Source organism: Pongo pygmaeus, chromosome 6 (genome assembly GCF_028885625.2).
Source record: "Pongo pygmaeus isolate AG05252 chromosome 6, NHGRI_mPonPyg2-v2.0_pri, whole genome shotgun sequence".
In the NCBI taxonomy this organism is placed as follows: domain Eukaryota; kingdom Metazoa; phylum Chordata; class Mammalia; order Primates; family Hominidae; genus Pongo; species Pongo pygmaeus.
The window spans coordinates 26,929,767-27,049,656 of record NC_072379.2 but is presented as its reverse complement, the minus strand read 5'-3'; the positions used below and the strand labels follow the sequence as shown (position 1 = coordinate 27,049,656).

Genomic DNA, 119,890 nt, shown 5'->3' with positions numbered 1-119,890 from the left:
CTCAGGAGTCTGAGGTGGGAGGATCACTTGAGCCTTGAAAATGGAGGTGGCAGTGAGCCGAGATTACACAACTGCACCCCAGCCTGGGTGACAGAGCGAGACTTGGTCTCAAAACAAAGAAAAAAAAAAAAAAGAGAGAAAAGAAAAAGCATAAAGCATACCTAATCACTTGTTTTCACAGTTAAAAACCCTTGAAACCAGGCCGGGTGTAGTGGCTCATCCTAGCACTTTGGGAGGCTGAGGCAGGCGGATCACATCAGGTTGGGAGTTTGAGACCAACCTGACCAACATGGAGAAACCCCATCTCTACTAAAAACACAAAATTAGCCAGGCTTGGTGGCGCATGCCTGTAAACCCAGCTACTTAGGAGGCTGAGGCAGGAGAATCACTTGAAACCGGGAGGCAGATGTTGCTGTGAGCCAAGATCACGCCATTGCACTCCAGCCTGGGCAACAAGAGCAAAACTCTGTCTCAAAAAAAAAAAAAAAACCTTGTAATTACAATTAACTGCTAATTTCAGAGAATTCTGCTATACTGTACTACAATACTGAACTTTAAACACCTTAATAGGAATGTTTTTTCTTTTTTGTTTTCTTAAGATGGAGTTTCATTTTATCTCCCAGTCTGGAGTGCAGTGGCAAGATCTTGGCTCCACTTCAACATTTGTCTCCCAGTTTCAAGCGATTCTCTTGCCTCAGCCTGCCAAATAACTGGGATTACAGGTATACACCACCACACCTGGCTAATTCTTGTGTTTTTAGTAGAAATGGGGTTTCACCATGTTGGCAAGGCCGGTCTGGGACTCCTGACCTCAAGTGATCCACTCACCTTGGCCTCCCAAAGTGTCGGGATTACAGGCGTAAGCCACTGCGCCTGGCATAATATTTCCTGAAGGCATAAATAGTTATGTAGATAGTTTCTCTTAGATTAACATGATAAAAGTAACAATTAAAGACATTTTCAATGGGATAAAATTAACCAAAACCACATTTTTTTTTCAATGGCTTGGCATAATTGTCATGTTTTCTGAAATGACAGATTACTAAGAAGAAGCAAAGACAAGATTTTTGCTTTGCTCAATTGTTAAGTTTTGGACCTTTTGAAATTTATAATTCTGGCTAAACAATTTGAAGGGAGAATTCTTTAGGTGGCTTCCTAGGGTTTCCAAGGCAATACAAGAAGAATTTTGATAGGCAGGAAAATGCATGCTATATACACATATTGTTCTTCTCTGCTTTGCTTTCATCTTTAAAAATTGAAAATTGCAAATCTAGTCTCTCAATTTAGAGAAAGTTAACAAAAGATTTATTTTTCAGCAAAGCAAATAATTGTAGAAGACTGATGGGGAACAAATGCCATTAGCTGCCCAAAACAGTATGACCAGATTCAGTAAGTATCTAGCCATGCAAATGACAGCCCAGTTAAATTAAGACCCCAAAGGTGCATGTGGACAGCATTTCCATGCAATGTGGTACACCTCCACTGGGCACCTTCTTCTGCTTGTTTACAGAGATACCAATTTCCCCTAAGTGACTCAATGTGAATACTGGAAACTGAGAATGCTGTGTTCAGAGGGATTACTGGGAACATGGTTAACACACTTTTACCATATTATAATAAAATTTGATGTATCCTACTCTACCTCAGAAAGGCTTTTAGTAAAAGATTGTTTATTTATAGTACTAAATATGGATTTATGAAAAATTATAATATATTCCAGGAAAGTCAGAGACACTTAAATGTCAACCAAATTCCATAAAACACACTTGAATGAGACAAAGTCTTCTTAGCTAAAAATGTTTTCAGTAAATTTAGGATAAAATAGAAAACAAGTACTTTGTGTTAAATGAACGGTGTTTGGCACGCGAGTACTACTCAAACGAAGAACACTCAAACGAGTGTTCTTCATTGTCATCATTAAAATGGCAATAACAACACGTGCTTCCCTGTCACCAGCTGGCTTGCTTTCCATTGGTGTAAAGTGAAGAAGGTGTTGAAATAGAGAAGAAAGGTGATAGAAATTGAATACTTACATAAAATACTATTTTTAATAAAAAGTAGCATTTGATGTACAACTACAGGTAAGACTTGTATGAAGTCATAATGTTATTCTATTGACAGAATAACTTTATTCACAATATTCTTATTTCAAACAATATCCCTTTTTTGGCTAAATATATGTCAGCCTTTTGGTGAAATATTACCTGAGCTCAATAGAAATCAACAAAATGAGGCCGGGCGCGGTGGCTCACGCCTGTAATCCCAGCACTTTGGGAGGCCGAGGCGGGAGGATTACGAGGTCAGGAGATCGAGACCATCCTGGCTAACACGGTGAAACCCTGTCTCTACTAAAAAACACAAAAAATTAGCCGGACATGGTGACAGGTGCCTGTAGTCCCAGCTACTCGGCAGGCTGAGACGGGAGACTGAGACGGGAGACTGAGACGGGAGACTGAGACGGGAGACTGGCCTGAAGCCAGGAGGCAGAGCTTGCAGTGAGCGGAGACCGTGCCACTGCACTCCAGACTGGGCGACAGAGCGAGACTCCGTCTCAAAAAAAAAAAAAAAGAAATAAACAAAATGAACCTTTATTTTACCAGAAGCATTTTACTATTGATGCATATGCTTATTTTGCTTAAAACACATTAGCTTTTTGGCTAGGCGTGGTGGCTCATGCCTGTAATCCCAGCACTTTGGGAGGCCGAGGCGGGTGGATCATTAGCTCTGGAGATCGAGACCATGCTGGCCAGCACAATGAAACCCCGTCTCTACTAAAAATACAAAAAATTAGCTGGGTGTGGTGGCGGGCGCCTGTAGTCCCAGCTACTCCGGAGGCTGAGGCAGAGAATGGCGTGAAACTGGGAGGCAGAGCTTGCAGTGAGCTGAGATTGCGCCACTGCACTCCAGTCTGGGCGACAGAGCAAGACTCTGTCTGAAAACAAACAAACAAAAACATTAGCTTTTTATGAAAGGCACACTTTTCTTTCAGTGATTTCTATACTGCTGAGAAGTGGTTGTTCTACCAGGAAACTGCTATTCTCAGCTCTACCAACATTGACAAATAGTGAGTGAAAGTGATATGTGGATAAGAAGCAAATGTGTCTTCTCTGCATCTCTTTTTAAATTTATTCATTGAAGAAAAAGAAGAATGCAGATAGTAGATGAAAAATAATATGATTCCTGTAAGATCATGAAGTCCTCTTAACCTGAAAAAAACAAAAAAAGAAAAAACGAAAAAAACCACAGGGGATAGTGATGTGAGCAGAAAATATATTATTTTTCTAAGCCTCTGAAATTTCAATATACCACCTGCATTGCTTTAACAAATATATAATTCCTTCAGTTTTGACTCCTCAGCATATAATTCCATTCCCTGGTGAATCAAAACTGAGAGAAGAATAAATTACATGTTAAGGTAAAAGACATAGGGAAGACCCATTACTTTTGACCCACATCTCCTCCACCCCCTGCCCCAGGCAATCATCATTCTACTCTCTGCTTCTATAGTTTTTGTGCTGACTTATTTTACTTAGCATAATGTCCTCCAGGTTCATTGATGTTGTTGCAAATAACAAGAGTTGCTTCTTTTGAAGGGCTGAATAGCATTCCGTTGTGTAAATATACATATTTTCTATATTTAGTCACCTGTTAATTAACACTTAGTTTGATTCCATACCTTAGGAGTAATTGTGAGGAATCCACTTCCCCTTTTTTTCATTCGCTTTTAACTCTTTTTATTTCTAGAAGCATTTTAATTTAATACTATAACTTATGATTGTTACATATCTTCATCTGAGATTGATTTGGGTCATGAGCTATGAGCCCAGATTTACATCCTTGGAGCTGCAATCTACATTATTAATAAAAGATACTATTTTTCCAAGGGCTGTTTTAATTTATACATAGTAGCTATAAGCATTTTTCACTGAAAAGCTCTTCTAAATATATTATAGTAAATATTTAAAAATAAGAATAAGAATAAAATCATTTATATTTCAAAGATTTTCTTATACTTGACTGGGTATATTTTGTCATATTTAATGTGTTTATTCTTTCTGAAAAATGCCAAAATAAGAATTTTATTATTTTTCCTGGAATAACAGACTGGGTTTCTGTATTGTGTCTTTGCTAATTTTTGCATATAGATTTGACTGCTACCATTGAATTTAGGTTGAGTTTTAAACTCACTGTTTTTTAGTTTGTGTGGTTTTTGGTTCATTTGCGGAACCAAATATATTAGACATTTAGTGTTTGAGGTAACTTGGCTTCTTTTCTACTCTCTTTTTGTTATCACCTTTGGAGCTTTAGAAATTGCTAGGATTCAAATAAAGTTGGTTTTGAATCAAGTGATAGAAAATTCCAGAAAAGACCGAGGGAAATAGCTACTGGATAGTGCCTTTCAGTGAGATTTATACATGAAACAGAGTTAATTGCAACTTTGTTGAATTTAGAAAATAATTGCCTACAACATATGTAGGCAATTATTGGTGACAGAGCGAGACTCCATCTCAAAAAAAAAAAAAAAAGAAAAGAAAAAAGAAAATAAAAGCTTTATTTTACCAAATTTTTCATACTGAAAGTTCAAATTCTTAAATATTGACAGTGACATTCTAGATTACCATTTTCTAGGTGATGTAGTTTGCATTTATTAGTACTACCTTTCAATTTTTCCTTTTGTGGTGTAAGGTTATAAAAATGCATTCCAGTTGATTTCCTGGGTAATAGCAGAATCTGTTTTCTCAGTAGCCTAAGAATTTTTGATATACCACTCTTAGAGGTACTGAATACTTAGGCACTTGTCTGAGTTTGTTTATGACATCCCTTGCTTGGGGTAGCTGACATTACAGAAAAGAATATTGCTACTGTAGTAAGATTTGGAACAAATACTTATGTGCTTGTAAACCTTTGCCTTAATCCTTAGATAAATGTCATTCTGACTCAGTCCTTTTGGTACAACTGCTTATGATTCTAGAGTCTCCTTCCCACCAAAGTCAACCCATGGAGTTTTCAGCTTTTTTATGTTTATTTTTACCCAGTAAGCTTCGTAGCTGACGTCATTACATTGGCCTCCCCCAGGGAATTCCTGAGCCTTAGAGCTGACCATCCTACCTCTTCCTTCTTGTCTTACATTGTCTGTTGCTGGGTCCCTCTCACTCCATATTTGAGCCTTCATGAGGCCTCAGTTTGGAGGAACCAGAGGAAAGCATTGTCATATATGTTTGGCTGAGAATCAGGATCCTCTTGAAGATAAAGACTTTACATTTATTATTCATAATACAAAACTGTATTTTTGAGATGTGGACATGTTTCACTCAAATTAAATAAAAATAATTTTATCGGTATGCCAATATGTTCAAAATAATTGTATAAAGTTCACCAAATGTTTTGCTTTAGGCGCCCCCAACATAAAGATTGATATGTATGCATTGGATACATTTTTTTTGGTGTAGGTTTTTGTTTTCATTTTTAAGATATTTTCCCACTTTATGCTGATTTTAAGCTCCACAAAACTTATGAAAAGCTTTATTTTGGCCGGGCGCAGTGGCTCACACCTGTAATTCCAGCACTGTCGGAGGCTGAGGCAGGCAGATCACCCGAGGTCAGGAGTTCCAGACCAGCCTGACCAACGTGATGAAACCCTGTGTCTACTAAAAATACAAAAATTAGCCAGGCATGGTGGCATGTGCCTGTAATCCCAGCTAGTCAGGAGGCTATGACTGGAGAATCGCTTGAACTGGGGAGGTGGAGGTTGCAGTGAGCCGAGATCGCGCCATTGTGCTCCAGCCTGGGCAACAAGAACAAAACTCTGTCTCAAAAAAAAAAAAAAAAGGAGGCCGGGTGCAGTGTCTCATTCCTGTAATCCCAGCACTTTGAGAGGCTGAGGCGGGTGGATCACAATGTCAGGAGTTTGAGACCAACCTGACCAACATGGTGAAACCCCGTTTCTACCAAAAATACAAAAATTAGCTGGGCGTGGTGGTGTGCACCTGTATATCTCAGCTACTCAGGAGGCTGAAGCAGGAGAATCGCTTGAATCCGGGAGTTGTAGGTTGCAGTGAGCCAAGATCATGCCATTGCACTCCAGCCTGGGTGACAGAGCAAGACTCCGTCTCAAAAAAAAAAAAGAAAAAAAAAGAAAAGAAAAAAGAAAATAAAAGCTTTATTTTACCAAATTTTTCATACTAAAATTTCAAATTCTTAAATATTGACAGTGACATTCTAGATTACCATTTTCTAGGTGATGTAGTTTGCATTTATTAGTACTACCTTTCAATTTTTCCTTATGTGGTGTAAGGTTATAAAAATGCCTTCCAGTTGATTTCTTGGGTAATAGCAGAATCTGTTTTCTCAGTAGCCTAAGAATTCTTGATATACCACTTTTAGAGGTATTTGAACACAACTGGATATATGTGCTGAAATATGGATTTATTTATAACCTCATTAGAGACTAAATCATGGCAACACGTTATAGTTCAATATTTTTGTCTAAATTCTTGTTGAGCCACATCCATCTGTATATGTAATACTGAGTTGCCAACAGCTTTTTTATACTAAGCCAGAACTCATTTTACCTTGTGGTTTTGTTTGAAATGTATGAGCTGTATTATATAACATTCAAATAAGTAATAAAAATTTAATTCAAAGACTATGGAAAGAAAAATCATATAGGCACACTGTTAGTGAATTGGAATCTGGCACATGACACTGATTAACAGTTTGAGCAGATTCAACTAGATCTAAATCCCTGAAACAATATTGAAAGACAGAATTTTTTAATTAAAAATACCTTTGACAATTTAATAGACCTATGAAATTTGAAAAAAATCGATTTGTTTACTCATCATCAATCAATATTAGGTTAAACTAAAAATTTTTGAACACATCATAAAAAAATAAAATTAATTCACTATCCCCAGACTTACTGTGATTAACACAAGACTTCGGTGTATTTGAAAGCACCAAATTATCAATTAAAAACCTCCATTTTGAAAAGATCTTCAAATTTTTTTTTTTCTTGAGATGGAGTCTCGCTCGCTCTGTTACCCAGGTTGGAGTGCAGTGGCATGATTTGGGCTCACTGCAACCTCTGCCTCCTGGGTTCAAGTGATTCTCCTGCCTCAGCCTCCTGAGTAGCTGAGATTATAGGTACACGCTGCCACGCCCAGCTAATTTTTTTTTTTTTTGTATTTTTAGTAGAGATGGGGTTTCACTATGTTGGCCAGGCTGGTCTTTAACTCCTGACCTCGTGATCCATCCGCCTTGGCCTCCCAAAGTGCTGGGATTACAAGCATGAGCCACCATGTCCAGCCTGATCTTTCGTATATAACTACTACGTAAAACCTAATACTAATATGTTTGATTTATGAAAGATTTGTGAATGCCTATCACTGTAGATAAAAATCATAAAATTATATAAATAGACTGTCTAAATAAGTTTGATTAAAATAGTTGGTATTTTATTTGAGTACCAGTATTTATATAGTATGACAAATTCAGGCTTATTTTATGAAATGGCAAAAGAGTATTTTACCTCTTTAGAAAGGTAAAAACTATTTTTTTTTTTTTTACTGTTGTGCCATTTTATAAAATAAGCCTAAATTTGTGGAGACAATTTTTAAAGAAGCCAATCTTTTCTAAAGGAAGATTTATACATAAGAAACTAGAGATATAAATGTCATATTATATACATCATTTCCTGGACCCTACAGTAATCTGTAAAGTTTGTTTGTGTACACCAATCTTAGATTACCTAAAACATAATAAAGTTTTTTAGTGTTATATTTAACATACAAAAGTTCAAAATATATCCAGACGGACAGGACCTATGGCTGCCACTTTAAAAAAACAAATGATTGGCCGGACATGGAGGCTTATGCCCGTAATCTTGGCATTTTGGGAGGCCGAGGCTGGTGCACCACTTGAGGTCAGAAGTGTAAGACCAGCCTGGCAAACACGGTGAAACCCTGTCTCTTCTAAAAATACAAAAAGTAGCCAGGTGTAGTGGCACGCGCCTGTAGTTTCAGCTACCGTAGAGGCTGAGGCAGGAGAATTAATTGAACCCGGGAGACGCAGGTTGCAGTGAGCCCAGATTGCACCACTGCACTCCAGCCTGAGCGACAGAGCAAGGCTACGTCTCAAATAAATAAATAAATAAATAAAAACAAATGTTTTAGCACGAAAAGAACTTAAAATAGTAAACTAAACTGTGACAGTTTAGATTAAAAACATGAGAAATGACTTTTTATTTGCACTTATGCTTAATTACCTTTATTCATTTTGGAACATGCAGGAAATGATGCGGTGGTAACTTGCTGGGTAGTGACTAGGACGGTATTTACTGTCCTAGGGATGGTGGGATCCAGTGGACCAGAACCGTCAGCACCTCACCATGTTCCCTGCTGTCCTCTCTCTGTGACTAAGTTTTGTGAGAGAGGAAGGGAAGGAAAGGGGAAGGGAGGGGAGGGGGAGGGGAGGGGGAAAGGAGAGGAGGGGGAGGGGAGGGGAGGGGGACGGGAGGGAGGAAACAGAGCAACTCACCATTGCACCTCCCATGCTGGCCACAACATCTATTTATTATGGTGGGCCTACTGTGGGTTGCTTGGAGACTGCATGACATGTTCATACCGGCCCTCAAGATGCCATCAATAGGGGAGCCAGATAAGTAAGCAAATAATTAGCATGCATGAGCTGCTATTCTCTGCTTTAAAGGCTGCTTCTCTTACTTGGTATCTACTTGTAAGGAAAATGATCCATCTCTAAAGATTTCTATTTACTGAAAGAAAACAGAACATGATGGACTGTTCTGGCACACAGCTTCTTTTAAGTTATGGAAAGATGTTCATGATAGATTGTGTTCAGTGAAAAAATGGTATGCAATGCATGCTCAAAGTTGTGAAAAATACACACTTTTGGAAAGGGTTATATCAAAATGTCACAGTGTTTGGTTGTCTCTGAGTGACGATGAGTCTTAATGATACAGAAAGTAGAAAAAAATTATTTGACAGATAGTGAGCATAAAAGAGTACTTGGCAGAGCTTCCCTTTAGCAAAAGGAAGACAAATAATTTTTTTTTTTTACTAACAAAGATCAGCCTGAAAACTGGAGCTGCAAACATAGATAAGCAAGCTTGGAAGGGTGAATGCCGGCAGCTGTGCCAATAGAAAAGGGCTACCTGCAGGCCAGGCATGTCCAACATAGAGGCTCCATTTTTGTTGTTGTTGTTGTTACTACATGTAAAGGAATGGGCAATATGATGCAGCTCAGGAATAAGACCCACTTAAGACCCACTTACATAATACAAGATTAGGGTGGGGGTGGACACAAATTTGTCCCCTATGCAAATTTTCCATGATCCATGCAAATGACATACCTCTAACCAATTTTTCATGCTCCATGCAAATGACATACCTGGTCCAACCAATCTTTCGTGCCCTGTGTAAATCAAACACTGCCCCCCTCATCAGGCATCTATAAAATCCCCTGCATTTCACTGTGGCTCCTGCAGCCCATTTGGGACCCCTCTCTCTGCAGCAGAGGTAGCTTTTCTCTTTCTTCCACCTATTAAACTTCTGCTCTTAACTTCACTCTTGTGTGTCCACATCCTAGTTTTTTATGACCATTAGGCAACAAATCTCAGATATCACCCCAGAAGAACAAGACTGCTTCATTAGGTTCCTGGAAAATGACACTGAACCCCTGTCCTGGGGAAGACAGAGGATGCCCATCCAAGGTCATGGATTCATTCCTAGCTTCTCTTCTATTTACGATAAAAACAAGAATAGCTGATATTACTGAGCACTAACTATGAGCCAAGCACTGTTGCTAAGCAAATTACATAACTCATTTAATCCTCCCTCAGCAACTCTGGCAAGTCTAGCTGATTCCAGTGTTTATTTTCCATTGTTTTTCCAAGTGTGGCAGCATTTAAGAGAATTGTTTTCTTTCCTTTTAGGGTTGAATACTGTTTATTTATGAAAAAGGATACTCTGATTTCTCCTAAATGATTGATAAGTTTAAATTTTGTTGCAATATCCAGTGATTTCTTTTCACTGGAAGGAAAGGAGGCACGCAGTTTTATTTTTGTCAGCATGCTCAGGGCCACAAAGGTGTGGACACCTAGGAGCCAGGGTCATTTTCTGAGGACAATGAGAGTCATTGAAGGGCACAAGTAGGTGACGGATGGATTGGGCTGCTAGTTTGAAAGCGCAACATGGAGCTTCCTAAGGCACAGGCAGCTTGGAGGCAGAGAGGCCAGTGAGAGGCAGGAGCAGCAGCCCAGGCTGTCACCAAGGAGGGGACAACGTGGTAAAAATGGAGAAATGCACATGGATCTGAAAGGTTTAGATAAATATGGATTTCAGCACCTCCTCTCCCACACCCCACTTATCAGCTGTGAACCTGGGGCAAGGCACTCCTTTCTGTGTCTTTATGACTTAGCTGAGGTGACCACTAAATAGGAAAAGTGCCTGGCTGGTGATACATAATAAGTAGCTGCAAGTGGTAGCTTTCTTCCCTACCTGCTTGAAGCAGAAATTGGTGACCAGTTTTTCTCTCTGAGTCGTCCAGCTGGCACCAGAGAAATTCTGAGGCTGCTTGTTCAGACAGGGCCACCATGATGTCTGGGCGGCATGGCAAATCTGATCCTTGGACCAGTTTGGAAAAGATGGGGAAGGAGACAGAGCCAGAAAAACTGGGCCAGATGCCTGGATTCCAATCATACCCAGGCCTAGGCTCCTCTGGTTCTGGCTGTGCTGTGCCTGTCTGGGTCCTGAGTCAAGTGATACTTGGTCCTTACCCACAGGAAGGTCACCATAGACCAAGGAAAACTCACAAATACACCATCTTCTCATGCTGAGGCCTTATTAAGCCCCAGTGGCTACTCTGGGAGAGAGGTGCCATTGTCTCCGTTTTAAAGATAAGGAAACCACAGCTTACAGAGAGATATAGCCAGAGTTGTCCAGCCTCGGAGTGACTGAGGCAGAACCAGAGTCATAACTTGTCCAGCTGCAAGGCTTGAGTTTTCAGCCTAGCCCAGAAGACATCATCCTGCCCAGGCCTGGCTACAACCTCACCCACCTGTGACTCATTTCTGGGACCAGCGGCAGGAAGAGGAGGCTCTATTTTGAGCAATGGGGAGCCCATGCCAAGCACAGCCACCTGCCCCTGCAGAAATGAGTGGGGCTAAAAGCTTCATGGTTTCCAGGTTTTCATATCTACCCTGAGCCAACAAAGGCTTGTGGCTGTTGGCACACAGGCAAATTTTCCAACCTCCAGATGGAGCAGAGCAACGGTGAAGGAAGCCTGCTGGTTCTTGTCTCAGCTCAGCCACTTCTGAGCTCTGTAGCCTTGCACCAGCCTTTGCCCCATCACTGAGCCTGTTTTCTGCCTTACAATGGGAACATTGATACAAACCACACACACGATGAGGATGAAAACAGATAACAGGTAAAATGACCTCACCTGCCAGGGAGTCCATGCTCAGAGAACTCTCATGCTCTTGGGTGGAATATTTCCTCAGAGAAATACAGCTTGGGGGTTAGGGACATGGGCCCTGCCACTGACCTGCTCTGTGACTCTGAGACAGTGGCTTCCACTCTCTGAGCTCAGATCCCCACTGGGCAGGCTGCTCTGATCTACGTCCCTGTGTTGGGAAGGGAGTTCTCCTCCCCAGCTTGTCAGGGAACTCTTGGCCACTGAGGGCAATCTGGCCCCAGTGCCCTGGCTTATTGGAACAGCAGGAAAAGGCAAACACAAAACCCAGACCGCAGCTGACCACAGAACCCGCTCTCCTTGACCCACAAGGATTTGTTGTGATCCAACCAGCCTGTGACTCTGTCCACATGCTGCTCCTCTGCACAGATGCTGCTGTTCACTCCTACACTACTGAGACACGCAGATGGCCTGGCATGGGAGAATTCCCTCTCTCTCTCTCTCTCACACACACACACACACAAACACACACACACACCCCCCTAACCTGCTTCCTCCAGGCTCCTAAATCACCTGTCCACAAAACCTGCCTTCAGAGGCCTCTTAGCCTGTGAGCTGCCCTCATTCCCCCTCACAGCCCTGAGTGAGGGTGTGCAGCCGCCTTGGGCAAGAGGATGCAGGCTCTGGGAGGCTGCGTCGCACATCTCCAGTCCCCACTGCAGGGCCCCTCACCGGCTGGGGCAGTGACCCCTGGTCGGAAGCACCTCAGTGCTGCTCATGATTGCAGAGGATGGCCTCACCAGATAGGGGGTCCTGGAGGGCGTGGGGGCTTGGTCTCTGCCTGCCAGCAAAAGAAGCCGACATAGAGGCAGCAGGCGACAAACACTGAGGCAACTGACTTGCCCGAATTTAACCCTCAGGTTTTTTAAATAAAATGCAAGTGCAGGGGCTTGGGCTCGGGACTCCTGGAGCCCCGTGGGGCTGAGCGTGGATGGTGCTAGGTGTCCAGCTTCACTCCCAAACCGCATCCCGAGCGTTTGCGGGGCGGAGGGGCCCCAGGGCGACGGTTCTGGAACAGACCCAGGCTGCTCCGGTCAGCAGCAGCCCCGCTGCTTTCCCACAGCGCGGGGACCCCCATCCCCGCCAGCCCCATCTCACTGTCCCTCTCAGGTCAGAGGAGACCGTGGAGGACCGCGTGGCACCAGGAGCTGCCAGGAGCCAGGGCGACCTAGAAGAATCCGGGAACCTGGCGTCCCGCGGGGACGCAGCCCCAGGAGAGATGAGGCCACCCGAGCCCAAGTGGGAAGGGGCTCCGCTCTCCTGGGCACCTGCAGGAGCCGCAGGGCCTTGCCAGATGACCCCGGGCCGGACCCTCCGCACCAGGTGTTGGGGCGGAGGGGACGCGGTGGGTACGGCTCGCGCACCGGCGGGCGACAGCCTGGACACCGCCGGAAGCCCGACCTCCTGGCCCTTTGCGGGCGGGGAGCTGGGCCAAGAAACAGCTCCAGGCCCTCTCCACAAGCTGGTGACCCCATGACTCCAGGGGCTGCCGCCGCCAGCAGGTGAGCTCAGCCCTGGCGTCCCCTCTGCAACCAGGCCCGGAGCCCGGACTGTGCCTTCTGCAAAAGGGCTGCGCTCTAGGTAGGAGAAACGTTCTTCGCTCCCTGCTTTGTGGACACTCGGTTCCTTGTAGGCGGTTCTGCTTGGCCCCTTGCTCTTATTAACCTTGACCACGGCGGCTGGGTGGACAGGGGCTGGACACCCTGGGCTCCACCCGAGTTTTCTCTTGCTGGGTGACTTGGGCTCTGGCACTCAGGGCCTCCGTTTCCCTGGCGGATAGATGAACATGGCTTGAGCAACTTTGTGTTCAGACGGTTTCTTCTTTCCAGAAAGTGGCCTCCACAGTGCACTTACCGGCAGTATGGAGTCGGCAGCGGCAGCGTTTCTATCCGGCTCTGCGGGGCTGGGTGTGAAGGGGACTCTCCCATCCCGCTCTCCTCCAGGAGCGGGACCTTTCTCCCCGAAGACTTTACTGAAGACGCGGCCCCCTGATCAGGCGCAGAAAACAGATCCAGGCCGCCCCGCTCCTGCTGGGTGGTGAAGGTGGAGGGCGGGCAGGTGCTAAGTGCTACTGTGAAAATAAAAATCATCATAATAAAGAACGAATGGGTTTCGTATCTCTTAATTCTCACCAACAATAGGGTATTCGTGGGCCCATTTGACAGAGGAGGAAGCCACCTGGAGAAGCTCCCTTCCTTGGGAGCCAGGCCTTCCCTGTCCAGCCCCGTGTCACCTGCTTCCCTTACAGCTCGCTCTCTCCGCCTCTCATCTTCATAACCCGCTTCCCCCTGGGAGCAGGAATGTGAGCTCACAGGTGTTGAGCAGCCTGTGCGAGGCCACAGAGCTCACAGGAGGAAGGACCCCCATAGTGACAGGGACATCTGACGAGGGAGCGCCCTCCTCTGGCTGGAGGGTGGGGCAGCAGCAGCAGCAGCCAGGCTTCAGGGAATGGGGTGAAATGAGGGCCCCGGGGGCTCCCCAGGTGGAAGAAGCACAGGTCTGGTAGAGGTTCCCAGGTGACAGGAGTTTGAGTGAGGGTCAGGGGAGGTGTGTGAGAAAGGTGGAGACAGGTCCCACTCAGGCCCTGAGTGCCAGCATTGGGGCTGGGACTTCTCAGGGATAGGGGAGTTTTCTGCCTGCCCTGGGGCTGGGGTTATGCCCTCCAGGGCAGGTAGGGCTTCCTGCTTCCCCCGTCAGGATGCAAGTTCTGGATTCGCACAAGGGTGAGGAACCAGTGACCCAACCGACAACCCCTCTGAAATGAGTCAAGGGGAACCCTGGGGCAGGACACCCTGCTGAGAGTCAGAGCCCTGAACTATTAAGAAAAAAAAAAAAAAAGACAAGGCACGGTGGCTCATGCTTGTAATCCCAGCACTCTGGGAGGTCGAGGGGGGCAGATCATGAGGTCAGGAGTTCAAGACCAGCCTGGCCAACACAGTGAAACCTTGTCTCTACTAAAAATACAAAAAGATTAGCTGCATGTAGTGGCGGGCACCTGTAATCCCAGCTACTTGGGAGGCTGAGACAGGAGAATCGCTTGAACCCGGGAGGCAAAGGTTGCAGTGAGCCGAGATCGCACCACCGCACTCCAGCCTGTGCAACAGAGCTAGGCTCCATCTCAAAAACAAACAAACAACAACAAAAACACTGCACAATGGAGCAGTTGTCCTTCATCCAGAAGACACTGGCCCTCTCCACTCACTCCAAACTACCAGATGACAGGTTAGCATGTGCCCTGCCTGCCATGCAGGGCCACATGGAAGGAGGGAGACCCACGTGGAAGGAGATGATCATGAGGCCAGATGAGAACATGCAAAGAGCAATTGCAGGGGCTGGTCTGAGGTGTGGGAGGAGTTAAGTTGGTAAGGCAGGCTGTGCATTTTAGAGAAAGCTGCCTGTCTCAAATGCACACATTCACAGCATGGCCTCCACTTCACCCATCAGAAAATAATGATAGACCTAGCTCTGCACACACACAGGGATTTGACCTAGATGAGACCTCAGTCCAAACCCAGTACCGACCATGGAAAAGTAGTCTCCGTAGGGGCCCCAGTGTCCTTGGGACATAACACTTTTGTAAGGAATAAGTGAAGGGACATCTGTAAAGTGCTTGGTGTCATGCCCAGCCTGGTAAATGCCCAGCACAGATCTGCTGCCACTATCATAATGTGTGCAGGCCAAGGGAGAAATGGACAGGAGACTTCCACATGGAGACCACGCTCATCTCTGGGAGGCAACATTGGTGATGATGTGTGTTTTCCATTTTCATTCTCTTCTGTGGTTTCCTTCTTGTACCACAATGAGCAGCAATTACTATTTTGATGGAAAGTAAAAAGCATCGTAGGTCACCTCATGCAGGTGTGCCCAAGTGTGAGTTCCTTTTGCATTGAGAACTCCACTGTACCTGGCTTTGGTTAAGATCCTTCACCACCTTGATCTCAGTCTCCTCAATTGTACTGTGGAGATTGGGGATTACCTCAGACAGGTGATGTGTGAGGGTTATGTGAGATGACAGTGGTTGAGTTTGTGAGTGCACATTGACTCTGCAGGCTCAGTGCCACTGCATCAGATTATAATGGCAGATTTCTTAGCCCTGCACCAGGCGCCCAGTAAACATGTAGCGATTGTCAGTTTATATTAGTAGAGTTAAATTTTCTCCACCAAGTGCAAATTTACTTTCTTCTTCTGTGCCTTTTGTGACAGTGAGCTCACTTATCTTACTTTCCAGATGCAGCAGAAATGCCTGCATTCTGTCCAGCTCCATTCTGCATCCTGACATGTCTACCCCACCCCACTTTAAGGAGAAAACCAGCTAAGTAAGGTGAAGTAACCTTCCCGGGGTCACACAGCAAGCAACAGTTCAAATGTTCTGGGATCATTCAACTAAGTAAGGGAGGCCTCTTCAGAGCCTACTGTGTGCTGAGCTGGGCCTGTGAACCTTATTTCTTCTTCAAAACTGCTCTGTAACAGGTGGCTGTGTCCTCATTGAATAGGTGAGGAAGCTGCCTTGCAGAGGTGGAAATCCAGAGTACCTAGTCAGCATCAGTGTGGTCTCTCCCACCTAAGCCTGCATTATTATCACAGTAGCTACCTTTCTGGTCTCAGTCTCCCTGCTTCTGCCCAAGGCCCCTGCAGTCTTTTCTGAGCTCAGCGGTAAGCCAAAGTGATTTGTTTAAACCAAGATCTCAGCCCTGTGAGAATTTGAGTAATGAAAACCATGCTGGTCTAGGAAGAAGAGCGCATCAAGATCTGATCTGGGCCTTCCCTTTCCTTCTAACTTTCTCATCTCCTCCACTCCCTCCCAGTTGACATCTGCCTTGGCCAATGGCACTGTGGCCCCAGCACCGCCTTACCCATCTTTAGAAGCTTTTCTGTGGGCAGGCTTCTCATATCCAGTGAATCTTTTGTGACCCTGTCCCTCCTGCATCACCAAACCCCATATCCCCTATTATGCCTCCTCACTTCCTCTCCTTCTCTCCTGTAATTGCTTCTCCCTCAAGTCTCAGTATTAACCCAGGGCGACCTAGAGGTCTGGAGGTGTAGGTGCGAAGTGACCCTGGGATGAACACATACAGATTCATGAGACTCTGCAATTCCTAAAGGGTAGAGAGTGGGACCTCATATCACCAATGTGAGGACTTTCCCGCAGGACAGGTGACTTAATGAGTAGCAGATGTGACCAAAAGGTACCATTTTACCAGGCAGACAGTGAAGAGGTAGAAGAGAGGAGGGCTGAAAGAACCTTTTCTGTTTTCTCTCTGATCCATTTATCTCTGTCCTAACAGAAGGCCTGCAGGAGAGGCAGTGACTTGCTTAAGGTCACAGCACCTTGGAGGAGGCAAAGCCAGGACCACAGAGAGAGCTTGGGGGAGGCCTTGGGACACTGTTGACGATTCCTAAGGCTGGCTCATCCCTGCCTTCTCCTGGGATCGTGGGACTATCCCGTGGATCCCCCAGAGAAGAGGAGAGAGAGTCCAACGCCGACACATATCCACAAAGGTCCCCTGGTCCACCAAGAGGGAGAAACTTGTCATCAGGCAACGGTGGCATACACTGACACGCGAGCCAAGGCTCACCGCTCGCGACAGGTGTCCCGCGACTGACGCATGCGCATCCGCGAGGCAGGCGCTGGGGCCAGGCTGTCAGGGCTGTCAGGGCTGTCAGCCTGCCTGAGCAGAGGAAAATGGGAAGGCAGAGCCGGCCTAGTCTAGGGAAAATGCGGCCTAGTCTAGGGAAAATCACTGTGGAAGCCTAAAAGTAACTACCATAGGGCATCCTTGGGCCTTCTCAATAGTCGGGTCCCGCTGGAGGAAAAGGCGATTCGAGAATGTGAGGTGGGCGCTGGGAACTTCTCTTTGGACTCCATTCCTGAAAGAGTGCAAGAATCCGGTCCCAGGGAGAAGGGAATACAGTCTAGTGAGTTGTTGAGGGATCTCCGGGTGATGGAATCATACCTGAGATCCCAGAGGAGGGTGTCAGCGGAAGATTGCGAGGCCTTTGAGCTCACTGCCTCCGTTTACCCAGGGCCTCCCAGGGTGTCCTGCTTCTCAGCGCGGCTGTCTGGGTAAGGCAGGAATGACAATAAAGACAAGTCCAAGACAGAGAAGAGGTCTCACACCTGGAACTGGCACCCAACAAGGGCACGTAAGGTTGAGAGAGTGTTTCAGAAACCGTCTGGGGTGATTGCAAGACTGAAACGGGTGCCCAGGAGTGCTGTTGAGGGGCACTGTGGATCCCCCATGAAAGCAAAGGGAAATAAAGGCTCAAATGGGAGAATGAGAGGGTTTGTGCTGGAGTCAAACCCAAGTTCATGGATTCTTGCCAAAGGACCCAAGAGACTCCTGTAAAGTGCAAAAAATCCGGGCCCCCAAAATGAGACGACTACCCACAACCTGGAGTGCGGTCAAACTACAGAAAAACCCTTGAGATCCCTAAAATCCCTGGCAAGCAAAAGATCTGTGGTGAGAGGCACTCACACCCAGCAACAGCCCAAAGACCAACGAACTCCACAATGAGAAAAGACATGCAGATGAAATGAAAAAGAGCCTAGAATACTAGGCAAAAGCCAGACTTGGCAGCCTAGGTCCCATCATATAGGAATTATGCTGCAATCCTATAGAAGTGGGAGAACAAGAGTTTCGTTGTTGGTGGATGTAACGGGAATTTACTGTTCCAAAAGTATCACAGCTGCCTAGTCCACAAAACGTGACAGTGTTTAGATGGAAACACTCATACAATGGTCCCCATGAGGGTCGTCCTCTGTGAACACGGAAAGGTTTACTGTAGAAGCCTTTGAGCCAGACCAAGGAAACTTTAGGCCCAAGAAAAAAATAGAAGTCAGGAAAAAAGAAGGCCAGGGTGCAGGACACATCAGGCCCAGCCTCAGTCCATTCAAACTTCATGTGGCTCCAGGAATGACAGCCGAAATTGGGAGCTGGCCAGAATGGTCAGGGTTTGCTCCGACTGTTCCCCAGCACACTGGAGTCCTCCCACCTGGGCACCGGGCCATGGTGTGAACGGCTTGTTCGACGAAGTGAATGCGGGGGTGGAGTGGGAAGCACCTTCTGTATCATCTGTCCGCACCTGTTTAGCAGATGAAGGTGCGGGATCCCATCCACACCTCACCAGATTGCATCCTTATCCCTATCTGACCTACTTGCTGCTCACACTATCCATTACCGGAATGAAATCCCGAGACGATGGAGGAGTGCCCGCCTCACGACATGAAGCGCCTGCTAGGCTGGGAACCGAATTCGAGGTGGATTCAAGGAGCCCTGCGCACAGGACTGCTAGGGTCTGGCCCTGGGTTGGCCACCGGAAAAGGAAGCACTCGGAGGTTCCTCTTCTTGGGTGTGGTGTGCTCCTCTTCTTTCTAGACGAGTTGCTGCTTAGCAGGGGGAGGTGATTTGGGCTCCTGCGCGTCTCAGCCAGCCCCCCAATTCACCGCGGATTCAGGAACCACGGAAAAAATACAGGACGCTGAGCCCCGCAGCCCAAGCAGAGCCGCACAGAGAGGCGTACCAGAAGGTCAGGCCACTCGGAAAAAAAAGAAAAAGCGCTGCAGTGCTTGAGCCATATTCCTTTCAGCGGACGCCACCTTCACGCACACAGACACACACACACACAGACACACACACACACACAGCCGCATACACACGCGGGCAGCCAACACTCGCAACACTCCCGCGGAAACACACAGCCGGGCAGCTTCTGAGGCAGCGCGGTTCTGCTCCGCCGGGAAGCCCCGCCCGGGAGAGGGCAGCCCCAAGGAACACAGGCCTGCTGTAGTCAGAAATCACAGGGGGGTAACGTTTAAGGAGACTCACCCCACTCAGTTTAGGCAGGCCTGACGCCTCCTGAGGATCGTTTTGGATCCTTTCGCGGTGTATCCCTGGGCCTTCCCTTGATGTTTCCTCAGGCTGGCTCGCCCCTGCCCTGTCCTAGATCATGGGAGTATCCCGAGGATCCCCCCAGAGAAGACAGGCGAAAGCCCAACGCCGACGCCCGTCACAGAGGTCCCCCTCTCCGCTAAGCCGCAGGGACTTGTCGCCAGGCAACGAAGGCGTTTCACTGTGAAGCAAGCCAGTGCTCACCGCTGGCGCCTGGTGCCCCGCCACTGGCTCATGCGCATTCGTGAGGCTGCCTCGGGCGCCAGGCTGTCGGGGCTGTCAGCCTGCCTAAGCAAGGACAATGGTGCAGGCAGAGCCGGCCTGGTCTCAGGAAAAGGGCTGCCTGCGACTACCGTTGCGTGACTATAAAAGTCTCGACCACAGGGCCTCCTGGGGCCGTCTCCGTGGTCGGTTCCCGCTGGAGGAGGAGGCGATTGGAGACCGTGAGGTGGGCGCTGAAAGCTGCTCTTGGGACTCCCTTCCTGAAAAAGGCTGTGTGCAGGAATCGGGTCCCAGGGGGTTGGGAATGCAGTCTGGTGAGTTGTTGAGGGGTCTCCTGGTGATGGATTCATACCTGCGACCCCAGAGGAGGGTGTCAGCGGAAGATTGCGGGGCCCTTGAGCTCACGGCCTCCCTTCATCCCGGGCCGTTTAGGGGCTCCCGCTTCTCAGCACTCACGGGCAGTCTGGGAGAAGCAGGAACTACGACAAAGGGAAGGACACGGTGGAGAAGAGGTCTCACCCCTGGAACTGGCATCCCACGGGGGCACGTGAGGATCAGAGAGTGTCTCAGAGGCTGTCTGCGGCGATTGCAAGACTGAAATGGGTGTCCACGAGTGCTGCTGAGGGGCACTGTGGATCCCCCGTGAAAGCACAAGAAAATCAAGACTCGCCTGGGAGAACGAGAGGGTTTGGGCTGGAGTCCAAGTCAAGCTCACGTATTCTTGCCAGAGGACCCAAGAGCCTCCTGCAGAGTTCAAACAACCCCAGCCCCCACAAAGAGACCGCGACCCACGACCTGGAGTGAAGTCAGCCTACTCCAAGTCCCTTGTGCCCCCTGAAGTCCCTGGCAGCCAAGATCTGGGGTAAGAGGAAGTCCCACCCAGCAACAGCCCCCCCACAAGGACAGTGGACGTGCAGATGAAACAGAGCCTAGATTTCCCGGCAAAAGCCAGACACGGTTGCCTGCTTCTCATCCTACAGGAATCATGCAGCCCTCTGATAGAAGTGGGAAAAACAGAGCTTCCTTGTTGGCGGATGTAATGGGAATTTACCCTTCCAAAAGTATCACAGCAGCCTAGTGCTTAAACCGTGACAGTATTTAGAAGGAAACACTCATTCAATTGTCCCCATGAGGGTCGTCCTCCGTGGACAGGGAATCGTTTCCTGTGGAAGCCTGTGAGCCAGACCCAGGAAACCCTAGGCCCACGAGAAACCTGGAAGTCAGGAAAAGAGGAGGCCGGTGTGCCGGCCACATCCCACCCAGCCTCAGTCCATCCCACTCCCCTGTGGCTCCCGGAATGACTGCCGAAATCGGGAGCTGGCCAGAATGGCCCGGGTTTGCACTCCAACTGTTCCCTGGCAGGTTGGAATCCTCCCAGCTGGGCACCGGGCCATGGTTTGGACGGCCTGTGGACAAAGGGAATGCGGGGGTGGATTTGGAAGCACCTTCTGTATCATCTGTCTGCACCTGTTTAGCAGATGAAGGTGCGGGACCCCATCCACACCTCACCAGATTGCATCCTCACCCCATCTGACCTAACTGCCGCTCACACTCTCCGTCCCCGGAATGAAACCCTGAGACGATGGAGGAGTGCCCGCCTCGCGACGTGAAGTGCCTGCTCGATTGAGAACCGAAATCGAGGCGGATTCAAGGAGTCTTGCGCACAGCACTGCTAGGGTCTGGCCCTGGGTTGGCCACAGGAAAAGGAGGCACTCGGGGGTTTCTGTTCTTGGGTGTAGTGTGCTCCTCTGCTTTCTAGAAGAGTTGCTGCTTTGCATGGGGATATGATTTGGGCCCCGTCGCATCTCAGCTAGCCCGCCAATTTATAGCGGATTCAGTAACCACAGAAAAAGTAAAGGACGCGGAGCCCCGCAGCCCAAGCCCTTTCGCACAGAGAGGCTTCCAGAAGGTGGGGCGACTCGAAAAAAAAAAAGTGCTGCAGTGCTTCAGCCATATTCCTTTCAGTTGACTCCACATACAGGCACACAGACACACACACACACAGCCGCCATCACACGCGGGCAGCCAACACTCCCAACGCTCCTGCAGAAACACCCAGCCCGGCAGCTTCTGAGGCAGCGCGGTTCTGCTTCCCCAGGAAGCCCCTCCTGGGAGAGGGCAGCCCCAGGGAATACAAGCGTGCTGTAGTCAGAAATCATAGAGGTGCAACTTTCATGGAGACTCACCCCCACTCCGTCTAGGCATGCCTGAAGCATCCTGCCGATCTTTTTGGATTCTTAGGGATTTCGCGATGTATCCCTTGGCCCTACCTTGACATTTCCTCAGAATGGTCTGCCTTTATTGTATCCTGGATCGTGGGAGTATCCCATGGATCCCCAGAGAAGACAACCGGAAGTCCAACTCCGACGCACGTCACAGAGGTTCCCCTCTTTGCCAAGAGTCAGAGACTTGTCGAGAAGCAAGGAAGGCATTCACTGTGACTCGAGCCCGCACTCACTACTTGCTCCTGGTGCCCCGCCACTGGTGCATGCATGAGGCAGGTTCGGTCACCAGGCTGTCAGGGTTTTCAGCCTACCTAAGCAAGGAAAATGGTGCAAGCAGAGCCTGCCTGGTCTCAGGAAATAGGCTGCCTGCGACAAGTACTGCGGGACCCCAGGTTGCTCACCGTAGGGCTTCCTCAGTTTGTCTCCGTGGCCCTGTCCCGCTGGAGGAGGACAGGCTTTGAGACTGTGAGTTGGGCCATGGAAACTGTGTTTCTGATTCCATTCCTGAAAAAGGCTGTGTGTAGGAATCAGGTCCCATTGGGCTGGAGATACAGTCTTGTGAGTTTTTGAGGGGTCTCTTTGAGATGGAATTTTAGTTAAAATTCTGGATGATGGTGTTAGCGGAAGATTCCTGTGTCCTTAAGCTCACTGTCTTCCTTCATCCTGGGCCTCACAGGGCTCATGCTTCTCAGCACGGTCATCTGGGAAAGGCAGGAACCACGACAAAGGCTAGTCCAAGGTGGAGCAGAGGTCTGAAACCTGGAGTTGGCATCCCACCGGGGTAGGTGAGGTTGAGAAAGTGTCTCAGAGGCTAAGGGCGATTTCAAGCCTGAAAAACATGTCCAGTAGTGCTGTTGAGGGGCACCTCGGACCCTCCACAAAAGCAAAGGAAAATCAAGTATTGCCTGGGAGAACGAGAGGGCCCATGTTAGAGTCCAAGCCACTTTGAGGGATTCCTGCTAGTGCACCCAGGAGCTTCCTGCAAAATGCAAACCACCCCAGTCCCCACAACGAGATCACTACCCACAATCTGGCCTGCAGCCAGCTGAACTGCAGTCTCTTTTGACTCTGAAATCCCTGGCAGCCAACTACATCCATGGTGAAAGGAAGTACCACCCAGCAACAGCCCAATGAAAGACCCTCTCCACAATGAGGGAGGATGTGCAGATGAAATGAAACACAGCCTAGATTACCAGACAAAAGCCAGACATGGCTGCCTGCTTCTTATACTATAGGAATCATGCAGCCCTTTGATGGCATAGAGATAACAAGAGTTTCCATGTTGGTGGAAATAACTGGAATCCACCGTTCCAACAGTATCGCAGCTGCCCAGTCATTAAAATGTGACAGTGCTCAGAAGGAATGAGTCATGCAATGGATTTCAATGAAGGCCATCCTCTGTGACCTGGAAATGTTTACTGTGAAAGATTTTGAGCCAGACCATGGAAACCCTAGGCCCAGGAGAAGCATAGAAGTCAGGAAAAGAGAAGGCCAGAGTGGAAGTTAAAGTTCACGAAGCATCAGTCATCCATCCCACTGCCATGTGGCTCCTGGAATGAAAGTCCAAAGGAAGAGCCGGCCAGAAAGGCCACAGTTTGGGTTCCAACGGTTCCCCAAATGTTGGATTCCTCCTTGCTCGGAATCCGGCTACGGTGTGCAAAGCTTCTGCAATGAAGGGAATGCGGGACTAGAGTTGGAAGCACCTTCTGTGACATTTGTCTGCACCTCTCCTGAAGGGGAAGGTTCGGGATCCCATCCACACCTCACCAGATTGTATTCTCACCCCTATCGGACCTTATTGCTGCTCACACTCTCCGACTGGAATGAAATACCAAGACGATGGAGAAGTGCTCGCCTCCCCACCTGAAGCTCCTGCTCTGCTGGGAACGGATTTCAAAGTGAATTCAATAGGCCCTGCGGACAGGACTCCTATGGTTTGGCCCAGGGTTGTCCTTAGGACAATGGGGCCTTGGGAGGTGTTCCTTCTTGGGTGTAGTGTGCTCTTCTTATTTCTAGAAGAGTGGCTCCATTGCAGGGAAAGGTGATTTGAACCCCTGGTGTCTCAGCCAGTCCCCCCACTTCACCATAGTTTCAGGAAACACGGGAAAAACAAACACACCTCCCCGCAGCCCAAGCGGAGCCACACAGAGAGGCGCACCAAAGGTCAGCCGACTCAAAAGAACAAGCGTTCCAGTGCGTGAGCCACGTGAGCCACATCCTTTCAGCAGACGCCACTTAAACGCACACACGGAAACACACACACACACACACACACACAGGCAGACATCCAGCACTCGCAACACTCCCACAGAAATACACAGCCCAGCAACTTCTGAGGCTGGGCGGTTCTGCTCTACCAGAAAGCCCCTCCGGGGAGAGAACAGCCCTGGAGAACACAAGCAGGCTGTACCTAGAAATCACAGGGGGGCAAGTTTCAAAGAGACTCACACCCACACCGTCTAGGCAGGCCTGAAGCATCCTGCGGATCCTTAGGAATTTTGCGCTGTATGCCTTGGGCTCCGTTTGAGGTTTCTTCAGGCTGGGTCGCCCCAGCACACTTCTAGGATCGCGGGACTATCCCATGGATCCTTCAGAGAAGACAGGCGAGAGTCCAACGGCGATGCACGTCCACAGAGGTCCCCTTCTCCGCCATGACGCAGGGACCCGTCGCCAGGCAACAGTGGCGTTCACTGTGACGCGAGACGTAGCTCAGGGCTCGCGCCTGGCGCCCCGCTACTGGCACATGCGCATTCGCGAGGCGCACTCGGGCGACAGGTTGTCAGGGCTGTCAGCCTGCCTAAGCAGAGGAAAACGGTGCAGGCAGAGCCGGCCTGATCTCGGGATAAAGGCTGCCTGCGACAAACACTGAGGGACCCTAAAAGTCTCGACCATAGGGCCTCTTCTGGCCATCTCCGTGGTCGTGTCCCGGAGGAGGAGGAGGCGATTCGAGACTGTGAGGTGGGTACTGGAAACTCCTCTTCTGATTCCGTTGCCAAAAGAGGCTGTATGCAGGAATTGGGTCCCATGGGGCTGGGAATACAGTCTTGTGAGTTGTTGAGGAGTCTCTGGGAGATAGAATCCTAGTTAAAACTACAGAGGATGGTGTCAGCAGAAGATTGCAGGGCCCTTGAGCTCACTGCCTCCCTTCATCGTGGGCCTCCCAGGGGCTCCTGCTTCTCAGCATGGCTCTCTGGGAAAGGCAGAACCATGTCAAAGGCAAGTCCAAGGTGGAGCAGAGGTCTCACGCCGGGAACTGGCATCCCACGGGGGCAGATGAGGTTGAGAGAGTGTCTCAAAGCTGTCTGGGGGCGATTGCAAGCCTGGAAAATGTGTCCAGGAGTGCTGTTAAGAAGCACTATGGACCCTCATGAAAGCAAAGAAAAATCAAGGCTTGCCTGGGAGTAGGAGAGAACCCGTGCTGGAGTCCAACCCACACTGAGGGATTCCTGCCAGTGGACCGAAGAGCCTCCTGCAAAATGCAAACCACCTCAGTCCTCACAACTAGATCACTACCCACAACCGGGCCTGTAGCCAGCCGAACCGCAGTCCCTTTTCATCCCTGAAATCTCTGGAAGCCAAGAAGATCCGTGGTAAGAGGAAGTACCACCCAGTGAAATGAAAGACCCTCTCCACAATGACAAAGGATGTTCAGATGAAATGAAACACAACTTCGATTACCGGGCAAAAGCCAGATATGGCTGGCTACTTCTCATCCTATAGGAATCGTGCAGCCCTCCGATGGAATAGGGAGAACAAGGGTTTTTTGTTGGTGGTGGTGGAAATAACGGGAATCCATGGTTCCAAAAGTATAACAGCTGCCCAGTCCTTAAAACGCGACAGTGTTTAGAAGGAAACATTCATGCAATGGATTTCCATGAGGGTCATCTTTCGTGAACTGGGAAACTTTTACTGTGGAAGACTTTGAGCCAGACCATGGAAACCCCAGGCCCACAAGAAGCATGGAAGTCAGGAAAAGATAAGGCCGGAGTGGAAGCTAAAGCCCACGCAGCATCAATCATCCATCCCACTGCCATGTGACTCCAGGAATGTAAGTCCAAAGGGAGAGCGGGCCAGAAAGGCCACAGTTTGTGCTCCAATGGTTCCCCGAATGTTGGCTTCCTCCTTCCTCTGAAGCGGGCTATGGTGTGCAAAGCTTGCGCAATGAAGGGAATGCGAGGATGGAGTTGGAAGCACCTTCTGTGACATCTGTCTGCATCCCTCCTGAAGGGGAAGGTTCCGGACCCTATCCACACCTCATCAGGTCAGCTCTGCCTCACCAGATTTTATCCTCAGCCATATCCGACTTTATTGCTGCTCTCACTCTCCGACCCGGAATGAAATCCCGAGACAATGGTGGAGTGCCGGCCTCACGACCTGAAGCTCCTGCTCTTTTGGTAATCGAATTAGAAGTGGACTCAAGGGGCCCTGCGGAAAGGACTCCTATGTTTTGGCCCAGGTTTGACCTCAGATAAATGAGGCCCTGGGAGGTGTCTGTTCTTGGATGTGGTGTTCTTCTTTTATTTTCTAGAAGAGTGGCTCCATTGCAGGGAAAGATGATTTGGATTCCTGCGTATCTCACTCACCCAGCCCCCCTCTTCACCGCGGTTTTAGGAACCGCGGAGAAAACAAAAAACAGGCAGCCTCGCAGCCCAAGCGGCGCCACACAGAGGCGCACAAAACGTCGACCGACTCAAAAGAACAAGCGTTCCAGTGCGTGAGCCACATCCTTTCAGCAGGCGCCACTTACACGCACACACAGACAAACACACGCAGACATCTAACACTCGCAACACTCCCACAGAAACACACAGTTCAGCAACTTCTGAGGCTGCACGGTTCTGCTCTGCCAGAAAGTCCCTCCGGGGAGAGAGCAGCCCTGGGGAACACAGGCAGGCTGTACCTAGAAACCACAGTGGGGCAACTTTCAAGGAGACTCACTCCCACACCGTCTAGGCAGGCCTGAAGCATCCTGCGGATCCTTTGGGATCCTTAGGAATTTCGGGCTGTATCCCTGGGGCTCCGCTTGACGTTTCTTCAGGCTGGATCGGCCATGCACACATCTAGGATCGCGGGACTACCCCATGGATCCCTCAGAGAAGACAGGCTAGAGTCCAATGGTGACTCACCTCCACAGAGGTCTCCTGTTCCGCCAAGCCGCAGGTACCCGTCGCCAGGGAACCATGGCGTCCACTGTGACGCGAGAGACGGCTCACCGCTCTCGCCTGGTGCCCCGCGACTGGCTCATGTGCATTCGCGAGGCAGACTGGGGCACCTGGCTGCCAGGGCTGTCAACTTGCCTAAGCAGAGGAAAATGGTGCAGGCAGAGCCAGCCTGGTCTCGGGAAAAAGGCTGCCTGCGACAACCACTGAGGGACACTAAAAGTCTTGACCATAGGGGCCACCTCGGGCCGTCTCCATGGTCGGTCCCACTGGAGGAAGAGGCACTTCCAGACTGTCAGGTGGGCGCCGGAAACTGCTCTTCTGATTCCATTCCTGAAAGAGGCATTGTGCTGGAATCGGGTCCCATGGGGCTGGGGATACAGTTTGGTTAGTTATTGAGGGGTCTCTGGGTGATGTAGTCCTAGCTAAAATGCCTGAGGGGGGTGTCAGCGGGAAACTGCCAGGCCCTTGATGTCACTGTCTCCCTACACCCTGGGCCTCTCGGTGGCTCCTGCTTCTGAGCATGGCTCTCTGAGAAAGGCAGGAACCATGTCAAAGGCAAGTCCAAGGTGGAGCAGAGGTCTCACACCCGAAACTGGAAAACCACGGGGGCAGATGAGGTTTAGAGGCCGTCTGGGGATTACTGCAAGCCTGAAAATGGTGTCCTGGAGTGCTGTTGAGGGGCACTGTGGATCCCCCATGAAAGCAAAGAAAAATCAAGTCTCGCCTGGGAGCACAATCGTCCTGTGCCGGAATCCAAGCCACGTTGAAGGATTGCTGCCAGTGGACCGAAGAGCCTCCTGCCAAGTGCAAACCACCCCAGCCCCCACAATGAGATCACTACCCACAACCTGGCCTGCAGCCAGCCGAAAAGCAGTCTTTTTTGATCACTGAAATCCTGGCAGCCAAGAAGATCCGTGGCGACAGGAAGTCCCACTCAGCCACGGCCCAATGAAAGACCCTTTTCTCAATGAAAAAGGACGTGCAGGTGAAATGAAACACAGCCTAGATTACCAGGCAAAATCCAGAAATGGCTGGCTACTTCTCATCCTATAGGAATCATGCAGCACTCCAATGGAATAGAGAGAACAAGTTTCCTTGTTAGCGGAAATAACGGGAATCCATGGTTCCAAAAGTATCACAGCTGCCCAGTCATTAAAATGTGACAGTGTTTAGAAGAAAACACTCATGCAATGGACCCCCATGAGGGTTGTCCTCTGTGAAATGGGAAACATTTACTGTGGAAGACCTTGAGCAAGACCCAGCAAACCCTCGGCCCATGAGGAGCATGAAATCAGGAAAAGAGAAGGCCAGAGGGGAAGCCAATGCCCAGGCAGCATCAGTCATCCATCCCACTGCCATGTGGCTCCAGGAATGAAAGTCCAAGGGGGGAGCCGGCCAGAAAGGCCACAGTTTGTGCTCCAACAGTTCACTGCACGTCGGAGTCCTCCTTTTTCTGAAGCGGGAGATGATGTGGACAGCTTCTACAATGAAGGGAATGCGGGCATGGAGTTGGAAGCACCTTCTATAACATGTCTGCACCTCTCCTGAAGGTGAAAGTTCGGGATCTCATCCAGTCAGATACACCAGATTGTATCCTCACCTGTATCCGTCCTTATTGCTGCTCACACTCTCCGACCCGGAATGAAATCCCAAGACGATGGAGGAGTGCCTGCCTCACCACCTTGAAGTTCCTTCTCTGCTGGGAACATAATTCAAAGTGGATTCAAGGGGCCCTGCGGACAGGACTCCTTTGATTTGGCCCAGTGTTGGCCTCAGGAAAAGGATGTCCTGGGAGGTGTCTGTTCTTGTGAGTGGTTTGCTCCTCTGATTTCTAGAAGAGAGGTTCCTTTGAGGAAAATTTGATTTGAACTCCTGTGGGTGTCAGCCAGCCCCCCACTTCACCGTGGTTTCAGGAACCACGAGGAAAACGAAAAACACGCAGCCCCGCCACCCAAGCGGAGCCACAAAGAGAGGCGCACCAGAAGGTCAGCTGACTCAAACAAGCGCTCCAGTGGGTGAGAAACATCCTTTCACCAGACCCCAATTACACGCACACTCAGAAACACACACACACTCACACGCAGACATCCAACACTCGCAACAGTCCCAAAGAAACACACAGTCCAGCAGCTGCTGAGGCTGCGCGGTTCTGTTCCACCAAAAAGACCCTCCCGGCAGAGAGCAGCCCCGGGGAACACAGGCAGGCTGTACCTAGAAATCAGAGAAGGGAAACTTTCGAAGAGACTCACCCCCACACCGTCTAGGCAGTCCTGAAGCAACCTGCGAATCCTTTGAAATCCTTAGTGATTTCGTGCTGCATCCCCGGGGCTCCGCTTGACGTTTCTTCAGGCTGGGTCGGCACTGACCACTTCTAGGAACGCGGGACTATCTGATGGATTCCCCAGTGAAGACAGGCGTGAGTCCAACACCGACGCATGTTCACAGAGGTCTCCTGCTCCGCCAAGCCGCAGGGACTCGTCACCAGGCAACAGTGGCGTTCACTGCCATGCGAGCCAGGGCTCACCGCTTCCGCCAGGTGTCCTGTGACTGGCGCATGCGCATTCGCGAGGCAGGCTGGGGCACCTGGCTGTCAGGGCTGTCAGCCTGCCTAAGCAGAGGAAAATGGTACACAGAGCCGGCCTGGTCTCGGGGAAAAGGCTGCCTGCGACAAACACTGAGGGACCCTTAAAGTCTCGACCCTACAGCCTCTTTGGGGCGTCTCGGTGGTCGATCCTGCTGGAGGAGGAGGCGCTTTGAGACTGTGAGGTGGGCGCTGGAAACTGCTCTTCTGATTCAGTTCCCGAAAGACGCTGTGTGCAGGAGTTGGGTCCCATGGGGCTGGGGATACAGTCTGGTGAGTGGTTGAGAGGTCTCTGAGAGATGAAATTTTAGCTAAAACGCCAGAGGAGGGTGTCAGCAGAAAATTGCCAGGCCCTTAAGCTTACTGCCTCCCTTCATCCTGGGCCTCCCAGGGACCCCTGCTTCTCGACACGGCTGTCTGGGAAGGGCAGGAACCACGTCCAAGGCAAGTCCAAGGTGGAGCAGAGGTCTCAGGCCTGGAACTGGCATCCCACGGGGGTAAATGAGGTCGAGAGAGTGTCTCAGAAGCCGTCTGGGGGCGATTGCAAGCCTGATAAGTGTATCCAGGAGTGCTGATGAGGGGCACTGTGGACCGTCCATGAAAGCAAATGAAAATCAAGGCTCACCTGGGAGCACGGGAGGGCCCATGCTGGAGTCCAACCCACGTTGAGAGATTGCTGCCTGTGGAACCAAGAGCCTCCTGCAAAGTGCAAACCAACCCAGCCCCCACAACTAGATCACTACCCACAACCTGGCCTGCAGCCAGCCGAACCGCCGTCCCTTTTGATCCCTGAAAACCATGGCTGCCAAGAAGATCCCTGAGAAGAGGAAGGCCTACCCAGCAACAGCCCATTGAAAGACCCTGTCCACAAGGTAAAAGGACATGCATATGAAATAAAACAGAGCCTCCATTACCAAGTAAAAGCCAGATACGGCTGGCTACTTCTCATCCTATAGGAATCATGCAGCCCTCCAATGGAAAAGGGAGAGCACAAGTTTCCTTGTTGGCGGATATAACGGGAATCCACGGTTCCAAAACTATCACAGCTGCCCAGTCCTTAAAACCTGACAGTGTTTAGAAGGAAACATTCATGCAATGCATCCCCATAAGGGTCGTCCTCTGTGAAGTGGGAAATGTTTACTGTGGAAGACTTTGAGCCAGACCCAGGAAACTGTAGGCCCATGAGGAGCATGGAAGTCAGGAAAAGAGAAGGCTGGAGTGGAATCAAAAGCCCAGGTAGCATCAGTCATTCATCCTCCTGCTATGTGGCTCCAGGAGTGAAGGTCCAAGGGAGGAGCTGGCCAGAAAGGCCACAGTTTGGGCTCCAACGGTTCCTGGCACTTTGGGGTCCTCCTTATTCGCAACAGGGCTATGTTGTGGACAGGTTGTGCAATGAAGATAATGTGGAGATGGAGTTGGAAGCAGCTCCTGTGCCATCTGTCTGCTTCTCTTCTGAAGATGAAGGTTCAGGACCCCATCCATACCTCACCAGACTATATCCTCACCCGTATTATTGAGCCTCACATGCTCCCACCCGAAATGAAATATCAAGACGATGAAGGAGCGCCCGCCTTAAGACCTGAAGCTCTTTCTCTGCTGGGAACCGAATTTGATTGGATTCAAGGAGCCCTGCAAACAGGACTCCTATGGTCTGACCCAGGGTTGGCCTCAGGACAATGAGTACCTGGGAAGTGTCTTTTCTCAGGTGTGGTATGCTTCTCTTATTTCTAGAAGAGTGGCTCCTTTGCAGAGAAAAGTCAGCTCCCCACTTCACCACGGTTTCAGGAACCACGGGGAAAAGAAGAAACACGAAGCCCCACAGCCAAAGCGGAGGCACACAGAGAGGCGCACAAGAAGATTGACCTACTCGAAAGAACAAGCGCTCCAGTGCGCAAGCCAGATCCTTTAACCAACCCCACTTCCAGGCACACACAGAAACACACACACAGACATACACACACACAGACATCAAACACTCGCAACACTCCCACAGAAATACACAACCCAGCACATTCTGAGGCAACCCGGTTCTGCTCCACCAGGAAGTCCCTTCTGGGAGAGACTAGCCCCGGGAAACACAGGCAGGGTTTACCTAGAAATCACCGGGGGACAACTATCAAATAGACTCACCCCCACACGGCCTAGGCATGCCTGACACATCCTGCGGGTCCCCTGGGATCCTTAGGGATTTCGATCTGCATCCCTGGGAGTCCGCTTGAGGTTTCTTCACCCAGGGTCGGCCCTGCCCAATTCTAGGATCACGGGACTATCCCGTGGATCTCTCAGAGAAGACGGGTGAGAGTCCAACGGCGACGCACGTCCACAGAGGTCTACTGGTTCGCCAAGCCGCAGGGACCCGTGGCCAGGCAACGGTGGCGTTCACTGTGACGACAGCCGCAGCTCACCACTTGTGCCTGGTGCCCCGCGACTGGCGTGTGTGCATTCGCGAGGCAGGCTCGGGCGCCCAGCTGTCAGGGATGTCAGCCTGCCTAAGCAGGGGAAAATAGTACGGGCATAGCCGGTCTGATCTAAAGAAAAAGGCTGCCTGCGACAACCCACTGTGGGACCCTAAAAGTCTCGACCGTACAGCCTCTTTGCGGCATCTCCGTGGTTCATCCCGCTGGAGGAGGAGGCATTTCGAGACTGTAAGGTGGGCGCTGGAAACTGTTCTTCTGACTCCTTTCCCCAAACAGGCTGTGTGCAGGAATCAGGTCCCAGAAGGATGGGTATACAGTCTGGTGAGATGTTGAGGGGTATCCGGGTGATGGAATCATACCTGAGATCCCAGAGTAGGGTGTCAGCAGAAGAATGCCAGGCCCTTGAGCTCACTGCCTCCCTTCATCCTGGGCCTTCAAGGGGCTTCTGCTTCTCAGCACCTATCTGGAAAAGGCAGGAACCACGACAAAGGCAAGTCCAAAGTGGAGCAGAGGTCTCACACCTGGAACTGGCATCCCATGGGGGCAGATGAGGTTGAGAGAGTGTCTCAGAGGCCATATGGGGCGATTGCAAGCCTGAAAAGGGTGTCCAGGAGTGCTGTTGAGGGGAATTGTGGAACCCCCCATGAAAGCTAAGGAAAATCAAGGCTAGCCTGGGAGGACAAGAGGGCTTGTGCTGGAGCCCAAGCCTCCCGTTCAAGGATTCCTGCCAGAAAACCTGAGAGCCTCCTCAAAGCGCAAACAACCCCAGGCCCCATAAGGAGACCACTATTCACAACCTAGAGTGCAGCCAGCCTACTCCAAGTCCCTGTTGCTTCCTGAAATCTGTGGCAGCCAAATACCGTATACAGAGGCTGTCCCACCCAGCAACAGCCCAGTGAAAGACCTTCTTCACAATTAGAAAGGACGTGCGGATGAAATGAAACAGGGCCTAGATTACCAGTCAAAAGCCAGACACGGCTGCCTACTTCTCATCCTACAGGAGTCATGCAGCCCCCCAATAGAAGTGGGAGAACAAGAGTTTCCTTATTGGTGGATATAACGGGAATTTATGGCTCCAAAAGTATCACAGCTGCCCAGTCATTAAAACATGACAGTGTTTAGAAGGAAACACTCATGCAATGGATCCCCATGAGGGTCGTCCTCCCTGAACTGGGAAACGTTTACTGTGGAAGACTTTGAGCCAGACCCAGGAAACCCTAGGCCCATGAGGAACATGGAAGTCAGCATAAGAGGATGCCAGTGTGGAGGCCACATCTTACCCAGCATCAATCTATCCCACTTTCACGTGGCTCGGGGAATGAAAGCCCAAATCGTGAGCTGGCCAGAATGGCCCGGGTTTGCGCTCCAACTGTTCCCCGCACTTTGGAGTCCTCCCACCTGGGCGCCGGGTCATGGCGTGGACAGCTTGTGCAATGAAGGGAATGCGGGGGGGGAGTTGGAAGCACCTCTTGTGTCATCTGTCTGCACCATTTTTGCAGGTGAAGATGCGGGACCCAAACCACATTTCACCAGACTGTATCCTCACCCCCATCTGACCTTACTGCTGCTCACACTCTCCGCCCAGGAATGAAATCCCCAGAAGATGAAAGAGTGCCCGCCTCACGACATGAAGCACCTACTCGGCTGGGAACCGAATTCGAGGTGGATTCAAGGGGCTCTGGGAATGAAACTCCAAATCAGGAGCTGGCCGGAAAGGCTGCAGTTTGCACTCCGACTGTTTCCAACTGTTCCCGGCACTTTGGAGTCCTCTCACCTGGGCACCGGGCCATGGTGTGGACAGATTGTGTAATGAAGCGAATGTGAGGATGGAGTTGGAAGCACCTTCTGTGTTATCAGTCTGCACCTTTTTTTGCAGGTGAAGGTGAGGGACCCCATCCTTAGGGATTTTGCGGTGTATCCCTGGGGCTCTGCTTCAGGTTTCTTCAGGCTGGCTCGCCGCTGCCCTCTCCTAGGATCATGGGACTATCCCGTGGATCCCCCAGAGAAGGGGACAGACTAGAGTCCATCGCTGACGCACCTCCACAGAGGACTCCTTTTCTGCCAAGCCACAGGGACTAGTCACCAGGCAAAGGTGGTGTTCACTGTGATGCGAGCCGCGGCTCACTGGTGCCCTGAGACTGGCACATGCACATTCGCGAGGCAGGCTCAGGCGCCATCTGATGATGGCATCTTCCTGGATTAGGCCCCATAGAAATTGGGGAAGTTGTTATCAGTTTATACCCTGAAAATATTAGTTCACCAGAGCCCTGGAGGGGGATGGGTAGAAGCTTATTAAAGTAGGTCTGGATGGTGCACAGAGTGTGAAGAAAACAGAGAAACCCAGAAAGTCTAAGCCTGAAGACAGTTCCAATCCTAGGAGATACTATTATTATGTCCATCTTACAGAGGAGGAAACTGAAACAAAGGAAGGGAACTTGATCAAGACCATGTTGCCCCACAGTAGAGGACCCAAGATCCAAACCCAGGTAACCTGCCTCACCATCAGAGCCTGGACTCATAACCTCATGCTGCAGTTAAGCAGGTTTGCACTGTGGCTAGATACACAGACTCTGTGTTCACATCTCAGCTTCTCTGCTATTTCCATTTCTGTGACTGTAGGCAAGTTACTTCTCTGTGCTCGGTTTCCTCTATAAAGTAAGGACAGTAGCACCTGCCTCAAGGGGGTCTCTTAAATAAGTTGATAGCTGCAACATGTTTAGAACATTGCCATGGGCTGGGCACTGTGGCTCATGCCTGTAATCTCAACAATTTGTGAGGCCAAGGCGGGTGGATCACCTGAGGTACGGAGTTTGAGACCATCCTGACCAACATGGCGAAACCCTGTCTCTACTGAAAATACAAAAATTAGCCAAGTGTGGTGGCATGCACCTGTAATCCCAGCTACTCAGGAGGCTGAGGCAGGAGAATTGCTTGAAACTGGGAGGTGGAGGTTGCAGTGAGCCAAGATCACACCACTGCACTCCAGCTTGGGTAACAAGAGTGAAACTCCATCTCTAGAAAAAAAAAAAAATGAACAGTGCCATGTACATAGTCACCATCTAGTAACAGTATCATCTATTATGCCTGAACCCTGGATGGTCACATATCCTTGAAGAGTTTAAAATTCTGGACTTTGAAATGCCAGACTGTGGGATCCTGGAATCTGTCAGCCTCATGCTAACCTCTTCCAGCTGCAGAAGCGTATGCTTCTTTGCAGGGTTGGAAGGTGTAGGGCAGTACATTTACCTAGTTCTGCTTCACTGTAGTGTGATTTCAAAGCCTTCCCTTCTCCTTCCTCTGCATGCTCCCTCACTCAGATTCATATATGCATTCTAGTCCTGCTTGACCCAATGCGAAAATAAGAGGATGAGGAGTGAAGGTGGGTGGGTGCACTTTTTCACTTAACCATTCTGCCTCCAACCATGATGAACTTGTGCATCTAGGGACTGGGTCCAGACCTAAAGTGTTCTTGCTCTTCCTTTACCTTTAAGCCTCAATTTGCAGCAAACTTAGAGCTTCATCTTTCCCTGTGACCCTGTCTGGGTATTTTTGCTGGATGGACATGCATTCCCTCTGCCAGGGGTGGATAGTCTAGGGCCTGGCCAGGCAGCCATGGCAGATGAGAAGACAGTGCACATCAGCTTCATTGTGTTGGGTTATTTTTCTGCTGGCCCTTGGCACATTCCTAATGAGCCATGATTATTAGCCTCAGATCTACGGCACCTTCTGCAGCAGCATCATGGTGACCAGGGATGTCATATACAGCATATGCCACTGTTACCCAAGGCAGATGGTGGTAGGGCTTGGTGAGGGCAAGAGGACTGGAGACTGTGCCTGTATTCCATCAATCCTGATCCTTCAATCATCTTTTCATTCTCATTTTGACTCCCTGTTTTCTTCTTTCTGCTCTTCTGAGCACATGTCCATGCATCCACACACCTGTCCATCCACCCATCTTTATCCATTCATGCCTCTATCACATAGCATTAGGATTGACCAGAGGACCCCAGGATCTACAGTCATTAACCAGACACCATGGAGAAGACACAACGAAACACAGTATATTATCCATGTGCTTAAACCAAAAGTCAGTGAGTACTTTACTCTCTCCAGGCACTCCTGCTTTCAGGATGCTGTTTTGCCCTCATCCTGAGCTTTTTGATGCCTTTTGTAGTGCTATTTTATAGCAGAGAAGGCTGAGGCTCAGAAAGTGTGGTTCTATAGCTGAGTGGCAGCGTTTGTATTGGAGCTCAGATATGCAGATGTAATCATCACCCTCCACTTTGAATTCTCTACCACAGGGCCCTTAGCATTTTGGGGTGGGTCAGGTCTCACCTTGGTTGCATGTATTAAGCAGTGCTCTATCTTTTGTTGTCTTAATGTATTCCTAGCCCTATGACTGCTTTAGGGATGAGAAGAGCACTACTTTGCAAGTCATGGGTTCTAGTCCCAGTTCTGTCCCAAACTTTCTGTGTGACATTTGTCTGAGCCTCAGCTTTTTAAATTGCAAAATGGGACACAAGCCCCTATTTTGCAGAGCCTCACAGGATATAAAGATCAGAGAAAAGATAGGCAGAAAAATATTTTTTAAACTCTAGAGTGTTGTATGAGAGTGAAAGATTGCCGGTTACCTAAAATCCTGAGGAAAGAACATGCCAGTTTCCAAATCAATTTTTGTACTTTTCCATTTTCTTCTTTAACTTTAGATACAAAAAATATTTTTGGGTTGGGGGCAGGGGAGAGGGATAGCATCAGGAGATATACCTAATGTAAATGACGAGTTAATGGTGCAGCACACCAACATGGCACATGTATACAGATGTAACAAACCTGCACATTGTGCACATGTACCCTAGAACTTAAAGTATAATAATAAAAAATATTTTTATTAGGTATGCTTTTAAGATAATCCTATTGAAAATCAAACCAGTGGGTTTTTTGGAAAATATTTTAATTTACCCATTTGTGTTAAAAATATTGCAGTGTAAGTATGCATTTCTGACTTTAATGATAATTCTCTCAGCTCCTTTAACATCTATTTCTCTGATTTTTGGCTCTGTACAAGGTTTGAAAACTTCACTTTCATTTTTGTAAATTATCTTTATTCCTCTCACAGATTTGTAGTGTTTTTCTTCTCCTTGATGTTATGCAGCCCGTTTTAAGTAATTTATTTTTTTGTTTTAAGGAATTAATTTTGTTATTTTTCTCTTTTTGGCACATTGCATGTTTGAATTCAAGCACTTATATCTGGTTTTCACTTGATTTTAGCCAAAAGGCTGAGAAGTAATTATGTCTGCTTTTCAATTTTAGGAACTTATGAGTCACCAACTCTGAATATTGACTTTGATTTTGAAAATTTATTCTATAAAAATAATCAGATTTGTTTTACTCCATCTCATTCTCCCTGTCATACATGTATATTTTAGATTTTATTAATATAACTTTTCTCCTTTTGTCTTTACAGTAATTAATGACTGCTTAGTGTTCTAGTTCACTAATCTCATCATTTCAGACTAATTTAATGTTTCACACATATGTTGTATATTAAGTAGACTGATTATATTTTCAATTGTTTGCTTCACATTTGGCTGTTTCTTTTTTTTTTTTTTTTTTTTTTGCCGGTCTGTTTTTAATCATGGCAGGGCCTCAAGCACATGTGCATGGGCACACACACACACACACACTCACACTCAGTCTTCAGATCTTGTTGAAAGCTGCAATGTCAACACTCTACACGTGCTCTTCAAACTTGATGATCTCCACCAGCAAGTCCGTCCCCACCTTGTCATCCTTCACCACACACTGAACCTGCAGCTTCTGGATACCATAGCCCACGGGCACCAGCTTAGAGGCCCCCCAGACCAGCCTGTCCAACTGGATGGAGCACATACAGGCCTCCAGCTGGGCCATGTTAGTCTCATCATCCCAAGGCTTAACGTCCAGCTGGATGGACGACTTGGCCACCAGCATGGGCTTCTTGGCCTTTTTCTCCGTGTACTGCCACAGCCGCTCCTCCCGCAGCAGTACTGCCTCCTTGTCCTCCTCCTCATTGTCACTGCCAAACAGGTCAATGCTGAGACCAGCTCTGTCGGGGAGACCCTAACCCAGTGGCGCTAGAGGAATTAAAGACACACACACAGAAATATAGTATGTGGAGTGGGAAATCAGGGGACTCACAGCCTTCAGAGCTGAGAGCCTCCAACAGAGTTTTGCCCACATATTTACTGACAGCAAGCCAGTGATAAGCATTGTTTCTATAGATCATAGATTAACTAAAACAGGAAACAAAGCGATGGGCTGAAACAAAGGGATGGGCTCTGGCTAGTTATCTGCAACAGGAACATGTCCTTATGGCACAGATCTCTCATGCTATTGTTTGTGGTTCAGGAACACCTTTAAGTGGATTTCCCACTCTGGGTGGGCCAGATGTTTCTTGTCCTCATTCCAGTAAACCCACAACTGTCAGCATGGGTGTCATGCCCATCACTAACATGTCACAGTAGTGCAGAGATTTTGTTTATGGCCAGTTTTGGGGCCAATTTATGGCCAGATTTGGGGGCCTATCCCTGTAGGTCAATGACGTCCTCCTCGTCATCCTCTGCTGGTTTGGCTGGCTTCTTGGCCGGGGGCTCCACTTGGCACATAGGAGACTTGTGCTGGGTCTGCAGGGCTGTGGTGGCCAGGCAAGCTCTTCTCCAGCACCTTCAGTGGGGCCTCCAGCTTGGAGATGGCCTGCTGCAGCTCCTGCACAACCCTGCACAGGCTCTGGTCCTCCACTTCCAGACTGGTGATCCGAAAGATGAGCTCACCCTTGTCTCCGCTGGGGCTGCTGGAGGCCCCGGGGCCTGAGCTTCCGGCCAGGGATTTCTGGAAATTATCTCTGGCTCTCCCAATGTCATGGAGGATCATGCTGGTGCCGTTCTCCTGGAGAGAGGTGCTGGCCACAGGCTTGTTCATCTGCTCGAAGAATCTCCTTTCTGCATTGTCACATTTTAACTTGTTGAACCAGATCTTCTCATGTACTAGGAAGTTTGTAGCCATTTTTCTGATGCCAGCCAAGGACACAGTGACCAGGAAGGAGGAATTAGCAGATGCGGGACGCCTGAGGAAAGCCTGGCTGTTTTTCAAATATGGCTTGTTGCTGGGTGTGGTGGCTCACACCTGTAATCCCAGCACTTTGGGAGGCCGAGGCGGGTGGATCACCTGAGGTCGGGGGTTGGAGACCAGCCTGACCAACATGGAGAAATCCCATCTCTACTAAAAATACAAAATTAGCTGGGCGTGGTGGTGGGTGCCTGTAATCCCAGCTACTTGGGAGGCTGAGTCAGGAGAATCGCTTGAACCCAGGAGGCAGAGGTTGTGGTGAGCCAAGGTCGTGCCATTGCACTCCAGCCTGGGCGACAAGAGCGAAACTCTGTCTCAAAAAACAAAAAAACAAAACAAAACAAAAAAAACCCCACACGCACAAAAAAAACCAAATATGACTTGTCACCCTTATAGCTTCTCGTACTTTTCACATTATTAGTATATTTTCTGTTTTCCCCATTGTCTTGGATTAAACATTTTAAACATAAGTCCCGTAACTGTGGGTAATATAAGTTGTAATTTGTTTCTCACTTGTGAAAGATATTACGTTTGCAATGTCTGCAGTTAGTTTATGTTGTTATTTTTATTTTTGTAGACAAGGATTTTTATTATTTTTAGGGTGATTTTTTAAAATTATACTTTAAGTTCTAGGGTACGTGTGCACAATGTGCCAATTTGTTACATATGTATACATGTGCCATGTTGGTGTGCTGCACCATTAACTCCTCATTTACATTAGGTATTTCTCCTAATGTTATCCCTCCTCCCTTATGTTGTTATTTTTTCATTTGTCTAATGGCAAGTTGGACAACCCACAGAAATTTTTTATTTGTGTGTTCACCCATATCTAAGAAGAGCACTTGCTTCTTAGTTTAATGACATTCTGGATTCTTCCTTTGGCTTTCTTTTGTACCTGGAAAGTTCTCGTATGTTTCTTTATATTCTACTCAGGATTTTAAAGGTTCTTGTAACTTTCTCAGAATTTTAGCATGTAAAATATTTTTATATTTAAAGATTTCCAAATATATAATATCTTTCCAAAATGCACAAATATCAACAGCATATACGTGAGGAAAATATTTTACAATTTTCTTGTGTGGCAGACAATAGCATCTCATGAGAAATCTCAAGTTACATCATTTAGAACATATTCGTTCCTCAATATACCAAAATTTTTTTTTTTTTGAGATGGAGTCTCGCTCTGTCACCCAGGCTGGAGTGCAGTGGCACGATCTCGGCTCACTGCAAGCTCTGGCTCCCGGGTTCATGCCATTCTCCTGCCTCAGCTTCCCAAGTAGCTGGGACTTCAGGCACCTGCCACCATGCCCGGCTAATTTTTTTTTTTTTTTTTTTTTGTATTTTTAGTAGAGATGGGGTTTCACCGTGTTAGCCAGGATGGTCTTGATCTCCTGACCTCGTGATCCTCCCACCTCGCCTCCCAAAGTGCTGGGATTACAGGCACAGCCACCACGCCTGGCCAATATACCTTAATTTTTAATACTAAAAAATTGATTTTATACTTTTACAAATATCTGAAGTAAATGTACTTAACTGTAGAGACTAATACCTACATATGGCCAGAATACTGTTTTTCTGTATCAGTAAGACAATGTTAGCAAAATTACCGATCTAAATTCAAGTTTTTGGCTTTGATCACCATGCTTCTCCACTAGCACGTTTCTTTTGTTTCTTCTTCTTCTTTTTTTTTTTTTGAGACAGAGTTTCGCTCTTGTTGCCCAGGCTGGAGTGCAATGATGCGATCTCAGTTCACCACAACCCCTGCCTCCCAAGTTCAAGCGATTCTCCTGCCTCAGCCTCCCGAGTAGCTGAGATTACAGGTGTGCGCCACTACGCCCTGCTAATTTTGTATTTTTAGTAGAGATGGGATTTCTCTATGTTGGTCAGGCTGGTCTGGAACTCCTTACCTCAGGTGATCCACCCACCTCAGCCTCCCAAAGTGCTGGGATTACAGGCATGACCCACCGCACCCAGCCAGCACTGTTCTGAATCAATAAAAATGATCTCAGCTTAAATCTTCCATTTGATTAAGAACTTAATTTACAAATTTTATTTTTGAGGCACTGTCTAAACTTCTGCGCTCAAGTAATTTTTCTGCATTGGCCTCCCACAGTGCAGGAATTACAGGCATGAGCTGCTGCATCCAGTACTTTTAAATATTTTAATGAGATTTTTACTTGGCTACATATTACTTGAATTCACTTTAGTCAATAATTTTCATTGTTACTTACAATGCTCAGAAAATACTACCTCCTGGGTTTGTGCTTTCATAAATTCAATGACATATATTAGGCCCAAAACCTTTCCATTTAAAATAATTGTCTGGTGTTTGAAAATAATGGGTATTTTTAGTTTACTGGCCAAAAGTGCTGCCCATTTATTTATATGCCTAATTAGTCAAACTTTCTAATAAAGTTATTTAACATTATTTATGCTCATACCACTATTGCATACGAAAAGATTTAATTTCTTTAATTACATTAACAGCCCTAATGTAACTCAGTATAAGTAAAAATGTGACAGAGGCTGGGGAGGAAGTGGTTGAAGAAAGAAAAAATGTTGATGGAAGTGTACCACGTTTCACTTAGGAGAAATAAGATTTAGTGATTAATTGCACAGAGTATTGACTATAATAAATAATAATACAGTGTATATTTCAAAATTGGTATAAAAAGATTTTAAATGTTTTTGCCACAAAAGTATGTGAAGGGCTGAATTTGTTACTTAGCTTGATTTAAACATTTTACAGCATACACATAAAAATATGACAGTGTACCCAACAAATACATACTTAGGATGTTATAATTATATAATTATATTATATTGAGACAGAGTCTTGCTCTGTCACCAGGCTGAAGTGCAGTGGCATGATTTCGGCTCACTGCAACCTCCACCTCCCAGGTTCAAGCAATTCCCCTGCCTCAGCCTCCTGAGTAGCTGGGATCACAGGTGCGTGCCACCACACCTGGCTAATTTTTGTATTTTTAGTAGAGATGGGGTTTCACCATGTTGGTCAGGCTGGTCTCAAACTCCTGACCTCGTGATCTACCCACCTTGGCCTCCCACAGTGCTGGGATTACAGGCGTGAGCCACCGTGCACAGCCAATAATCACTATTTTTATAAAGAAAATACAGAGCTTTTTAAAGAGAAGAGATTAATTATAGAAGTCAGAGACAAGTATAATTTATTGTGATTGGAACTAAATGCTATCAGAAGATTTACTATGTATGTGAAATTCTTTGACAAACTTCATGAACTTCAACTGGTCACAGGAAATCTCATTGTGCTCCTCTTTCTTTTTAAAGGCAGAATCAACTTTACTACATTGCAATAATTTTTCTTAGGGTAAAACTTGGGATTCACAATTATCTCAGGATTAATGGTGAATGTATTTGAAAAATTCTCTGATAGTCCTGACTAATCTTAGTTGGTCTAGTTTGGTTCTTATTGAATTGGATCACCTCATAGTCCCTTAATAAGCCAACTTTAAGAGAAATATACTTCTGTTTTTTGAGAATTGTTTGAGTCACTGCCTGATGCAAGTAACAGACATAGACATGAACAGGTTACAAAAGATAAATAATGTCCTTAATGTACCTAAAAAAACTTTTTTAAACTGAATCTCTTAGGATTCATCCCATGTAGATGAGTCCAAAAAACACAATAATAACTAATAAAATACAAATTTCTGCAATGGAAGATACCTGAGGATCACTAAAAACAACAAAGTTGGCCAGGCGTGGTGGCTCATGCCTGTAATCCCAGCACTTTGGGAGGCTGAGGCGGGTGGTTCACAAGGTCAGGAGTTCAAGACCAGCCTGGCCAACATGGTGAAACACCATCTCTACTGAAAATACAAAAATTAGCCAGGTGTGGTGGTGTGTGCCTGTAATCCCGGCTACTTGGGAGGCTGAGACAGAAGAATCACTTGAACCTGGGAGGTGGAGGTGGAGGTGGCAGTGAACTGAGATCACACCACTGCATTAGAAATAAAAAAGAGATATAAAAAATGAAAGAGAAAGAAGAAAGTGGTTTACTCACAATAGCCAAGATGTGGAATCAACCTAAATGTTCATCAACAGTTGAATGAATAAAGAAAATGTGGTATATTTACACAATGGAATGCTATTCAGCCCTTAAAAAGAAGAAAGCCTTGTTATTTGCAAAAAGCTTATTGAACCTGAAGGACATTATGCTAAGTAAAATAAGCCAGCATTGAAAAAAATTTTTAAAAAGATCTCATTTCTATGCAGAGTGTAAAAGAAAATTCAAACTCATAGAAGCAGAGAGTAGAATAATGATTGCCTGCAACAGGGGGTGAAAAAGATGTTGGCCAAACATAATGGGTCTTCCCTACATCTATTACCTTAACAAATGTTATTCTCCTTGTAGTTTTGATTCACTGGGGAATTGAATCATATCCTGAAGAATCAAAACTGAAGGAATAATATATTTGTTAAAGCAATGCAGATTGTATACTGACATTTCAGAGGCTTAGCAAAATAATATATTTTCTTCTCACATTATCCCTTATGGTTTTTTTCCTTGATAAAAAGACTTCCTCACGATTTTTTAGTAATCATATCTTCTTTCATCTTCTATCTGCATCCTCCTCTTTCTTCTGTGAATAAATTAACCAAGAGATGTAGAAAAGACACATTTGCTTTTTATCCACACATCACTTCCACTCAGTATTAGTCAATGTAAGTAGAGCTGAGAATAGCAGTTTTCTGGCAGGACACTTCTCAGCAATAAATAAAACTCTGAAAGAAAAGTGTAGATTTTTCATGAAAAGCTAATGTATTTTAAGCAAAACAAGCATATTCATCAATAATAAAATGCTGTGGCAAAATATAGATTCATTTTATTGATTTCTATGGAGCTCAGGTAATATTTGACCAAAAGCTAGGCAATATACACAGAAAAAGGAATATTTTTTGAAATAAGAATATTGTGGGCCAGGCGCTGTGGCTCACGCCTGTAATCCCAGCACTTTGGGAGGCTGAGGTGGGCGGATCACGAGGTCAGGAGATCGAGACCATCCTGGCTAACATGGTGAAACCCAGTCTCTACTAAAAATACAAAAAAATTAGCTGGGCGTGGTGGCGGGCGCCTGTAGTCCCAGCTGCTGGGGAGGCTGAGGCAGGAGAATGGCGTGAACCTGGGAGGCGGAGCTTGCAGTGAGCCGAGATCGCACCACTGCACTCCAGCCTGGGTGACAGAGCAAGACTCCATCTCAAAAAAAAAAAAAAAAAAAAAGAATATTGTGAAGTTGTTCTGTCAAAAGAAGTAAAAATATTATGATCTCATACTAATAGTCTCATCTATAGTTCTACAGTATCAAATGCTTTTTATTAAAATTTGTATTTTATATAGGTATCCAATTTATATCACCCTTCTTCGCTATTTCAATGCTGTCTCCACTTTATATCAGTGGGAAACAGGCCACCTGGTCCCAGGAAAGCACATGGTGCTATTGTGACTTTAAGGATGATGATGAAAAGCACTTGTTTGGGTGGTACTGATGTGCCACTGTTATTTTGCCCGAAGTACTGTTTTTTTTTTAATTCTTCTCTAAATTTACTGATAAAATAAAATTCTTAACTAAGAAGACTTTATCTCATTCATGTAAGTATTATGAAATTTTGTTGACATTTAAGCATCTCTGACTTACCAGGAATATTTAAATTTTCCATGAATTCAATTGAGCACTGTAAATAAACAATTGTTTACTAATAGCCTTTGGGAGGCAGAGTAAGATTTATAGAATTTCTTTATAATATGTTCCTAGTAATCCCTCTGAACACAGCATTCTCAATTCTTAGTATTCACCCTGAGTCACTGAGGGGAAATTGGTGTCTCTGTAAACAGGCAAATGAAGGTGCTGGGTAGAGGTGCATCACATTGTACAGAAATGATGTCCACACGCACCTGTAAGGGCCTTAATTTAATGGACTGTTAGTTACATGGCTACATACTTACTGAATCTAGTCATACTATCTTTTGTCAGCTAATGGCATTTGTTACCTATTAATTCAATATAATTATTTGCTTGGCTGAAAAATACATCCTTTGTTAATTTATTCTAAATTGAGAGATTAGATTTGCAATCTTCAGTCTTTTCATGTTAAAGCAAATCAGAGAAGAGCAATGTATGTATATAGTATGCATTTTCCTATGAAAATTATTTGTATTGTCTTGAAAACCCTTGGAAGCCACCTAAAGAATACTCTCTTCAAATCCTTTAGCCAGGATTTTAGATTTCAAAAATAAAAAACTTAATGATAGACCAAAGTCTAAATCTTCTCTTTGCTTCTTGTCAGTAATCTGGACATTTCAAAAATCATGTCAATTATGCCAAGTCATTGAAAAGATGTGGTTTTCACTAGTTTTATTCCATTTCAAATGTTTTTTTCTAATTGTTACTTTTGTCATGTTAATCTAAGAGCAAATATCTACATAAATGTTCATGCATTAAAGCAATATTTATATTATGACTAGGTGTGATGGCTCATGCCTATAATCCCAGCACTTTTGGAGGCCAAGGTGGGCAGATCACTTGAGGTCAGGAGTTCAAGACTAGCCTGGCAAACTTGGTGAAACCTCATCTCTACTAAAAATACAAAAGTTAGCCGGGTGTGGTAGTGTGTGCCTGTAGTTTCAGCTGCTTCGCAGGCTGAGGCAGAACAATCAGTTGAACCTGAGAGATGGAGGTTGCAGTGAGCTAAGATCATGCCACTGCACTTCAGCCAGAGCAATGAAGTGAGACTCTGTCTCCAAAAAAAGGAAAAGAAGTATATATGTGTGTGTGTGTGTGTTTTTAAAGTTCAATATTGTATTAAGTATAGTAGAATCCTCTAAAAATATTAACTGTTTTCTGGCTATTTATTCTTTGTGTACCATTTTATACATTCACAAAAACATTGAACAATGAAAATGTACCCAATTATTCAATTTTTTTAATTTTTATTAAAAGTGTTAAAAATAATTATTTTTTTTTTCTGGTTAAAGAGGTTTTTGTTTTATTTTTTTGAGACAGAGCCTTGCTCTGTCACCCAGGCTGGAGTGCAGTGGCTCGATCTCGGCTCACTGCAACCTCCACCTCCCGGGTTCAAATGATTAAAGATGGTGTTTATTGTTATACTCAGGAGTGTTATCTCTGGAGACACATTTGCCTGTGTTTTAATATTGGCTCTGTTTCTTTCTCTGCAAACTGAGGATAATAACACCTATGTTATTCAGTTACTGTGAGAATTAAATTTATTAACACATAAAAGTATTATGGTTAATGCTCAGTACAAATTAACAATTAATAAGATATGTATATGCTGAATTACACTAGTATGTGCTTTAAGACGGGAATGCCCTTTTATAACATGAGTTTTTCAATCAATATATTTAATTTTTTAAAATAAATGTTGTATAGATACACAATGGAATACTATTCAGCCTTAAAAGGTGGTAAGTTTCATCATTCGAATCAATATAGATAAATTTAGAAGACAGCATACTAGATGGAATAATCCTGACACAGAAAGACAAATACTACATGATCTCATATACATAGGAAAAAAGTTTAACTCGGGGTGCAAAGCGAGCTGGTGGATCCATAAAGAATCCAGCCAACCCGCAGAGGGAGGGGAGGGGCTGAGCTGTGAGGACAGCGGGGCCCAACAACCACATCTACGCGGGAGTCCTTTAACCCGGAAAGTTACGAATTGGACAAAAGCTTCCAGCTAACCAGATTCACTGAACTGAAGGGCACAGGCTACAAAGTGCCCCAAGATGTCCTGCAAAAATTGCTGGAATCTTTACAGGAGAACCACTTCCAAGAAGATGAGCAGTTTCTGGGAGTCTTTATGCCAAGGCTTGGCATTGGAATGGATACTTATGTCATTCCTTTGAGACGCGGTGGGCTTTCCTTGGTTCAAACCACAGATTACATTTACCCAATCGTAGACGACTCTTACATGACAGGCAGGATAGCATGTGCCAATGTTCTCAGTGACCTCTACGCAATGGGGGTCACAAAATGTGACAATATGCTGATGCTCCTTGGAGTCAGTAATAAAATGACCAACAGGGAAATGGATAAAGTGATGCCTCTGATTGTCCAAGGTTTTAAAGACGCAGCTGAGGAGGCAGGAACGTCTGTAATGGGCGGCCAAACAGTACTAAACCCCTGGATTGTCCTGGGAAGAGTCACTACCACTGTCTGCCGGCCCATTGAATTTATCAGGCCAGATGATGCAGTGCCAGGGGATGTGCTGGTGTTGACAAAACCGCTGGGGACACAGGTGGCAGTGGCTGTGCACCACTGGCTGGATATTCCTAAGAAATGGAATAATATTAAACTAGTGGTCACCCAAGATGTAGAGCTGGCCTACAAGGAGGCGATGATGAACATGGCGAGGCTCAACAGGACAAGTGGCCTTCTGATCTGTTTACCACGTGAACAAGCAGCTCAGTTCTGTGCAGAGATAAAGTCCCCCAAATATGGTGAAGACCACCAAGCATGGATTATTGGGATTGTAGAGAAGGGCAACCACACAGCCAGAATCATAGACAAACCCCTGATCATCGAGATTGCACCACAAGTGGCCACTCAAAATGTGAATCCCACACCCGGGGCCACCTCTTAATCTAAACAGAAATAGCTGTTTGGTTTTGTTTTTAAATAGATCTATTTCCTTTATCATCACTTCAATTAAAGACTATAAGCAACAAAAATCTCATTGTATCTACACATCAGGTGACCTTAGGTCAGTTTGTAAGTGGATACAATTAATAAAATAAAATCCATGCCTTTTTTTCCTGTCACATTAACTGAAGATGCACCTAATCTTGAGGCAGCTTCTGAGTTGAGAATTATATTGTTATCTAATACTATTGATTCATTTTTGAATCTTTAGACACTTATCTTTTGCCGCATAGGCTCTTTTTAAAGGTGCTTCCACATAGCACAGACATTACCAGTAGTCATGTCAAATAGCAGTTGCTGTCTTCATTTTATGTATATTTATCATGTAAGTCTGATTTTTTAAGCGTCTCGAATGGTTTTCTGGAGAGACAGCATTGGTCAGTGGCACATGACGGCATCCCAGTCATAAGAGGGTTGAATGATTCCTTTGATTTGAAAAGCCTAGTCTTCTCTCAAGAGCATCTCGGACCCAGAACATTCTCCAGTAGTGCATTCAGTTCAACACGGCAAGTGCTTCACTGCTTGGAAAACACTTTGAAGACAAAAAAGAAATCTTATTTCTTTTTTTGGAGGCTTCCTGACATTTACAGTAATACCATTAACTGTTTTCTTTACCGATAGCAAAAAAAGGATACTTTTTGCAATGTAATTAGATGTTTTATAGTGCTACAAGGAATTGCCTTCCAAATGGAGGTTGATGTATAATACTCATTTACAATTCAATATATAATTACGCAAATAATTTTTAAATATAATCAATAATAAAGACTGTTCTGTGGATGGTAGTGTTTAATACATTTTATATTTTGTATAGTGATTTCAGGCCTTTTGTTTTCTTAAAATCAGCAGCTATTTAGCATAATTCTTAGCATTATTTTGTCCTTTGCGCTAGTACATTTTTGTGCACGCTTTTTGTGATCTGTGTTAAAAACCTGCATTGCCAACATTGCAGCCCAAACTTAAACTTGTCATTCAAATAAATATTTAATTTTTTAAATTGCTCGTGTATAACAAAAAGAATAAAGTTTACCTCAAAAAAGTACAAAGTGGAATAATTTTACCAGAGGCTGGGTGTGGTGGGAAGGAAACAGAGAGGGGTTGATCAAAAAATACAAAGTTTCAAATAGACAGGATAAATAGGTTTTGAGTTCTATTGCACAGCAGGGTGATTATAGTAAACAATAATGTATTGTATATTTCAGAATAACTAAGAGTAAATTTGAAGTGTCTCACCACAAAAAAATGATAGGTAAGCAAGTTGTTATTTAACTCGACATAATCATTTCATACTATATACATATATTCAAATATCTCATTGTACCCCATAATGTACAGAACTCTGGTGAATGAAAAATACTATTAATATATATATTTTTAAAAGGATAGTATTTAAAACATTCAACTACTATTATACCCCCAGACTGACTAGAAGAAACATGGATTACAAACCACTGATGTGGCCACCTTGTTTTTAGGTTTAACATTAATCATGATCTAAAAGAATCAATAAATAAGAGTGAATAAATTTCCTGTACACTCGCTATGTGCTGGGGACTTATTGGGCACATTTATTTGTATTAACTGCTTTAATTTTACCAAAACCCTAAGATTTAGGCAGTAAAGAGCTGAAGAGTCAAGCACAGAGAGATCAAGAAACTGTATTCATGTCACATAGTCCATAAATGGCAAAACTGGAATGCAATAAGGAACCACCTGGTACGGAGTTGCAATCTTAACCATTATGCCCAACACCCGCTCATCCAATGCTACTTTTTATTTTTGACCTAATATTTTCAGCTTTGAATTTTCTAAATTAGTAGAAATAAAGAGAAATTTAAAAACCCCTTTTTTTGGGAGGAAAAAAATAGCAAACAGGAGGCAAGGGCTAGATTGCAGCTCCCACTCAGAGCAGTATGTGGAGACTCGCATCATTAACTTGCTCCAGAAGTACTGCAGGAATAAACCAGGAGAGCTGAGAGAATCCAAAGACCCTCTGAAGGAAGCAAACTGCTCCTTCAGGACCTGGCAGACAGCCAAAATATTGATAGTGTTCAAGATGTGAAAGTGGGAAAAAGGGATAGTCTGCCCTTGAACACATACCTTCACTGGGGAACCTGAAGGTCTAGAACATAGAATAAGAAATCTGACTTTACCTGGAGCTGAGTCAATTTAGAGAGCTGAGCTAAATACAGAGGTAGAAGTGGGAAAAGCCCAGTGGGCTCTCTGAGTCTTCTGGGAAGCCATTTTAGACTTGCCTCAAAGGGGCCCTTGGGGAGGGCTGCCAGGGGAACTTGGAAAGGACCACAGGGAGAAGGAAACCTCCAGCTGAATTTTCTAACAATTCTAACCAAACGTGAAGTCTCCTGGCCAGAAATTCGGAATGGGTGTGAATTGGGTGAGCAGACTCCACAGGCAGCAAGGCACAAAAGCCCTGCTTGCTTTTGCAGCTGGGAGGCTGGTAGCCAGGGGCAAGTTCTTAGCTCTGCTCCCTCACTGCCTGGCAGAACACTCGGTGCTCTTGGGGGTGGGGAGCATGGTGGGAATGAGTCTTGCTTTTGGGGTTGCATGAGAGATGGGTGAGGCATGTAACTGTTGGCTTTCCCCCTTTCCCCGACACCCCTGACAACCTGCATGACACAGCAGAGGCAGCCATAATCCTCTGGGAACATAATTCTATTGACCGGGGAACCACACCCCCATTTCCCACTGCAGCTGCAGCAAGCCCCGCCCAAGCAGAGGCTAAGCTCAGACACGCCTACCCATGTCCCCACATGATCTTCCCTCCCTAACCACCCTGGTAGCTGAAAACAAATCTCATATATTCTTGGGAGTCCTAGGACCCCACTCACCACCTGATTCTCCCTATACTACCATAGCTGATGCTCCCTTTAAAGCGCCACCTCTTGGCAAGTAGCCAATGAGTACAAAAATAGTGCATTCAACAGCCAAAACTAAGGACCCTAACAGAGTCCAATTCATCACCTGCTACCTCCACCAAAGCAGGTGCTAATATCCACAGCTGAGAGACCTGCAGACAATTCACATCATAGGACTCTGTGCAGACAACCCCCAGTACCAGCCTGGAGCCTGATGGACCTGCCTAGTGACTACGTCCAGAAGAGAGACAACGATCATTACAGCTTGGCTCTCAAGAAGCCACACTGATAGGAAAAAGAGGAGAGTACTACATTAAGAGAATACCCCATGGGACAAAATAATCTGAACAGTAGCCTTGACACTTATACATTTCCTCGGACATAGTCTACCCAAATGAGAAGGAACCAGAAAAACAATTCTGGTAATATGACAAAACAAAGTTCCTTAACATTCCCCCCAGCCGGGTGTGGTGGCTCATGCCTGTAATCCCAGCACTTTGGGAGGCCGAGCTGGGCAGGAGATTGAGACCATCCTGGCTAACACAGGGAAACCCTGTCTCTATTAAAAATACAAAAAATTAGCCTGGCATGGTGGTGGGCGTCTGTAGTCCCAGCTACTCGGGAGGCTGAGACAGGAGAATGGCGTGAACCCGGGAGGTGGGGCCTGCAGTGAGCAGAGATCACACCACAGCACTCCAGCCTGGGTGACACAGCAAGACTCTGTCTCAAAAAAAAAAAAAAAAAAAATCCCCCAAAATCACACTCACCGGCAATGGATCTAAACCAAGAAAAAATCCCTGATTTACCTGAAAAAATAATTCAGAAGGTCAGTTATTAAACTAATCAAGGAGGCACTAGAGAAAGGTGAAGTCCAATTTAGGAAAATAAAAAAAAATACAGGAAATAAGGGGAGAAATCTTCAGTGAAATAGATAGCATAAATGAAAAACAATTACAACTTCAGAAAATGAAGTACACACTTAGAGAAATGCAAAATGTTCTGGAAAGTCTCAGCAATAGAATCAAGCAAGCAGAAGAAAGAAGTTCAGAGCTCGAAGACGAGGTTTTTGGATTAACCCAACCCAACAAAAAAGAAAAAAAGAATGAGAAAAAATGAACAAAGCGTCCAAGAAGTTTGGAATTATTTTAAGTGAGCAAACCTAAGAATAATTGGTGTTTCTGAGGAGAAAGAGAAGTCTAAAACTTTGGAAAGAAAAACCTATCAGATTAAGAGCAGATTTCTCAGCAGAAACCCTACAAGCTAGAAAAGATTGGGACATTATCTTTAGTCTCTTTAAATTAAACAATTATTAGCCAAGAATTTTTTATCCAGTGAAACTAAGCTTCATAAATGAAGAAAAGATACTGTCTCTTTCAGACAAACAAATGCTGAGAGCATTTGCCACTACCAAGCCAGCACTAAAACAACTACTAAAAAGAGCTCAAAATATTGATACACATCTTTGAAACACATCAAAACAGAACTTCTTTAAAGCATAAATCTCACAGGACCTATAAAACAAAAATACAATTAAAAAAAACAGTATACAGGCCACAAATAGCACAATGAATAAAATAGTACCTTACATCTCAATACTAACATTGAAAGTAAATGGCCTGAATGCTCCACTTAAAAGATACAGAATTGAAGAATTGATAAGAATTCACCAACCAATTATCTGCTGCCTTCAAGAGACTCATCTAACATAAGGATTCACATAAACTTAAGGTAATGGAGTGGAAAAAAACATTCCATGCAAATAGACACCAAAAGTAAATAGGAGTAGCTATTTTTATATCAGACAAAGCAAACTTTAAAGCAATAGCAGTTAAAGAAGACAAAGAGGGACATTATATCACAATAAAAGGCCTTGTCCAACAGAAAAATGTCACAATCTTAAATATATATGCACCTAACACTGGAGCTACCAAATTTATAAAACAATTACTACTAGACCTAAGAAAAGAGATAGACAGCAACACAATAGTGGAAAACTTTAATACTCCACTGACAGCACCAGACAATTCATCAAGACAGCAAGTCAACAAAGAAACAATGGACTTAAACTATACCCTAGAACAAATGGGCTTAACAGATACTTACAGAACATTCTAACCAAGAACTGCAGGAAAAAAAAAAATATATATATATATATATATATATATCTGTATTAGAAGAGATGGGGTTTCACCATGTAAGCCATGCTGGTCTCAAACTCCTGACCTCAAGTGGTCTGCCCACCTCAGCCTCCCAAAGTGTGGGAATTACAGGTGTGAGCCACAGGGCCCAGCCTACAGATGCAAAAGTTCTTAACAAAATACTAGCTAACTGAATCAAACAACATATTAAAAAAAAATCCACCATAATCAAGTAGGTTTTATACCAAAGATTCACGGATGGTTTAACATGTGGAGTCAATAAATGTGATACACCACATAAACAGAATTAAAACAAAAAAATCACGATTATCTCAATAGATGCAGATAAAGCATTTGACAAAATTCCAGGATCCCTTTATGATTAAAACCCTCAGCAAAATCGGCATACCAGAGATCTATTTTAATGAAATAAAAGCCATCTATGACAAATCTACTGCCAACATAATAGTGAATGGCGAAAAGTTGAAAGCATTTTTCTCTGAGAACTGGAACAAGACAAAAATGTCCACTCTCACCATTTTCATTCAACATAGTACTGAAAGTCCTACCAAAAGCAATCAAACAAGAGAAAGAAATAGAGCATCCAAATTGGTAAAGAGGAGCTCAAACTGTATTTTTTTCCTGATGAGATAATTGTATACCTAGAAAGCACTAAAGACTCCTCCAAAAAGCTCCTAAAACTGATAAATTCAGCAAAGCTTCAGAATACAAAATCAATGTGCACAAATCAGTAGCTCTGCTATATACCAACAGCAACCAAGCTGAAAACCAAATTAAGAACTCAACCCCTTTTATAACAGCTGCACAAAGATACAAAATACTTAGGAATATACCTAACCACGGAGGTGAAAGACCTCTACAAGGAAAACTACAAAACACTGCTGAAAGAAATTATACACGACACAAGCAAATGGAAACACATCCCATGCTCATGGATGGGTAGAATCAATATAGTGAAAATGACCATACTGCCAAAAGCAATCTACAAATTCAACACAATTCCCATCAAAATACCATCATCATTCTTCACAGAACTAGAAAAAACAATCCTGCAAGCCACATGTAGAAGAATAAAACTGGATCTTCATCTCTCATCTTATATAAAAATCAACTCAAGATGCATCTAAGACTTAAATCTAAGATCTAAGACCTAAAACTATAAGCAAAACCCCACAGAGTGGGAGGAAATTTTCAAAATTTATACATCTGACAAAGGACTAAGATCCAGAATCTATAATGAACTAATATCGAAAAGTGTGCTAAAAACACGAAAAGACAATTCTCAAAAGAAGATATAAAAATGGCCAGCAAACATATGAAAAAATGCTCAACATCACTAATAATCAGGGAAATGCAAATCCAAACTACAATGTGATACCACCTTACTCCCACAAGAATTGCCATAATCAAATAATCAAAAAATAATCAAAGTTTGTGCGGATGCAGTGAAAAGGGAACACTTCTACACTGCTGGTGGGAATGTAAACTAGCACAACCACTATGAAAGAGTGTGGAGATTCCTTAAAGAACTAAAAGTACAACTACCATTTGATCCAACAATCTCACTATTGGGTGTCTACCCGGAGCAAAAAAAGTTATTATACAAAAAAGATACTTGCACATGCATGTTTATAGCAGAACGATTTGCAATTGCAAAAATGTGAAACAAACCTAAATGCCCATCAGTCAACGAGCAAATAAACCGTAGTATATATATGATGGAATACTACTCAGCTATAAAAAGGAATGAATTAATATAATTCACAGCAGCCTAGATAGGATTGAAGATTATTATTCTAAGTGAAGTAACTCAGGAATGGAAAACCAAACATTGTATGTTCTCACTCATAAGTTGGAGCTAAGTTATGAGGATGCAAAGGCATAAAAACGACACAATCGACGGTGGAGACTCAGAGAGGAGCGTTGGGAAGGAGGTGAGAGATAAAAGACTACAAATTGGGTTAAGTATACACTGCTCGGGTGATGGGTGCACCAAAATCTCACAAATCACCACAAACAAATTTACTCAGCTAGGCACGGTGGCTCACGCCTGTAATCCCAACACTTTGGGAGGCCAAGGCGGGCAGATCACGAGGTCAGCAGTTCGAGACCAGCCTGACCAACATGGTGAAACCCCGTCTCTTCTAAAAATACAAAAATTAGCCTAGTGAGGCGGCTTGCACCTGTAATCTCAGCTACTCAGGAGGCTGAGGCAGGAGAATCGCTTGAACCCGGGAGGCAGAGGTTGCAGTGAGCAGAGATTGTGCCAGTGTACTCCAGCCTGGGTGACAGAGCAAGACTCCGTCTCATAAAAACAAACAAACAAACACATAAAACTTACTCATGTAACTGAATACCACCTGTTCCTCGAAACCTATGGAAATTCAAAAAAAAATTTTTTTAAAGAGTGAAAGGGACCTCAGGGCTCATCAAGCCTCACCTTTCTCATTTTGCAGATGCAGAAGAGAGGTTGTAGACAGTGCCAATCTCACACAGCCTTTCAGAGATTGACTCCAGACCTAAAATCAGACCCTCCGACCCCAAGCCCAAGTTCCCTTTCGCTATCACTGTCTCTTCAAAGAACAAGAATGAATCAAATTGAGAAAGGGAGTGGTAACACCCACATCCAGACTCTATTCTTCTGGGCACTGTAAGACCTTTTTCATTCCCAGTGCTCATGTTATGCCCAAACCCTGGGAAAATGTGCACCCCTGGAACTAGCAGACATTAAAAGTAATAACAACAGGTTGGGCACACAGGCTTGGGCCTGTGGTCCCAGCTAGTTGGGAGAGTGAAGACGGAGGACATCTTAAGCCCAGGAGTTCTAGGCTGCAGTGACTTTTTAAAAACTTAACCTTGGCCGGCGCAGTGGCTCATGCCTGTGATCCCAGCACTTTGGGAGGTCAAGGCAGGCGGATCACGAGGTCAGGAGATTGAGACCAGCCTGGCCAACATGGTGAAACCCTGTGTCTACTAAAAATACAAAAATCAGCTGGGCATGGTGGCGCACGCCAGTAGTCCCAGCTACTTAGGAGGCTGAGGCAGGAGATCTCTTGGACTGGGGAGGTGAAGGACGCAGTGAGCCGAGATCGCACCACTGCACTCCAGCCTGGTGACAGCGAGACTCTGTCTCAAAAAATAAAAAAATTAAAAAAAATAAATTAACCTCAAAATTCCAGGGAATCAAAAGAGAAATAGGTAAGTCAGATTAGTTCAAATTAAAAAGCTGCTGCATGGAATCTCATACAATCAACAAGATGAGATAACTAAAAAAATGGAGAAAATATTTGCAAGTCATTCATGTGACAAGGGGTTAATATCAAAAATATATAAGAAACTCAAATGACTATATGACAAAAGACTATTAAAATGAGTGAAAGCCTTAAATATTTTTCAAGACATACATATGGTCAAGAGACACATAAAAATGCTCAATATCAGTTATTATCAGGGAAAGGAAAGCAAAAAAAACTATCAACTCATTTCTGTTAGAATTACTCTTATTTTAAAAATGTGTTAGTCAAGGTGTGAAAAAATGGCAATGCTTGCACACTGTTGGTTTGAATGTGAATGAGGACAGTCATTATGAAAAACAAAATAAGGATTTCTCAAAAAAATTTAAAATTAAACCACCAAATACAGCAATTTTATTATTGGTTATACATCCAAAACAAATGAAATCAGAATGAAGAAACATGCTTGTTTTTTACAACACTCTTCACAATTACCAAAATATAGAATCAGTGGTTTCAACATTTAATGAGTAAATAAAGACAATGTGGTATATACACACAATGGAATACTATTCATCTTTAAAGAAGGAAATTTTATTATTTTCAATCACACGAATTAACCTGGAGGAAAACATTATATTTGTCGAAATGAGCCAGGCACAAAGATTATTATTTCATGATTTCACTTACAAAAGGATTCTAAAATCTTATTGAAGAGGTGACCACCAGACACAAGTTATTTAGGAGAAAGGAGGGTTTGAAAAGATGTTGATCAAAAAATACATAATTATAGTTAATAGAATAAGTTCAAGTTTTTTTGTACAGCATAGTGACTATAGATCAAAATAATGTATTTGTAGTTTTGAAAAATGCTGACAATGTCACATGCTCTTGCCATAAAAATGTTAACTATGTGAGGTAACTACCTAGAATTAAGCATTTGACAATGTATATATACTTCCAAATATTATATTTTACAAAATAAATACACATTTATTTATTACAGATAGTGATGATATGGAAGACACTAAAATGGCAGGTGTTGCTTATAGACCTGTGACTGGCCATTCTGGGAACACAATAAACAAGTTTGCATAAAAAATAACACAAAATAATCTAAAAGTTGCCATAATCTCCAGAATTTTTCCAGAGAAAATGACCAAGAAGTTGACGACAGGTGACTAAGAATATAAACTGTACACTGACCTTCACTCACTAAAAAGACACATAAAATAACAGGGTGAAATTCCTCTGAGTTGTAATATCAATATGGACAAGAAATATTATTCCAAATTTCAAATCCACAGAGGTCATTTTATTATTTTGCAACCTTTAACATTCACACTTAACAATAAAAGATTCAGCAGGGCACAGTGGCTCACGCCTATAATCCCAGCACTTTGGGAGTCTGAGGAGGGCAGATCACGAGGTCAGGAGTTCGAGACCAGCCTGGCCAACATGGTGAAACCGCGTCTGTACTAAAAATACAAAAATTGGCTGGGTGTGGTGGCAGGCACCTGCAATCCCAGCTGTTAGGGAGGCCGAGGCAGGAGAATTGCTTGAACCCAAGAGGCGGAGGTTGCAGTGAGCCGAGATTGCGCCACTGCACTCCAGCCTGGGTGACAGAGCAAGATTCTGTTTCATAAATAAATAAATAAATAAGTAAATAAATAAATCTGTGTTGTGCTATATCATAGAACATTAAATTTAAAATTCCTCACCATTAACTCTTCATAATTTAATTTCTAAGATGCATTTTCTAGCAAATATTAAATGTGTCACACTTTGTGTAAGAATTTAATAAGATTTTCCGTTTACAAACAGAGAAAAACAATGCTAAGTTATTTAATCCTCTGATCTATGGACAGCATATGCCTTTTATCTTAATTAACTGATCTGAAAGTTATATTGATAAGCAAATTCTCTAACTAAAACCAATTTTTGAGTGCATTAAAAACACCAACTTTCTCATCAAAACCTACAAAGTACCATGTAAAATGACATGGCATGAAGACAATGAGAAAACTGTAGCAATCACATAGAAAAAGGGGAGAAGGGCTGTGATGAATACACAGAAGACACATAATAAGACAAACAAAACTAAAGATAATTAGGAAATAAAAGAAACAGAGTTTCTCTTTAGGTTCAGCAATATTTAGCTTTGCAGCATGAAAACAATTGTTATCTCCACACGAAGAATCAATGTTATTTCTTCACTATTGATATTTTCCCTCTCCGACTTGAACTTACAAACTAACTCTAGCAGGAATATTTATGGCTTATCATGGAGCATCTGCTACACAGCAAGCACTGTCATGTTTGTTCGCCACATTTATATATTAAAAAACATCATGACTTATGAAGCATCCCTAGTTCTTATCTGAACAAATTGCCTCAATAAATATACTTATGTCAATTATAATGAGAACAAAAAAAGTTAAAAAATACAGGCTTATGTAGAATTCTCCAATTAAAAGAAAAAATCGAATGTCCTAATAAACTACACAATTTTGGAAATACATCTAAAAATTGTTCAGTGTGCACTAAATTTTATAAAAATCGTTATTAGTCATGACCAGCTCACATAATGAATACCTCATAAACTATAAAAGAAAAAATCATAAGAGACAAGAAAATTATAGGTCTAGCATGAGTACTAGGCAAGGAAAAACAGAAATTTTTCATGGGGAGGTTCTGAACCCTAAGTCAGAAGATTTTACAGTAATAAATTTTAAAAAAAGCAGAGTATAGATTTGCTTTCAGCATTTTTGAGGTTTTCGGTTTCAGTTAATAAGTCACCTTCTTAAAATATTTGTTTTGTTACAATATTGCTCTATTCTTCTGAAAATAGGTGCAAACTCATACTCATACATACTCTATAATTTTCTTGCACCTAAGGTTTATTTTTACAGTAACATATATGCATAGCTAATTTTATGTAAATCAAAACTAAAATTCTGTATGTTTGCAGGCAGAGAGAGACCACATGTTCAAAGAAAAATACATAACAAATTTTTTTAAATGTTTAAGCAGAACTCAGAATTTTAAGACTCAGGATTTTATTTATATTTGTAAATAATTTTTATTTTACTCATAAAAATGACCCTGTAGTCAACAGCATTTATTTTACATTTTAAAGTAAGTAAAAGTGTAGAATGGGTTAGTAATCCAAAAGATAAATGCTAGATAGAGTTGATGGAAACTTCATTTGCCCTTATCTGATTAATACATAAATTATATGACTGTATCAAAAAATGCCATGTATGACATAAATATAAACAGATACTATGTACGCACAAAAATTGAGAAAAATAAGTTTAAATTATAAATAAAAATTTAATCAATGGGAACAATATTCATTAATTTATTTGCAGTTTGAAGCCACTGGCAAAATAAATTACTGGAGCTGTTAGTCCATTATGTTATCAAATAGTCTATTGTTACCATCTTTGACCTACACCCTTGAGTAAGGTAGGACAGGTAAAAGTTAGTGGCATAATAATACTTTATTGAATGCACAGTGGTCTTATGTTAAAATTTTAATTAAAAAATTAAGTTTATAATAATCTAAATCTTTAAAACTGTACTGCATTTTATTACATAAAAGTACAATTAGTAAAATTATATACTAATTAATTTTAACTAAAATTATTTTGTTTGGAGTATAACACAGAAGAATACTACTCTGAACACTTACCTCATACATCACTCAATATTATAAATTAAACACAAACAGCCTCTCCACTTAGACTTTTGTCATGCATCCTACATTGTAATGTCTTTACTCTTCCATAGAAAAATTCAAAAACAATATCGACATAACAAAAAAGAATCTCTCATACCTTCGATGCAGCAACAATTGATCACATGCTTTCACTAGTGAATGCAACAGGAATGAAAAGCATGAAGTAATTTGAGTTGAATTAGATCATTATTCACTTTTCATAAATTCTGCAATTTTTTTCAAGGAAAAAAGTATACTTTGAATGTAATTGTAACTCTGCAAAAATATTTCTACTTCTTTTAAAGTTATATACAAATAATTTATCTACCCACTTTAGTTTTGGGTTATTTTGTATACTCAGCACATTTACTTAGTGCAATGTTTGAAGTGTCAGTGCCTTAGATATTTTTACTGTGAATTCTCTGATACTTACGTAGACTTATTTTTGAATTTTTTTTTATATTTACTGCATCTGGAAAAATATAGTTTAGTATGCACCCCCTGGTGTTTTCTAAGATGTAGTTTTTGAAAAATTTTTGAAATGTATTACATTTGTAGTTTTTCTCCGATATAAATTCCCTGATGTTGAACGAAGTTTGAGCAACTGCTTGTGATACAAAATGTGTACAATAAGATCTGTGATACAAGTAAGGCAGGCACTACAACCCTCTTTATGTTTTTAATGTTTGTCTTCAAAATAAAAACTCTTTTTTTACTTTAAAGGCTTATATTGGCTGGGCACAGTGGCTCACACCTGTTATTCCAGCACTTTGGGAGGCAGAGGTGTGTGGATCATTTCAAGTCAGGAGTTCGAGATGAGCCTGGCCAACACAGTTTAAAACCCTGTCTCTACTAAAAAATACAAAACTTAGCCGGGTGTGATGGCACATGCCTGTAGTCCCAGCTATTCTGGAGGCCCAGGCAGGAGAATTGCTTGAACCTGGAAGGCAGAGGTTACAGTAAGCCAAGATTGCACCACTGCACTCCAGCCTGGGAAAGAGTATTACGTAGTCTCATTTAAAAACAAAACAAAACAAAACACACTAAAACAAAAACCTTATACTTTGAGTTTTTGACAGTAATTGCATTTATAATGCTTTTATTAAGTACTAACTCTCTAATGTTGAATAAGATGTAAGCACATATTAATGGCTTTTCCACATTCTTTATATCAGTACAATATTTTCTGAAGTATAAATGCTTTCCTGTGCAATAAGGTATAGGAATTAAAGTTTTGCCATATGCTTCACACTTCTGGGAGTTTCCACCAGTATGAATTATCTTACCTACAATCAAGTGTGACAACCATTTAAAGGCTTTGTCACATTCTTCACATTTTTATAATTTCTTCCCAGTATGATTTCCTTTATGTTTAGAAAAATTTGAAGGTTTTGTTAAAATCATTGTCACATTTTTCTGGTTTGTAACATTTTCAGTATTAATCTTCTTTTGTTTAGTAAGATTTGAGAATTGGTTAAAAGCATTACCACATTCTTCATATTTGTGGGGTTTCTCTCCAGTATGAATTATACTATGTGTAGAAAGGGTTGAAGACTGGTTAAAGAATTTACAAAATTTTTCACATTTGTGGGGTTTCTCTCCTACATGAATTTTCTTATGTGTAGAAAGTTTTGAGGATTGTAAGTTTTACCACATTCTTTGAATTTCCAAGGTTTTGCTCCAGTATAAATTATCTTATGTATAGTAAGTGTTGAGACTTGGTTAAAAGCTTTGCCACATTCTTCACATTTGTAGAGTTTCTCTCCAGTTTGAATTTTCTTATGCATAGTAAAGTTTGAGAACTGGTTAAAAGATCTGCCACATTGTTCACATTTGTAGGGTTTCATTCAAGTATGAATTATGTATAGCAAGTGAGAACTGGTTAAAAGATTTGCCACATTCTTCACATTTGTAGGGTTTCTCTCTAGTATGAATCTTCTTATGTTTAGTAAGGTTTGAGAGTTGGCTAAAACCTTTGCCACATTCCTCACATTTGTAAGGTTCCTCTCCAGTATGATCTTACATGCAGTAAGAGTCGAGGACTTCTTAAAGACCTTGCCACACTGTTCACATTTGTAGGGTTTCTCTTTACTATGAGTTTTCTTATGTCTCATAAGGTGTGAGGATTGGTTAAAAGCTTTGCCACATTCTTCACATTTGTAGGGTTTTTCTCCACTGTGAATTATCTTATGTGTAGTAAGAGTTGAGGACCGGTTAAAGGCTTTTCCACATTCTTCACATTTCTAGGGTTTCTCCCCAGTATGAATTTTCTTATGTGTACTAAGGATTGAGTATCGGTGAAAAGCTTTTCCACATTCTTTACATTTGTAGGGTTTTTCTCCAGTATGAATTAACTTATGTTCAGTGAGCTTTGCGGCTCATTTGCCACATTCTTCACATTTGTGGGGTTTCTCTCCGCTATGAATTATCTTGTGTAGTAAGGGTTGAAAACTGGTTAAAGGCTTTGCCACATTCTTCACATTTGTAGGCTTTCTCTCTAGTATAAATTTTCTTATGTTCAGTAAGTTGTTAAGATAGGTTAAAAGTTTTGCCACATTCCTCACATTTGTATGGTTCCTCTCCAGTATAAATTATCTGATGTTTAGTAAGGGTTGGGGACTGCTTAAAGACCTTGCCACATTGTTCACATTTTTAGGCTTTCTCTTCAGTATGAATTATGTCTAGTAAGGTGTGAGGACTGGTTAAAGGCTTTGCCAGTGTGCACATTTATAGGGTTTTTCTCCAGTACGAATTATCTTATGTTTAGCAAGGATTGAGGATTGGTGAAAGGCTTTTCCACATACTTCACATTTGTAGGGTTTTTCTCCAGTATGAATTTTCTTAGGTTTAGAAAGGTTTGTGGACCAGTTAAAGGTTTTTCCACATTCTTCACATTTGTAGAAATTCTCTCTAGTATGAATTCTTTTATGTTGAGTTAGGCGTGAAAGCATGCAAAGTGATTTGTCACATTCTTTACATCTGAAATGTTTATTTTCAGTATGTCTTATCTTGTGTCTATTTGAATTTGAAAATTTATGCATGACTTTTACATATTTATTACATTGAAATATTTTGCTCGAGGTAGTTTTCAAACATTGGTTAAGTCCATTATAACCTCCTTGGTGTCCCTTACACTCATCCACACTTTTACAGCCATTTCTTAACTGTAAATTCTTATGTCCATATTTTCCATATCTGCTCAGTGTCACTTTTTGGAAAGAGTCTTTTATGTTCTGCTCTAGCCAAAGGTCTTGGGCAAAATGAGAACACAGAGCTGAAAGAAACAAAAAATAACAAATTATGCCACCTGCTAGACTCAGATGAATATACTTTACAAATCTAACCTATAAAATCATACAAACTACACAAGCAAGATGGCATAGCAAAATACCACAGGTTCTAATTCCTTCATAGACATATAAATGTAACAAAAACATACTGACCAAAACGTATCTGTGGAGAATTAATAAATGAGTTAAGTGTGTGCAGTGCCCCAGGTTTGCACAATGCAAAGAGCCACACAGAAGGGAGAGAAAAGTCTGTTACATTTACCCAACACAGCTCTTTCTGTTCCCTGATATAACATAGTGCCTCTGGAAGTAAACTGCCAACTCTTGGTTTCTTTTTCAAAAGGCAAGAGAAATAATAACACATACATCTTTATTTCCGGCTTCTAGGTGCTTTTGCAGACACTGGTTTCTGTTTCCCATGACATAAAGTGCTGAAACAAATGGCAGTATACTTTGGAATGACAAAATGTTGAGTCCACTGAGATCAAAGGTAAATGCTACAGCTGCAAAGAGACAGGGAACAGTTGTGGCAAGTGGCTACTGACTATTAAGAAGAAACAAGAATGAACTAAAAAAATCCCAAAAAATTTCAGACATGACACATCCTAAGAACATGTCTGAAAGACTCTCAGAATCTTCAGCCAGACAAATGGTCTCAGACTTTGCCAGGACAAAGTTGCATTATAAACACTGACAGGTAGCTTTTTTTAATGTTCAAATTTCAATTGAAGATTACAATGTATATAAAATATTAGGGCGACATAGCCCTATCAATTATTATAAAATTTTCAGAAAGGAAGCATTAAAAAATGAAGATATGGGCTGGGCATGGTGGCTCATGTCTGTAATTCCAGCACTTTGGGAGGATGAGGTGGGGAGATGACCTGATGTCAGGAGTTCAAGACCAGCCTGGCCAACACAGAGCAAGAATCTGTCTCAAAAACAAAAACAAAACAAAACGAAAAAAGATGTACAAATATATTTTTAAAATTTAAAATAAATTGAATAATACTCCATTAGTGTAACAGGAACACAGACAACTATTAAAAATCAGAAAAATGGGAACAACAACAAAAACAATGAAAGATATTAAAAAACAGAAATTGTGGAGGGAAAAAATACAAAAAATAACTGAAATACTATAAGATAAAATGATGTAAAAATGAAAAGGCTCAACAAACTAGAATGCACACAAAGATATTTATATAACAAGCACATATATAAGCACAATTTAAAAAGTCACAGACAAGAGAATCTTGGGAGCTGCAAGATGAAAATAATGTGTCATTTATAAGCATAAAATCTTAAGAGATAACCAGTTAATTTTTCATGAAAGTTTTGCAGGCCAGAAGGAAACTGTGTGACACAATCAAAGTCCTGAAGAAAACAGCTGTCAAGTGAGAATAATACCAGCAGCAAAACTGTCCTGCCAAATAAAAAGACCTTCCAAAATAACCAAATCCTGAAAAAGTATATTGGCACTGCCATTTGTCCTACACATCAAAGATGCTGAAAGGAGTTTCTTCCACTAAAAATGACACAATGCAAGAAAGCAACACATAATCACACGAAAATACATAACTTTCTGGGAAAGACATGCATATACACAAAATGGAATTCCTTAGCATTATCATAATAGTGCAGAAAACATTTCTAATTATTCTCTAAAATGTGAAAGATAAAAGCATAAAAATTTTTATAAACATCTGCTAACATACCACATTAAAAAAATACAATTAGCAACATCACCAACAAAATTGAGAACAAATGTAATGAGAAATAATTGTTGAATGCAACTGAAGTTTATCTTTTGCCAGGTTAAAATATATTGTTGTATCTTTTAGAAGTTTTATGTAATCTCCAAGGTACAAGAAGAAAAATACCTGTATAGATACACAAAAGAAAATAAGACAGAAATGAAAGCATATCAGTAAAAAAAATCAAAAAGACACAAAAGAAGACAGAAAAAAGAAAATGAGAAAGATGTAATAAACAATGAAATAACAGTAAGTCTTTCTCAGAAAATTACTTAAATATATATAAAATTAACTTTTGGATCAACAGATATACTTTTTTTTTTTTTTTTTGAGATGGAGTTTTACTTTTGTCACCCAGGCTAGAGTGCAACGGCATGATTTCAACCCACTGCAACCTCAACCTCCTGGTTCAAGCAATTCTCTTGTTTTAGCCTCCCGAGTAGCTGGGATTACAGGTACCCACCACTATGCCCAACTAATTTTTGTATTTTTAGTAGAGATGTGTTTTCACCATATTGGCCAGGCTGGTCTCAAACTTCTGACCTCAGGTGATCCACCCACCACCAAAGTGCGGGGATTACATGTGCGAGCTACTGTGCCTGGCCTCAATAGACATACTTTCCATCAATAAATTCATAGAAAACATTTAAAAACCAAGATCCAAATTGACTTTTTACAAGTCAGTTGCAGTGTCATGATAACAAAAGAATAAAAATGGCAAGATGGAAGTAGACATTCCATGCAAATATTAACAAAACAAGGGCAGAAGAGGTCAAAATAATATTACACAAGCTGCATCTTAAGTTAAAGACTGTCATTTTATAAAACGTACTTTAAAGTCAAAACTCCAAAGAGATTTTAAAAAATTACAAAATAATAGATTCGTTCATTGGGAACCTATGACAAATTTCTACCTATGTGTGTGTGGTGTGTGTGTGTTTGAGTTTGTGTATCTCACATTAAGGTTCCAAATATATAAAGTAAATATTGAAAGAATGGAGGAAACACATAGAGAGCAATATAATTATAGAAGAGTATTTTAATACCTACTTGCTCTAATAAAATTAAGACAAAATATTAGTAAGGAAAGAGAGGGCTTAAAGGCACTATAGAACAATTATATTTAACAGAGGTATAGAGAATACTCCTAACAACATAAATGATACATACTCTCCTCAATAGCTCATACAGCATTCTCCTCAATAGAACACTTGGTAGGACAAAAAAGAAGTCTTAACAAATTTTTTACAACTGAATTTGTATAGATTACTTTCTATGACAAACATGGAATAAAAGTATACAACAATAGAAAACACCAAAAATTCACAAATATATAGATAGTAAACAACACACTCTTCAGCATACTCCTGTTCAAAGGTTGAAATAATAAGTGTTGTAAATATATCCATACTGCCCAATGTAATATACAGATTTAATGCAATGTTTTCCAAATTTCTCACTGCATTTTTGAAGAAATAGAAACAGCAATCCCAAAGGTATATAAAATGTCGAGAGACAATAAAGTACTGAACAAACTTCAAAAAAAAAGGAACAATGTTGGAGGCAGAACAGTTCCTGATTTCAAAACATACTACAAAGCTACAGAATTAAAACAATTTGGTATGAGTACAAATGTTAAAAAGTAGACTAATAAAATAGAATGCAACATATATATACTTTCAAATATATGGTCATATGAAGAGTCATTTTTATACTCATAATTATTGCAGAATTGTTAGTGAAAGCCAATAGGTAAAAGCAATGCAAATTTCTGTCAACAAATCATTCAGTAAATATAATTTAAAATATCACTCATTTTTCAAAAAGCAGGAAATATTGTAACAACTATAAGGATAAATCTTGATAACATGCAAAATAAAATGAGCCAGCCATGGAAAAGATTGTATTAAGATATATAAAGCAGTTACACTCTTAGAATCAGGAAACAAAACAGTGTTTGAAAACTGCCATGAAATGGAAAAAAATGGTAGTTGTTTAATATGTAGTGAGATGTAGCTTTGCAAGGTAAAAACATCCTAGGGATATGTTGCATAACATTAAGATGACTAAAATGAATATTTAAAAATACTTGATTGTAAATTTTTTATGTGTTTTTCACGGGTAAAAATAAACAATACCTAAAAAAAAACAGAATTATGATAGTTTTTAAATTATCTTCAAATCCAAAAGTTCTCTCAAACAAACATAATATAGATTCACAAACAGATGTTGAAATTAGGAGAATTTTTTTGACTTCTCACCTAGACAAGATTAAACAACCATTCACAACAAACCAACACCACAAATAAACAAGTTATAAAAAATACAAGGATAATATTCATAGAGGCAAACAGAGATAATTATATTGGCAGTAGACATATGATTCATATTTGACTTTGCTCCACACTGTCTTAAATTGTACAGAGATAAATATTGTCATACACAATATAAACATCAAAATACAATTGATTGGTGTGAGGTGGCATACCCTAAAATATCTAACTCAAAGCTATAAAATTGCAGAAGAAAATTAAAACATGAAAGGTAAAACTTACTAGACACCATTAAGTACATCAATATATTCATGAAAGTAATCTTAGAAGAATATTGAAAAAAAAGGAATCCAGAGCTTTCTTGAAGACAAAAATGTCTGAAAACTTTCCAAATTTTGATGTAATAAAAAAAACTCTAACCAATAATACTTGATTCACAATTATTTGACTTCAAAAACAAGATAAAAATAAAGACTTTCCAAGATAAAAGGTGAGGATGTTCATTACCACTAGAACACTTCTACAAAAAAATGTTACATAGTTAATCCCAGCACTTTAGGAGGCCGAGGCGTGCAGATCACGAGGTCAGGAGATCAAGACCATCCTGGCTAACACGGTGAAACCCTGTATCTACTAAAAATACAAAAAATTAGCTGGCGTGGTGGCGGGCGCCTGTAGTCCCAGCTACTCGGGAGGCTGAGGCAGGAGAATGGCGTGAACCCAGGAGGCGGAGCTTGCAGTGAGCCGAGACCATGCCACTGCACTTGAGCCTGGGCGACAGAGCGAGACTCTGTCTCAAAAAAAAAAAAAAAAAAAAAAAGTTACATGGTGGCCAAGTACAGTGGCTCATGCCTATAATTCTACAGCTTTAGGAGGCCAAGGCAGTCAGATCACTTCAAATCAGGAGTTGAAGATCAGCCTGAGCAACATAGTAAGACACTGCATATTAAAAAAAAATGCTTATGAGTCCCTTATGTTGAAAAATAAAATGATGGACACCATTATAAAAACATTTATAAACATAAAGCTCTTTATTAAATGTATATAGACACACATTCTTTACTATAATAATGATGGTGCATAAAACCCTTAAACTTCTTCTACAGAATATGAAAAATGAGGCCAGGCACAGTGGCTCACACCTGTAATCCCAGCACTTTGGGAGGCCAAGGCAGGTGGACTGCTTGAGGCCAGAAGTTTGAGACTAGCCTGGCCAACATGGCAAAACCTTGTCTATACTAAAAATACAAAAATTAGCTGGCAATTACGGTGTGTGCCTTTAACGCCAGCTACTTGGGAGGCTGAGGCACAAGAATCGTTTGAACCTGGAAGGCAGAAGTTACAGTGAACCGAGATCACACCATTGCACTCCAGCCTTGGGTGCAATGAAACTCTGGAAGACAGTGAAACTGTGTCTAAAAAAAAAAAAGGTAAAATGAAATATTAATATATTAATAAATACACACATTTAAAAAATTAAGGCCAGGCTGGGTGGCTCACACCTGTAATCCCAGCACTTTGGGAAGCCAAGGCGGGCGGATCACCTAAGGTCGGGAGTTCGAGACCCACCTGACCAACATGGAGAAACCCCGTCTCTACTAAAAATACAAAAAATTAGCTGGGCATGGTGGTGCGTGCCTGTAATCCCAGCTACTGGGGAGGCCAGGGCAGGAGAATCGCTTGAACCTGGGAGGCAGAGGTTGTGGTGAGACAAGATCACGCCATTGCACTCCAGCCTGGGCAGCAAGAGTGAAACTCTGTCTCAATAAATAAATAAATAAATAAATAAATAATCAAAGCATGTCACTACGCAATTAAAATAAACAAAAATTAAGGCAGTAAAACAGAAAAAAAAACTACAGGAAACACATAAAACAGTAACAAACTAGTAACTAACTTCCTTTCTTTAAACAATCAATTTAAATATAAATTAAACTATTTAATAGAAAGAAATTAATCCTAGGGTTTTGGGAGGCCAAGGGGGGCTATTCACTTAATCCCGGAAGTTCAAGACAAGCCTGGGTAACATGGCAAAACCCTATCACTACAAAAAATACATAAATAACTAGCTGGGTGTAATGGTACTTACTTGTAACCAGCTACTTGACAGGGTGAAATAAAAGGATCATCTGAGTTTGGGGTTTTGAGGCTGCAGTGAGCCATGATCACACCACTGCAAACCAGCCTGATTGACGAAGTGTAACTGTATCTTAAAACTAAATGAATAATGGCCAGGCGCGGGTGCTCATGCCTGTAATCCCAACACTTTGGGAGGCAGAGGTGGGCAGATCACAAGATCAGGAGATCGAGACCATCTGGCCAACATAGTGAAACCCCGTCTCTACTAAAAATACAAATATTAGCTGGGCATGGCAGCACGCACCTGTAGTCCCAGCTCCTCGGAAGGCTGAGGCAGGGGGATTGCTTGAACCCAGGAAGCAGAGGTTGCAGTGAACCGAGATTGTGCCACTGCACTCCAGTTTGACGACAGAGCAAGACTCCGTCTCAAAAAAAAAGGTTAATAAATAAATAGCAAAGAAAAAAAAGAAAAAGAAAAAGAAAATGCCCAAGTCACTTAAGAAAAAAGCATACAACGCCGGGCGCGGTGGCTCACGCCTGTAATCCCAGCACTTTGGGAGGCCGAGGTGGGCGGATCACGAGGTCAGAAATCCAGACCATCTTGGCTAACACGGTGAGACTCTGTCTCTACTAAAAATACAAAAAATTAGCCGGGCGTTGGGGCGGGCGCCTATAGTCACAGTTACTTGGGAGGCTGAGGCAGGAGAATGGCGTGAACCCAGGAGGCAGAGCTTGCAGTGAGCCGAGATTGCGCCACTGCACTCCAGCCTGGGCGACAGTGCGAGACTCCATCTCAAAAAAAAAGGCATACAACATGCGGCCTACAAGAGAGTCATTTTAGGCCTGGCACAGTGGCTCACACTTGAAATTCCAGCACTTTGGGAGGCTGAAACCAGCCTGGCCAAAGTGGTAAAACCCTATCTCTACTCTCTACTAAAAAAATTAAAATACAAAAGTTAGCCAGGTGAGGTGGTGCATGCCTGTAATCCCAGCTACTTGAGAAACTGAGGCAGGAGAATTGCTTGAACCCAGGAAACAGAGGTTGCATTGAGCCAGCCTGAGTGACAGAGCAAGACTGTATCTCAAAAATAAAGAGACTCATAAGCATTGAGTCAAACAGGCTGAAAGTATCAGAATGGAAAATATCTTTATTCTATGCAAATAGTAACCACAATTGCGTGAAGAAGTCATAATTATATTAAACATAATGAAGAAGTCATAATTATATTAAACACAATATGCTTTAAGTCCAGTACTGGCATGAGACAAAAACTGATATTATGTAATACTAAAATGGGTAAATTTATCAAGAATTTATAACTATTATATTTGTCTATCTATATGTATGTGCATGCACAACATCAGGGCTCCAAAATGTATAAAGCAAATATTGACAAAAGTCAAGTAAGAAATACATAGCAACATAATAATTGCAGAAATCAAGACCCCATTTTCAATAATAAATAGAAAGTTCAGATAAAAAATCAACAGAAAACAGAAAACTTTGACAACATTATAGACTATATTAATTATTTTGCATATACAGGAATACCCGAGAGTAGATAATCTGTAAAGAAAAAAGGTTTATTTGCTCACAGTCTGGCAGACTGTACAAGAAGTGTGTGTCAGCATCTGCTTCTGGTGAGAGCCTCAGGAAGCTTACAATCACGGTGGAAGGCAAAGAGTAACTGGACATGTCACATGGTAAGGGACAGGAATTGTGAGGTAAAGAAGCTAGGTTCTTTCAATGAACCAGCTCTCATGTGAATTTAGTGTAAATTTTTTGATTACCAAGAGGATGGTGTCACACCATTCATGAACAATTTGCCCCCATGACCCAAACACTTCCCACGAGGTCCCACATCCAACACTGAGGATTATATTACAGCATGAGGTCTGGAGAACATGGACAGCCAAACCATATTACAGACCAACTAGGCTTAACAGTTATGTGCAAAACTTTCCAGTCAAAAGCAAGAGAAAACAAAATATTCTTATCTGCATCTGGTGTATTCTGTTATAAATCATACTAAGCCAAATTAAATATATTTATTTATTTTTTTGAGGTGGAGTCTCGATCTGTCACCCAGGCTGGAGTGTAGTGGCACGATCTGGGCTCACTGCAACCTCTGCTTCTGGTGTTCAAGTGATTCTTCTTGCCTCAGCCTCCAGAGTAGCTGGGACTACAGGTGCATGCCACCACGCCCAGCTAATTTTTGTATTTTTAGTAGAGATGGGGTTTCACCATTTTGGCCAGGCTGGTCTCAAACTCCTGACCTCGTGATCCACCCACCTCGGCCTCTCAAAGTGATGGGATTATAGGCGTGAGCTGCTGCGCCCAGCCGCCTTATTAAATTTAAGAATACCAGCTGGTATGGACAAGACCATGCCTGGCTATTAAAAAAAAAAAAAAAAAAAAAAAAAAAATTTGTAGTTGAATCTCCATATGTTTTCCCAGGCTGGTCTCAAACTTTCACGCTCAAGTAATCCTCCTGTCTTGGCCTCCCAAAATCCTGAGATTACACATGGAAGCCACCATGATGCCTGGCCCTGAAATGCACACTTGAATAGATTTAAGATGGTAAATTTTATGTTATGAGTTTTTACAACAATTAATTTTTTAAAAACTGAGAAAAATACAGAATTATAAATCTTTTCAAAAATTACCTTCAGGCCGGATGCGGTGGCTGCTGCTTGTAATCCTAGCACTTTGGGAGGATGAGGCGGGCAGATTGCCTGAGCTGAGGAGTTTGAGATCACCCTGGGCAACATGGTGAAACCCCATCTCTCCTAAAAATACAACAAAATATCCGGGCGTGGTGGCGGCCACCTGTAATCCTAGCCACTGAGGAGACTGAGGCAGGAGAATCGCTTGAGCCTAAAAGGTGGAGGTTGCAGTGAGTCAAGATCCCTCCACTGCACTCCAACCTGGGCAACAGAGCAAGACACAATCTCCAAAAATGGAAAAAAAAAATTACCCTGAAACCACAAGTGTTTCTCTCACACAAGGAAATATATATTCATTATAAAACTCATGGTAAAAAGACTATTTCCATGATTACTCACTTACACAAAATAAAACAACCATTGAAAATCAGCTAAGAATGAATATAAACAAGATAAGCCATAACCAAAATAGAGGTCATATTTGTAAATAAAACACATACGTACATAATCTGATTGTGACAGACATGTGCCTGATTTATCTATTAAACCCCACATTGACTTAAAGTGTACAAACAATTGCAAAATGTCTTAAATTATAATATGTGAGTAAAACAAAAAAATTACAATAAACTAATATTAAGGAACCTACACTGAAAAAACACACTAATACAGAACTACAAAACAATAATAAGAGACATGTTTACTCATAAAATCTGGTTTGTAATATTGGTGTAACATTAAGAAAGAATTTGTCTAGATAACTGCAATATTTGACTGTGTATTCATGGAAGACAGGTATTTTGAATTAGTGCCATCCACTGTATGGCAGTAAAATTTCAGAGGAAATGCAGCATAACCATGAATAGAAGATTGTAATGAGAAATTTTCAATAAGCATTTTTTTTTTTTTTTTAAGATGGAGTCCAGCTCTGTCACCCAGGCTAAAGTGCAGAGGTGTGATCTCGGCTCACCGCAACCTCTGCCTCCCAGGTTCAAGTGATTCTCCTGCCTCAGCCTCCTACTAGCTGGGATTACAGGCATGCGACACCATGCGCAGCTAATTTTTGTATTTTTAGTAGAGACAGTGTTTCACCATGTTGGCCAGGCTGGTCTCGAACTCCTGGCCTCGTGATCTGCCCGCCTCAGCCTCCCAAAGTGCTGGGATCACAGGCGTGAGCCACCACATCCTGCTCAATAAGCATTTAAAGAAACTATACATAATTTTGATATTTTAAATATATGCTGCTCTTACACAAATGAAACTGCTGTAATCCAACTGTGGAAGCAAAGAACACCCTTACATTGCTAAATAAAGAAATATACATATACATTGTAAAATATAGTTAGAGCCTCTGCTTATATAAAAGAAATATTCAGGCTGGGCGTGGTGGATCGCACCTGTAATCCCAGCACATTGGGAGGCCGAGGTGGGTGGACCACTTGAGATCAGGAGTTCAAGACTAGCCTGGCCAACATGGTGAAACCCTATCTTTACTAAAAATACAACAAAATTAGCAGGGTGTGGTGGTGCATGCCTGTAATCCCAGCTACTTGGGAGGCTGAGGAAGGAGAATCACTTCAACCTGGGAGACAGAGGTTGCAGTAAGCCAAGATTGTACTGCTGCACTCCAGCCTGGGTGCAGAGTGAGACTTGGTCTCAAATAATAATAATAATAATAATAATAATAATAAATAATAATAATGTTATTATTAAGATATAGGCTAAAGAAAGTAAATGAAAATCCTATAATTCCTCTTTACCTACAGCAAACTTAAATGTATAAGTAACTATTTTAGTAAATATGGAGTGCCTACTAATTATCTAATTTACTTCCAGCATAACTTATAAATTCTAGCATACTGTTCTAAATGTCTGAATCTAAAATTACAGATAAACATGAAATAGAAAATAAAAAATAAAAATGTATATGAAGAGTTATATCAGTAAAATGGAAATACAAAAGATGCCCTATTTTTTTATGCCCCAACAGCAAAAAGGTTTATCAGCCATCCCTGACAAAAATTCCTTTATCAGAGAGCCAGGCATCGTGGCTCACACCTGTAATGACAGCTACATGGTACATTCACATTGGAGAACTGCTTCAGGACAGGATTTCAAGACCAGCCTGGGTTATGTAGCAAGACCCCATGTCAAAAATAAGTGTTTTTAAGAGAGCTCTGAGATCCAGGGAGGGAGTTGTGAAACTGCTAAACCCCAGACTGAGGAGTGTTCTCTTCAGAAAGCAGACCCTCATTCAGGTGGCAAACTGCAAGATTCCTGTTCTTGGCTACATACCAAGAAATGGCCCACCCAACTTGGTCCCACTGAGAATTCTGAACTTACTCTGTAACCATCCCAAACTCCTCCCAGTCACAGTCTGGGAGAGGTCCTGCTCTTCCAGAGGCCTGGAGGAAGGAAGACACGCATTTACAGCCATGCAGGCAGGCCTGCAGACCTTGCCCTTTACTGTGGTCCCTAAAGCAGTTCAATGACTCAGTTCTAGTTTCCTTAGCCACAGTTCGTAGCCAGTTCTGCCTACATAGAAACCCATACAGTGACCTGGAAAAATGCTCTCTGGTACTCAGTGAAAGCCATACTCCTCCATATCCTGATATAAGGCCCACCATATGCAGACCAAACTGCAAAAACCTGCCCTAGTGTCTGCCCTACAGACCAAAGTCCTGAAGGATATTCAATCTGTCCAAAAATAAAACGGGAATTACAACAGCCCAAGCCCGTTGTAACAAGCCAGTAAAGGTGGGCCCTAGTGCAGGCCCAGCAGCCTTGTGACCAAGCTACACCCCTCTCTGCTACAAACCCAGAGGGCATCCCATCACCTGGGGGCCAACAAAAGATCTTTACCTCCTGAAACCAGGTTGTAAAAACTTGAAGAGGAGTTTGCTCCTTCAAAATCACAAGCACCAATGCAAAACTATATTGTGTCATTGTCAATACTTCTATTTTAACATAGCATTGAAAGTATGTGGCAAAAGAATTAGTTTAAAATATGAAAAAAAAATGCCATTGAAGACAAATAAGTAAAAAGTTGCTGGTTGTAGATCATATGATCTAATATATTAAAAAACAAACAGTACATTAAAACCTGTCAATACTGATAAATATACTCAGTAAATTACCAAAATATAAAATTAACATACAAGTATAAATTATGGTTCCATATACTTAAAACAAATTATCTGATAAAATAACGAAAACAATCTTTACAATAGCATTACAATAATAAACTTCTGAGAACAAATTTAACCAAAGAGGTAAAAAATTTTTACAATGTAAGATATCAATAAAAAAATGAGATGATACAAATCAATTTAAAAATATTTTATTTATATGGATTCAAAAAATAAATTTTGTTAAAGTGCCATGTTATCCAAAGTGATCTACAAATTCAATAAACTCCGTATCAAAATTCCAGTGACACTTTTGTCATAGTAATAAAAAATACAATTCTAAAATTTACATGAAACTACAATAAACTTTGAATAGCCAAAGCAATCTTGAGGAAAAAGAACAAAGTAGAGGGACATAATATTTCATAATTTCAAACTATATTTTAAAACTATAATAAAAACAGAATGGAATATGCAGAAAAATGAACAAAAAAAACACAATGGAACAGAAACCACTACTCACACGTTTCAGATACGATGCAAAAAGAGAACTTAAAATATAGTTTAACATAGAGTTTCTCAAAATTATGCAGATATTTGCGTGTCCTTAAAAACAACAAAAAAGCAGTCAGATTGTGCAGTCTTTTATATGCCATGAAAAGGACGTTGGCTCTCACTGTGAACTTGAAGAAAGATCACCAAAGGGAAAGTAGACTTCTTAGAGAATTTAAAAACATAAGACAAAAGATGTCTTATGTGAGAGCAAAATAAAAAACTCAGGCTTTCCAGAAACTATTTCCTTTGGAATACAGATTTCCAAATCACATTTAAAGGAGTGGCCTTCCCCTTGGCCTTTGACCTCTCATCTGTGCCATCTGTGTATTCACGCTCACTTACCTGAATGTTTGGCTACCACCATCTCATGTCTCTTCATATTCCAGGGCTCTTTTCCTTGCTCCAGACAGGTAATCAGGTCTGGCTTAGAGATAGCAATACCTGTTTTATTAAAAATAAATAACACGACTCTTGCTCATATTCTCCAATTACCAACCTAGTAATGTGCTCAGTAAAGAGAATGTAATAGAATATTCTAGTAAATTAATCCCAAAATGCTAATATATAACAGAAAATTCTAAATATTTAGAAAATATTTTAAATTTGTAAATTCTTAATTTCACTACTCAGTACTATTGATTCAAAATAATTGGTGTTGGGAGTTAGATTTAGGTGTGGGCAACAACATTTTATGCCAATAAATTTCTGGAATTACCACTAATCTAGAGTGAAGGATACATATCAGCTCAGAAATGTGGAAAGTTCAGGTCAAGATGAAACATCTTAAAGAAATTATTTTCTACACTGACAAATCTCAAAGATTCTTTTGAAAACAGGAATCTGAAACTCATTTATCCAAAGCATAAATTACCAAAAAACATTCTACCCCCAAAAAAAATGAAACCTTTAGGATATATTAGGAAATGTGCATTGAAGTTATTCTCACCCAAGAAAACCAGGTTTCTGTAGTTCTCTAACATCACATGCCTATATAAATTCTGCTGTGCAGTGTCCAGGCATTGCCACTCCTCCAAAGAGAATTCTATGGCCACATCCATAAATGTCAATGGTCCCTGAAAAACACACACACACAAACACACACACACATTAACCAAGTAGCCATGGGCAGAATTTTAAATTTGACTCAAGGTAAAATAAGACAGTAAAGAAAACTGATAATGTCTTACAGAAGTGACTGAAATTATTCATAAAATAATTTTTCTTTTTGAGACGGAGTCTTACTCTGTTGCCCAGGCTGGAGTGCAATGGTGCAATCTCGGCTCACTCAACCTCTGCCTCCCATGTTCAAGCAATTCTGCCTCAGCGTCCCGAGTAGCTGGGATTACAGGTGCCCACCACCAAGTCCAGTTAATTTTTTGTATTTTTAGTAGAGACGGGGCTTCACTATGTTGGCCAGGCTGGTCTCGAACTCCTGACCTCGTGATCCACCCGCCTCGGCCTCCCAAAGTGCTGGGATTACAGGCGTGAGCCACTATGCCCAGCCCATAAAATAATTTTTAACAGAAATATTTTCTAATGTACTTCTTGCCCTGAGAAAAGAAAGTGGCATAAGATCCACAGAATCAGCATACACATGGTACTCTTCTGGATGATAAAGTAAAAAATTAAGGGCATAAACACAAACATGTCCATTTCTGAGTGCTATATGTGCATCATACAGAATAAGTTGTGTGTATTTTTCAGATGGAAAAGGCACGTTGAGTTAAAAGGTACCTCTCAAGTTTTAATGTGTATAATAAACTCGAGATCTGGTTAATGCCAGATTATTTTTTCAGAAGATCTGGACTAAAGTCTGATATTCTAAATTTCTAACAAGCTCACCACTAATTTCAATGTTTTTGGCCCAAAAAGAATATTTTGTCAAATATCCAGTAAGTGGAAGAGCCTGTGATTTTCCCAGTTTTTCTGGCCTGTAAACAAAGATGAGAGCCTTGATTTTCCAAAGACAGATATATGCAAAGAAAACCTAAGATAGAAAGGCAGCTGCCAGATTAAATGTGATGGTTTATCCACATCAGCAGCACAAAGATACTTAATAATGCAGAGAAAAATAAGTAACTCTATAGTAAAGAAATCTGTCCAAGAGCTCTTTAACCAAGTGAATCATTAACATCAACTGCACTAAGACAAATTTTTATGAGGTGTTGATGCACACAGAAAAACAGAGCATCACTGCTGCAATACTGCCCCCAAAAGTAAATTGTAGTCTGAATGTAACCATTAAAAAAAAATCATTTTTATGCAAACTTCAAGATACAGGTAATTCATGTTCTGTAATTTTTAATAGTGATTTTAAGTAGTCTTTCTTTAGCACCTTAAAGAGCAGGGATCTCCTAATAATTTTTTTCAGAACTTTCTGGGTAATAAGTGCCATTCTGTTTAAAACAGCATTTTATTAATCGTGTTCTGCATAGAGCCAATGAAGAACACAGATGAAACTTCAAGATTACATGTTCTCCTTCTTTACTAAGGACCCCAGCTTTCCCCCAATAGAAATCTTGAGTATTCACATCTTTCCATATTCAACAGCCACAAATGGAACATTTTTAATGTTGCAGGTTATAAATTCATGAGAATTCTGCATGGCCTGTAAGACGGCATGATGTAGAGAATGTAGGGAAGGCTCTGGTATGCAGGAAAAAACATTTTTTTTCAGAGACCCTTGACTATCACAAGAATTTTTAAAAGTAGTTAAAACAAACATATTAGGGAGAAACAACACAATTAGAGAAGTAAAGGTTTACAGGTACTAAACGCATGGCATTCCAGGAGGAAGAGTGGACACAGCTCTCGATTTGAGACATGTTAAGCTAAAAAAAAAAAAGGCCATTTTTTTTCCCCTTTCTCCTTCTTCTCTGGTATTCCTTCTCAGATGAGATTCTCTGGACAAATTACACCTGCATCTTCAGTTTATGCCTTTAAAGGTGTCAGCACCACCTGTTTACCTGCTACTACCACAGTCACACTTGGCCAAAGAACCAAGACCTACAGAAAAAGTTCACTCATTTCTTTCCTTTATAACAGAAGAGACTCAGGAACAATAAGCTGCTCTATGGAGATAATAATACAAGTTTCTCCTTTCCTGTCCTCAGGTGCTCTTCTCTGCCACAGACACCAGCAATTTCTACTACAGTAATGGAAATATGGGCCACACTGCTCTGTCCCTGCCAAATCCAAATAGAACCAGCCCTGTGACCACCCTTTAGTGAAAATGTAAAACTTAACTCTCAGGCTGGGCACAGCGGCTCACACCTGTAATCCCAACACTCTGGGAGACAAAGACTGCTGGATTACTTGAGGCCAGGATTTCAAGACCATCCTGGCCAACATGGCAAAACCCCTTCTCTAGAAAAATGCAAAAAAAAATTAGCCGGGCATGGTGGTGAATACCTGTAGTCCCAGGTACTCAAAAGGCTGAAGCAGGAGAATCACTTGAACCCAGGAGGTGAAGGCTGAATTGAGCCAAGATCATGCCACTGCATTCTAGACTGGGTCTCAAAAAAAAAAAATCCACTTAACTCTCATGAGTGTATCTTGAACCCCTCATACTTGATTCTGTCCTCACCTGAGAGTCACAGGAGGAACTTAATTAAAACAACATGAATGCTTCCACCCAGAATAATAAACAGAACATGTGGAAAGGGTACAAGTAAAAAGATTACTGCAAATTGGCCACGTAATCCTAATTAGAAGTCTGGGCTAATAACCATTTAGCTAAGCACTGCCTCTCAAGCTTTAATGAGTTTATACATCACTTGGTGATTTTGGACTCACCCTATGAAATGTGATACTGCAGGTTTGGAAAGGGTTCATGAATGGGAGTTTTAAACAAGTCTCCTGTCAAAGCTGATGTTGCTCCCTTTGGGCTCATTATTAGCATCAGTTAGAGAAAGCAGACACAGCAGAGTTCCTTACACTCAGCACTCTTGTCAAAATATAAATACTTCTAGGACAAATGAAGACAATCAATTTTCATATTTTTTGCTGGCTCTTTTAAGTTTACAGAACAAACAGAAGGCAGCTATGTCTGAATAAGTCTGCATTTGAAAAACAGGCCGGACACTTTGGGGGGCCGAAACGGGTGGATCACTTGAGGTCAGGAGTTCAAGACCAGCCTGGCCAACATGGTGAAACCCTGTCTCTAATAAAAATACAAAAATTAGTTGGGCATGGTGGTGGGTGCCTGTAATCCCAGCTACTCAGGAGGCCGAGGTAGGAGAATCACTTGAACCCAGGAGGAAGAGGTTGCGGCAAGTCGAGATCCCACCATTGCACTCCAACCTAGACGACAAAAGCAACACTCTGTCTCAAGAAAAAAGAAAAGAAAAACAACATTTTCACATGTACTAATGCAGTGTTTATTAAGCAGGTACTATGTGCTGAAGGGAATGTTACAGAGCACTTTGCTGGGAATAACATGTTACATGATTTAATCCTCACAGCACCTTGGGAGCTGGTATTAAGTGTTTAATAATTCCCAGGATTTAGAAAAAGGGCCCAGCATTTTTATTTCTTTTGTTTCTCTGTCATTGATTTTTTTTAAAAAATGTATAGAATAAAAGCTAAATATAGACAGAGGAGAGGGATTCAGAAAGAAAAACTTTAATGCAGCTTAGAGAAATTTTTATTGTGTTTATATTTACTTTTTTCTGACTTGCAGAGCAACAACATCTGCAAGAATAGAAAACAGGTTGGTAAATGGAATGTCTCTGCAAGCACTGGTTTTAATTAAAAAATTAAAAATTAAGACCCTAAAATACATACTTTATTTTTTCCATTTATCTGCTTTTAGGTTTCAGAATATGGTGAGCACTGGCTCTAGAAAGGCTGCAGGATTCACCACCCAGTACTCTCATCTCTTCTAATCAGTTTTGTGAGACAAGACTCCAGGGTGGGGCCAGACCTAAATAAGGCCTCCAAAAACAGTAAATTTGAACAAGGCTGGGGCAGGGAGTGCACCCTATGTAGAATTCTGCTCTCTACACCACTGGGGTATTTCCTGTTCTGTTTTTGCTAAGCTTACCTAAAAGAAAATTAAATCCCACAGTTTGTGAACTTTTAATCTTTTTTAGTCACTGCCCTGTCAATTTTATAACATATACTAATAAGCAATTTAAACAAATCTCTTAGGGTTTTCTAGGGTAATTTTATTGGAAGCCAAATAAGTATTCTTAGCAAGGCATAAGAAACAGAAATACTAATAACAACTATTGTGTCCATAAATATCCATTGAAATGACCTCGTAAGTTACAAAAATATAAAGTGGCCCAAATAAAGTACACTTTTTTGCCCACATCTATTTATTATGCCAACCATATGATGCTTAATTCAACCATGTATTCAGTTGCTAGTCAAGACTAACAGTTCCTGGATGGTAGGGACCATGACTGCTTCATCTATTTTTCTAAAGGCCATAGGAAATGCAAGCAATTAGTTTATCCGTTTGGGTCTCCAGACCACCTCCTTGTTTTTCACCCAAGTACCAGGAAACTGAAGAAATTCTCATCTGGATACCAACCAAAGACATCTCTTGTATGAGGGGAGGAACAAACACAGGATGACTCATTTCTCTTACACTGAGACAGAAGCAGAATTAACCACTCTTGTCAGCCTGACACAGTTCATCCCTGGACATCCTCAAATGTCTCAGAGATGCCTAGGTGATTGTGAGAGGATTCCCAGTGACCCTAGGCTGATTGCTTAAGGATAAGCCAAGCAGGAGAGGGACAGGCTGATTCTAAATAAAAAATGAAACTGCCCTAGTGGAGCTCCAGAACCTGGATCACCTGTCTTGATTGGCTAGCTCTTGTGTAAAATGAAAGAAAAGAATACTCTACTTCAGTATCACATTTTATGGGTAGGTATAGCTGTGGTCATGGCTGTGGATACGTTGTGACCTTGATCTGTCACTCCTAAGATGCTTGTTTACACTTACAGATTCTGCCATCAGATTCTATTTACACAAGAGCATCTTACATTACTGTAGCAGATCACTGAACAACATCTGAAAAGCTCAAAGAGCCATACTCCCAAAGGGAAGCTTTAAGATGTCTATGTTGACATCTCACAATGCAGAAAATGCCTCCTGTTGGTTTTCTGTACACTCTCAATCCAAAGTCTGACCCTGCTTTGTAAATCTCAGGCAGAGATTTACACCTTCTGTGTAGATTCTAGATTGAATCAACCTGGCTCTGCATTCTTGAGTGTTACAGGAGGCAGAGTACAACTAAAGGAGAGATCCCCTCATAGAGGCTGCTCTAGCACATTCTAAGTGATATGTCTACCTAAAATGAAAGAGCTGAGGCAACATGAATATAAGTAGACAGTTCATTTGGAACAAGTTTGAGAATTGTAACCTGGGAGCAAAGATTCAAGTTGCCTGAAATCTACGCTTTGATTAGCAGCAGTTGTAAGTGGATTTGTAAAGGCAAAAAGAGGGACAGAGTGCCCAGACCAGCTCGGTTGTGGAGACCCTAACCCGGGGCACTAGAGGAATTAAAGAAACACACGCAGAAATATAGAGGGGTGAAGTGGGAAATCAGGGGTCTCACAGCCTTCAGAGCTGAGAGCCCTGAACAGAGACTTACCCACGTATTCATTAACAGCAAGCCAGTCATTAGCATTGTTTCTATAGGTATTAGATTAACTAAAAGTATCCCTTATGGGAAATGAAGGGATGGGCTGAAACAAAGGGATGGTTTTGGATAGTTATCTGCAGCAGGAGCATGTCCTTAAGTCACAGATCGCTCATGCTATTGTTTGTGGTTTAAGAACGCCTTTAAGCGGTTTTCGGCCCTGGGCGGGCCAGGTGTGCCTTGCCCTCATTCCGGTAAACCCACAACCTTCCGGCATGAGCTTTATGGCCATCATGAACATGTCACAGTGCTGCAGAGATTTTGCTTATGGCCAGTTTTTGGGGCCAGTTTATGGCCAGATTTTGGGGAGCCTGTTCCCAACAACAGAGAGTGGGCTGATAAAAGGTTGTCAGAAATTCTTATTTACAAAAAATAACATTACTAATTGGATATACATTGTTAAGCTATAGGGTGTGGGTTATAGTGTCCAGTGTGTCATTATTAGTTTAATTTATAGCTACTTGTAGAAATAGCAAGCAGTTTCAAGAAATAAATACATAGCTCAAAGAAGGGAGAAAGACATAATTGTGGTCTCATTTTAATGTCTCTTTGAGCCCTGTAACTAAAAGAATTTGCATTTCTCAAATAAATGTTTGTTTGTTTGTTTTCCCCAAATCTCAATACCTAGATTCAGAGTTTGGAGCTGCAAATTTAGGTCTTGGATGGGTGGAGTAGCAGCAGGTGTCATCTGCACATTGTGAGCATTTTAAGAGGAGGAGGAAAGGGAAAGGGGAGATTCTCATGCCTGCATGTCTACTCAGTGCACATGCTACTCTGATTGGGTTTCTGGGCCCCATTGTCTCTGAATCAGTTTCTGGTCTAAAGAGTCATTGAAAGAGGTAAAATGGTTGACTGCTGTCCTATGAAGTATTTAGAAATCAGGTCTAGCCTCTCTAAATGTTAACTCTAGAGGACTATAGATACAAAATAGGCAGAGACACAATTCTGCCTGCATATTTAAGGACAGCATGCACTTTGCAGCACAATCGTGAGTTGACTGGAAGCCTGAGAAAGGCCCTTCTAGATTAAAGCTTGGTTGGCACCTTGTATGTTTATATTATATGTGGTTATTCTAGACAGTGAATGGAAAATATAATTAAAAGAAAAATGTTCTCCAGCACCAGAATAACTCCACAATGACAGAACAGAAAGAAAGCTGTTTTATTACACAATTAAACCAAATGTGACATGCATCACAGTCAATCTGTTTAAGAGATTGCAAAGACAGAAAGATGGTCACCATAATTAATCCACAAGTAGAAGAATTTACAGCACCATGTCATATGTAGTTCATCCTAAATTCACCTGGTAATTGGGGAGGCCATCCATGTGTTGTTAATTGGCTATAATCAATGACAAAATAAACTTTTCACATCTTCATGACGAGAGGTAATTTTGCAACTTGAAGCCAGGTGCCTGCTGAAGGTAGGCTCTCACTCTCCTACAGAAATGGTTGAAGAGGGTGTATCTTTACGGCTACTTACTTCATGGCTATGCTACTCCCTGAGCACTGGGCTACAGCACTCCTGCTTGCCCTCTCCTAGTGGCTGGTGTCCTCTCTTGACTTTTACCATCTTCCCTTGAGACACAGCCCACAGCACAGGGCTCACAGCTGGCAGATTACATCTTATATGAACCCCAATTGCCACAGCAGCACTCCAGTGCCACACTGGAGTGAGGCCTGAACTGCAGGAGGAGGCTGCAGGCCTCCTGGGTAGAACTGCACCTTCACAATAATGGAAATAGGAGCACTGTTTCAGCCTCAGTTTTTTTTTTTTTTTTTTTTTTGGAGACAGAGTCTTGCTCTGTCGCCCAGGCTGGAGTGCAGTGGCACGATCTCGGCTCACTGCAACCTCCACCTTCCGGGTTCAAGCAATTCTCCTGCCTCAGCCTCCTGAGTAGCTGAGATTACAGGCGCCTGCCACCATGCCCAGCTAATTTTTTTTGTACTTTTAGTGGAGACAGGGTTTCACCATGTTGGTCAGGCTGGTCTCGAACCCCTGACCTCGTGATCCACCCACCTCGGCCTCCCAAAGTGCTGGGATTATAGGTGTGAGCCACCGCGCCTGGCCATCAGTTTCTATTTATAGTGGTGACATGGAAAAAATACTGCTGGATTTTCAGCATGAGTCCAGATAGGGATAGCTCCAAGAGTTCTCCTGTGACAGCCTACCTCATTCACAGACACCATGGGATAGTAATAGGGCCTCAAATAATTCTTTTTAAACACCCAAAGTGCACCGCTACTCTCGACATGAGAAACATGGGTGTTATGAAGAAAAGGGGCAGATTCCCAGCAGAATTTAATAGGTTTCTCTTCCATCTCTGCTGCTCTCTCATCTCCTAGCCATTAAATGAGAGGATCTATACTGGAATGCCTCTGACAGTTTTCACCAGAACATTTTCTTTTGAGACAGAGTCTCACTCTGTCACCCAGGCTGGAGTGCAGTGGCACGATCTCAGCTCACTAAAGCCTCTGCCTCCTGAGTTCATGTGAGTCTTGTGCCTCAGCCTCTGGAGTAGCTGGGATTACAGGCATGTGCCACCACACCTGGCTTATTTTATATTTTTAGTAGAGACGGGGTTTCACCATGTTGGCCAGGCTGGTCTTGAACTCCTGACTGCAAATGATCCACCCACCTCCGCCTCTCCCTGTAGCAGGACAAGCTGCAGACAAAAACCCCTCAGACACTGAGTTAAAGAAGGAAGGGCTTTATTCAGCCAGGAGCTTAAGCAAGACTCACATCTCCAACAACTGAGCTCCCCGAGTAAGCAATTCCTGTCCCTTTTAAGGGCTCACAACTTCAAGGGGGTCCACGTGAGAAGGTGGTGATCAATTGAGCAAGCAGGGAGTACGTGACTGGGGGCTGCATGCACCAGTAATTAGAACGGAACAGAACAAAACAGGGATTTTCACAGTGCTTTTCTATACAATTTCTGTAATCTATAGATAACATAGCCCATTAGGTCAGGGGTCGATCTTTAACTACCAGGCCCACGGTGTGGCGCCGGGCTGTCTGCCTATGGATTTCATTTCTGCCTTTTAGTTTTCACTTCTTTCTTTGGAGGCAGAAATTGGGCATAAGACAGTATGAGGGGTGGTCTCCTCCCTTATCCCCACCAGAACTTTTTAATGAAGAATTGGAATAAGACTTTGTTAATATAGTGGAATATATTTGAGCTTGCATCATGACTAACTGAAGAGCTATTATGGTTTGTGGGTGGCCACATCACTCTTGTTTATTTTTCCTGTAACAGCAGCATTCCAATTTAGTGAAATGAAAGACACTGAAGTTATGCTTACCTATAATTATCTTTATTGGATAAATTAGTAACCATGTTATACTAATGTCTACTGTAATAATTTGATAGTAACTTTTTTGAATATTAGATATAAATACCTAGGTATAATTTTAATGTACTATTTATAATGTACATAGGATTTTTAAAAATTGTCTGTAACCATAATCCAATTAAAACACTTTATATTCCAAATGTATGAATATAAAAATATTGAAATGACTAAGGGATTCATTCAAAGCAAATATTGTGGTGTTATAGTCACACTACTGTATAAAATACTGCTTAATTTATATGAATGCAGTTTGTCTACAAACACTGCACATAACTATGCTAATTGTTCTGAAGTAATAAGCAGAAACCAAAGCACAACCACAGACTCCACTGTTCAGTTCATACACTGAACCTCGATTTTGCAATGTAAGTACTTCAGCCTGTAAATATAAAATAATTACCTTGGATAATCTGTTTTCTGTCAAAGGAGCTTACTTGGTATTTTTTAGTCTTCATCATTCTGTATTGCTAAATGTAATCCTATCTTTGTGCTCAACTTTAGTGTGCTCTTAAAATGAGCTTTAAACAAATCTGTGTCTACCTTAAAAGATACAGATTAAATGAAAAAAAAAAAAAAAAAAAACCTTTGCCAAAGCAAAAACAAAGCAATGAATCTGAGGTCCTAGATAAAGACAATCCTGAGTCAAAAACAATGACAAAAGGTTTATTTAGCTGTTAATATGATTTACATATCTTTCAAACAACAAAGAAAAAAATCCACATATAATTTAAGTGCTTTAAAGAAAAAGAAATTAATAAAATATCCTCCCTTATTTTCATGTAGGAGAATAAACCCTCTTATTTCTAATTCATATTTTCTCCTACAGTGAGATATTGAGAAGTACACAATTGTTATGTAAGAGGGCGGTAGGGAAAAATAGTCACTCATACCATTGTCTGGCTAAGTGAATCTGCATTTTTTTTTTTTTTTTTTACATAAGACAAAACGAGGCAGGGGAACAATCAGATATGCATTTGTGTCTGTTGGGCAGGGGGGTGACTGTATCTGTAAAGATAAGCTATCAGTTTACATTTTAACAGAAACACCTTAGGGTAAAGATCTTGCTCACTAGAAATTTTCCTGTGGGCAAAAGATGGGGAAAGTATATAGCTTTTCTTCTTGTAGCTGTCTTATTTAGGAACTGAGGACTAAGCTCTGAATTTTTTATCTTGCCCAAATTTCTATCTAACGGTTTGTAGGGGGTCATGCCCTACAAACCATAAATTCTCATCAGATGGGTTTTATTTGACCCTACAGATCGTGACTTACTTTCCAATCTGACTCTGGCATAACATTATGAGACAAGAAAAAAAAAATCAAAATATTTAACACCAAAATATATTTTCTTGCCATGCCTTGAAATTGCCCTGCAAAAGTCTCTTGTGGGAAAAATGTACATTCTATAGACAATCCCCTTTCCCCTTTTGTTTTCCTTCCTTACATTCCAGATCCAGGAGATAATCAACTAAGAGCCAGGCACCTTTTTAAGTCCAGTAAGAAGAAACATTTTACAACCTGCTGTCTCTGAAGTCTGCTATCTGAGATTCCTCTGCACAATAAAACTTGGTCTCCACAATCCTTTATCTTAACCTGAACATTTTCTTTCTATTGATCCTAGGTCTTCAGATACACTCAACCAATTGTCAACCAGAAAATGTGTAAATTTACCTATAGCCCGGAAGCCGCCACTTTGAGTTGTTCTGCCTTTCGGACAAATCCATGTATTTCTAAAATGTATCTCATTGATGTCTTATGTCTCCCTAAAATATATAAAACCAAGCTGTACCCCGACCACCTTGGCCTTATCACAGGACCTCCAGAGGGCTGTGTCACAGGCCATGGTCACTCATATTTGGCTCAGAATAAATCTCTTAAAAATATTTTACAGAGTTTGACTCTTTTTGTCAACAGAGCCAAAAGAGGAAGGCAGGTTTGTGTGACCCTGTTCCCAGCTTAACTTTTCTGTTTGGCTTAATGAGTTTTGGGTCCCAAGATTTAATTTCCTTTCACAGGTGCACATGAATAAGGCAAGTTCTTAGAGATTCATGAAGAGACTTAGATTCTGATACAATAGTGGGAGACTACAACACCCCACAGACCCTATTAGACACATTATTGAGGCAGCAAATTAAAAAAGATATTAGGAACTAAACTCAATACTTGACCAAATAGTCCTACTAGAAATCTACAGAACTCTCCATCTAAAAACAACATAATATATATTCTTCTCAGCACCATGTGGCACATACTCTAAAATTGACCACGCAATCCAAAATAAAACAATCCTCAGCAATTTCAAACATCCCAAAATTATACCAACCACATACTCAGACCGCAGATTGATTAAAATATAATTCAATACAAGGAAAACCACTTGAAACCATACAATTACATGGAAATTAAACAACCTGTACCTGAATAACTTTTGGGTACATAATAATATTAAGGTAAAATCAAAAAGCTCTTTGAAACAAATGAGAACAAAGTACAGCATATCAGAATCTATGCAACACAGCTAACGCAGTGTTAACAGAAAAATGTATAGCACTAAATGCTCACATAAAAAAGTTAAAAAGATCTCAATTTAACAACCTAACATTATGAATAAAATAAGGAGAGAAGCAAGGGGAAACAAACCCCTAAGCTAGCGGAAGGCAAAAAATAACAAGAGCTGTACTGAAGGAGATTTAGACATAAAAAACTATGCAACAGATCAAGAAATCCAGGAGTTAAATCTATTAAAAAAAATTAATAAGCTAAATAATCCACTAGCTAGATTAATGAAGATTCAAATAAATACAATTAGAAATGACAAAAGGGACATTACCACTGACCCCAGAAAAATACAAATAACTGTTGAAGTCTACTATGAACACTTCTATGCACACAAACTAGAAAATCTAAAAGAAATAGTAAATTCCTGAAAAATACATCCTCCCAGGACTGAACAAAAAAGAAATTGAATCTCTGAATAGAACAATAACAAACTACAGAACTGAATTAGTAATAAATAGCCTAGCAACCAAAAAAAGCCCAGGACCAGAGACATCCACAGCTAAATTCTACAAGATGCATAAAACAAAGAGCTGGTACCATTCTTTCTAAAACTATTCCAAAAAATTGAGAAGACAATCCCTCCTTCAACTCGTTAGATAAGAACAGCATCATTCAGATACCAAAACCTGACACAGATATAAAAAGAAAACTTTATGCAAATATCCTTGAGGACCATTGATATGCAAAAATCTTCAACAAAATACTGGCAAATTAAATTCAGCAGCACACCAAAAAGTTAATCAGTTATGATCAAGTAGGCCTTTTCTCTGGGATATGAGGTTGGTTCAACATACATAAATTAATAAATGTGATTCATTACATTAACAAAAATAAAGATAAAAACCACAAGATTATCTTAATAGATGCAGGAGCTTTCAAAAAAATTTTAACATCTTTCATGTTAAAAACCTTCAACAAACCAGGCATTGAAGGTAGATATTTCAAAATAACGAGTTATCCAAGACAAATCCACAACCAACGTACTGAATGGACACAAACTGGAAGCATTTCTCCAGGAAAACTGGCACAAGACAAGGATGCCTTCTCTTACCACTCCTATTCAACATAGAATTGGTAGTCCACACCAGTTAATAAGGCAAGTGACGAAAATAAAAGGTATTCAATAGAAGAGAAAAAGTCAAACTATCCCTGTTTGCAGACAACATAATTCTATATCTAGAGAACCCACAGAAAAGTTCTTCTCTTTTCTGTCTCCACAGAAACGTTCTTTAAACTGAAGAACTGAAGCAAAATTTCAGAATACAAAATAAATGTACAAAAATTAGTAGGATCCCTGTACATCAGCAGCATCCAAGCCAAAAGCCAAATCAAAAACACAATCCCAGGCTGGGCCTGGTGGCTCACACGTGAAATCCCAGCACTTTGGGAGGCCGAGGTGGGTGGATCACCTGACACCTGAGGTCAGGAGTTCAAGACCAGCCTGACTAACATGGTGAAACCCCGTCTCTACTAAATACAAAAAATTAGCCAGGCGTGGTGGCACAGGCCTATAGTCCCAGCTACTTGGCAGGCCAAGGCAGGACAATCGTTTGAACCCAGGAGGTTGAGGTTGCAGTGAGCCAAGATTGTGCCACTGCACTCCAGCCTGGGCAACAAGAGCGAAACTCCATCTCAAAAAACAATTAAACAAACAAAAATAAAAACACAATTCCATTCACAATTGCCACAAAAATAATAAAACATCCAGGAATACAGCTAACCAGGCAAGTGAAAGATCTCTACAAGAATTACAAAACACTGCTTAAATAAGTCAGATATGATACAAATATATTGAAAATTATTTTATGCTCATGGATAGAAAAGATCAATATCAGCTGGGTGGCGTGGCTCACGCCTGTAATCCCAGCACTTTGGGAGGCAAAGGCGGGCAGATCACCTGAGGTTGGGAATTCAAGACCAGCCTGAACATGGAGAAACCCCGTCTTTACTAAAAATATAAAATTAGCTGGGCATGGTGGTGCATGTCTGTAATCCCAGCTACTCAGGAGGCTGAGGCAGGAGAAATCACTTGAATCCAGAGGCAGAGGTTGCGGTGAGCCGAGATCATGCCATTGCACTCCAGCCTGGGCAACAAGAGCAAAACTCTATCTCAAAAAAACAAAAACAAAAACAAAAACAAAAGATCAATATCATTAAAATGGCCATACTGCCCGAAGAAATTTACAGATCTAATGTCATTCTTATCAAGCTACCAAAAACATTCTTAACAGAACTAAAAAAACTATTTTAAAATTCATATGAAACCAACAAAGAGCCTGAATAGCCAAGGCAATTCTAAGCAAAAAGAACAAAGCTGGACATTACATTATCCAACCTGAAACTATTCTACAAGACTGTAACCAAAGCAGCATGGTAGTGATTAAAAAAAAAAAAAAAAAAAACGCTCATAGAACAATGCAACAGAATAGAGCCAAGAAATAATGCCACACATCTACAACTATCTGACCATCTGATCTTCAACAAAGCTGACAAGAGCAATGTAGGAAGAATTTCCTTTTTTTTTTTTTTTTTGAGACGGAGTTTCGCTCTTGTTGCCCAGGCTGGAGTGCAATGGCTCAATCTCGGCTCACCGCAACCTCCACCTCCAGGTACAAGCGTTTCTCCTGCCTCAGCCTCCTGAGTAGCTGGGATTACAGGCATGGGCCACCATGTCCGACTATTTTTTTTGTAGGGTTTCTCCATGTTGGTCAGGCTGGTCTCAAACTCCCAACCTCAGGTGATCCACCCGCCTTGGCCTCCCAAAGAGCTGAGATTACAGGTGTAAGCCACCATGCCCAGCCAGAATTCCCTATTTAATAAAATGGTACTGGAATAACTAGCTAGCACTATGTATAAGATTTTCTTTTTTGTATTTAAAAAAATAGCCGAATTTTTCTTCAGTGGTCAAATAAAATACTTCTTAATCAAAATATAGTTAAGTTTATCTCCTTCCCACAGCTCCTGAACTTTGAGCTACTCAGTCTCAGCCAACATACAACCCCATTTTATGTTTCTCCTAAAAACTTGCTGACTTCAGGGTAAAACATTTTCTAATCTAAAATCTGATGTGGGCTGAGCGTGGTGGCTCACACCTGTTATCCCAGCATTTTGAGAGGCTGAGAAGAGCAGATCACCTGAGGTCAGGAGTTCAAGACCAGCCTGGCCAATATGGCAAAACCCCATTTCTACTAAAAATACAAAAATTAGCCCGGCATGGTGGTGGGTGGCTGCAATCCCAGCTTCTCAGGAGGCTGTGACATGAAAGTCACTTGAACCCAGGAGGCAGAGGTTGCAGTGAGGTGATATCCAGCCACTGCACTCCAGCCTGGGCAACAAAGTAAGACTCCGTCTCAAAAAAATAATTTAATTAAAAAATAAAATCTGATTTATACACCCTCCATTTGCCATTCCCCTCTCACCTTCTAATCTTTTTTGCTCCTCCCTAAGAAAGAAAGCCTTTATCTGCCTAAACTTTGCAATCCTTAAAGATTTTATAGTTGGTACTTCCTTCTGTTGCAGTATTTTAGAATTTTTTAAAAAATAAACCTAATTTTGTTTTATTTTACAAAGTCTAGAAACTGCCTCAAAACAATAACAACTTCATCCTGAGTACGACCCTCCCAATCCCCTTCCATCTTAATGTTTACTGCATCTGCCTGTGGGTCTCCAGTTTTCCAGGGCTCTGTAGCTTCTCTCAGTACAAAGGTTCTTCCATGGCTGGGGTGAGCAGGCTCCGACATCTGCAGGGGAGGCTTCCTAGAAACAACTAACTGGGCCTTTAATAACCTCCCTTCCCTTTGCAGGCTCAATATTAGCCTTAGCTTGGAGTCACTGGTGCAAGCTTTAATTTCCACATCGGAGCTGTTCAAATGGTTTTTGAAACTGAAAAATTCAGCAAAATTACTCAAACACAGTGTTTATATAAGGGAAGGAAATTTTAAAGCATTTACGTCACATATCTCAAATGCAAAAGTATGTATTCTTTTAAAACGATAAATAATTATTTTATTATATCCATTAAAAATGATGTAGTAAACAATTAGTCATATGAGAACACTTCTAGGATAGACGAAGTTTCATCTTAAAAAATTTAGCATTAACCTCAGAAATCAAGATGACTGGATACAGAAGAGAGGTATTCACTGAAATGTACCCTGAAAAAGGAGGAACTGATATTTTCATGATATAACTCACCAATTATCTACCACATCTTCTTGTGGAAATGTATTCATTTTCTTTCTTTCTTTTTTCTTGAGATGGAGTCTCACTCTGTCGCCCAGGTTGGAGTGCAGCGGCACGATCTCAGCTCACTGCAACCTCTGCCTATGGGGTTCAAATGATTCTCCTACCTCAGCCTCCCAAATAGCTGGGATTTACAGGTGCCTACCACCATTCATGGCTAATTTCTAATTTTTGTATTTTTAGTAGAGATGGGGTTTCACCATGTTGGCCAGGCTGGTCTAGAACTCCTGACCTCAGGTGATCCCCCTGCCTTGGCCTCCCACGGTGCTGGGATTACAGGCATGAGCCACCGCACCCCGCGGGAAACGAATTCATTTTCTACAGCCAAAATGGAAGAGATATTTTCCCTATTCTTTTCCTTGGTAGCATTCTAAAAGCTAAGCCTTGGAATACTGTTGGACATCACCCAGCCATAAAAAAAAAGACCTGAGAAAATTCCTAAACTCACTCTAGGAATGAAAAAGGTAAATGAGAACACTTAACAAATAGAATATATGATTAGATATTTTTTTCCAAAACCCATCTCTTTTATGCCCATTGTAATTATCCTCTTACCTTTTAGTCCTACTAATAAACTGCAAGTTACAATTAAAACACTGAAGTAAGTGAACAAATCTTTTCAGGGTGACAATCCCAGGGAGTGGCAGTGCTGATTAAAAAACAGATGTGTCTCACTCACATGTCAAGTCAAGCCACCCAATCACTTGAGAGATTCTCCTACCCTATCCTGCTCACTTAAGTGCGAAATGACCACCCTCTCTGAAGACACTGCACTATGCCTCAGTGACTGCCCCCAGTGCATTTCACTTTGCCAGTTCTTGAACCATCTCACTGGGTAAGGTTTGATTTGTCTTTTGGGATACTATCATTTCTTTCACAAATCTTAAGAGAATCCAGTGGGCTGAAATTATTTCTGTGTTCTCCCCTCAATACCAGCATATGACTGACTGACCAGCAATGTCTCCGGAAACCGATGCTGGGTTGGTTTGAAGACAATCTTAACTTCTCAAAGGGTTTGCTTTTCAAAGGAAGAGTACACCAGGAGATTCCTCTCAGCCCCAGGGCATTCACCTGCTCCCTTGAGAGGCTACACTCCAACCTCAGGTTGTCCTCTGTCTCCCATTCCCAGATAACCAGAGTTCCATTCCGGGCCAGGAGCTGAAATTTACCAGAGATTCTAGCATACATAGCCACAGTGGATATCTTGATTTATCCCCAGAAAGTACTGAAACCCAGGACCAGGGAAAAAACTGAAGGGTGACTAAGGACACATTACCTTATGAAGTTTCCAAAGGGAAACGTTGACCCAAAAATATTCTGACAAGATCTCTGTGCCTAGGGAAGATTAAAAAAAAAAAAGGCACAGAGATTTTTTACAATACAGTGTCAGGGGATGAGTCTTTGGTTTCTTCTCATGGGAAATATTTACAAACAGATAACAAATCTTTTTTAAAATGCCATCCATGCTTTGTCAAAAAATGATTAATTAAAATACACTATTTCAAATGTACACTAAAGGACAAATAGTTGATAATGTGAATTAGGAAGGGGAAGTTGGCATTTGAGAAAGTCAGAAGGAACTGGAAATTTAGTATTTTACTACAAGCCAGAGTTAGGCTGGAGGAATGGGAAATGGGGAGTGGGAGGAGTCTTGAGACCCTGCTTGGGACACATGTGAAAAATCCAGGGAAAGATCTGTCCCCTGTGGAGTGTGAAAATAATTAAGCGGCAGGCAATTAGACTGAGGTCGCTCCAGTCCCAGGGTTTCTGGTTTTAAAAAAAATCTAACTCAAATTCATTTTTTGTAAATTACTACCTTGTGAAAAATAAAATTCAGGTTTAACCAACTGTAAACTGCCAATTAACCTCTGATTACATGCCCAGGAAATTTCCTCCTTCATTGTACAAATTAAGAAACTACATAACTCTACTAACCAATTATTGAATTTGGTTTTATCACACACCTTATACAAGTGTTTCCTTCAAGCCCCTCCCACGGACCACTACTGCAAACCACAGCTGGGTGCTCTACAATTCCTGAATCACTGTTTGATTAAATTAATTTTTTGCGGTGACTTTCATAAATTTTAATAGGGGAAAAGAGGGACTGGGAAGCCCGCGGAGGAAACCTCTTCCCATTCATGAACCCAGCACCCCGAGTCAGGATTCTCCCCTGACGACCCTCCCGTCGTCCCTGCACAATCGCTGCGGGTGCAGAGCTGCTCAGAGAGTGCTCCAGGCCAGGGCACAGTCACTGCGTAGGGAAGAGACAGGACGCCTGGTCCCGGCTGTCAGCCCAGCTGCCATGCTATGGCTGAAGGGGACTGAGGGCCGAGCTGTGCCAAGAACTCGGGGCCGCGGATTTTGGAGCCGACTGCGGGAAGACCCGAGTACTGCCACAGCCACTTCCGACCGGTTCCAACCAGCCCCCTCCGCCTTCTCTCGGGATGTCGGACCCGGCACTCTCACCATTTCTAGGCTTCTGGGGCATCCTGGCGTCTTAGCTGTGAATCTCCCAATAACCAGATCACAGCGCCACAGAGGCTAGGCCTCTAGGAGCAAGAGGACACAGAAAAGGGAAGGCCAGACCTGGATCACCCGCTGCAGCGAGACAAAGACCACACCGAATCCCGGAAGCCGTCATGTCCGCTCCAGCTGGGTGCCTGATTGGACCGTTCCCAGCCCGGCGTCCCTGATTGGATAACGTTTAACAACCCGCCCCCTCAGGCCCTGAGTGACAGATGTGCTCAGGTGCTGGGCTGAAGGAAGACAGAGTGAAACCTAAGCTGAAGCGTTTTCAGAAAGGGCTTCTTCCCTGAGCTGAGCCAGGCCCAACCCAGAAGGCATTTGCATTTAACCTTGTGTATAAGTTCGTATGCATTTATAAATAACATATAGCTCTTCACATCTGAATATAACAATTATTTTTAAATTCCAGATTTTATAACCTTACTGGATTCTGGTCCTTTGAGCAGGCAGCCTGAGATTTTTTTCTTTTTTTGAGACAGTCTCACTCTCACCCAGGCTCAAGCACAGTGGCACGATTTCAGCTCACCCCAAACTCCGCATCCCGGGCTCAAGTGATTCTCCTGCCTTAGCCTCTTGAGTAGTTGAGATTACAGGCACCCGCCTCCATGCCCGGCTGCTTTTTGTATATTTAATAGAGACAGGGTTTTGCCATGTTGGTCAGGCTGGTCTCGAACTCCTGATCTCAGGTGATCCGCCTGCCTCGGCCTCCCAAAGTGCTGGGATTACAGGTCACATGTGAATTCCAAATTTTCTAGTAGTCAAACTTTAAGAAGAAGCAGGTGGAATTCACTCTAATTGAGATAGTCATTTAGGCTGGGCTCAGTGAGACCATTCTTGTGGCCTCAGCTGAGTTCCTTCAGACATGTATCATCAGCTGCTTGTTGACTAGGCAGCTGTGCTTCTGGGGGGTGAGCTTCTGCTTCTGAGGCTGTCAACAGAGGCAATTTGCTTCTCCTCCCCATACTATTTTATCTTCCATCTGGCTAACATGGGCTTTTTTCACGGAGATAGCAGCCTTCTGAAAGAAAAACAGAAGCATGCAAAACCATTTGAGCCTAGGCCTCAAACTAGCACACTGCACTGTTCACAGGTTTTTACTGCCCTGAGCAAATAAGGCCAGCCAGAACTAGGGTTTGGAAAACAGAACTGGATCGCAATGGAAACAGCTGTAAATGCACCTGGCGATGGGCATGGATAGAGGAGGGATGAAAAATTGCTAACATTTTTGCAATCAGTATCATTCTGCCTTTTTTTTGCATATGTGGTTTATATAACTCTTCCACATCAAAAAAAAATTTGTGCAAAGACCCACAGCTATTAAGTGGCTGGGCTGGGACTCAGGATTAACTCCGTTTGACCCTTGAAATCCTGGAGAGTGACACTTCTAAAATAGAAGCCAGATTTCTTTTAGATTTGTGCCCATACAGCACTGTTTATTATTATTACTAGAAATAATCTTAAGAAATTGAAGAAGCACATGGTAGCTCACATCTATAATCCTAGCACTTTGGCAAGCTGAGATGGGAGAATCACTTGCACTCAGGAGTTCAAGTGCAGCCTGAATAACATAGTAAGATCCTATGTGCATGAAAAAAATTTTTTTTTTAAATTAGCCAGTCATGGCCAGGCACGGCGGCTCACGCCTGTAATCCCAGCACTTTGGGAGGCCAAGGAGGGCAGATCACGAGGTCAGGAGATTGAGATCACGGATCACGAGGTCAGGAGATCGAGACCATCCTGGCTAACACAGTGAAACCCTGTCTCTAATAAAAATACAGTCCCAGCTACTCGGGAGGCTGAGGCGGGAGAATGGCGTGAACCAACGAGATGGGGCTTGCAGTGAGCCGAGATCCTGCCACTGCACTCCAGCCTGGGTGACAGAGCGAGACTCTGTCTCAAAAAAGATAAAAAATAAAAATAAATAAAAATAAAAATTAGCCAGCATGAGGCAATCCTGTAGTCCCAGCTACTCAGGTGGCAGAGGCAGGAGGATTACTTGAGCCTGGAAGGTCGAGGCTGCAGTGAGCCATGATTGGTTACGACACTGCACTTCAGCCTGGGTGGTAAGAGTGTGATCCTTTCTCAAAAAAAAAAAAAAAAAAGAAAAGAAAAAAATTGCAGGAGCATTTCAAAAGGACATAGAATATGTGGAAAAAGATAGCTGAGGGATGAGTTGAGAAAATCAAAGCCTAGCAACACATTACTTATTTTTTATCATAGATAAAATCTGTAAACTTCTGAAAAAAAAAAACAAAACCTTCAGAGAAATTGAATGTAACAGAGTTTAAATGAACAAAGAATGATTTGCAAATCAGGCAGCCTGTGGGCCCAGAATAGGCTCAGAGAGACTCCAGCACAGCAACATGGTAAAAAAATTGATGAACAGAAAAAGCAAAGTGGCATACAGAAAATGAAAGTGAGGTACAGAAACAGCCAGATTGATTACAGCTTGGGATTTGCCTTATTTGAACATGGTTTGAAGAGTTGATATCCTTTTATTGGCAAAATCACAGTGGCTGGTACAGGAATGGGTTATAATCTATTTACATATCCAGTTAGGTTTCAGTTTACTATGCACCAAAAAAAAAAAAAAGAAAAACAAACAAACAAACAAAAAACCTACTGACCAAAATTAAACATGAAAACAGAGAGCTTCAGGCTATAATTTAACAATTTCTCCTTTTTGGTTATCTTCTCAATTTTGAGAGATAGACCAAGTTATCAGCTAAATAAATGGTCTCCTCATTTCAACCAAGCAGCCTGTTTCTTAAACCTCTATAACTGAATCTCTGTAATACCTGTAATATATTTCTGTATAATCTCTATAATATATTTCTCCATGTGCAACTATGCATATTAGCAACTACACAGATACTTTTCTGTTTATGCAGTAAGTAATCTAGAGAAATTCCATTATTTAGCACAACTTTAGTAAAAAAAGCCTATTGTGTAATCATAGCCTTTACAGTAGAATCTGCTATAGAGACTATTATGAAGGATAAATGTCTAACCAATGCCTGATTTTTTTACCCTGAACCATGAAAAAAAAAAAAAGACCTAACAAATGATGCTTATGCCAGGCAATGCTCTTAAACTTTTGTGAATAAGTTCTTTTTAACTTATGAAGTAGGTTAAGAGCAGTGGACCTATATTCTGTTTCTGATATTATGAGGCAACAAATGTCCCATTAGAACTTCTCACCCACATTGACCCTTCATCTTGTACCTATCAAGGCATAAGTTTGTTTATATATAAAGTTGGCTGCAAAATTCTCTACATAGAAAAGTATACCCCATGAGTGCGCACAAGAGACCCCTTTTTTATTTTTGTTGTGTGTAGATCCATAAGAAAAAAACTGTGAATATTGATTGTCATGAGAAGACAAGAGATATCTTGATTTTTGATCTTGTGTGAAAAGCTATCTACATTAAGCTTGCCACCTGCTTTTGAGGAGGTACTTTTCTGATTAGCTTTACCTCAAGATATCCAGTAGGTATACAATTGCAAGAGTTTGGAGGGGCCCTTCTGGGTTGTGAGATTATGAACCCAAGGCATAAGGTCCTAAAGTCTTGCTGCATTGTAGATGGCAAGCAGACTCAATCTCTTGGTTCTACATTATAAAAGGTTTTACTGTCCTCAGTCCATAGACTATTTAAAGCTTTTTTGGCTGAGCACAGTGGCTCATGCCTTTAAACCAAGCACTTTGGGAGGCTGAGGTAGGTAGACCACTTAAGATCAGGGGATTGAGATCAGCCTATCCTGGCCAACATGATATAACCTTGTCTCTACAAAAAAAATATAAAAATTAGCCAGGTGTGGTGGTGCACAGCTGTAATCCCATCCACTTGGGAGGATGAGAAACGTGAATCACTAGAACACGAAAGGTGGAGGTTGCAGTTAACAGAGATCACAGCACTGCAACCTGGGCGAAAGAATGAGACTATCTCAAAAAGAAAAAGCTTTCTTTACCTGGTAAAAATATGCTTTGCCATAATGCATTAAAATCTTGCTGTATTTAGTCATATTAGACTTCAGTAGCAGAAGATACATGAGATTCTATTATTAGGTGCATAGGCCTTCCAGTGACTTATTTATAAGGGTCAACACATTCTTTCCACTCTAAGTGGATCTGATTGTCATCAATCTGCAATCACAAAAGTAATCCAGTCATTTTAGTTAGCTTTGCTCAATACTATTTTATCTATAATACCTTATTTAACAGTTTTACAACTCATCTTGTGAATTAAGTATCTTTATCATTGGAGAGTTTTTCAGAAATGTCGCATGAGGAAAACATATTTTCTAATATCCTTTTAGCTACTGTTATAACATCAGCCTTCTTACACGAGAAAGCTTTTATACTGCCAGAAAACATGCATTAAAAAGGAAAATTGAATAAAATTTCTGTATCAATATTTAAATGGCCTATCAGGTAGCAGAAATGTACATAAAGTTTTGATTGTCTTCTCAGGATTATATGTTTGACAAAAAAACATTGGTCTTAACCTATTTTAGTAATTTATGCACTAAACACACACACACATTTAATTTATATTTAAGTTATTTGATCCTTTCTGTGATGAGTAATGGAATGCGGAGCTTTTAGTACTGGAAGCTTTAAGAACTGAGGAATGAACAAGTGGCTGTCTAGGTTCTCCATGAGTCCACACTTAACATTAAATTTATGTCATCTTACATACCAGGACGTTTTCTCCAATTTATGTGCATAGCACTGATAACTGAGGGGTTCTCATAGGTAATTTGACTTGGACCACAGAGTTTATTTAAATGGCACATCTAAAAAATTTCAGTACTGGCTGATTAAGCATAAAAATGTGGTAGAGTATTTTTCTGATATTCAATTAATTTTTGTCTTGTCTGGGCTTACAATTTTATAAGATTCAACTTCTCTGGTAAGTTTCCATCTTTTCATGAACCTCCTTAAAGACACAATACTCTAAGATTTTGTGTGCTTTTGAGGTTTTTAGAAACTAAATCAGAATTAAACCATTGACTGTAAAAATTACTTAAATGGTTATAAAAATAAAAATAATTGATTATATCTGTTGCCTACAATAATTTATCATAACATAATTATGACTAATAGCATATACACACATATTAGATTTTTAGAAATCATACAATTTTGAAATAAATATTAATAATATTTATTAAAATACAAGTTGAAGGAGGTCAAACATCATTTTTAACTTGACAATGCTTCCCGTGCAATTTAACATATCAAATAATATTTTGGATGTTGCATTGGCTCTCTGTTGCATCCAAAAGTTACAGATCAAAAAACAATTTTAAGGTTGGGCATGGTGCCTCATGCCTGTAATCCCAGTACTTTGGCAGGCCAGGGTGGGTGGATCACATGAGGTCAGAAGTTCCAGACCAGCCTGGCCAATATGATTGAATCCTGTCTCTACTAAAAATACAAAAATTAGCTGAGTACAGTGGCGCACATCTGTAATCCTAGCTACCTGGGAGGCTGAGGCAGGAGAATCACTTGAACCCAGGAGGTGGAGGTTACAGTGAGCTGAGATCATGCAACTGAACTCAAGCCTGGGCAACAGAGAAGACTCTGTCAAAAAAAAAAAAAAAAAAGACAATTTTTAAGCTGAAATTTGATTTCAGGAAGAGAGTCAAATATGTCAGAAGGTTAAAACATTTGACCAAAATAGGAACACAGGTCACCATAAAATAATAGTCATTCATTTAGCCAAAGTGATAAAATATTAAAGAAAAAAAAAAAAGGGGCCGGGCACGGTGCCTCACGCCTGTAATCCCAGCACTTTGGGAGGCCAAGGCGGGCAGATCACCTGAGATCAGGAGTTCGAGACCAGCCTGGCCAACATGGTGAAACCCCTATCTACTAAAAATAAAAAAATAAAAAAATAAAAAATAAATACTTTTTCTGTTTGATCCAAGAAATTAAGTTTTCCAATCAAAAGACCTGAAAAAGACTGTGAGAAAAATTCTGTCTCCACTCTCTCTCTTTTTAACTTTACACAAAAGGCAAACAAAATTATTTTATTGTATCATGTTAATATGTAAAGTTTTGTTCAAAAGAAAATCAACTTTTACTTTTGTGTTAGTATATTATCAATACTAAAGTTAATTTTAATAAAACTTTATAAATAAATCCATCAAAACTATTATTTTTGTCCACTTTATCTTTCCATACATATTTTACAATTTTTTTTTTTTTTTGAGATGGAGTCTCGCTCTGTCACCCAGGCTAGAGTGCAATGACACGATCTCGGTTCACGGCAACCTCCGCCTCCTGGGTTCAAGCAGTTCTCCTGCCTCAGCCTCCAGAGTAGCTGCGATTATAGGCATGCACCACCACACCTGGTTAATTTTTGTATTTTTAGTAGAGACGGGGTTTTGCTGTATTGGCCAGGCTGGTCTCGAACTCCTGACCTCGTGATCCACCTGCCTCGGCCTTCCAAAGTGCCAGGATTACAGGCATGAGCCACCATGCCCAGCTTTTTTTGAGAGTGTCTCGCTCTGTTGCCCAGGCTGGACTTCAGTGGCACAATGTCAGCTCATTGCAACCTCCACCTCCCAAGTTCAAATGATTCTCCTGCCTCAGCCTCCTGAGTAGCTGTGATTACAGGCAGGTGCCACCACACCCGGATAACTTTTGTATTTTTACTAAAGACAGGGTTTCACCATGTGGGCCAGGCTGGTCTGGAACTCCTGACCTCAGGTGATCCGCCCGCCTTGGCCTCCCAAAGTGCTGGGATTACAGGCATGAGCCACCGTGCCTGGGCCCCAATTTTTTTTTTCTTTGGAGATGGAGTCTGGCTTTGTCACCCAGGCTGGAGTGCAGTGGCACAATCTCAGCTCACTGCAACCTCCACCTCCTGGGTTCAATCAATTCTCCTGCCTCAGCCTCCCAAGTAGCTGAGATTACAGGCATGCACCACCACGCCCAGCTAATTTTTTGTATTTTAGTAGGGACGGGGTTTCACCGTGTTGCCCAGGCTGGTCTCAAACTCCTGAGCTCAGGCAATCCAACCACCTCGGCCTACCAAATTGCTGGGATTACAGTCATGAGCCACCACACCTGGCTGTATTTTTAATAAAAGATGTTTTATCATATTTTCTGTTAACTATCTAAATATATTTAGCTTTTCTATATGATATAAAAATGATTCTGGTTAGGCATGGTGGTTCATGCTTGTAATACCAGCACTTTATTTCTATTTATTTATTTTTATTTTTATTTATTTGAGATAGAGTCTCGCTCTGTTGCCCAGGCTGGAGTGCAGTAGTGCGATATTGGCTCACCGCAACCTTCACCTCCTGGGTTCAAGCGATTCTCGTGCCTTAGCCACCTAAGTAGCTGGGATCACAGGCATGTGCCACCATGCCCAGCTAATTTTTGTATTTTTAGTGGAGACAGGGTTTCACCATGTTGGCCAGGCTGGTTTCAAATGCCTGACCTCAAGTGATCCAACCGTCTCATCCTCCCAAAATGCTGGGATTACAAGCACAAGCCACCGTACCCAACCTAATCCCAGCACTTTAAAAAGCCAAGAAACAAAGACTGTTTAAGCCTAGGAATACGAGTCCAGCCTGGGCCACATGGCAAAACCCTATGTTTACAAATAATACAAACATTAGCTGGGTATGGTGGCCCACAGCTGTAGTACCAGCTATTTAGGAGGCTGAGGAAGGCGAATTGCCTGAGCCCAAAAGGTCGAGGCTGCAGTGAGCCATGATTCATTCTGGGTGACAGAGGGAGACCCTTTCTAAAAAAAATAAAATGCCAAAGCATATAAACTTAAACTTACGGAGTTTTCTGTGTTTTTTGTTTTTATCATTATTATTTCAATAGTTTTGGGGGTACAGGTTGTGTTTGGCTACACGAATAAGTTCTTTAGCAGTGGTGTGTAAGATTTTGTTGCACCCATCTACAGAGCAGTGTACGCTGTACCCCATGTGTAGTCTTTTATCCCTCAACTCCACACCGCCCTTTCCCCCAAGTTTCTAGAGTCCATTATGTGACATAATTCTTATGCCTTTATATCCTCATAGTTTAGCTCTCACTAAAAAGTGACAACATGCCATGCTTGGTTTTCCGTTTCTGGGTTACTTTACTTAGAATAATGATCTCCAACTTTATCCAGGTTGCTCTGAGTGCCATTATTTTGTTTTGTTGTTTGTTTGTTTGTTTTGAGACAGTCTTGCTTCGTTGCCCAGGCTGGAGTGCAATGGTGCCATCTAGGGTCACTGCAACCTCCGCCTCCTGGGATCAAGCGATTCTCCAGCCTCAGCCTCCCAAGTATCTGGGACTACAGTCACGTGCCACCATGACCAGCTAATTTTTTGTATTTTAGTAGAGACGAGGTTTCACCATGTTGGCCAGGCTAGTCTCCAACTCCTGACCTCATGATCTGCCCGCCTTGGCCTCCCAAAGTGCTGGGATTACAGGCATGAGCCACCGCGCCTGGCCTATTTTTTTATTTTTTAATTATAGCCATTCTTGAAGGAGTAAGGTGGTATCACATTGTGGTTTTAATTTGCATTTCTCGATAATTAGAAATGTTGAGCATTTTTTTCATACTTCTTTTGGCCATATGTATATCTTCTTTTGAGAATTGTCTATTCATGTGCTTAGTCCACTTTTTGATGAGATTATTTGTTTTATTCTTGCTGACTTGAGTTTCTTTTTTTTGAAACAGAGTCTTGCTCTTGTCACCCAGGCTGGAGTGCAGTGGTGAGATCTTGGCTCACTATAACCTCCGCCTCCCGGGTTCAAGTGATTCTCCTGCTTCAGCCTCCTGAGTAGCTGGGATTACAGGCACCTGCCACTATGCCTGGCTAATTTTTTGTATTTTTAGTAGAGACGGGGTTTCACCATGTTGAACAGGCTGGTCTTGAACTTCTGACCTCAGGTGATTCACCCGCCTTGGCCTCCCAGAGTGCTGGGATTACAGGCGTGAGCCACCACACCCGGCCTGAGTTTCTTGCAGATTCTGAATATTAGTCCTTTGTTGGAAGCATGGTTTGTGAACCTTTCTTCTCACTCTGTGGGTTATCTGTTTACTGCTTGAATTATTTCTTTTGCTGTGCAGAAACTTTTTAGTGTAATTAAGTCACATTTATTTATCTTTTTTTGTCACATTTGGTTTTGGGTACTTGGTCACTAACTCTTTGACTAAGCCAATGTGTAGAAGAGTTTTTTCTATATTATCTTCTAAAATTTTTATAATTTCAGAACTTAGACTTAAGTCTTTGATCCATCTTGTGTTGATTTTTTAAATCTTTTTTTGTTTGTTTGTTTGTTTGTGTTTTGGAGGCAGAGTCTCGCTCTTTCGCCCAGGCTGGAGTGAAGTGGAACAATCTCAGCTCACTGCAATCTTTGCCCCCCTGGTTCAAGCGATTCCCCTGCCTCAACCTCCCGAGTAGCTATGTAGCAGGATGAGCCACAGACAAAACTCCTCAGACACCGGATTAAAGATGGAAGAGTTTTTTATTTGGCCGGGAGCATCGGCAGACTCACGTCTTAAGAGCCAAGCTCCCCAAAAGAGAAATTCTTGGCCTTTTTAAAGGCTTGCAACTTTAAGGGGTCCACGTGAAAGGGTGGTGATACATCAAGCCAGCATGGGAAATGTGACTGGGGGCTACATGCATCAGCTAACAGAACAAAAAGTTTTACAATGCTTTTTTCATGCAGTGTCTGGAATTTACAGATAACACAAGTAGTTTAGGTCAGGGGTTCATGTCATTATTGTTACTTTTTTTAACTCCTAGGGCCGGGTGGTGGTGCCAAGGTTGTCTGGCTATTTATCTTACTTTTGTTTTTTTTTCCAACTTTTTGCTTTTTCTCTCCTCCTGTCTTGTAAACTAGGCAAGGTGTGGGGAGGAGGGCAGCAGGAGTAGTAGTGGTCTCCTTCCTTAGCTGGAATTACAGGCGCCGGCCACCACACCCGGGCTAATATTTGTATTTTTGTATTTATTTTTTTGAGACGCAGTCTTGCTCTGTTGCCCAGGCTGGAGTGTAGTGGTGTGATTTTGGCTCACAGCAATCTTCGCCCCTGGGGCTGAAGCGATTCTCCTGCCTCAGCCTCCCAAGTAGCTGGAATTATAGGTGCAGCCACCATGCCCAGGTGAATTTTTGTATTTTTGTATTTTTGTATTTTTTTGAGACGAAGTCTCACTCTGTCGCCCAGGCTGGAGTGCAGCGGCACGATCTCGGCTCACTGCAACCTCCATCTCCCGGGTTCAAGTAATTCTCTTGCCTCAGCCTGCCGTGTAGCTGAGATTACAGGCATGCACCACCACACCCAGCTAATTTTTGTATTTTTAGTAGAGACGGGGTTTCTCCATGTTGGTCAGGCTGATCTCGAACTCCAGACCTCATGATCTGCCCGCCTCAGCCTCCCAAAGTTCTGGGATTACAGGCGTGAGCCACCCCGGCCAATTTTTGTATTTTTAGTAGAGACAGTGTTTCACCATGTTGGCCAGGCTGGTCTGGAACTGCTGGTCTCAGGTTATCTGCCTGCCTTGGCTTCCCAAAGTGCTGGGATTACAGGTGTGAGCCACTGCGCCCCACCTTAAATCTTTTTTTTTAGACAGTCTCGCTCTGTCACCCAGGCTGAAGTGCAGTGGCAGCATCTCAGTTCGCTGCAATCTCTGCCTCCAGGGCTCAAACAATTCTCATGCCTCAGCCTTCTGAGTAGTTAAGATTACAGACATGTGGCACCATGCCCAACTAAATTTTGTGTTTTCTAGTAGAAAACGGGGTTTCACCATGTTGGCCAGGCTGGTCTCGAACTCCTGACCTCAACTGATCTGCCTGCCTCGGTCTCCCAAAGCGCTGGGATTACAGGCATGAACCACCATGCCTGGCCTTGAGTTAATTTTTTTATAAAGTGAGAGATAAAAATTCAGTTTTATTCTACTACATGTGGCTTTCCAATTATTTCAGCACCATTCATTTAATAGAGTGTTCTTTCCCCACTTTATGTTTTTGTTTACTTTGTTAAAGATCAGTTAGCTGAAAGTATTTGGCTTTATATCTGGTTTCGCTATTCTGTTCCATTGGTCTACATGCCTATTTTTATACCAGTACCATGTTGCTTTGTAGTGTAGTTTGGAGTCAGATAATGTGATGCTTCCAGATTTGTTCTTTTTGCTTAGTCTTGCTTTTGCTATGCGTGCTCTTTTTGGTTCCGTATAATTTTAGTTTTTTTTTCTAGTTCTGTGAAGAATGATGATGTTATTCTGATGGAAATTGCCTTGAATGTGTAGATTGCTGTTGGCGTTATGGTCACATTCACAATATTGAGTCTACCAATCCATGAGCATAACATGTGTTTCTATCATTTCTTTCAGCAGTCTTTTGTAGTTTTCTTTGCAGACATCTTTCACTTTCTTGGTTAGCTATATTTCTATTTATTTATTTATTTGCAGCTGTTGTTAAAGGGGTTGAGTTCTTGATTTTATTCCCAGCTTGGTCACTATTGGTGTATAACCGTGCTGCTAATTTGTGTATATTGATTTTGTATTCTAAAACTTTGCTGAATTCATTTATCATATCTAGGAGGATTTTGAACTAGTCTTTAGGCTTTTCTAGATATACAATCTTATCACTGAACACTGACAGTTTGACTTCCTCTTTACCAATTTGAATGCACTTTATTTCTTTCTCTTGTCTATTGCTCTGGCTAGGACTTCCAGTACTATGTTGAGTAGAAATGGTGAAAGTGGGCATTCTTGTGTTTTTCCAGTTCTTAGGAGACATGGTTTCAACTTTTCCCCATTCAGTATAATGTTGGCTGTGGGTCTGTCATAAATGGCTTTTATTATCTTAAGTTCTGTCCACTCTATGCCAGTTTTTCTGAGGGTTTTAATTATAAGGGGATGCTGGATTTTGTCAAATACCTTTCCTGCATCTATTGAGATGATCATATGATTTTTGTTTTTAATTCTGTTTATGTGGTATATCACATTTTTAAACCATTCCTGCATCCCTGGTGGTAAAATGCACTTGGTAATTGTGTATTTTTCTGATATGCTATTGTATTTGGTTATCTAGTATTTTGTTGACAATTTTTGCATCTATGTTAATCAAGAATATTGATGTGTAGGGTTTTTTTGTTATATCCTTTCCTAGTTTTTGTATTAGGGTGATATTGGCTTCATAGAATGATTTGGCAGGATTCCCTCTTTCTCTATTTTTTGGAATAGTTTTGGTAGAATTGATAGCAATTTTCCTTTAAATGTCTGATAGAATTCAGCTGTGAATCCATGTGGTCCTGAATTCTTTGTTGTCAACAATTTTTTTTTTTTTTTTTTTTTGAGACAGAGTCTCACTTCTTCACCCAGGCTGGAGTGCAATGGAGCTATCTTGGCTCACTGCAACCTCCACCTCCATGGTTCAAGCAATTCTCCTGCCTCAGCCTTCCAAGTAGTTGGGATTACAGGTGCGTGCCAGCACGCCCGGCTAATTTTTGTATTTTTAGTAGAGACGGGGTTTCATCATATTGGTCAGGCTGGTCTTGAACTCCTGACCTCAAGTGGTCCGCTCACCTTGGCCTCCCAAAGTGCTGGGATTACAGGTGTGAGCCACTGTGCCCAGCCGTCAGCAATTTTTTATTACTGTTTCAATCTTGCTACTTGTTATTGGTCTGTTCAGAGTTTATATTTCTACCTGGTCTAATCTCGGAGAATTGTGTATTTCCAGAAATTTATCCATCTCCTCTAGGTTTTCTAGTTTTGTGTGTAAAGGTGTTCATAGTAGTCTTGAATAATCTTTTGTATTTTTGCGGCATTGTTTGCAATATATCCTGTTTTGTTTCGAATTGAGCTTATTTGGATCTTCTCTCTGCCTATATTGGTTAATCTCACTAGTGGTCTGTCAATTTTATCTTTTCAAATAACCAGCAATTCTCTCATTTACCTTTTGTATTTTTTGTTTCACTTTTATTTAGTTGCGTGCTGATACTTGTTACATATTTTCTCCTGCTAAGTTTGGGTTTGCTTTCTCTTTGGTTTTCCAGTTCCTTGAGGTATGAGCTTAGATGTTTTATTTGAGCCCTTTCGGACTTTTTGATGCAGTTTAATGCCATGAACTTTTCTCTTAGCACTGCTTTTGCTGTACCCCAGAGGTGTTAATAATTTCTGTCACTATTGTCATTAAGTTCAAAAAATTTTTAAAATTTTCATCTTGATTTCATTGTTGACCCAAAGATCCTTCAGGAAAAGATTAGTTAATTTTCCGGTATATGTATTGTTTTGAGGGTTCCTTCTGGAGTTGATTTGCAATTATATTTCACTGTGGTCTGAGTGTACTTGACATAATATTAATTTTTTAAAATTCATTGCAACTTGTTTTGTGGCATATCATATGGTCTATCTTGGAGAATATTCCATGTGCTGAATAAAAGGAATGCATATACTGTAGTTGTTGGGTAGAATGTTCTATAAATATTTGTTATGTCCATTTGTTCTAGGGTATAGCTTAAGTACACTGTTTCTTTGTTGAATTTCTGTCTTGATGAACTGTCCAGTGCTGTCAATGGAGTGTTGAAGGTCCTTCACTATTATTGTGTTGCCATCTATCTCACTGCATTTCTAAAGGGACATCTCAGGTGATACAGTAAAGTTTATATTTCTAAACGACAGAGCTAACACTTTAGGCTAAAACATTTTCTCATATCTTCAACTCAGGAAAATATGGTGTAAGTAAAATTTAGTTAAAATAAGATGGGCCGGGCACGGTGGCTCACGCCTATAATCCCAACACTTTGGGAGGCCGAGGCGGGCGGATCACCTGAGGTCAGGAGTTCGAGACCAGCCTGGCCAACATGGCAAAACTTTATCTCTACTAAATATAAAAAAAATTAGCTGGGCATGGTGGCAGGCACCTGTAATCCCAGCTAGCTGGGAGGTTGAGGCAGGGAGACTTGCTTGAACCCGGGAAGCGGAGGCTGCAGTGAGCCAAGACATGCCATTGCACTCCAGCCTGGGTGACAGAGCAAGACTCCACCTCAAAAAAAAAAAAAAAAAATATATATATATATATATATGTAAAAGATGGCCAGAAAAGCACCTGAAACAAAGATATGAATTGTGTAAATTTAAAATAATAGTAAATGTTTTTAATGTAAGGCAAACACCTTACAAATGGAGATTTCATTTATAGATATAAATTTCTTTTACAAAATAATTTCAAAATAGTTAAATATCAGAAAGTTCTAATTTAGTTCAAAGGTGGTCTTTCAAGCTTAACTACTGTTTCCTAGGTATAATTATGAGTTGAAGTTGAAGCCCATTAAAAAATAAAAAGAAAGAATTCTCTAAGCCTGGACTCAGCATGGATAAATCTGAAAAAGAAGCCTTTACCTGAGGGTCTACTTTTACAAACACTTTATCTGGGATAGCTTTCTATTTACCTTCAAGGAGGGAGAGGAACTAAAGAAAATGGTAGATTTAATCTTTTGTAAGACTTAGACTTTTAATCTGCCTTTATAAAGATTATTTTTTTAAAAAATAGTAAAAATATTGAAATCTTTTTCTTTTCTTTTTTTTTTTTTTTTTTTTTTTTTTTTTGAGATGGAGTCTCACTCTGTCACCCAGACTGGAGTGCAATGGCACGATCTCGGCTCACTGCAACCTCTGCCTCCCAGGGTCAAGCAATTCTCCTGCCTCAGCCTCCTGAGTAGCTGGGATTACAGGCGACTGCCACCATGCCCAGCTAATTTTTGCATTTTTAGTAGAGACAGGGTTTCACCATGTTGGCCAGACTGGTCTTGAACACCTGACCCCAGGTGATCCACCCACCTTGGTCTCCCAAAGTGCTGGGATTACAGGGTGAGCCACCACACCCAGCCAGATATTGAAATCTTTTTAGAAGCTTCTGCACATCAGTAGTGAACCCTAGATAAGTCTTACTAGGGAGACTTCATTTTCAAACGCACTTCTTAAAGTACAGTGTTTTTTCAGGGGAATACTCCATTGTAATTTTAAATTACCGTTAGTAAAATTTTGCCATTTCTGTAAGTGTTTGCTCATGCCTGTAATCCCAGCACTTTGGGAGGTTGAGGCAGGCAGATCAGGAGTATAAAACAGCCTTGCCAACATGACGAGACACTGTCTCTACTAAAAAAATACCAAAAAATAACTGGGCATGGTGGTGCATGCCTGTAGTCTCAGCTTCTTAGAAGGCTAAACTGGGAAGATTACTTGAGCCAGGTGGGTGGAGATTGCAGTGAGCCAAGATCACACCCTTGCAGTGTGGCCTGGCTGACAGAGTGTGACCCTGCCTCAAATAAAATACAACAAAACAAAACAAAACAAGCCTCATATATGCCCCAGTAATCACTTTCTTTTCTGCAACAATAACCGTAATCTGAAGAGTTAACACTGTAGATCAATTTTGTGCTTTTAACCAAGTGTTTTATCACAGAAAAATTTAAACATATGCAAAACAAACAAAAAAATAGTGCAATAGACCTGTCATGAAGCGTCAACAACTGCCAATCACCGGCCATTCTTGTTTCACCTCCACTTCTCTGCCCCAATCATTCCTGGCCAACTCATTGTCCATCCTCCATTATTTTTTTCAGTTTTTTTGTTTTTGTTTTTGTTTTTTTTTTGGAGGTCAAATGTACACTCATTGAAAGGCACAATTCCTAACTGAAAATTTTTGACAATACACCCATATAACCTTTATATCTTTTAAGAATGAGAATGAATAGGGGCCAGGCGTGGTGGCTTACGCCTATAATCCCAGCACTTTGGAAGGCTGAGGCAGGCAGATCACAAGGTCAGGAGATCGAGACCATCCTGGCTAACATGGTGAAATCCTGTCTCTACTAAAAATACAAAAAATTAGCTGGGCGTGGTGGCATATGAATGTAGTCCCAGCTACTCAGGAGACTGAGACAGGAAAATCACTTGAACCTGGGAGGTGAAGGTTACAGTGAGCTGAGATTGCACCACTGCACTCCAGCCCAGGCAACAGAGCAAGATTCACTCCAGCCTGGACAACAGAGCAAGACACCGTCTCAAAAAAAAAAAAAAAGAATGAATAAGATATTTTCCTATTCTATCTACAGAATTTAGAATAGAATGATAGAATATTTTATTATTCTCAGATAATTGCCTTATGCTTTTTTCCAGACAATTTTACTCTTAACCAGAGGCTATTTCTTTGCTAATGTTTTATTACCATTGGTTAATTTTGTCTGACATCATACAATATGTATTATTTTATGTCAAGCTTGTCTCATTTGGCAGCTTTATGAGACTCTTTCAAGGTGTGTGCTTCAGTACTTTGTTCCTAAAAAATCTAGAGGCATATCCTTTAAGGCTATGGAAATACAATGTTTCTCCTTTAAATTTTACCCACAATTTTTGCATTATTCAGTCCATCTTGTCTACAGTAATTCTTACTGTGGTGCCCTAGTCATGCCTGTAATCCAAGCACTTTGGGAGGCTGAGGCAGGTGGATCACTTGAGGTCAGGAGTTCAAGACCAGCCTGGGCAACATGATGAAACCCCATCTCTACGAAAAAACATGAAAAGTTAGCCAGATGTGGTGGTTCACACCTGGAGTCTCAGCCATTTTGGAGCTGAGGTGGAGGTGCTAGGATCACTTCAGCCAGGAGGTTGAGGCTGCAGTGAGCCAAGATTTTGCCATTGTACTCTAGCCTGGGTGACAAAGTGAGATGCTATCTTAATTTTTAAATAAAAATTTTAAAAAAGAGAGAGGGAACAGTAAACAGGACTTTTGAATTTTGTATACTAGCTCAGCCACAGCAAGATAGGCCATTTTTCAGAGTTGGAAAGCCTCTTTTTCAGCCACTAGCTCCTAGCTGACATTTCTAGGTACACCTTGGGCCAGAAGGAAATCTGTTGCTTTGAATGCAAAGCCTCCCTACTGTCAGAACCCATCAACAGATAACTGAAGAGCCCTTGGGCCCTGAGTGACCTGCAGTAATACTCAAGTACTATGCTGTGAGCTTTAATTCTGATTCTAGGGCTTGCCAGAATCAGGTGAGACTCAGCACATTCTCAGCTTTGCTGGCTACAGGAAGAGAATGAAAAATGTAGAGGGAAAACTCTATAGGACTTTGTCTTGCACCTTAGGTACCAGCATGGCCAAAGGGAGGAAGAGCACCAAGTGGGCTTTTTGGGTCCCTGACCCCAGGGCTTGGTTCTTGGATACCATTTCAGGACCCGTCCTGGGACACAAGGGACCATAAAGGAGAGTATCAGGCCAAGCATCATTCACCACAAGCTAATGTAAGAGCCCTTAAGCCTTAAGGGAACATTGGTGGTAGCCTGGCAGGACTCCCCATGGGCCTGTGGTGGTGGTGGCAATGGGGTGAGGCCCCTCTGCCTGTGGAGCAAGGAGGAAATAGTGGGAAGAACTGCATCTCATAGTTTGATTTCTAGCCCTACCACAGTACAACAGGCCACCAGGTAGAATCCTAAGGTTATTGACTCCAGCCCCTGTCTCTGGGATGGTACCTCTCAACCTGCTCAGAGCCTGAGAGAACTCACTACCCTTCAGGGAGATACAAGCCTAGCTGGCCTTACCACCTACTGACTATAGAGCCCCGGGACCCTGAGAGATTATCAGTGGTAGCAGGTAGCCCTTACGGCTCATCTTGGGTGAAACCCAGTGCTGTGCTGGCTTCTGATATGACCCACTGCAGTCCCAGTGGGTGTGTTATTTTGCCCCAAGCTACACATGGCTCAGAACAGAAAGACTTTGTTTGGGAGAAAGTAAAGGAAGAAAACAAGAATCTCTCCCTGGTAATCCAGAGAATTTTTCCAGATCTTATCTAAGACCATTAAGGCAGTACCTTAATGAGTGTGAAAGAAATACAGTGTTAACTGGACTTGGGGTACCCCTAATGCAGATGTGGTTAAGGTAACAATACCTCAGTCCTTTTGAATACCTGGAAATTCTTCTCAACAAGAACAGGTACAAAGAAGCCGAGACTGCAAAGGCTACAAAAAATACCTAAATTTTTAATGCCCAGTCACTGATGAAAAATAAGCACTATGAACAGTCAAGGAAACATGACCTAACCAAATGAACTAAACAAAGCACTAGTGACCAATCCTGGAGGAACACAGATATGTGACCTGTCAGAGTGAATTCAAAATAGCGGTAGAAATTTGAAGACATTCAAGATAACCAAGAGAAATAATTCAAAATTTTATCAGATAAATTTAATTTTCAGATAAATTTAAATTTATCAGGCTTATCCTACAAGAAATTCTAAAGAGAGTACCTCAATAAGAAAGAGATTGATAATTCAAAAGAAATAATTAAAATTATTAATTATATAAAGTCATTTATGTAAAAAAATTCAAAATAATCAAACAATCAAAAATTCTGGAGTTAAAGAAATGCAACTACAATACCATAGAATGTCTTTTAATAGCAGAATTTATCAAGCAGAAAAGAAAATTAGTGAGCTTGAAGACAAGCTATATGAAAATACAGAGTGGGGGAAAAAAAAACAAGAAACAACAAAGAAGCATACCTACAGGATCTAGAGAATAGCCTCAAAAAGGCAAATCTAAGAGTTACTGGCCTTAAAGAGGAGGTAGAGAGACAGGAGTTGAAAATGTATTCAAAGTGATAACAATAGAGAACTTCCTAAACTTAGAAAAGGTTTTCAATATCTAAGTATAAGAAGGTTATAAAACACCAAGGAGATGTAACCCAAAGAAGACTTCAAGGCGTTTAGTAATTGAACTCCCAAAGATCAATGATATAAAAAGGATTCTAAAAGCAGCAAGACAAAGAAAACCAATAACATACAATAGATCTTCAATACATCTGGTAGTAGAGTTTTCAGTGGAAGTATTACAGGCCAGAAGAGATTGACATGACATATTTAAAATGCTGAAAAAAAATCACTTTTACCTTAAAGTAGTATATCTGACAAAAATATTCCTCAAATATGAAAGAGAAACAGTTTCCCAGACAAACAAAAACTGAGGAATCTCATCAACATCAGGCTTATCCTACAAGAAATTCTAAAGAGAGTACCTCAATAAGAAAGAAAATAATAAGCAAGAAGAAACCATCTGAAGGTACAAAAGTCACTGATAATAAGTTCAAACAAAAATACAGAATATTATGTGATTCTGTAACTGTGGCACTTAAACTACTTTTAAGTAGAAAGATTAAATGATGAGCCAAACAAAAATAATAACTACAACAACTTTTCAAGACACAGAAAATAAAATAAGATATAGATAAAAACCAGGAAAATTAAAATCAAAGGACAAAGTTAAGATATAGAGTTTTTATTAGTTTTTTTAAATTTATAAAAACAGTATTAATTTGTTTTCAGCTTAAAATGATGTATTATAAAATAGTATTTGCAAGCCTCATCATAACCTCAAATCAAAAAACACACAATAAACAAAAAATGAAAGAAAATAGCATACATTAAATCATAGCACCAGAGTAAATCACCTTTACTAAAAGGAAGACAGGGAAGAGGGATAGAAGAAAGAGAAGACCACAAAGAAGCAGAAAACAAGTAACAAATTGGCAGAAGTAAGTTTTTTCTTTTTTCTTTTTCTTTTTTTTTTGAGACAGAGTCTGGCTCTGCTGCCCAGGCTGGAGTGCAGTGGCACGATCTCGGCTCACTGCAAGCTCCACCTCCTGGGTTTACACCATTCTGCTTCCTCAGCCTCCTGAGTAGCTGGGACTACAGGTGTCCACCATCATGCCCAGCTAGTTTTTCTATTTTTAGTAGAGACAGGGTTTCAACGTGTTAGCCAGGATGGTCTCCATCTCCTGACCTCGTGATCCACCCGCCTTGGCCTCCCAAAGTACTGAGATTACAGGCGTGAGCCACTGTGCCCAGCCAGAACTAAGTTTTTTCTTATCAATAATAACATTGAATGTAAATGGACTAAACTCTCCAATCAAAAGACATACAGTGGCTGAATAAAAATTAAGACCCAGTGATCTGTTGCTAACAAGAAACATACTTCATCTATAAACACACACATATATTAAAAATAAAGAAATGAAAAAATATACTCTGCCAATGAAAACCAAAGACAGCAGTGGTAGCTATATTTATATCAGACAAAATAGATTTCAAGACAAAAACTATAAGACAAAGAGCATCACTATATAATAATAAAGGGGTTAATTAAGCATGAGGATATAAGAATGTTACTTACATATACACCCAGATATTTTGAGAAAATATGAGAGCTAAAGAGAGAGATAGGCCCCAATATAATAACAGCTGGAGACTTCAATACCCCACTTTCAGCATTGGAAAGATCTCCCAGAAAGAAAATCAACAAAGAAACATTAGGCCTAATCTGTGGCATGGGCCAAATAGTTGTAATGAATATTCACAGAACACTTTATAAAATGCCTGCAGAATACATATTCTTATGCTCAGCATATGAATCATTCTCTTAGATAGACATTATGTTAAGTCTCAACATGAGTCTTAAAATATTCAAAAAATTAAAATATTATCAAGCATCTTCTCTGACCATGATATAATAAAACTAGAAATCAATAACAAGAAAAATTTTGGAAAATATAAAGATTCATAGAAATTAAATAATATGCTCTTGAAAAACCTGAGCAGGCTGGGTATAGTGGCTCACTCCTGTAATCCCAGCATTTTCAGAGGCCAAGGGACCAGATCACTTCAGGTCAGGAGTTCAAGACCAGCCTGGCCAACATAGTGAAGCCCCATCTCTACTAAAACTACAAAAATCAGCCAGGTATGATGGCACACACCTGTAGTCCCAGCTACTCAGGAGGGTGAAGCAAGAGAATCACTTGAACCTGGAAGGTGGAGGTTGCGGTGAGCAGAGATCACACCACTGCACTTCAGAATGGGCACTCAAATGAGACTATGTCTCACAAAAAAAAAATTCAGTGAAATGAAAGTCTCTCCTAAGAAGCAATGGAAGTTGCAAATTATATATTTGACAGAAGTTAATATCCAGAATATATAAACAACTCCAAAAACTCAACAGCAACAGAGTAACATAATTAACAAATAGGCAAAAGATAGAAATATGTTTCTCCAAAAATAAAATACACATAACAAATAACTGAAAAATCCTTAATGTTTAGAAAAATGTAAAGCAAAACTACAATGAAACATTACTGTGCATTAAATAAGATGGCCAATATCGAGCAAACTAAAATAACAAATGTTGTCAAGAATGGGGAAGAATTGAAACCCTTGTGTACTGTTAGTGAAGAAAAAGTGATGCAGCCACTTTAAAAACGTATGAAAGGGGCTGAGCATGGTGGCTCACGCCTGTAATCCCAGCACTTTGGGAGGCCGAGGCAGGCAGGTCACCTGAGGTCGGGAGTTTGAGACCAGTCTGACCAACATGGAGAAGCTCCATCTCTACTAAACACAAAATTGGCCGGGTTTGGTGGCACATGCCTGTAATCCCAGCTATTTGGGAGGCTGAGGCAGAGGTTGTGGTGAGCCAAGATTGCACCATTGCACTCCAGCCTGGGCAACAAGAGCAAAACTCCATCTCAAAAAAAATAATTTATAAAAGGTTCTCAAAAAATTAAAAATCAAGTTATTATATGACCCAGTAATTACACTTCTGGGCATATATTAAAAATATGCAAAGTAGTACCTGAAAGAAATATTTGCTCATTCATGTTTATAGCAGTAATATTCACTGTATTAGTTTATTCTCACATTGCTGTAAAGAAATAACTGAAACTGGGTAATTTATGTTAAAAACAGGTTTACTTAGCTCATGGTTCTGCAGCCTGTACAGAAGGCAAAGCAGCTTCTGCTTCTGGGGAGGGCTTAGAAAGCTTCCAATCATGGCAGAATGCAACAAGAGACTGAGTCAACTCACATGGTGAAAGCAGGAGCAAGAGATAGTGAGAGGAGAGGTGCCGCATCATCTAAACAGATGAGATCTCAGAACTCACCAACTATGACAAAGACTGCTGTCATCCCCAAAGGGGATCGTGCTAAACCATTCATGAGAAGCTGCCCCTATAATGCAATGACCTCCCTCCAGGCCCCACCTCCAACTTTGGGGATTACAATTTGACATGAGATTTGGGAAGGAACACAGATTCAAACTGTATCATTTATAAAAGCCAAAAGTGAAAAAACACAAATGTCCCTCAATGGATAAATGATTAAAGAAGATATGGTGTATACATACAATATTCTTTAGCCATAAATGAAAATATCTTGTCACATGCTACAATAAAGATAAATCTTTTTTTGCTTTTTGTTTGTTTGTTTCACTGAGACAGAGTCATGCTCTGTCACCCACGCTAGAGTACAGTGGTATGATCTTGGTTCACTGCAACATCTGCCTCCTGGGTTCAAGAGATTCTCCTGCCTCAGCCTCCCACGTAGCTGGGATTACAGGCACCTGCCAGCACGCCTGGCTAATTTTTGTATTTTTAGTAGAGACGGGGTTTCACCATGTTGGCCAGGCTGGTCTTGAACTCCTGACCTCAGGTGATCTACCCACCTCAGCCTCCCAAACTGCTGGGATTACAGGCGTGAGCCACTGTGCCTGGCCAAAGGTAAATCTTAAAGCCATTATTTTGAGCAAAATAAGACACTAACAAAATGACAGACTGTATGATTTCACTCATATAAGATATCATAAATAGTAAACTCATAGAAACAGGAAGTAGAAGAATGCTTGCATGTGGTTGGGGTTGTGAAACCTTGGTGGAGCCAAAGATGAAGGAGGTCTACTTGAAAACAGCAGGCTCTCATTTAGGTGGCAGACTTAAGGGCCCACAGACATGGCTACAGACAAGGAAATGGTGCACTGAACTTGGTCTCAGAATCCTAAAGCAGTTCTGCAACCTCCCTCAAACTCCTCTCAGCTATAGTCCAGAAGTAGTACTTTCCATCAAGAGACTGCAGGGAGACACACCCAGCCATGGCTCTGAAGGCAGGCCTGCAGACACTAGCCTCAGCTCTGGTCCCTGAAGCAGCCTTCTGACTGTTTCAACTCTCACAGCCACAGTCTACGGCCAGTCATACACACTGAGGTGCCCACAGATACCTATAAAAAATGCTCCTAGGTACCCAGTAAAAGCCAAACCCATTCATACACCTGGTATTTGGCCCATCATATGCAGATAAATTTCAAAATCCTACCCCAGTGCCTGCCATATTGATTAATGTTCTCAAGAAAATCTAATCTTTCCAGGGCCCAGAAAGGATACATGACTGCTAAAATCTCAGGTAACAGTACCATCAAAGGCAGGTCCCACAGCAGACCCAGCAGCATCCTTGTAACCCAGCTACAACCCATCTTCTCTGCAACCCCAGAGGTAATTCCATCAGCCTAAAGACCCAACAAGAAGAGATCTTTAGCTGCCAAAAATAGTTTACAGAAACTGTAAGAGGAGTTTATAAAAACTTCAAATCTACAGACACCAACTAAAAGTTACAATGTGCCACTCTCAATCCTTCTATCCTAACATATTACTGGAAGTTTGTATCAGAACAATTGGGCAAAGAAAAAGAAAACAAAGCCCTCTGACTTGGAAAAGAAGTAAAAATGTTACTGTTTGTAGATGGTATGATCATGCATTTATATATAAAACCCTGGAGTACAACAACAAGAACTGTTTGCACTAATAAATGCATTCATTAAAGTATCAGGATACAGATTCAGCATACAAATACTTGTGGGTTTTTTTTTTTTTGAGAGGGTCTCATGCTTTTGCTCTTGCTGGAGTCCAGTGGGGCAATCTCAGCTCACTGCAGCCTCAGCCTCCTGGGCTCAAGTGATCCTCCCATCTCAGCCTCTTGAGTAGCTAAGACTACAGGTGTATACCAGGTAGCATGGCTAATTTTGTCTATTTTTGTAAAGTCACGATTTCACTACATTGACCAGGCTTGTCTTGAACTCCTGGGCTCAAGGGATCTACCTGCCTTGGCCTCTGAAAGTGCTGGAATTACAGGGATGAGCCACTGAACCTGGCCCAAATGTAAATATTTTTTGCATTTCCATATACTAACAACAAACTTTCCAAAAAAAGAAACAATTTTCATTTACAATAATGTAAAAATAAAAAAATCAAAATAAATTTATCTGATGAGAAAAAAAGTATGCACTAAATACAGTAAGATACTAATGATAGAAACTGAAATAGACACAAATGAATAAAAACATATTAAGATAACTAATATTGTCAAAGTACCATATGAGTCAAAATGATCTAGAGTCAATGTAATCCCTATCAAAATTTAAGTGGCATTTTTTTCACCGTAATAGAAACCACAATTGTATAATTTGAGTGTACCTAAAACAACTTCAAATAACCTGAGAAGGCCGGGCGTGGTGGCTCCTGCCTGCAATCCCAACACATTGAGAGGCCAAGATGGGATGATTACACAAGGTCAGGAGTTCAAGACCAGCCTGACCAACATGGTGAAACCCTGTCTCTACTAAAAATACAAAAATTAGCCATGTGTGCTGGCAGATACCTGTAATCCCAGCAGCTTGGAAGGCTGAGGCAGCAGAATTTCTTGAACCTAGGAGGTGGAAGTTGCAGTGAGCTGAGATCTCACCACTGCACTTCAGCCTGGTTGACAGAGCAAGACTTCATCTCAAAACAAAAATAACCTGAGCAATGTTGAGAAAGAACAAAGCTGGGGGCATCATACCACCTGATTTCCAACATTATCTAGAGGTTATAGTATGTGCATAAAAACAGATTAAAAAAAAAAAAAAGCCAGGCTCGGTGGCTCACGCCTATAATCCCAGCACTTTGGGAGGCCAAGGTGGACAGATCACGAGGTCAGGAGATTGACATCATCCTGGCTAACATGGTGAAACCCTGTCTCTGCTAAAAATACAAAAAAAAAATTCACCAGTCATGGTGGCACACACCTGTAGTCCCAGCTACTTGGGAGGCTGAGGCAGGAGAACTGCTTGAACTCGGGTGGCTGAGGTTGCAGTGAGCCAAGATCATGCCACTGCACTTCAGCCTGGGTGACTCCATCTTAAAAAAA

General features: G+C 41.9%; 2 protein-coding genes and 1 pseudogene across 4 annotated transcripts; 1 reads left to right on the top strand and 2 right to left on the bottom strand.

Annotated features, from left to right (window-relative positions):
- Positions 1 to 37,683: 37,683 nt before the first annotated feature.
- On the bottom strand, positions 37,684 to 39,027 carry LOC129040649 (elongation factor 1-delta-like; annotated as a pseudogene).
- A 7,405-nt stretch (positions 39,028 to 46,432) lies between these two features.
- LOC129040654 (selenide, water dikinase 1-like) lies at positions 46,433 to 48,675 on the top strand. The gene has a single exon (XM_054495416.2). The coding sequence runs from the start codon at positions 46,951 to 46,953 to the stop codon at positions 47,731 to 47,733; it is 783 nt and encodes a 260-aa protein (XP_054351391.1). The 5' UTR covers positions 46,433 to 46,950; the 3' UTR covers positions 47,734 to 48,675.
- Positions 48,676 to 56,453: 7,778 nt separating this feature from the next.
- ZNF138 (zinc finger protein 138) lies at positions 56,454 to 94,992 on the bottom strand. 3 transcript variants are annotated; one of them, XM_054495413.2, is made up of 5 exons: positions 94,932 to 94,992; positions 76,480 to 76,606; positions 75,876 to 75,974; positions 63,441 to 63,577; positions 56,454 to 63,058 (listed from the first exon to the last, which is right to left on the bottom strand). In XM_054495413.2, exons 2-5 carry the CDS (start codon positions 76,589 to 76,591, stop codon positions 63,023 to 63,025), a joined length of 384 nt encoding a protein of 127 aa, XP_054351388.1. In that variant the 5' UTR covers positions 76,592 to 76,606; positions 94,932 to 94,992; the 3' UTR covers positions 56,454 to 63,022. The 3 variants fall into 3 exon arrangements, with proteins under 3 accessions (XP_054351388.1, XP_054351387.1, XP_054351386.1); XM_054495412.2 differs by lacking the exon at positions 63,441 to 63,577; XM_054495411.2 differs by lacking the exon at positions 63,441 to 63,577 and having other exon boundaries at positions 94,812 to 94,984.
- Between the last annotated feature and the right edge of the window lie 24,898 nt (positions 94,993 to 119,890).

What these genes read in the sequence shown, in the direction of transcription:
- LOC129040654 (XM_054495416.2), top strand. Translation starts at nt 46,951, where the DNA reads ATGCCAAGGCTTGGCATTGGAATGGATACTTATGTCATTCCTTTGAGA.
- ZNF138 (XM_054495411.2), bottom strand. An exon ending in CAGAAACCTGGTTTTCTTGG is followed by an intron (nt 75,975 to 76,479) that starts GTGAGAATAACT and finishes TTAATAAAACAG; the next exon opens with GTATTGCTATCTCTAAGCCA. An exon ending in GGTGGTAGCCAAACATTCAG is followed by an intron (nt 63,059 to 75,875) that starts GTAAGTGAGCGT and finishes TGTTTCTTTCAG; the next exon opens with CTCTGTGTTCTCATTTTGCC.